The 108,305-nt window shown below is 41.2% G+C and overlaps 3 protein-coding genes across 5 annotated transcripts; 1 reads left to right on the top strand and 2 right to left on the bottom strand.

Moving 5' to 3' along the window:
• Positions 1 to 4,327: 4,327 nt before the first annotated feature.
• LOC124261407 lies at positions 4,328 to 26,152 on the bottom strand. 3 transcript variants are annotated; one of them, XM_046695722.1, is made up of 5 exons: positions 25,968 to 26,152; positions 15,976 to 16,077; positions 13,547 to 14,573; positions 9,153 to 9,260; positions 4,328 to 8,572 (listed from the first exon to the last, which is right to left on the bottom strand). In XM_046695722.1, the coding sequence occupies exons 3-5, from the start codon at positions 14,558 to 14,560 to the stop codon at positions 8,384 to 8,386; spliced, it is 1,311 nt and encodes a 436-aa protein (XP_046551678.1). In that variant the 5' UTR covers positions 14,561 to 14,573; positions 15,976 to 16,077; positions 25,968 to 26,152; the 3' UTR covers positions 4,328 to 8,383. The 3 variants fall into 3 exon arrangements, with proteins under 3 accessions (XP_046551678.1, XP_046551681.1, XP_046551679.1); XM_046695725.1 differs by lacking the exon at positions 25,968 to 26,152 and adding an exon at positions 21,453 to 21,533; XM_046695723.1 differs by lacking the exon at positions 25,968 to 26,152 and adding an exon at positions 20,276 to 20,361.
• A 16,586-nt stretch (positions 26,153 to 42,738) lies between these two features.
• LOC124261419 (TATA-binding protein-associated factor 172-like) lies at positions 42,739 to 92,266 on the top strand. The gene is given in 40 exon segments (XM_046695736.1): positions 42,739 to 43,101; positions 49,928 to 50,051; positions 50,609 to 50,723; positions 51,116 to 51,253; positions 52,114 to 52,283; positions 53,059 to 53,183; positions 54,725 to 54,851; positions 56,839 to 56,997; positions 57,440 to 57,535; positions 58,114 to 58,290; positions 58,892 to 59,032; positions 68,848 to 68,975; positions 69,493 to 69,625; positions 71,180 to 71,437; positions 71,968 to 72,113; positions 72,599 to 72,773; positions 73,301 to 73,470; positions 75,231 to 75,395; positions 76,013 to 76,130; positions 77,253 to 77,409; positions 77,623 to 77,690; positions 77,900 to 77,989; positions 78,450 to 78,582; positions 79,501 to 79,598; positions 80,460 to 80,661; positions 80,991 to 81,100; positions 81,102 to 81,140; positions 81,964 to 82,116; positions 82,642 to 82,779; positions 83,460 to 83,611; positions 84,949 to 85,026; positions 85,176 to 85,239; positions 86,494 to 86,701; positions 86,946 to 87,190; positions 88,352 to 88,500; positions 89,403 to 89,561; positions 89,995 to 90,072; positions 90,359 to 90,488; positions 91,290 to 91,381; positions 91,975 to 92,266. Coding segments are annotated over 40 exon segments (5,487 nt in total). The 5' UTR covers positions 42,739 to 43,090; the 3' UTR covers positions 92,243 to 92,266.
• An 8,173-nt stretch (positions 92,267 to 100,439) lies between these two features.
• LOC124261402 (IQ domain-containing protein K-like) lies at positions 100,440 to 107,906 on the bottom strand. The gene is given in 8 exon segments (XM_046695720.1): positions 100,440 to 101,771; positions 102,500 to 102,584; positions 103,285 to 103,362; positions 103,662 to 103,714; positions 104,051 to 104,080; positions 104,082 to 104,149; positions 106,235 to 106,489; positions 107,644 to 107,906. Coding segments are annotated over 8 exon segments (831 nt in total). The 5' UTR covers positions 107,699 to 107,906; the 3' UTR covers positions 100,440 to 101,564.
• Between the last annotated feature and the right edge of the window lie 399 nt (positions 107,907 to 108,305).

Below are 108,305 nucleotides of genomic sequence, written 5' to 3'. Positions count from 1 at the left end.
AAACTTGCTCGAATCTCCTGAGGTAACGATTTAGATTATTAGAACAAATAGTTTCCTACTTTTATAACGAACACTCTAATGGCTGGAACTGGTGGATATAACGATTTTGTTGTCATGGCCACTTGATGTAGATTTTATTTGAAATGTGAAGAACTACGGTTACAACGAAACAAACATAGACGTGCCTTTGAGTTCGGTATAACCGTATTTCACCTCATTTGATTGACTGTAAGAAGCCGTATTACAACTACACCACAACAGGGGATAACAACAGTTATTTCAAACGTATCGGTATACACAAAGAGAAGCAAACACAGGTTTCGGTGCAGCAAGCGAATGCTTTAACCTCTAGGCTAGACCTTATGCAAGGACGCTTTAAGGACAATTATTTACATCTCATTTACAACAGAATCATATGTAATGAAATTTGTAGTTTTAAAAATAAAACGTCAGTGAAAAGGAACACCCAGTCTTGTCTATCCTCAGAAACAAATTCCGTTTGCTGTAAAGAGAAAAATAGCTGTGAAAAATATATGAATTGATCACTGACACTCAGTGATGACACCAGGTGTTCGCGAAAAGAGTAAGCATGTTCCCCCCTGCCAATAGCACTGCTATTCACAAAATCTGCCTAAATATTAAGGCATTTATTGCTGACGCTGAACAGCACTGCTCCTGACATGCGACGGCTGCCTGTAAACAAACCAGACAATCAAGTGATCGATGAAAATCTGGAAAGTGCAGACTAAACTATTCTTTGAGATATGACGTTCCTAAATGTTACATCAAAGATGGCACGGGGTATGTCTTCACCTTCCTATTATAATAATAGCCGATGTGTCTTTAAATCTTAACTCATTCACTCACTCCTATTATAATGAATGGTCATGAACCATTGGTCAACAAATTCAGATACCTCCATTTTGAAATATACCTCACCACGTCTATATTCACCAATGGCACCCATGTGCCTCAACATTGAATCTCGCCCCACCGACACCAGCTGTGATGGTTCTAAAACTCGTCCTCCATTACCAAGGCTAATATATCTCCATTCCCTGGACCAATTCGTCACCGTAAATTCATTTTGGATGTAACGCCAGCATCTCCGTGTCTCTTATCACTAACTTTGAATAATACTTCCCAATACATGTGTGTATTTGAAAGGACGAAACTGGGATGCCGATCTGATCAGGGTATTAATATTTGAGAAATTACACACGATAAGGGAAGACATGGAAAAAGAAACTCAGTGGCAACAACTTCTTGTGTCCATAACTCCTCATTAAAAGTATAAACATGGCCTAGTGTCTTGTTGAAATTCGATAGGTTAACACACACACACCCACAAACACACACACACCTGTTGAAAGATCTGAGGAGGTTGTGTTAGACACAAACCAAAGATATGTGAGTCTTTATGCAAATCGAACATCAGGCTTCATCTATTTACCGTTCAAATCGAAAATTTCTACCTACTTATTTCTACCTGCTCCCTTTGAACATCCTTGTGAATTTAGTTTGCATGGCGCTCAGAAACGACAGTGTTCATTAAATACCCATCATTATTTAATAGCGCGGCTGAATGATTATGCCTTCGAAACGTCTTGTCTTTTGGGATACAGAAATCAGACAATGCTTGAAATTCACAATGAATAGACCAACTTTAGAATAGCAGAGACACTCAGAGAAATACAGATCTCTGGGTGTCTGTCTCACGCAAATGAAGGAATATACACTAAACGCCAAAAGAAACGTTACCCTCCTGCCTTTATGAATTACTTGAAACTATCAAAGATACGTTAGAAGGTATTAGTTTACAAAAAAGCTTAACACAGCTTTATGCAAATCACGAAAAAAAATTCTAAAATGCATTCATATTTAAGTGAAATGCATCTTTTTCAGAAGAGTTAAATTGTCCTATTTTCGTCCATGCCGAAATAAGCCATTAACAATGATTTTGATGCCCAAAAGAGAGGTTGAAATAAAATTCTTCTTTGGGACAATGGTAAACCATTTAAAGTCACCATGTTTCAACTATTAAAGCATGAAACAATTGTTGTAGAGTGTGTAAAATTGTAAAATAATCATTCCTATGATTTCAGTCTTTTAAAACATTTTCTGCCGATTTGCATTAGTGAAAACAAGTAAAACGTGTCTTTGATATTGTGAAAATATGTTTAGGAACATCTAAAATTATCTTTGTTAACATTTCTGCTTGCAAAGTAACATCTTTCCATTTTCTGTTTACACATAGCAATATCTATCGCCAAAATGCAGCAGTATTCAAGCAGTATTTGCATCCATTTCACATGTGGAATGATTCTATAAGGTATGAAGAGAGCCTAGAATACACAAACACGAGAAATATGCCACGATTAACAGCTGAAGAGGGAGAAAAAGCCATTGGAATGGTGCAGATGGGGTCGACATACAATGCTGTTGCCAACGCCCTCGGATGCCCCCGAATCACGGTTATAAAGCTTAAGACTTATTCAGGGCTTCAGAGAGACTGGGGTCATCGTAGACAGACCAAGAAGTGGACGTCCACGCATCACAACGCCAACTGAAGATAGGTACCTCCGTCATTAAGGAAGGAGGGTAACGTTTCTTTTGGCGTTTAGTGTACATGTCTGTTTTATTGCTTGTATATGCCACTGAGTCTATTGCTCTACCATTCACCATGTCTTTCACAAAAACGCATCCGTTGAAGGGTGAAATAACTCACACCGACACCTGTTGACGTAAATAAAGCAACACAGTAATATTCTGTGCGATATATGTGTATGGAGATACGTTCTCTAAAATATCAACGATTGTAAATGCAAGGTTTCCATGATTAGAACGTTGACTATATAGTGAAAAATGGTAAGTATGGACCCTGACAATTTGTTAACCGGGCTACATGTCTTCCGAACGTGTGTATATGATTTAAAGGACGTTACAACTGTTTGGAAAGAGTCAATTTCTAAATACTCCTGAGAATTAATGCAATAGTTATATTTTCTTCTCAATGTTTCGTCTCTTTCTTTGCTTCGTCTGTTTCTTTGTCTCTTCATAGTGCAGTAATCAAAGTAGTAACTAACTGATTTGATATTTCTGGTGAATATTTAGTGACTGACACAAATCTAAAATACTTAAACAAAAACAAATCAAACATGATCGAATCAAAGAGAATAAAAACATCATAAGTGATATAAACAACAGTCATTCATTTCATTCCGATACAAAAATAGAATATACGTCATCTGAAAAGGAAGAATTACATAATCAACACATAATTTGCCCTATTTTAAAACACCGCCTTCAAGAAAAATATGAAACAGTTAACATATTTTAACACAAATTCAAAATATGTTGCAAATGCAAGTTTTCTCAAAATGAAAATGTTCTCATTTGGTCGATTCACGACACAACTTTCATGTACAAACAAATCATGTAACGATTATTTTTATAATGAAAGAGAATAAATATTTCTAGTGAGTGCCCTTAAGGATCTTGTACATTAGCTGTCGACGTCGTCATCGCCTACATCCGTTCCCATACGACCTCGTAATACTGGGTGTGAATGGTAAATATCAACATTCACCAAATAAAACAAAACAAAAAACATTCACCATCTGTTATAGTGTTACGGAAGCGGAATTTAACAAAATTCCAGTATAAAAAGTCCGGATATATGGAGATATTGGAATAACGAGGTCCAGGTCTGTTTGGGGAAATCCCATTATAACGAAGTCGGGATATCTTATCACAATGTCACAATATAGAGGGAAGTCACTTCCGAGCAGGAGAATGTAATGTCCCTTTAGAGAAGTCGGAACACAGAAAATGGTGCTGAATGTCTTGAGTGAGGGAATATGTTTTTTAGCAAAATTCCAGCAATAGTGAGTGAGTGAGTTTAGTTTTACGCCGCTTTTAGCAATATTCCAGCAATATCACGGCGGGGGACACCAGAAATGGGCTTCACACATTGTACCCATGTGGGAAATCGAACCCGGGTCTTCGGTGTGACGAGCGGACGAGACTACCGCCACGGCCCCTATTCCAGCAATACCACGACGGGGAACACCAGAATGGGATTAAAAACTGAAGCCCAGAATCGAAACCGGGTGTAAGTGAAAACTATGTTTTTTTAAGATCCGAAGTGAGTGAGTTTAGTTTTACGTTGCTCTTAGCAATATTCTAGCAACATCACGACAGTTAGATTCGAGGGTGTGTGAATGAGTGAGTTTAGTTTTACGCCGCACTCAGCAATATTCCAGCTATATGGCGGCCGTCTGTAAATAATCGAGTCTGGACCAGATAATCCAGTGATCAACAGCATGAGCATCGATCTGCGCAATTGGGAACCGATGACATGTGTCAACCAAGTCAGCGAGCCTGACCACCTGATCCCGTTAGTTGCCTCTTACGACAGGCATAGGTTACTAAAGATCAATATTCTAACCCGGACCTTCACAGGTGGTTAGATTCGAAGATGACCGTTAACTTTGATAAGATCATGCGTAATGTCGTTAGATATTCGAAGGCACATGCGAGTTACTTTGTGATAGTGTCTCTTAAAAGGACTCCACTCCAAGTGTAAAAAACGGAAATCGTCAAGTTTGTTCAAATTAAGAAATTAGGAAACATGATGCTAACAGATATGGCACGTGCGGAGGATAAAACCTCAACGTCATAAAAGGGACTCTTTATGCCAATACTTTCAGTGAGGATCGACTTACGTAAATGGTATGCATAGGTACAACTTGGCACATATGCCTAGATGCTTGTCGAATAACACAGCCGTTTGATAGATATGTTGTGTACACTGATTATTTTGTATAAATTCGAATGTATTTGATCATGCAAATATTGAAAGACTATATTCCCACCGATTCAACATCAAATCCGTTCCTGTGACAAAACATACTATTAAGACAAAAAGAAATATAACGCATGGATCCTTGCGATAACCACCCACAAACCTGCTTCCCGAGTTCCTACACTATTATGAAAATGATAAAACATTTTGCTATTTTTAACCTGCATTTCGAACTAAAATCTTCCAAAACATACTATTAAGACTACAAGAACTATAACAAATGAACCTTGTAATAACCACCCACAAACCTGCTTCCTGACACCCTACTCTATTATGAAAACAGCTCAGTAGAACATTTTGTCATTTTTAACCTACATTTCGAACTAACTTTCGAACCAGATATTAAACGTTAGAATGTTGTCAATATCAAACCAGAAAACCAAACAGCCCTAAACCAGAAAACCAAATATGATGTTGCACTTACTGAGCACTGTCCATACGTCCATTATCTATCGTATGGCTGGTAGAAGAACATTGAAGAGTGGTATTATCACCCCTCCTACCACATACCTTGACCAACCTGACATCAATTATTATTTGAAAATCCATCCGTTTCTTCCATTACTAGCTCGATAAGAATTATTCTTTTATTGTGAATAGAATACAATTGGCAATAACGCCTTTTGACTAACTTAAGGAAAGTTATCAATTGAAATTAATTTGTAAAAGTATGTTACAGTCTAAATAGAAAAGTTGAAGTACCCGAGGTAAAACACAAACACAGGTTAGAATATTATAATGAGTTATAAATTAGTTATTAAATGAGTTAAATTGAGATTTTACCGCTTTGTACTATCGTTTCTACCATACATATTTCCTTTTACATGCATATTATCCCAGTTCGTGAGCATGTTTGTAGAATCAGTCAGTCTGTAAAATAACTCATGTCGTTATTAAGTTTGGAACTTGGTAAAACTAAGAAAAATGACAATCCAAAGGCTCTGCATAACATTCTTTAAGAGGATACCGTCAATTCGAACACTTTCTTAATTTTCCTTACCTGGACTCAAACTTTAATGTATGTGAAATCAAAGAACACACACAACACAATGAACAAACATCAAGAAAATGAATTTACCAATACAATAAAGTTCCTCTGTTTACTCCTGAGACATATTGTTTCGTGCTAACAGGCCACAACAACATATGTTCTTTTATTTGGAGACTCAAATGATACTACCTGATTTACAAAACAATAGCGCCAATGTTATTACGTGGGACAGAAAGGGAAGAGAACTGGGGTTTAGAACTTCAGCAACAATATGGGTGTTGCACGATGTTGATGCATTATCCTTTATCAAATAACACACTTCACACAGGGCGCCCCTTTCGAAGATATTACCTTCACATAAACAACTTGATACGAATATTGTCTTCGTAACATGGATCGAATCATGCACTAATATTGCTTACTCTAATAGTAACATTTTATACAAGATAATTTTAAAAATACCATTACAAAATTATATTGAATTATATACCTTTCATTGTGTAATATTTGATTATATATATTTAATTGTGTAATGATTAAAGATATATAATCAATATTATTAAAATAATATTGAAATATTTTATTAAATATTTGTGTAAAGAAAAATGGCATGAAAGGGTATTACTACGTTGTGGTTTATATGCGACCATGTTTCTATCATGTGTTTTAAATGAAGGTACTGTTTTCTACGATGAAGTTGACCAAATCACCAATAGACCAATATATATGATTATATAAAGATCCATTGCCAAATTCCCATATACATCCCAATACCAAACAATACTATTCAAGAAGATCCGCATCCACATCATCCAAGGTACCATCCAGGATGCTGCTGGAACTATGTCCAAATCAAACCAGAAGCTTTCAACTAAAACTAGCCATTGCCAAGCCTTCGTGATGTTTCTTGTTCATATTCATCAGTTGAACATGAACGAATTTTTAATCAGCTGTTCATTTGAACGAGTAGTGTATGACATAAAGAAACACTATAACTTACAGTGGCATTCTGTATTATGAGTAACAAAGGCTTATTTGATACAGTTCTTTATCGCACGATGGCTCCATCTCTGAGTATAATACGACGAATCCGGAGAACAATAAGTTTCTGTTACCAACCGAAACAGATCCCACTTGGTCTAAAAGGCAAAAGTGTATTGAGTGAGTGAGTTAAGTTTTACACAGCACTCAGGAATAATCGAGTCTGGACCAGACAATCCAGTGATCAACAGCATGCGCATCGATCTAGGCAATTGGGATACGAAGACATGTGTCAACCAAGTCAGCGAGCCTGACCACCCGATCCCGTCAGTCGCCTCTTACGGGTGACTGAAGATCAATTCTAACCCGGATCTTCACGGGTCAAAACGTGTGTTGAAAACAATATGAATTGATTTTTGAAAATTACTGACACCATGTGTTCGCGAAAGGGGAACCCAAAACTGCATAAAGGTAAGCCTCTTTTGCCATCGACACACAACGCCATACGACGGCAGCCTATAACCTGCAGCCTTGACAAGACAATCCTTCAAACACCTGCAGATCATGTATGTATATACTTATGGAAATAAACCCGTCTTATCAGATATCATTTGAAATAACTATTCGGACAAAATGCAGTACATGTACATCAGCCATATGGCAATCATGTTATACATGTAGTCATCGTTTGACAAATAATTGTAACATTATAACTATACCATGGATACCAAGATGAAGTCAAGGCAGCTGACCATTTGATAATCTGGAATGAAATGACTGGAAAATAATTTGTCCCCAGGCCTAAAAGTCTTTCCTGCTGCATGCCCTCCCAGTCCCTGACAAGTAAATGGTCAGTCCCTCTGACGGCTGAACTCAGGAAGCCTCTGTTGTTCCTTCTGGTGGCCCTCTTCTGTTGTTGTCGAGACCCTGGACAGCCCATTAAAACTGCCCTGCTATCTGGTATCTGATGTAGTTGAAGAATTGGTAGTTGCAGTTGCAGGATAAAGTAACTCGCGACTGGGCTCCCATGACCGGGATTTGCCCTCTTCTCATCGCCCCCTTTATCCTTGTCTTCGTTCTGCTTCTGGTCTCTTGAACCTTTTAGAATCCAAGTCGACTTCATTTGGAACATTCTTCTTTGTCTGTTTATAAAATTGGTGAAAATTGATTCATACCGTTATCCCTGAGAATGGCATTCTGTTCAGCACTCACGCTGAAAACATATATTTTAAGATTACAAATCTTTACAGTGCTATGCAGTTTTTTCATCATTACACTAGTAAGATACGTATGAATGGTTTCTTCAGAAAACAAATTTCGTGTAATACAGTTCCTACAGCATTACACGTGTAAAATATATATCTATCTCCTGTTTCATAAATACCGGTATTATTACTTAAACTGCGCACAAAATTCGAAGTTAAGACACCTACTTTAGAATAAAGACATTCATGTGAAAAACGTGAAACATAGCGGAAGGTATCTACGTTCATGGTTGGACTTGAATGTAAAGATTTGAACATAATTATTTGCTGGAGACGCCATCAACGTCGTTGTTGATGTAAACCCTTGAGGATATTTTGGAGTTGTTCCACATCTGTGGCACAACGAGGCAGCTCACATCCAGTACTGAAATGATGCTCAAGATACTTGATCAAAAGATTTCGTTCTTTTTTCAATTCTTCTTTTTGTTTTTCCAGTTCCTCATTCTGTATCAGCTGATCACTGTGTCTCTGTTGAAGCAATAGATTCAAAGTAAATTGATAAGTAAGTTTCTGATTACAGTTCGATTGTTCTTTTTATAATTACAATTACATATCTCTTTTGACTAAGTTCCTTAAACTTAGCATAGCTGAAGGTTCAAATCCATCAGCTCCAAGCTTCTATTAAACTACAATTTGGATGTCGATAAAAATTTGAAAATGCTACCTCAATAACCGAGAAAAACTATTAATAGTATTTATTCTTCGTCTATCTGCACATCTTTTTCCTTTGTTAGCTTAGATTCATGGAGAAAGGTAATTCTTTATTCACATCGCAGAAAATATTTGTTTGTTCTTCTTGTTTCACGTCGGAATGAGCAATATTACAGCTACAAGACGGCTGCATATAAACTCTGAACTAGACAATGCAGTGATTGACCTTATGCGCAACGAGCTACGGCGTTGGATACGTTGCATGCAGTCACGAAAAGTCACCGAGTCCTGTTCACCCAATGAATTAAAACGTCTAATCTGGCAATGAACTACACTAATTCAAAATCACCACTCGGTGCACTGACAAAGAACTAAGTTGTACAGTGCCGATATCTACCTGTATGATCTCGCTCTCTTGAGTTGTTTGTTTCAGTCTTGATCGCAGAGCGGCCCTTCTGTTCTGTTCCTTCTTTCTCTCTCGCTTTTTCAGTTCATCTAATGTCATCTAATAAAGTTGTAACAAAAGAATTCCTAGTGAGATCAAGTAAGGAGGTGGTAGGACTTTAGGCTTGTTACATACACTATAGAAGCCTACAACTACAATTATCATATGAAGCTTTCTGTTTTCTGTGAAAAATCTTCACAGATGAAATTTGTGCTGGCATTTCAATATTGTGGACGTATCGTATTCTTGACTGTGAAGCTGCAAATGTGATGCCATCATATTGATGGTTTGGCGAGCAGTGCTATCTCCTGGGAAAATCATTTTGTCCTATTCGTGGTTCATAAAAAGATGATAATGCTTGCTGGAAGTTTCAAAACATCAACAAGTAACTGCTTTGAGTGAGTGAGTGAGTGAGTGAGTGAGTTTAGTTTTACGCCGCACTCAGCAATATTCCAGCTATATGGCGCGGTCTGGAAATAATCGAGTCTGGACCAGACAATCCAGTCATCAACAGCATGAGCATCGATCTACGCAATTAGGAAACGATGACATGTGTTAACCAAGCCAGTGAGCCTGACCACCCGATCCCGTTAGTCGACTCTTACGACAAACATGGGTTCCTGAAGGTTCATTCAAACCCGGACGTTCACGGGTCAACTGTTTTGAGAATGCATGAAAATTCTATTCAAGAATACCATTGGAGAGACATTTTACAATCTATAAAATGGAGTCTTGATGTCCACCAATCCTATTCGGTTAGGTGATAGCGCATTACCTTGGCCATATTTTGTTGGTCCTAATGTAGATCTAGAGCCTGGACAGTATAGATGAGATTGAGTATTGAAATACGGATTTTCCTTTTTCTCCTCTGAAATAGTGTCTGAAAACGTATGTTGTCCAACAGCATAATTAATGTAACGAAACTATCCGAAAAGTAGCCCCAACTTTTTTGTCCTAATGCAACATGGTTGCAATGATGTGTTATGCGTTGATGCACACACAGCAGATAACTGAAAGACAATCGTCTTTGCATGAGGGTAGATGAAATGAATGTCCTATCCAAAATCGAAACTCAGAAAGATCATTATTAATACACAAGAGTTGACAGATCCCCACACAGAAAATATATTGTGTAATAGCGAAATGCTTAGTAGCGGACATTCTAAATATTCCATAAAATACTGGAATCGTTTCAGCATGGTTCATTGTCACTAGGGAGAGATTAAGGAGATAACCCTTTCTTTGAAAGCCTTTGTCAAATCAACACCAGAAATGATCCAGAGTTCATGAAATGTTGATGTCTGACAAGTAAATGACAGAACGTCACATTACTAGTTACAATACTGCAAAAGCGTTATCAATGAATACAGTATTAGCTCTTTTGAATCCAAACCTTCTAACATCTGATAAACCGATCACATGCCTCGTGATAATCTGGTTTTGTTTGAAGCTGATACAGAAAGGTTCTTGCAACAATTTGTAATTTTGGATGAAATATGTATTCCCCTTTTCCAGTCTGAGTCAATACAACAATCGGTATACGTATGTCATGGAGTAAACCATTTCCATGAGTTTCTGTAAAACTTCATATATTCAAAGAACATAATTGTTTCAATATATATCCAAAGTGCACCGAAATTCTATCCCCTTTGTCTCTTTTATGTATTCAGCAATCATTCGGTGTAGCCCTCTTATTATAAATCCCCCTCCGGGCAGGACTCTTAATTCTTCATGCTATCCGTAAATCCCAATTAACACCTTCCTACGTCGGCATATCTTACGTATGTACATGTGCATAGGTCAGTGACCTTGCATAACGTGGCGTAATGTCCCTATGTATAAAACCTGACTGACATGGTCACTCAGGGAGACCAAGCAGGAAGACCAGTCAGAAAGTCGAGACAAGACGAGAGGAGACGGGCCCAGATCATCGACCGAAGCGGACGGATTGTGCGGCTAGTCGAGGCGTCGGCCAAGGCCGTTGCCTCACCAACGACTACGTCGACGATGAAGAATCGCCGTCCGACTTCTGAATGTGTGTAAGTGACAGAGCGGGTCTCCACATCGGGAACATGGCCACTCGGTCCCGATGTGCGTTCTGTCACGTGATTTCCATCTTAATTACCATTTCTACCATTATTCCCCAACCATAATAAACATGACTGCTGCTGTCTTCAATTCTACCACTGACTTTTGTCGTCCGTCTCCTGTCCACCATCCTGAACTACCAACCGAGAGCATCCCCGACGAACGCTCTTGGACACGTACATTACCACGTTTCCAAAGGTAATACACTCCTCCTAATTTTACTGTACATTCTCTGTACCCATGTACCATACGTACGTGATAAACAGACTGGGGCCATGAGCATCCCTATGGTAACCACAGTGTACAGGGCCGGATACAGCTTTTTTGAGAAAGGGGGGGTGCACAGTATTGAGAAAGGAGGGGTGCAAACTTCATTTTCACGAGAGTTTCAATGGTTATTCAATAAACTTTCAGGACAAAAGGGGGGTGCGCACCCCTGCGCGCACACGCACGCACGCACGCACGCACGCACGCACACACACACACACACACACACTGGATCCGCCTATGGTGTACCTTGTGGGACCAGTACATTTACATGCCAGTGTCAAGCCATGTTAACATTTTTAGGCCGTTTGCTTTTATTAAAAGGTTGGCTCTACTTGAGATTACCTCCTTTCATTACCGTGTGATTCATGTCAGGACGAGTTTGTACACTGTAGTAGATGATAAATATATATGAAGCATATTTTCATTGTCTCGCTTTTTCCTTGCTAACTCTTCCTCTCCTCTTTCACATCTATGTGTGTACGTCTTTGAGTTTATCTCCTTTACGTGTTCGATATATACACTGAATCACAGTTTGACTTGCAACAATTAACACATCAACATTTGTCAAAGCTAGCAGCTTACTGAGTGGGAATCACATGAACGTTCTTGAGATCTATAGCAATAGTTGTTGAAAAACATTCCAGTTCTATACTTACCTGTTTTCACGAGCAAATGTAAGCTTACGTGGTTAGACACTGTTGTCCTGTTGGAGGTCTTGGAAGATATAAGATACAAGATTGTAAGAGCGCTACAACGAGCACGAAACTGACCCAGAATTTGCCTTAACAGTGAGTTGCACTTGCCTCAGCAAGCCATATTGAGGATATCAAAATGAGTGAAAAAGATATTAACACCACGAATGGACCATTCATGATGAATTCAGTTTCCTATTTTCCATGGAAACAAATGTTCGTTGTGTGTCGTGCACACCTGTGTCATACTTCAAAGAGACATTGTTTATCCTTAGTGATACCCAGTAATATACTATACTATACTTTTTATACTAGGATATTCATATAGCCCACATATCCAGGCAACTAGTGCATGCTCAAGGCGCTGATATTTTCCTCTCGATCATTGGATGCCAATCTCAATGGCACATCGTATTATCAATATCAACTCCCTGGGGATCATACAACTCTTGCAGCCACTAGGCGCACCGAGTTATTGTGGCTTTCTCATCCTAACGAGGTACCCATTCACAGCTGGGTGGCTGGGACACATAGTCACAGTACTTTGTCCAAGTTCACTCAACGTTGCTGTACCCGCAACTAGGTGTTTGCACGTATTCATGTGGCCACCATCTGGTCAAATACCAACGGATTCGTGGGTTCTTTTAAGTGCACAGGGTTGTGTACTGTACACTAGGGGTTGTGACAACACTGAAAGAGTCTGCACACAAAGTTGACTCCAAGGTTTTTACACCAGGTCACAGATGGGCTCGATCCCAACACATCAACCTCGCTGGATCACTAGCCTGGCGCCTTAGCCAGCTCGCCCACCGCACCCATATATCCTCTGTCCATACACGTCTCTTTCGTCTGTCCAGTAAAAATATTACAGCTGTTTGAGCTACATCTTTATCGCTTCAGTTTATCTAGTCATCTGTTCCACGAATAGCCCAAGCAATACATTGATTTAAGGCACTGTCAAAACTAGATATGATAAACACATTAGCTATCGATGACTTACCTGTGAAACAAAGGAGAAAGTCATTTCAGATGAGGGAATGAAAAGCATACGGGAATGCAGGTGTATGTTATGGTGCATTTCATTCATATCACGCAGTTAACCTGAAATTCTTTTAATGTTTATATTATGATTAGGGTTCAGGTATCCGATGGAGTGGTATGATTCTAAAGCTATGCTTTTAGTGTTATTGTGTAGAGAGTGATGCTGTGACGTTAAGTGTAGTGACACATTCAAAGGAGGAGACGAGCGACTACATCAGCAAATGTGGAGAGAAGAGTTATGGAACAGTAAATCACCTGATAAGGTTTTCTAATATCGGGTTCTGTGTCTCCATCCCCGGATATAAGTCGTTTCAGTTGAATCCTGGTCCTCAGTTCTTCTTTAATCAACGGCAAAACTGATTGAGACTTTTCAGATTCAGCAGCGGCTTGCTTTACCTCTTGGTCTTCCTCGTACACGAAAACCTTCACGACCTCATCCGACGTTCTCCCAAATCCAGGAGATGCCTCTGTCTCCGATGAAGAGACGTCAAAAGTAAGAGGTATGTAACTGGGTCTTTTCTTGCCAAAGCTTGAGCTACTTGGGCCTGGCTCTTGGCGTTCTTCCTGTTCTTCTCCGTGTACAAAATCCTTAACAACCTCGTCTGAAGATCGCTCAAAAACAGGGGATTCCTCTGAGGAGGATGATGCGAGGTCCAATATTCGAGGAATATCACTGGGAATGTCCCTACTAAAGCTTGAGCTACTTGGGCCTGGATCTTCCTCCTGCTCTGGCTTTGACTCTTTGACTTCTCTGAAAACAGTTACATCTTGTAGACTTGTGCCGGGCTGGGGATCCGGGAGCTCACCATACAGGTCAGAAAGCTCATGAGGTATTGATATTGATGTGAGTTCTGTATCGAATTCCAAATCAGATATGTCAAATATATCTGAAGATTCCAAAGAAAAAATGGATGGAGAGTGACTAGTTGATAATGAGGTTGTTGTCTCCGCTGGTTTGGGGAGAAGTGGTCGATGTTTTTTAACTTTATGCACAGATTTAGACCCAGAAGCTACTTTTTGCACCTTCTTTGGAGATCTTGATCGTCGACGACGCCTAGGAACGTCATCAGATAAAATCTTGTCAAACTCAGGTAGACTGGGCAAGGTTGGAATTGATTTTGTATTTTCACCGTCGATGTCATCATCTCCTTCCCACATACGTGTAGTCTGGACGGGCAGTATCAGGTGAATAATCCCTGCGTCAAAAGCAGGTTGCTCGATTTCTATCATCAGAAAATTCAAGGAGACACTGAGGAGGGGTGCTTCCATCTCTCACCCTCCGCTGAAAGGAATGATAAGTATAATCAACAAAGTGTGTGATTAAGTTGTGTTCAATACCGCTTTGAAATGTATTCCAAAACATATAATGGCGAGTTTCAAGTCTGAGAAAAGGAGATCTCCGACGTTTATAACTTTACTGAAACGCACGACTACATTTATGGTAGTGAGTGAATGAGTTTATTTTTGCGCCGCTATTAGCATTATTTCAGCAATATAACAGCAGGGGACACCAGAAAATGGGCTTTGCACATTGTACCAATGTAGCGAATCGAACCCCGCTCTTCGGCGTGACGAGCGAACGCTTTAACCACTCGGCGCAGGGACATTTAAATGGGGAAAAGTTTGTATTTATGAACAATATAATGACAACAAACAAAGTGTGAACAATAGTCAGTTAGAGCACAGGTCAAAGTATCGAACTAAAATCGAAACGACAAACTATCACAAAAATTCATTGTCCAAACAAATAACTCTCAGTAACGCGTATGGGATCCACGTGAAGCGATAGCCTGGAAGCGTCGTCTCATGCACCAAAAGTGCATTCTTACTAAAGGAGGATTGTTCCACTCTTCGATAAGACTGAGTTTGGTTTTACGCCGCTTTTAGCAATATTCCAGCAATATCACGGCGAGGGACACCAGAAATGGGCTTCACACAATGTACCCATGTGGGGATTCGAACCCGGGTCTTCGGCGTGACGTGCCAACGCTTTAGCTACTAGGCTACCTCACCGCCTCTTCGATAAGAGCATTACCAAGGTCCTGTAGAGTTTCCGGAAGAACAGATCATCTTAACCTCGTTTAAAATGTGTTCAATAAAGTTGGGGTCACTCAAGGTAGACATATGTCTTTTTTCCAAGTTGGTATCAACGACCTCCGCACGCTGAGGACGTACATTATCGGCCATGAGGATGACGTCCTATCCGATTGCAGCAACATGTGGGTTCTCGTGTACATCCAGAGCATCAAACTCTGCTCTTGCAGTCTTTTTGACACCACCTAACATTTTGTGTTGTGTTGGAATCCTGAATTTGGCCACCTCGTATCGATATCTCGCCATGTGGTGGAACACTTTAAGTCTTCTGGTATAAAGCGGCCGGTGATCGAACAGCTGACACGCGTCTCCCAATGCTGGTGCGCTATCCACAGGATCAGTGAGGTAGTTACGTGCTATGTGATGGCAAGAAGAACATGAATACATCTCGTTGTTCTCGACATCTTTTTCCGAAGAAATAACTTTGTGAACCTTGTCGTTTTGTTCCTAGTTTCTACAAATTCACTTGCTTAGAAACGCCTCATTGGTTTAATACTTCATTAAAATATACAAACATTGTAGCGAAGCAACATCTCACTAAATCACTAAAAACTGAAGGAAAGGTGCAGATAAATAATAACATAGTATACCTCGGGGTTCCTGAAAGTGTTTGGGCTGTGATACCTTGCGCGTGAGCTCGAGTCTAACATGCCGTCCTTCACAGGTTGCCCTGTCGGAACGGATCTTCAGACCTGAAAACATATTTCATACATGAACTACAAGAGAGTGTTTATACAGATACTTGTGAGTGAGAGAGAAAGTGATGATAATGATGATCATCATCATCATCATAGTGATGGTGTATATGATGATCATCGTACCATCATCATCATCATCATCATCATAATGATGGAGTATATAATGATCATCGTGCCATCATCATCGTAACATCATCATCATCATCATGGTGCATGGTGAATATGATGATCATATGATGATCATCATATGGTGATGATATAATCATGATCGATCATGTATGATCATCATCATCATCGTACCACCATCATCATCATCATCATCATCATCATCATCATCATCATCATGATGTAACCATCATAATCATCATCACCATGAGTATATGATCATCATCACCGCATCATCATCATCGTAACATCATCATCATCATGGTGATGGTGTATCATATCATCATGTACATCATCATCATCATCGTGCCATCATCATCATCATATCATCATCATCATAGTGATGGGTATATGATGGTGATAACATCAGTACCATGATCATCATCATCATCATCATCGTAACATCATCACCATAATGATGATGATCATCATCGTGTATATGATGATCATCATGCCATCATCATCGATCATCATAACATCATCACCATAATGATGATCATCAACCATAATGATATATGATGATGATCATCGTGCCATCATCATCGTAACATCATAATCATAGTGATGGTGTGTAACATATGATGATCATGATGATCATCATCGTGCCATCATCATCAACATCATCATCATCATCATCATGGTGATGATGATCATCGTGCCATCATCATCGTAACATCATCATCATCGATGATCATCGTGCCATCATCATCGTAACATCATCATCATCATCATCATCACCATCATCATGTAACATCATCATCATGGTGGTATATGATGGTGATGGATGATGGTATATGATGATCATCATCGTGCCATCATCATCGTACCATCATCACCTTGGTGATGGAGTATATGATGATCATCATCGTGCCATCATCATCGTAACATCATCACCATAATGATGGAGTATATGATGATCATCGTGCCATCATCATCGTAACATCATCACCATAATGATGGAGTATATGATGATCATCGTGCCATCATCATCGTAACATCATCATCATGGTGATGGAGTATATGATGATCATCGTGCCATCATCATCGTAACATCATCATCATGGTGATGCAGTATATGATGACCATCATCGTAACATCATTATCATCATTGACATGGACATTTCTGTCGCGTCATATCCACTCACGAAAGCATGTCCAGAGCGCTACATGAACACAATCACAGCAAGAGGATTAATCGCAATCAACCCTTCAGCCATTTTCTGAACCAACTGTCAACTGGACACAGCGGTAGAGTTGGTCCAAACCAGTTTCCCATAGTTAAACAATATCTGAACTAGCTGTCTGCTGAACACATTGGTGCAGCTGGTCTGAACTAGACTTACGCATAGTCTCTTAATATACATAATTTTGATAGAAACAAATACCTCCTCTTAAATTGAAAAGATGCCCCAGTAATATGAGAGATTCAGAACCTGAGGAAATCTAGTCTTAATTCATTAGTTTAGCATGCAGAAACGGCAGGGCGGAAGGGAAAATAATAAGGTTTAGGGAGTGTAAGACAGATTGGCCTGAACCAACTACCTAATGGACATAGCTACAGAGTTTATCCAAACCGGCTGTCCAGTGGACATACTGGGGAGAGTTGGTATGAACCAGCTGCCTACTAGTACTACTAATAATAATAATAATAATAATAATGCTAATTTTTGCGCCTAGAATCCAACGCAATGCTGTTCTCTGGCGTTACATTATTACCCTGACGGAATTGTATAGTATGACCAGAAATTATTGAGAATTTTGGGAATATGTTAAATTGGATTTCTAGTAAAAACAACCTTGACCAGCTATCAAGTGATTGGTTTCATTCAAGAGAGACAAATCCGTTAATCCTTTTTCATTAGTTTGTGAAGAGTTATCCCCCTTTGTGTACTTGCAAGCAGACGACATTTTCAGTGATCCTCAGTATGGATGATTTAGAGAAGAGGAAGTTGATGTTAGAGTATTATGATAAGTACATCAGATCAGCTAAACTGATTTCAAGTAGAACAGGCATCCCTTTGTCCACTGTTTATCGTGTTTTGAAAAATATTGCAAATGGATATGGCATTGAGCACCAGGGAGGCGCAGGTAGGCCCAGAAAATTGACTGGCGGCTTGGTATACTTGTTTCTAAAAACAAACGAAGGAGTTTAGAAAACTTAAGGCTGGATATGATTGATAGTCGAACTGTGGCTGTCTGTAAGGAGACAATTAGAACTGAGCTGCATGCAATGGGTTGGCAGAAAAGTCGAGGAATTCCATCACTTATCATGAAACCTGAACAAAAGGAGCGAAGGTTGAACTGGTGCTTACAGCATAGAAATTGTAACTGGGACAATGTGATTTTCTCAGTAGAAAGTTCTGTGTGGCTGTTTCCTAATACACTGAAATTCTGGACCAAACAAACTGAAAAACCTTTGTATCAGCGCCCAAAGTACAGTCCGAAATTTAACGCGTGGGGTGGCATATCTGTGTTAGGGGCAACGCCCCTCTGTGTATTTGAAGGGAATATGAACAGTGACCGGTACACAGATATTCTCGAGGGACATTTACTTCCATCTGCTCACGTGTTCTATGGAAGTTTTTGGATTTTACAGCAGGACAACGACCCAAAACTTCGTTCAAAGTATTCACAGGCCTGGTTTCGGACCCAAAATATGACATTATTAGATTGGCCAAGCTATAGCCCTGACCTAAATCCAATAGAAAATGTTTGGGGACTCATGAAGGAAAGTGTCAATAAGAAAAATCTGACAAATATTGCTGAAATGAAAGAAGAGGTGGTCCGATATTGGGAAAGCATGGACCACGACTATCTAACTTCTTTGATCAGTAGTTTGCCACGCCGCATTGAAGCCTGCATTGATGCCCATGGTGACTTGACAAAATACTGACTGTTCATCTGTCTTTGAATCTGGAGTTATGTTCTGCTAATATTCACATTTAATACGTGTTTTAAAATTACAATCTTTAAATTCTCAATAATTTCAGGTTGTACTGTAGATTCCCGAGAACATGAACAACTCAGTCAGCCACCAGGTTGTATTGAGAAGTCCACTTGTTTCATGACTCTTAAAATGTTAATGTGCGTCGCATTAAAAACATTTTCTTTCTTCGCACAGCTTGAGCTTATTTTAGATGCTTTAGTAAATCCGTTGTAAGCTGTGCATTTAAAACGTTAACGCCAGATAGCAATCAGTCTCAAAGGGCCTAAACAGATTCCAGAAGTTCAGAAGTTTATATCAAAAGGAATAACATCAGTTACGCCAGTAGGATTGTTTCTGACAAATCAATAAATGCATCATCAAGAATTAAAGGTCTTTAGCATAAATCTTTACATTTTCGGTATATTTACGGTGTGATAAAATACAATTTTATTGACATGATGTTCCAGAGCCGTGAGATCTGCATGGAAATGAGTGAAAAAAAATCAAAATTTACAATCTTTAAATTCTCAATAATTTCTGGTTGTACTGTACTTTCAAAGCTGCTACTAAGCGCTAAGCGCGAGCGTATAGGTCCGTACATCCGCTTTTCAGGTACCCATTTTAAACAGCTGGGTGGACTGAGTGCAATGTGGACGAAGTGCTTTGCCCAGGGACACAACACAGTATGAGACCCAGGTCAGAAATTTTGGTGTCTCCACCGGGATTCGAACCCGGGCCTTTGGCGTGAGGGGCCAGCATGCTAACCACTACACCACCGTGCTATACACTTTATACTTACCTCTAGCCACTGTGGGAGGATGGAGATATACGCAGAGATTTAAACGTTTTGTGACAGTGAACACAGTTGCTGTTTGTAATACCATAGTAACATACTCGAACACAAACTTTAACATTACATTGCTGTACCAATAATTCGAATATAACTGTTTTGTAAATGTTTTGCATCAAAGTATATTGCAAGAATCTCTTGAAAGTCAAATATCAGACCAAGACAAGAAAATCATAGAACATATGACCCATGCATAGATTTTGGACATATTTTGGTGTTAAACACGTTTGTTCAACAGTTGGAGATGTTACCTGCAGAAATTTGAAACCCATCCCGGAATAAGACAGGGGCCAGCAATAGTTATGGACTTGTAACCTTATTGCGTTGTGAATTGAATGTGCCACGTCATCCTATTTTTAGACATGGCGGTTCACTGTTGATTGGCAACTGGGATGGCGCATAGCCAAAATGAGAAGTCACACGCGACAACTCTTGAGGAATTTGAACATGTCGGCTGGATAACAGAGGGGGATTTATTATGCTGTTGAAATGAGTTTTTGCAATGGGTAGTTTCGTTGTGAGTACATTTGATGGGAATGAGTTAGACTAAGGCTTAGTCTCTGAATATATATAATTTTGATAGTAACAAACAAGCCCATTTATATTGAAAAGGAGCCCTAGGGAGACCAGAGATTCAGAACCTGAGGAAATCTAGACTTGCTTTATTTAGGGCTTTAGCACTGCAGAGAGGGCTAGGCAGTAGGGAAATTAATGTGGTTCAGGGACTGTGAGACAGACTAGGAATGAGTGAATGGGGTTCTTGGTCAACGACTGCATATTTACGGCGGACTTTAATTAACAGAATCTTGGCTAATGTTTAATTGTAAGCAACCGTCCACGTGACGTCCGGGATGAAGTAACACGGTCGTATTTGTTTCACTATGGATAGTAGCGCTACAACTATCGAAACTGAGAAGCTACTTAAACATAGATTTGCAACAGTCGGAGTATCGTAATTGTTGTAACTCCAAGGCTACTTTAGCAATGACTTGCAACAGTCGGAGTATCGTAACTGTCGCAACTCAAAGGCTAGTTTAACATCGACTTGCAACAGTCAGAGTGTTGTAACTGTCGTAACACCAAGGCTAGTTTAACATAGACTTGCAACAGTCGGAGTATCGTAACTGTCGTAACACCAAGGCTAGTTTAACATAGACTTGCAACAGTCGGAGTATCGTAACTGTCGTAACACCAAGGCTAGTTTAACATAGACTTGCAACAGTCGGAGTATCGTAACTGTCGTAACACCAAGGCTAGTTTAACATAGACTTGCAACAGTCGGAGTATCGTAACTGTCGTAACTCAAAGGCTAGTTTAACATAGACTTGCAACAGTCGGAGTGTGAACATTCGAACTACATTTAAGCATTTAAGGTGACCATGAGAACAAAATTGTTTATTTATTTACATATGAGAGAATGTCGCCTACCTGAAAACACCATAGTACAGTGGATACGCCATTATTAATCCCTCCACTTGTCTGTTTCAGAATGCAAGCAACAAGTGCCATGGGCGTTTCTCAAACTATCGTGTAACGCGGATATCGTTATGTGTACTAGGAATGCTTGACACACAAGCCGGATTTGTCCTTGCGTGGACTACGATGCACCAGCTTTTGTCCATTGAGTTCGATTACATTGCAGCTTCACACATTCATTTTTAGCAGTGGTAGAAATTCCCTAGTCGCATTCTAACAACTACCTTTAACATCCCAGTCGCTGCCTGGTCACATCCCAACACCTATGTTCAACATCACAATCAATCCCTCAGTCATCCAACACACACTTTTAACATCACAAGCGGTCCCTAATCACATCACAGCACCCGCCTTTAACATCACAAGCGGTCCCATAGTCACATCCCAACACCCACCTTTAACATCACAAGCGGTCCCATAGTCACATCCCAACACCCACCTTTAACATCAAACCTCTCCCTAATCACATCACAGCACCCGCCTTTAACATCACAAGCGGTCCCATAGTCACATCCCAACACCCACCTTTAACATCACAACCTCCCCTAATCTCCCACAGCACCCGCCTACATCACATCATAGTCACAGCACACCTTTAACGCCTTTAACATCACAAGCACCCGCCCCATAGTCACAAGCGGTCCCATAGTCACATCCCAACACCCCTTTAACATCACAAGCGGTCCCATAGTCACATCCCACCCGCCACATCCAACCTTTAACATCCCAACAACCTCTAACATAATCACATAGTCACATCCACACAGCACCCGCCTTTAACATCACAAGCGGTCCCATAGTCACATCCCAACACCCACCTTTAACCACCTTAACCTAACATCACTTTAACATCACAAGCGGTCCCTCACATCCCAACACCCACCTTTAACATCACAGCCTTTAACACCCCCGCCTTTAACATCACAAGCGGTCCCATAGTCACATCCCAACACCCACCTTTAACATCACAACCTCCCCCTAATCACATCACAGCACCCGCCTTTAACATCACAAGCGGTCCCATAGTCACATCCCAACACCCACCTTTAACATCACAACCTCCCCTAATCACATCCACAGCACCCGCCTTTAACATCACAAGCGGTCCCATAGTCACATCCCAACACCCACCTTTAACATCACAACCTCTCCCTAATCACATCCCAACACCCACCTTTAACATCACAAGCGGTCCCATAGTCACATCCCAACACCTACCTTTAACATCACAAGCGGTCCCATAGTCACATCCCAACACCCACCTTTAACATCACAAGCGGTCCCATAGTCACATCCCAACACCCACCTTTAACATCACAAGCGCTGCATGGTCACATCCTATCACCCACCTTTAACATCACAACCTCTCTCTGGTCACATCCATCACCCACCTTTAACATCACAAGCCTCTCATAATCACACCCACCACAGCACCCACCTTTGACATCACAAGCGGTCCCATCCCATAGTCACATCCCAACACCTACCTTTAACATCACAGTCACATCCCAACACCATCACCTTTAACATCACAAGCGGTCCCATAGTCACATCCCAACACCACCTTTAACATCACAAGCGGTCCCATAGTCACATCCCAACACCCACCTTTAACATCACAAGCGGTCCCATAGTCACATCCCAACACCCACCTTTAACATCACAAGCGGTCCCATAGTCACATCCCAACACCCACCTTTAACATCACAACCTCTCCCTAATCACATCACAGCACCCGCCTTTAACATCACAAGCGGTCCCATAGTCACATCCCAACACCCACCTTTAACATCACAAGCGTCCCATAATCACATCACAACACCCGCCTTTAACATCACAAGCGGTCCCATAGTCACATCCCAACACCTTTTAACACCTTTAACATCACAACCTCTCCCTAATCACATCACAGCACCCGCCTTTAACATCACAAGCGGTCCCATAGTCACATCCCAACACCCACCTTTAACATCACAAGCGGTCCCATAGTCACATCCCAACACCCACCTTTAACATCACAACCTCTCCCTAATCACATCACAGCACCCGCCTTTGACATCACAAGCGGTCCCATAGTCACATCCAACACCCACCTTTAACATCACAATTTCTCCCTCTTCACATGTGAAAACCAACCTTTAACATCACAATCGCTCCCTCAGTCATCGTAACACCCAATTTAACCACAACCGATGCCTAAATAATCCCAACATGCACCTTTGACATTAAAATCGTTCACTAAAACCAACATCCCTTAAACATCAGGGTCGCTCTACATTCCCATACTAGTATTAGCCGAGTTCCATCTCAAACCCACCCTTGGCATTGCCACGACTTACGATCCGATCGTGTACTTCAACTTCCGCTTTCTACACCATCACCATCTCCATCCCCACTAACATCATCTCCATCTCAACTCAAACATCAACATCAGTGCACCGACATCACCCAGTATGCAGACCACGGCAATCACAGTCAATACTTTATGAATTCAGTACATTTCATAATATCCGCCACTCGCACGTAATGGATTTTCTGGTTCAACGCCGTTACAAATGCCATTGCATCATGTAGCATAGTAACAACATGCCGTCAATAATCTGCCAACACGACAACACCAAGTCCTCAGACAGACTCAACTATCTGCATAATATTGCATGTATCATTTCACGGCTACGAATAAGTATGATCCGGGTCATTACGACTTCCTGAACAATGCGACCTCTTCACCCGGATCTGCTTGTCCTTCAAACTAATACGCCTTCTTTAGACGACGCCGCTACGTGAGCACTTCAGATTGGTAATTCACCTCGGTTTAATCATTGCAAAAATAGTATATTGTTTTTCCTAAATATCCATTTCATCTGATCAATGTTAATTATCAAATGTGCTGTCTGTAAACAGTAACAGGTCCGCCATTTTGTATTGGTTCAAAACGAAAGTAGAATATCAGCAGGCTTTTGAAAAGGCCTAGATGAATACTCTGATACTCTATATACCTATTAAATAACGCCTGACATTATCAACTTGATAACTGGTTGCCGATGCGAGTTGTGAGAGTGTTTGCGCTGGGTGACCGCCCGTATTACTTTACGAGATCAGACTCTGCTCTGATGTTGGGAGCACAGGAAACAATTGCAAGGTCTCATATATCTACATGCATATTGATAATGTGAATACGTCCTTTTGTGATATATATGACAAGTCCGATGTTGATTCAATGCACATACTGAAAAAACGTATACTATGCTTGTTATTCTTAAAGGATTCAGAATGTCCGTGCTTGTATTAACATACAGCTAAATACTTATGAGGGTCAGTCATATAAATATGTTTGTATATATAAATTATACGTGTTTATCAGTGCCTGAGTTTGTGAATTTCAGTATGTATATTTCACAGGTGTGATATATATATATATATGTATATGAGTAAGTGTGTATGAAAATTAATCTACATATGTTCATGTATGAAAGCATATGTGTCGGTGAGTGGATGTCTTATGTGTTTATGCATGTGCATGTGTTCATGTACGAACACATATGTATCAGTGTTTGTGTGTACTATGCCCATACGTTTAGAATGTGTGTGAGATTTCATTCATGAATGCAATACATCTGTGATTAGAAAGACAGAGAGTTTTCACGTGTCTTTTCCCGATGCTCGACCGTTTTAAAATGTTATATTGACCACAGAATCAAAAGATGTATAAATGACACCAAATGAATAAAAATATTAAAACCGTCCAGTTGAAATATGTTTTACATATGTTTTTTCAATATCCGATATTGATCTTCAATGATAAAATTGATGGGCAACGACCGGCTCCTTGAATGTATCCTAACTATAGACCAGCTGTCGTGATCACAGATTCCTTGTACGACAAGGTATGTTAGACGAGGTGAGGTATGTTAGACGACAGTGCTGTATATGTCGGTTGACACGTATACAATGATTTCTGTTGGTGACCTTTGTTATGAAATCCTTCCGCACCCCAGATATTAAGTTGATCGATACTTTTATATAAATCGAAAATCTAACACCAGTCGTGCTGAAGTTCAAATCACTGACCACATCGACAGTCTGTGTAAGTTCAGACTTAAGAGAGTAGTTTTTATGTTAGTTACTGCATAGGTATCACTCCCATATTCCTGTTCAATTAACCATAAATATCGGATCATTTCATTGCTCCAGATAGAAATATGCTGTTTATTTAATTGAGTACAAATAAACCTATTCCCAAATATATCAAGAAAAGTTTATAATAAACTACATCTCGAAGGTTAAACCTTTCTAAAATATATGTTTGAGTGTCAAAGTACGTGAAACATGGCCGTCTCTCTGGAGCGTCAGGTAATGACGTCATCTGTTCATCTATATATAGAACTCACTGTGGTGTGAAGTCAAATATAACGTGTATTACTATGGACAGATCCGAAGTTGGCTTGACCGTGAAATATATATTACCTCAGTGCTCAGGCTCCATACTGAAAGTCCGCTCCTCAAAGCCTATCCCAGAACACCCACACACACGCAGGACGGAGGGAAATTTTCTGGGGAATTCCCTAGTTAAGTAACCTCTAGCACAGTGTGAATATAAGTTTTGTCTCAAAAATTATCGAAAGTACATGTAAAACACGACAAATCAATTAAGAAGTCAAGGAAAATTCACTTGGGTTAAAAATAAAATGGTTTACAGACCATAATTCTCATTCCACAGAACGCGTGGGTATTGTCCATCGAGGTCGACAGTAATATCGACAGAATAACTGGGAAATCCCATATGATCTAGATCAGATCAAAGTATTAAAACACGTCGTAACCCTCATTTGTATATTTAAGCAGGCAAATATAATTGTATGTACTGTTTATAAGGATATTTGCAGCAATAAATTGACAATAACGAAGCACATCGAAGGAGTCTGGGTTTTTCCAGAGTTTCTAATCTGAGGGGATTCCCCTACCACGCGATCGCGCTGCTCCACTCGTGCGGCCCTATCAGTGAACGACCTTGAACTATAACCTTTGCATAGGTCAACTTTTGCGGGATGTACATGACGCGTGACCAGACACGCCTATTTATAAGGGTCATAAGTCATTATTCTGAACATGCGCGCACACACATGGTGAAGCCCCGCAACAGGTATTATCAATGTCGCAGTTGCTATGGCAGCCTCAGCTTGGCTTTCAAAATAATGAGACACATGGTAAAAACCTTGGTACACGTATATTTCAATCAGTATATTTTCTTTCTGTCGTTCGTCTGATCACGCTTTTGGAACATAATAATCATAATTCAGTTTTAAGTCAATAAATTTCAGTTTGACAATACGTTCATTCTGAAATCGATACGCCCGCGTCAAATAAAGCAACAAAATAGCACATTTCAAGTGTTTATGTTTAAATTGAAACAAAATGGTTCATTCGTGAAGGATGCAAGGTTGAAATCGGTTTGCGAAGTACAAATGCATTTAACTCTTGTTAATCAAATTTATGAAAATATGTGTCAGCATGGCGGTATTAGACAGCTGCAACGGAAGAATCCATTTACACTGAATAGGGGACTGCGCATGTGGTGGAATTAATTGTCACACGGTGCATTCATGATGTAGGCGCACATGTGTTTGCCAAACGCGCCACTTCGCCGGCTCGACGCATACACTGAGAAGGATTGTGAAATATTTGCCGCCTTCAGCTGCTTGTATATGTAGATGAGTAATAACGGATTATCTATTCCGAGTGAATGAAACTTGTCAATCCCGAACTCCGGGCAGCGAACACCACTTTTGAATATGGGATAGTCCGGAGAAAGACGAACTCTGTTGTTAATACCCCGAGTCGACAGCTTAGTAATGAGGTGGACCGTGAATGTGTAGTGTTTTATCATAAAGAATCCATAAAAATGGATTCAGTTAAATGCCTTTATGATATGAAGAAGTTTCTTTGTTTTGTTTGCTTGTTTGTTTGTTTGTTTGTTTCAGCAATTTCCCAGCTATATCTCGGCGATCTGTAAATATTCGAGTCTGGATCAGACAAATTAGATGGTACGGTACAAGAATATGCGACCCGTGAAGATCCGGGATAGAATAGGTCTTCAGCAACCCATGTGCTTGCCATAAAAGGCGACTATGCTTGTCGTAAGAGGCGACTAACGGGATCGGGTGGTCAGTTTCGCTGACTTGGTTGACACATGTCATCGGTTCCCAATTGCGCAGATCGATGCTCATGCTGTTGATCACTGGATTGTCTGGTCCAGACTCGATTATTTACAGACCGCCGCCATATAGCTGGGATATTGCGGAGTGCGGCGTAAAACTAAACTCACTCACTCACAAGAATATGCATCGAACCATCGCACTCTCGTAATAAAGAAGTTGTTATCCATAAAGTGTGTCTATTTTGTACTTCCCAGCTTTGAAAATGCCCCTCAAAGAAGTTATGGATCAGACAATCCTGTGATCGACATCATAGCATCGATCTACACAGTTGGGATACGAGACCCTGCATTAACCAACCCAGGGAGTCCCGATCCCGTTAGACCATTAACTAACACAGATCTTCACAGGTTGTTCACACAGTACAAATGCATAAAATGCAGAAACGAAAACCCAGTAAATTCTCAAAAATGTACAGCTTATGAGCAGTAATGATGTACAATATGGATTTTTGTTAACCGTTGGCTATCGCTGACAAGATTTTATTGTTACGCACAAAATTATGTACCGTAATATCATGCACCCTACGTTCACAGTAAATGACCATTTACAGGATCTTCTCAGTCCACTGTGTGTCCTTAAAAATGGTTCGAATAGCATCAGAAAACGTAAAACGTTTCATTCTGTAAACTTTGAGTGTGGAAATGTAGTTTTACGCCGCTTTCAGCAATATTCCAGCAATATCACGATTGGGGACACCAGAAATAGGCTTCACACATTGTACCCATGTGGGGAATCGAACCCGGGTCTTCAGCGTGACCACTAGGCTACCCCACCAACTTGGAAACGGAAAACTTCAGGGTTGCATGCGACCTACAAGTCTGCGTCCAGTACGCTTAAATGTATATGGAGTGGATGCCGAAAACATTCATTGCGTCACTGGGATCGGGTGGTCAGGCTCGCTGACTTGGTTGACACATGTCATCGGTTCCCAATTGCGCAGATCGATGCCCATGCTGTTGATCACTGGATTGTCTGGTCCAGACTTGATTATTTACAGACTGCCGCCATATAGCAGGAATATTGCTGAGTGCGGCGTAAACCTAACCTCACTCACTCACTCATTGCGTCACAAGCATAATAACAATGTTTTAATCTGATACTGCTTCGGTACAGTTATCAGTTTCACATCGATTTCAGTCAGATACAAAACATATAGTTTAAAAGTAAAAATACATATGTCCAAATTCCGTTTTTATAGTGAGAGAGTGAGTGAGTTTTTCGCCGCTTTTAGCAATATTCCAGCAATATCGCGGCGGGGGACACCAGAAATGGGCTTCACACATTGTACCCATGTGGGAAATCGAACCCGGGTCTTCGGTGTGACGAGCGAATGCTTCAACCACTGGGCTTCCCCACTGCCCCTTTTATAGATATATAACGAAAATATAGTGAGGGTTCTGAATTGAGCGACCGATTTCAATTTCAAACGAAATCTGTTGTACATTGCCGTCTCGCCATGGGAAACGTCCACGTAGTGGCGACGTTGACATACCCTACACAAAGATACAGTGACAAACAGTGTTTACAGTAGGTTTAAAATCATACGACAGTGCAACTGTAATAAAAACGATATAAAGCTGTAAAAACAATAAATTTCACGTAGATTTACAGTAAACCAGCATCATATCACGGTAAGGATGTGTTAACAGATAAAGCTCTTGTTACAGAAGATCAAACATACCGAGCCTTCCTTTGCTGAGTTATAGTTGGTTGGGTGGTTGGTTAACGCCGCACTCAGCAATATTCCAGCGGTCTGTAAATACTCGAGTCTGGACCAGACAATCCAGTCATCAACAGCATCAGCATGGATCTACGCAATTGGGATACGATGACGTGTTTTCCAAGTCAGGGAGCCTGACCACCCGATCCCGTTAGTCGCCTCTTACGACAAGGCCGATTCTAACCAGATCTTGAAGTGTCAACTACAGACAGTATAATGGCAGCTATGAAGAAATATTGGAAACGTTTTGGAGTATCCTAATGATTGGCAAACAAAATTCCTCAATTCCGTGGAAAATTTGTAGACATTAAGAGAACTTATAAATCAAATATTCTGAACCTAACCACAAATTTACAAAATGCCAACGATACAGCTGGCCATTTTTCCTGCTGAGCTATAAAGGTGGAAGTGGCTGCATTCAAGCTGATGCAGCTGTTGCAGCTGTTGCACCTGTTCCAGAGAAGTTCAACACTGATACGAAAGTAAACTATACTCCTCCACCTCCCCGATTAGTGCCTTTCTCCCCGCAAGCGACGTTACCGCCAAATCGATACCTGCCTTTCTCCCCGCAAGCGACCTTACCGCCAAATCGATACCTACCTTTATCACCGCAACCTACGTTACCGCCAAATCGATGTCTACCTGCCTACCTCCCCGGAAGCAGCGTTACCGCCAGATCGATTCTCTTTCTCTCCGCAAACGACGGTACCGTCAGATCGACACCCGCCTTTCTCCCGGGAAGCTATGTTACCGCCAATTCGATGCCTGTCGACCTCCTTGCATGCTACCTTACTACCAAATCGATACCTACCTACCTGCCTACCTCCCCGCAAGCTATGTTACCGCCAGATCGATGCCTGCTGACCTCCCGGGGCGCTACGTTACTGTCAAATCGATGCCTGCATTCCTCGGGAAGCGATGTTACCGTGAGATCGACTAGTCTTAGCCTTTACTGGTACAGACCCTAAAACAAATATACCAAACAGAGCCCATTTGACAAGTCTAGATCGCTACAGTTCCTAAAATAAATTAAGTCTCTTGCCTCCCTTCTATTATATCTGACTGCCTCCGTGGTGTAGTGGTTAGAGCGTCCGCCCGGAGAGCGGAAGGTCGCGGGTTCGATCCCCGATCGCGTCATACCAAAAGACGTTAAAATATGGTACTTGTTGGTCCCTGTCTGGCGCTCGGCACGAATGGGTACAACAAGGACTGGTCGGCTCGGAGTCAGTATAATGTGTCTGAGCGGGGTATTCATGCTTCACTGCGGCATTGTATCTCAGTGGGCTAGCACTATAAAACCAGCTTCAGTCTGGGCTAGTACAAGCAGCTGCACAAACACATACACACGCATGCACATCGTCATATGAGCGAAATATTTTCAAGTACGACGTTAAACCCAATTTCACCTCACCTCATCTATTATATCTTATATAGGAAATCAAAAACGTTTTCTTCTGTAATATATATTGGTTTCAGAGACTAGATGATAGTCTAGCTGTTCCGGAAGCGCGATGGTAAGATTTCAAACTTAATGTCAAGTGTGGCACCAGATTTCGGGCTTTCGGGGGAAACTACATCTTATTATATAACCATAACTTATGATTACCTGCCACCTCTGCGTTGTTTTCGACTGGACAGGTGACGGTCAAGTGTTGTGTCATGTGTTCTCTGATGGTTGTTCAGCAGCAATTCCAATGTCATTATACAACATGAACACTAAACATTAACGCATACCACTACTTATATACCCGGCTCGTGAAGATCAGGGTTAGAATTGGTCTTCAGCAACCCATGCTTGTCGTAAGAGGCGACTAACAGAATTGGATGGTCAGGCTGTCGTCGTATGGCGCCGTGTGTCGATGGCAAAAGAGGCTTACTTTTTATGCAGTTTGGGGTTCCCCTTTCGCGAGCACATGCTGTCAGTAATTTTCAAAAATCAATTCATATTGTTTTCAGCACACTTTTGGACCCGTGAAGATCCGGGTTAGAATTGATCTTCAGTAACTCGTAAGAGGCGACTAACGGGATCGGGTGGTCAGGCTCTCTGACTTGGTTGACATGTGTCATCGTATCCTAAATGTGTAGATCGGTACTCCTGCTGTTGATCACTGGCTTGTCTGGTCCAGACTCGATTATTTACAGCCTGCCGCCGTATAGCTGGAATATCGCTGAGTGCGGCGTTAAACAACAACCAACCAACTTATATATCGATTAAAAAAATACCGGGTGAGAAGATGCAGTTTTACCCATCAAGGGGTATTTTCAACTATAACTGTAAATATCAACTGTTCAACTCTGAAGGGAATATCTAATGATGATCAGGTGGATAGGTCTTATAACCAGCAATAGTTATAGCGTTACAACAGCTGTGGTGCAACTCTGTGGATCATACCTTCTGGTTTATTGCATTTTACACCGCATAAACCTTGATGCAGCTTTTAAGGCGAACATGTTATCAGTATGCACGGCCTAAATGCACTTCAGTACATTCAGTATGGGATTGAACTGATATTATTACATGCACGTTCACATGCTGTTTTAGCGTTCGAATGTGGTCTTGAGCATAACGCTGAGGTCAGAAAGGGGGCGGTGGGGTAGCCTGATGGTTAAAGCGTTCGCTCGTCACGCCGAAGAACCGGGTTCGATTCCCCACATGGGTACAATGTGTGAAGCCCATTTCTGGTGTCCCCCCTCCGTGATATTGCTGGAATATCGCTAAAAGCGGCGTAAAACTAATATCACTCTCTCACTATAAAAATGGAATTTGGACATATGTATTTTTACTTTTTTAAACTATATGTTTTGTATCTGACTGAAATCGATGTGAAACTGATAACTGTACCGAAGCAGTATCAGATTAAAACATTGTTATTATGTGACGCAATGAGTGAGTGAGTGAGTTTAGGTTTACGCCGCACTCAGCAATATTCCTGCTATATGGCGGCAGTCTGTAAATAATCGAGTCTGGACCAGACAATCCAGTGATCAACAGCATGGGCATCGATCTGCGCAATTGGGAACCGATGACATGTGTCAACCAAGTCAGCGAGCCTGACCACCCGATCCCAGTGACGCAATGAATGTTTTCGGCATCCACTCCATATACATTTAAGCGTACTGGACGCAGACTTGTAGGTCGCATGCAACCCTGAAGTTTTCCGTTTCCAAGTTGGTGGGGTAGCCTAGTGGTCACTAGGTTGACAATAAGCAGCTTCAGTCAGGGAGAGTCTTTGGCTGCCCGTTTTTGACATTTTGACTGTCAACATGAGACATCACGCTACCTCTACGGCACAACGTGCGACACATGTGGTCTCACCTTAGGCAAATGAGTGTGTTCACCCAGGAGAAAATGGGTACCAGGTGGGATATGTCATATGACTGTTAACCTTTTAGCGCCTATCAGGCGGCTTGGGTTACAGTCTTGAACAAACCGTATGAATAGCAACTTATTTTATTTCGTGAGTGCGACGTTTCCATACAGATTCTTGTACCGTGGTCAAGCAGGAATGTAACATGAAGATGGGGAGATGTTTATATACTGAATGAAATATACTTTTAAGAAAATAACATAATTAAAACAACTGGATAAGAGGGACGTCCCAACTCCTAAATGCCACTCAAAGAAGATATTTGGGTTGTCCTGGGTCATAAATGTCCAGTAAGTAGTATGCGCTTAGAGGAGTGAGTGAGTGAGTTTAGTTTTACACCGCATCAGCAATATTCCAGCGGCGTTCTGATTGATAACCCAACTGTTTATTTATGTGGACGGAAGGCATTAAAATTTTTCGGCGTTCGATGTTAATGCATCCTCCGTTACCGGATCAAGATCAGTGGCGATATCGTTGACGAAAGCTGATAATAAATTTAACACGGAAATTTTGTAGCAGTCTATTGCTGGATCTATCTCTGACATAACATAGAATCACCGTAAAACAAATTTGTTTTGCTGAATTTTTTATTCGGAAAGCAGACGATGTTTTGATTTTGTTCGACTGAATATTTGTTTCCATGCTTTCGAAGTACTTTTGTATGTATAAACACCTATTGCTGTGATTTACGCAAGTAGTGAGTCGAGCCCGTCATCGCTAAATCCATCTTTAAAGACATATGTGTAATTTCCGACAGTAAAATCGCCGTAATTTATCGATGCATCGGTAGGTTGTTTGGTGTCCGCCATGTTAGTGGGCAGACAAAAATAGTGCATTACCGTAAACCATGTATGATTGCGCACGGAAAACAGAGACCTGTATAACGTGATTATATACCTCTGAATGACTTTAATTAACCAATCACAATCCAGTGTTTACTGAAGTCATGGTAGAATATATAATCATAACTTATGAGTACCTGCCACCTCCTTGTTGTCATCGACTGGACGGGTGACGGTCAAGTGTTGTGTCATGTGTTCTCTGATGGTTGTTCAGCAGCAATTCCAATGTCATCATACAACATGAACACTAAACATTAAGGCATACCACTACTTATATACCCGGCTCGTGAAGATCAGGGTTAAAATTGGTCTTCAGCAACCCATGCTTGTCGTAAGAGGCAACTAACAGGATCGGGTAGTCAGGCTGCCGTCGTATGTCGTCGTGTGTCGATGGCAAAAGAGGCTTACTTTTTATGCAGTTTGGGATTCCCCTTTCGCGAGCACATGCTGTCAGTAATTTTCAAAAATCAATTCATATTGTTTTCAGCACACTTTTGGACCCGTGAAGATCCGGGTTAGAATTGATCTTCAGTAACTCGTAAGAGGCGACTAACGGGATCGGGTGGTCAGGCTCTCTGACTTGGTTGACATGTGTCATCGTATCCTAAATGTGTAGATCGGTACTCCTGCTGTTGATCACTGGCTTGTCTGGTCCAGACTCGATTATTTACAGCCTGCCGCCGTATAGCTGGAATATCGCTGAGTGCGGCGTTAAACAACAACCAACCAACTTATATATCCATTAAAAATACCGGGTGAGAAGATGCAGTTTTACCCATCAAAGGGTATTTTCAACTATAACTGTAAATGTCAACTGTTCAACTCTGAAGGGAATATCTAATGATGATCAGGTGGATAGGTCTTATAACCAGCAATAGTTATAGCGTTACAACAGCTGTGGTGCAACTCTGTGGATCATACCTTCTGGTTTATTGCATTTTACACCGCATAAACCTTGATGCAGCTTTTAAGGCGAACATGTTATCAGTATGCACGGCCTAAATGCACTTCAGTACATTCAGTATGGGATTGAACTGATATTATTACATGCACGTTCACATGCTGTTTTAGCGTTCGAATGTGGTCTTGAGCATAACGCTGAGGTCAGAAAGGGGGCGGTGGGGTAGCCTGATGGTTAAAGCGTTCGCTCGTCACGCCGAAGAACCGGGTTCGATTCCCCACATGGGTACAATGTGTGAAGCCCATTTCTGGTGTCCCCCCTCCGTGATATTGCTGGAATATCGCTAAAAGCGGCGTAAAACTAATATCACTCTCTCACTATAAAAATGGAATTTGGACATATGTATTTTTACTTTTTTAAACTATATGTTTTGTATCTGACTGAAATCGGTGTGAAACTGATAACTGTACCGAAGCAGTATCAGATTAAAACATTGTTATTATGTGACGCAATGAGTGAGTGAGTGAGTTTAGGTTTACGCCGCACTCAGCAATATTGGCGGCTGCTCTGTAAATAATCGAGCGGCACAATCCAGTGATCAATAATGGATCGATCTGCGCTGGGAACCCAGTCAACAACAGCCAGCCTGATCACCTGATCCCAGTGACGCATGTTTTCGGCATCGATCTGCGCAAGCGTTGGGAACCGTATGACATGTGTCAACCAAGTCAGCGAGCCTGACCACCCGATCCCAGTGACGCAATGAATATTTTCGGCATCCAGAATGAAACGTTTTCCATGCTTTTCGAACATTTAAGCGTAGATCCTGTAAATGGTCATTTACTGTGAACGCAGACTTGTGCGTGTCAGGTCGCATGCAACCCTGAAGTACATTTTTCCGTTTCCAAGTTGGTAGCCTAAGGTAGTTTATGGTGGGGTAGCCTAGTGGTCACTAGGTTGACAATAAGCAACTTCAGTCAGGGAGAGTCTTTGGCTGCCCGTTTTTGACATTTTGACTCATGAGACATCCTAGGGCACAACGTGACACATGTGGTCTCACCTTAGGCGAATGAGTGTGTTCACCCAGGAGAAAATGGGTACCAGGTGGGATATGTCATATGACTGTTAACCTTTTAGCGCCTATCAGGCGGCTTAGGTTACAATCTTGAACAAACCGTATGAATAGCAACTTATTTTATTTCGTGAGTGCGACGTTTCCATACAGATTCTTGTACCGTGGTCAAGCAGGAATGTAACATGAAGATGGGGGAGATGTTTATATACTGAATGAAATAAAGAAAATAACATAATTAAAACAACTGTACGTCCCAACTCCTAAAATGCCACTCAAAGAAGCTTGGGTTGTCCTGGGTCATAATGTCCAGTAAGTAGTATGCGCTTAGAGTGAGTGAGTGAGTGAGTTTAGTTTTACACCGCATCAGCAATATTCCAGCGGCGTTCTGTACATAATCGAGTCTGATAACCTAGTGATCAACAGCATGAGCATCGATCTGCGCAATTGGGAACCGATGACATGTGTCAACCAAGTCAGCGAGCCTGACCACCCGATCCCGTTAATCGCCTCTTACTACAAGCATGGGTTACTGAAGATCAATATTCTAACCCGGACTTTCACGGGTGATATGCGCTTAGAGCATGTCCGGAATATTGCTGGAATAAAGTAACCGTGTACTATTTGATGTTATTTCTTTTTGTAATGCAAAACGATAATAACATAATTTGCGGTGATTTCCTTAATCGCTGTTTAACTGTACATGTTGACAGGATAATATCGGCATCTGTATGGTTTGACACTAGACATCGTGACACGTCATTGATGAGATGTGGTGTCAAAAGTACACAATTCAGTACCGTATGTGTCCACCGTTGGCGTTAATGCAGGCTTGACAACGACGACGCATAGAAGGCACTAAGAGATTGAAGAAAGCTTTGAGAATGTTGTTCCATGTCTGACGTCAACGTCAACGGTTGATTCTGGGGTTGACGTAAACGTCGCTCCATTTCATCCCAAGCGTGCTCGATAGGGGGGCAGGTCCGGAGAAACAGCTGGCCAGGGTAGTACCGGAATTATCTCCTGTCTCAGGAAATATGTCACAACACGAGCGACATGTGGACGGGCATTATTGCTAAAGCGTGAAGTTATGTCTCTGTCCTTGAATGAATGGCTGCATATGAGGCCCAGTGATCAGTGTTTTATCGGTCTGGCGATATGTATAGCGACTAGTTCACAAACATGTCAGCCATCTTAGAAACATAAACTCAATGAAGTTGTGGGTTGGTTTGGGGTAGGGATGGAGATGGGATAAGAGTCGATGGAGGGAGAGAAGGGGCATTTCAGGAAGATATTTTATGTACGCTTCTATCTTCAATAGCCACGGAAACGGACGTATAATGCCTTTAGGCGCTTTTACGCCAATGACCGAATCTTCCAGGAATGTGAGGTGAGGTGAAATTGGGTTTTAACGTCGTGCTTGGGAATATTTCGCTCATACGACGACGTGCATGTGTGTGTATGTGTATGTGCGGCTGCTTGTACTAGCCCAGACTTAAGCTGGTTTTATAGTGCTAGCTCACTGAGATACCATGCCGCAGTGAAGCATGAGTACCCCACTCAGACACATTATACTGACTCCGAGCCGACCAGTCCTTGTTGTACCCATTAATGCCGAGCGCCAGGCAGGGACCAACAAGTACCATATTTTAACGTCTTTTGGTATGACGCGATCGGGGATCGAACCCGCGATCTTCCGCTCTCCGGGCGGACGCTCTAACCACTACACCACGGAGGCGGTTTCCAGGAATGTCCTCAAGGTTAACACTGAACTGCATGCAAAACAATTTTAATCTCACTGAGCATACCCTACTGAAGATTTAACTGGGATACTCTTTCGAATAGTTCATGGCTAATTTCAGAATGAAAGACACAAAGAAATGCTCCTCATTTGATATGGTTTAGTCATGATGGGAATTTCCAAACACAGGAACCACGTGACTGAATATATTTGACATACGAATTTACTAAACATGCGTTGTGTAGCCTAGAATGTAGCAAGTGTAAACAGGTGGTGCTTTTGAAAATGGATTCCTTTCCAGCGAAATATTTGATAGAAATTCTGGAATTCGTGATGCCTTCGAAAATACGCTCATTAAATTTAGGGACACGATTAATTGATTGATTGATTGATTAACGCCGCGATCGGCAATATTCCAGCTATGTGACGGCGGTCTGTAAATAAATTGAGTCTGGACCAGATAATCCAGTGATCGACATCAGGTCACATTAAACAAAACTTAACTTTGAACAAAATTTGAAAGCATTGCTCAAGTTATCAGTCACTGGATTGTCTGGCCCGGACTAGATTATTTACAGGCAGCCGCCATATAGCTGGAATACTAAATCAGATCGGCGGGAGATGGAATTCTCGGAAAGTGTCCGGAATAACGAGGTCCCATTGTACACAGCCGTATGAAAATGCTTAACCTACATATACCAATCGATATTGCCTGGAGTCTATTATTTTACAACTCATAATGAATATCTTCGTTTTCATTAACTTCAAAATCACTATTAAGTAATACCGTTAATCCGAGCGGTAGCATTTTGCACTGAAAACGTCAGGAGTAGGTACTTTCCGGATCAGCTTATCTTGGTCACGGAGTATTGCTGCTGACTCCTCATCTATAATTGTATGTTATAGAGGAATGTAATGTTTTGAACATAAGGTGGGAAGGTGACTAGGCTGCCGCATGGTTGTATACCCGTGATGATCTGGGTTAGAACACAGGCCCTCGTGCCTTTGCGAGGCTTAAAGGTTTTAAAAATTTTTTTAGACGACCCCCCGACTCGAAATGCTTCACAGTACAATTACATCACGACAGTCATGATTTATTGTACTGTGAAGCATTTCGAGTCGGGGATCATCTCAAACCTTTTATATTTTCTCTATATCTTTAACCCTCGCAAAGACACCAGGGCCTGTGAGTTAGAATTGGTCTTCAGCAACCCATGCTTGTCCAAAGAGGCGACTAACGGGACCGGGTGGTCAGGCTAGCTGTCTCGGTAGACACATGTCATCGTATCCCAGTTGCGTAGATTGATGCTCATGCTGTTGATCACTGGATTGTCTGGCCCAGACATGATTATTTACTGACCTCCGCCATATATCTGGAATAATGCTGAGTGCGGCGTTAAACAACAAACCAACCAACTGAAAGGTTGTAACTGACGGTTTAAGGAGCTAAACATTAGTACTTTGACCAGACATTATTTTGTTTTTCACGTGTAATTTCTCGGTTACAAAAAAAATTGTTTTACATTTGGACCAGTTCGCTTTACATACTGGTTTTGTCAAATAATCTTAGGCGCCAGAAATGTATTAAACACAGACCCATATATTGAACCATCTGTGTGTAATGCAATATGAAATATGTATCAGAGTTTAATGTCAAACGCCCATTTCTTCACCACACTATAGATATGCTTGGTTATAACATGTTAACAAAGTGAGTTAAATATCACCGCTATAAGTGGGTCAGAGAGCTACTGTGTCGTATATAATTCATGGCAGTGGTTTTGAAACAAAATCACTGTAAGCGTTGCTTCTTTAGTTCAGCTTCAGTTATCTGGGCGAAAGGTTTTCCCTTGAAATCATCGGGATTAAAAACAACTCCGGATTAACAAATCCTGGTTACGGAGGAATGCCACTTGTATCCATGTAGTTGTCCTCAGGAAACGCTGAACAGGAGGTGGGGGTCTGGGAGTCTCAGGTAACCAAGTAACGAGGTTTTCTTGCAGTTTAGTCGGGTTGAGTATCAGCAAAGTCGATTTGTTTTATGAATGTTCGCGTACATCATTAAAGAGAAGATGAGAGAGAGAATGTAGAGAGAGAGAGAGAGAGAGAGAGAGAGAGAGAGAGAGAGAGAGAGAGAGAGAGAGACAGAGAGAGAGAGAGAGAGAGAGAGAGAGAGAGAGAGAGAGAGAGTAGATAGACAGATAGAGTGAGTTTGGTTATACGCCGCTGATATCACTATTCCAGCAATATCACGGCGGGGGACACCAGAAATGGGCTTCACACATTGTGGCCATGTGTAGAATCGAACCCGGATCTTCTGCCTGACGAGCGAACGCTTTAACCACTAGGCTACCCTCACCGCCCCAGATAGATAGATAGATAGGCTACCCTCACCGCCCCAGATAGATAGATAGATAGATAGATAGATAGATAGATAGATAGATAGATAGATGCTGCCTTTTTCTATGCATTTTTTGTTCAGGATGATGATTATATATATGTATGACATATTTCTTGAGTGGTTCCCATAAATAGGATCCTCTTTCTCCTTCTAAATTGACATGTCAATAAAAATATGTTCCAATCATGAAGTAGTATTCTGGTGCGGCTGCACATGTTGGAACTGATCCTGTGTGTGTTCACACTATATATTGTCACCTGTATACATGCAATCAGACTCATCTTCAGCCATCTGTTGTCCCGTCGATATTAGGTATTACACCTTTACCGTTATCCATATGGATCTATATAGTAACGGTACACCGTGTATAACAGCGGGCATTTCACACTATGGACAACAACGGAAAAATTACAGACTTGCGAGTCTCTTAGGTAATAAATACTAGTTTAAATGATAATTTCTATCTAAAAATATGAATAAAAAGAACACATTGTCCCTCTAACAGACTAGCGTCTTTATCTAGACCTGCCTCTTTAAAGGATAGAATTGCTATATAGCCATTCGGTTAGCATTCAGTACGGCTTGGAGCAAGGCTGGAAAGATTACGTTTCGTCTTTTTATTCATTTCAGGCCGACCACATTGATTTACGTTGGCCTTGCTAGATGATATGACAATAAACTTCATGTAGGTTCTCCAAATCTTGAAGTGGTAACTGAAACACCTTCATATAAAAAATCGGTTCCTAACCTGCCATATTATGAAAAAGGACAAAACAGTCTAATGTCTCATAGTGTCTTTATGTCCACGTTCGTCAAGGCCCCGGCATTCCCAGCGATCACACCGTGAAGATCCGGGCTAGAATATTTCTATTGGTCTTTAGTAGCCCATGCTTCTCAAAAGAAGCGACTAACGGGATCGGGTGGTCAGGCTCGCTGACTTGGTTGACACATGTCATCATATCCCAGTCGTGTATATCAATGTTCATGCTGTTGATCACTGGATTGCCTGGTCCGGACTCGATTATTTACAGACGAACAATCTATCCGTGCCATCGCTGCTGTGAACATCCACATAGCAAGGTCAGGTAATCGGGACGATTTACATTCGAACACAACGTCCAGATATACAGGGTTTCGCTATACATATACATGTATGTATGTATCTTCTTCTTAACGATTATTGTAGTCTATCCTGTATATGTGGGTGACTGAGTTCGATTTACGCAATTTGGAACAGTTTCTATCTTTTGACAGAGGAAGGCAGCACGACTGAACGCAGGTTGTAGAATGATGCTTACTTCGCTGATAAATAGCACTGACAGTCCAAGGAACAACGCCAGCTGGTCCAGATACGGATCCTGTGGCAGATCCTGCAGTATACACCTCTGTATTGTGACATTTAACAATGAGATAATACGTTTTTCATGAATTAAGAGAATACGTAGACCATGAACTAAGAGATTACGTTGTTCATTAAGAAAATACGTAGATCATGAAGTGAGAATACGTAGATCATGAACTGAGAGAATACGCGGATCATGAACAGAGATAATACGTTGTTCGTGAACTGAGAGTACACGTAGATCAGGAACTAAGAGAATATGTTGTTAATTAATTAAGAGAATACGTAGATCATGAACTGAGAGAATACGTAGTTCAGGAACTGACAGAATCCGGAGTTCATAAACTCGGCCTACTGAAATAGAGGGGCGGTTGGGTGGCCTAGTGGTTAAAGCGTTGGCTCGTCACACCGAAGACGCGGGTTCGATTCCCCACATGGGTACAATGTGTGAAGCCCATTTCTGGTGTCCCTCGCCGTCACTGAAATAGAACAAGTACAAAGCTAAAAATGAGCAAGATCCGGCGCTCCTAAATCGCCAAACTAACTTATTATACCACTTTACTGTTGGTGCAAATTAAGATTACCCTTCTATAGCGTCTATTAAATAATCGGCTATTCTTTTTAACCCACGTGAATATCAGCTCATCTACCACAAGCAGAATGAGAATATTTATTGAAATATAAAAATGTGAATATACAAAGCCTTTTAGAAAGTGTCGAATGCAACAGTGAATTTGGGGTTACATTGTCTCATTAAAGTACAAATGCTAGTGCTTTGCAGCTTTGGAGAGTCAGCTGCAGGCAACAAATTGTCAGCACAGCAGGTCAGCTATCTGATCCACACAGCCAACGAGGCTTCCACACAATGGGAATTTGTACAATATGTATGACGAGAAACGAACTAAGTCATCTCAAATATAACAATGGTTACCTATTATATAAAGTGTAATGAGATTTCAAAATTCCAACTCCTCTGAAAGGAACAGGCTGCTCTAGCTCGTGTCAATTTCCAGCCTAAGTTTAAATCACTACTGTCATATATGGAACTGAGATATTCTCTCTGCATATTATATAGTTTATGTAATTGTGACTTGGCATAGTAAAATTGTAATACATTGACGAATTTGAATTAACCTTTCGAAAAGTGTCATTTTGATCGAAAATAGTACCCCTTCAATTCCTACAGACTGACATTTTATAGATGTTTTTCGTTTCATTCAAATGTACATGTACATGTAAGGAGAGCTCTCATTGAAACAAGATCAATCATGCGTAGGGTCGTTAAACTTCTTACACTGTGTTGTCATATGACCTACCGCTTCTTTCTTTGTATAAGAACCCTGTAGAGAGCCGTTGTGACACCAAGGCGATTTTCGTTGCTCTAAGATATTTGTGTTTTAGATTTGACGAGTTTTAGCGTTCCGGCATCAGACATGGAGGGGCGGGGAAGAAGCCATAAATATATTGAGACGTAAAGCTCGCCTTTATTATAAAGGGTGACAAATGATATTTGTAGCGACTACCACAAACCGTCAATAAATCCAGATAGCTTTCATTGGTCAAAAGTAATGACACTCTTGGTTTTCTGGCCAATCAACATCTTCGTACACTGCTATTTTAGGCTAGAGGTTCAACATGGCCGTCAGTATAAATGTTCGCCGCGGAACGGGCAGGGTCTCGGGAAGTTTAACTCCGAATGCACTGATTGTCAACCCTGTTGTCTTTCAGAGTCAAACTGTGCTCAACTTCTTGCAAAATGTTTGCATTTACAATCTTTTAGACGAAAAATATAGTGGATTTCAGCAAGTTTCTATCCATACGGATACTGCTGCTGTCTCAAAAGAGGTTGCTTCAGTTCTCGACTTGACATGGCAGCATCCGGTTGAAGGGTGTCATCCTAAGGGAAATATTTACCGCCGACCTCCAGCTGACGTAGACAAACCCGTCTGATTTCTTCACATCTACATTGCCATTAAAGCAAACGTATGACCACGAGGTAATTAGAGTGCATAGTAAGAATGTTCCTACCACAGCATTTTACAGCGGTACACTCTTTCGTTTGACGTGTGTTAAAAAATGGTGACTGGTCTAGATAATAATGTCATATTTTATGTAGGACTGATATTTCTTGGTAGGTTCGAATGGCAGTTTGATTGTCAGTTTATGTTGCTACTTTATTTCATGTGATGACATTTGCTTCCTGTCACTCATACAAATAATAATAAACGATTAGCCATGAAAAGTGAAATATAGCATTTCAGTGTTTACTAAATATCAATATGAACACAAAAAGTCTCTAGCCATTTTGTTAATTCATGAAGATATTTATATATCTGCAACCAAGGACGATCAAGTTGAGTGTTCTCATACAAATGCCATTAATTTCAATTTCAGTACTGAACAGTGTGATCAAGATTCAGAGAAAATCTATATGTGCAATGTTCATGTTTGTTCTTTTCTTGTAACCTTTTCCTTAATTCATTGTCACCGCCTCCATGGTGTAGTGGTTAGAGCGTCCGCCCGGAGAGTCGGAAGGTCGCGGGTTCGATCCCCGACCGCGTCATACCAAAAGACGTTAAAATATGGTACTTGTTGGTCCCTGCCTGGTGCTCGGCATTAATGGGTACAACAAGGACTGGTCGGCTCGGAGTCAGTATAATGTGTCTGAGTGGGGTATTCATGCTTCACTGCGGGATGGTATCTCAGTGGGCTAGCACTATAAAACCAACTTAAGTCTGGGCTAGTACAAGCAGCCGCGCACATACACATACACATACACACGTATGCATGTCGTCATATGAGCAAAATATTCTCAAGCACGACGTAAAACCCAATTTCACCTCACCTCACCTCACCTTCATTCATGTCTAAATTTGTCATGAATCCAAACACAATTAGTGAAAATTGAAAAGATGTTAATCATGTTAACTGATATTCCCTTAAGTATCAGTGTCATGTTTGTAAGCACACAACAATCACTAGATGTAATCTTGAAACCTGTTCCCATTTTGAACTGGTGGAAAGATGTATTGTTGGTTATGTTCATGGTTTGATCCAAACATTGTTAGAGACATCTTATCCCCTCAAACAAAATGATAAAATTTATTTTGTCTCCTTTGGCTTCCAGGATGCTTAAAAATTCAGTCTTCACTGAGGATTTTAGGCACATTGAATGTAGTATTTTGCATTATGTAAAACCCTGCAAGTACAGACCGATATGACAGATCATTATAATGGTATTAGGAAACAAGATTGTTGTAACTGGTTTAAAACTTTATAGTTTTCAATATTTGTTGTCGGTTTATGATGACATCTGACCATTATTTAACGTCTGTGTAAAACAAGCAGATTTGCTTTTGATATTGTCCCAAAGTTACCAATATGCTTCTCCTTCTCATTTTAGCATGTCACTCGTGAAGGTACATACTTGTCGTGAGGGGCAATTAACAGGATCGGGTGGTCAGGCTTGCTGACTTGTTTGACACGTCATTGTATCGTTTCTCATGCTGTTGATCACTGTATAGCCTGGTCCAGACTCTATTATTTACAGACCACCGCCTTATGGCTGGAATATTGCTGAGTGCGGACTTAAACAAAAGTACTAGAATTTGTACTTTACGGAGAAAGTGTAATCCCAAATTTAACTTGTTACATTTGACCACTTTCTAAATGACATAGTGTGTTCATAGCTTTTGGCTGTGGGAGTTGTGCCAATTTGCACTTGTCAGAGTGGTACACAAGGTCTGTGATCAAGACTACTTTGTGGAAGTCGCGGTGGCTAAATGGGTTAGATGCCTGGGTGCCGTTCCACTAACCGATCTTAACTAAGATCAATCTTAGCAAGTTACGCCAATTTTACAATCGTCTTAGCTAAAAGTTACACCCGTTCCACTAACCGATCTTAGGCCGATCGTAGCCGGTCCCGATCTTATGATCCGATCCAAGCTTAGATCGAGACTCTTTCGTCGCGAGAGATAGAGGAATGCGAGGCATGAGTTATCTCCCTTTGCATAGTCTAGCAAATGATGGAAGTAGTTTACGAACCAACTGAGTGAGTGAGTGAGTTTAGATTTACGCTGCCCTCAGCAATAGTCCAGCTATATGGCGGCGGTCTGTAAATAATCTAGCTAAGATGCATAGCGCTCACTAGCATGAGTGTTCATGTTAGTGAACGCTATGTATCTTAGCTATAAATAATCGAAGTCTAAACCAGACAATCCAGTGATCAACAGCATGCGATCGATCTGCGCAGTTGGGAACCGATGACATGTCAACCAAGTCAGCGAGCCTGACCACCGATCCCGTTAGTGGCCTCTTACGACAAGCATGGGTTATTGAAGTTCAATATTCTAACCCGGGCCTTCATGGGTATTTTTCCAACCAAGTGTAAACGTGGAGAAAAACCTAGAGCAAAATATTAGGGTAGTGAGCACCTTGGTTTCAGGTGCAAGCGTGAGAAACGCTGGGTATCAAGCATAATATAATAAAAATAAATGCATATTTATAGTGCCTATTCCACATCCTTGGGCATGCTCAAAGCTGTGTACAGATAATTTACACGAGAATATTTACAGCCGAGATTATAAGTAATATACTGAGAACAGGTTTTAAGTCTGGACTTTAAAAATGTCATTGTGTCAGAGCTTTTAATATGTGCCTGAACCTTGTCAATCAGAATAAACAAAAGGCGTGACGAGGCTATATATAACGTATGTAGAATCTGTCAGTGGTCTTGAATAACACGCGGCCTGTCTTTAGAATACCACACCAAATATGCCCAGTGAAATCAAACATATTTGTATCTTTTTGCTTCAGAACATTGTTCACTTCAGGGCTGTCCCTATTCTTAACCATGACGTTGCAATATTGTTGTACAAATGTGTTACGCCGACTGGGTTGTGTTCCCATGACGACAGTGGTCAGACTGGCCTGACATTTGTAAGGCTTCAGTGCAGTGTTTGTTTACATCACAGAAATATACAAATTCATTTCATTGGGGACTTTAGGGGACATTTACGGTGAAATGCTCGCTCTTATTTTTCACAAAGAATAGGAATGTCACCATTTTGGTTTCTCTACGATTGATTTTAGCTATCCTAAGTTGGTCATGAGCAACTTAGACTTTGAATCTTAACTTTACGATTGACTTAGGTAAGATTGGTTAGTGGAACGGTATGCCGATCGTAACGTCACGCTAAGATTGGGATTTTAGGGGTTTATGATTGGCATAGGGCTAAGATCGGTTAGTGGAACGGCACCCTGACTTTGTGTGCTGGCGATTAGGTGACTCTGAGAGTGTGGGTTGACTTCCTGGATGTGACTCAACCCAACAAAATCAGTCTGTACTTTATTGAGGTGAGGTGTAATACCAAATATAATGTATGTTGCATTTGACCACTTTCTAAATGGCATTGTGTATTCATGACAGAAAAAAAGGTTTCGTCTTAACATGCAGATTTTAACTAACCAGACAAAAACCAGAAATCCAGATAGTTTCTGTAGATGTTGAGTATATACTCGCACATTAACAGATTGGGTATTGATGCTCTCCTTTCTTAGGTCTATAGGGCGGTGGGGTAGCCTAGTGGTTAAAGTGTTTGCTCATCACGCCGAAGGCCTGGGTTCGATTCCCCACATGGGTACAATGTGTGAAGCTGATTTCTGGTCTCCCCACCATGATATTGCTTAAAGCGGCGTTAAACCAAAACTCACTCATTTGCTGTAAAATCTGTAACATGTCACAAAATCTGACAACAGTGACGGTTTGTGTCAAATTAACATTAACAATTATAAGCAAGACCTATATTTTGTACACTGAGCACACTTTACTGATGAGTGATGTCTGCAATCTTTCAGTGAATAAAGATCAATAAAGAATAATATTGAACATGCTGAAGTTGACACTTTGGTAATTCAATTTCACAGCGTGTGGTACTGTTATGTTTGAACAAGTGTTCATGCATATTTTTATGCAAAGAACTCAAAATTGATTGTGCAGTGGTGATTTATTTTGCTATGCAAGTATGCGCCTTATCTGGAAGTCTGACTAACCACACTTATAAACCTATGGCCAATGTTGTCTATTGTTCTTGCAGTTGCTTTGCAACCTCGGTAGAGGTTTTACGATTGCAGGAGGTTTTACAATGATCATTGTAATACCTCGCAGGAGGTTTTACAATGACCATTGTAAAACCTCATACGAGGTACGAAGTTTTACAATGGTCGTTGTAAAACCTCATACCCCGATGAGGTTTTGAAATGGCTATTTTTTATGACTGATGCAACTTTGTCTTGCTATGACTGATCGTAAAATATCTAATTATTGAAAACTTCCAATATTCAGTGGGGATAACTGGTTTCGAACCCGCAACCCTTCGCTCTCTAGCTTTGCTGTTTTATCCACTACGCTACGGAAGGGATCGCTGTGAGGAATGAGATTGTTTGTCAGTATGAACCATGTGTTTCTCACACGACCGCATTACACGCGCATTCGCGGCAGCACATTATGCAGGACACGGGTAGCGCGGCAGAGCACGAGCATTTGGCGCGGCGGGGCAAGGTGTTGGCTGCCAGTCGCATCCCAGTTGACACCGGCTGTTCCATCATTTGCGGGCTGTTCCATCAATGTTGTTCTACTCAGTACATGCACAAATTGAAATTAAGTGTTGTCTTAGACGGTTTATAAGTTAGATAACTCCGTTAGATTAAAACAGGAAACACGGGATTTCCTGACACTGAGGTTTTACAATCCTACACTTATTTAATGCAGAGTCAAAGACAAAGGAGGCATGGATCATGATGGATTAATGTTTGATGCTTTCAGTTCTTCCTTGAAATTATGTCTGTTCTCCGTAAGCCACCCATGCATGACCTTTCTTCATGTCAAGGGTTTATGTTGGCTGTGCACTTCATTGTTTAACTCTCTTCTGGAAGGTACAAAACCGATTGCAAGACGTGTGTTATAGAAATCTTATATTGTCAGTTTGTAACTTTAGGAATACAGCCCTTCATGGTGATTTATCATATATATGTGGATAAATATTTGGAATGTTTAGTTCACAAAGTTTTTTTATTAAATAATTTTATTTTATTTTATTATCACACTTAGCATGCTTTATTCATCTTTTGCATTACAATTTGTTGCCACTGAAAATTATCTTGTCCATTTCCAAAATATTCTTTTAAGTGCTATATTTGAACATACGTGTGAGAGTTGTTTTTTGTTTGTGCTATATTCAGGTTTCAAGTATAGTATAGTACAACATACCAAATTATGAAATAGGTTTTATCCTGTTTATAAGGATTGATCAGATGGTCAGTGATTAAAAATTAACTTTTAGGTGCCATTACCAGACAGGGAGACCTCTTAGTAGGATTAATATTTGCATAGACTTAGATTATTTGTTTTGCACCAAATTCCTGAAATTTAAAAGTGGGCAGGTTGGAAAACTGGACAAACAGTAAGATTATGGCTGTCAAAGATTGTGTACTGCAAGATTATTATACAAGCAGGACTGAAAAATAATATGTAAAGACATATAACCTTGTAACAACAATTTCAGGGCTAGTTCTTGACCCTTCATCAGGTGATGATATACACATTAAAACACAGTCAGATGAATGTTATTTGAAGAATGGTCATGGGCGTACATGATTAAAGCACCTATTGTCTGAACATTGAACAAAAGCCCTCCAATAGCTCTCCCTACATTTCATCCTCCAATAGTTTGATTGTCCTGCAGTACATAGACATGTTTAAGATCATTAGTAGACACTTTGATGTACACATTTTATGTGAGGATGTAATTTTGAATACAATGATACATGCATGTCATAAATGTTTTGGAAACAATCTCAAATGACTCCTTTCAACTCATATCATCATAACAAAATATATCAAAACAGCCTCAAACCAATCCCACATACAAAATTAAACTCAACTTTTCAGACCATATCCTACACATAAGCATAATAATCATACCCATGAAGATCTTTTTTTTTTTTTTTTCACTTTATTTCTTTTTACGCATTGGTACAGTTTTATCATTCATACACAACATTATTTCAAATACACAGCACAATGAAGTAACAAGCATAAGTGAGATCGAGTAGGTTATGTAAATAAGTTGTGGCATGATGACCAGAAAGTCGTGAACTTGCTACATTTGCATACCGAGTATGCATTATATTTATGGAGATTGTAACTGTGGTTTAATTTGGCTTTGAGACTTTCAAGGGTTGGACGTATATTTGCTAGTTTTCTGGAATATATATATTCCTTTGTTATGATAAATATTAAGTTCAGAACATCGTTACGTTTTTCATGAAAGCCCAGAGGATTGTTTTCGGATCCAGGTTTATATATAGTAGTGTCTGTTTTATCTTCAATCCAATTTAAAAGGTCTTGCCACAGCCCATTTACGTATCTGCATTCAAACATCAAATGAACAATGGTTTCTTTTTGATCTTGGTTGTCAGGCTTGCTGACTTGGTTGTCACATGTTAAACAACAAAGGAGGAAAAAAACCAACTCTTTCTTAGGTTGTTCTAACCCGGATGTTATGGATGACTGAAACGAGAGATTGTAGATGTTTGTTTAAACATCCTTTGTGATCATGTAATCATGTATTTCAATGATTGGGGGCGGTGGGTTTGTGGGGCACCCTACAGGTTACAGCGTTCACTGTTCACGTAGATTCCACACATAGGTGCAATGTGTGAAGCCATTTCAGGTGTCAGGATCTTGCTGTAATATTGCTCAAAGTGGCGTAAAGCCCAAATCACTCAATGACGGTGTTGTAAGAAGGTTGTTCTGCTTCCAGATTAGATCGCCTGTTCCTGTTGCTGGACACAGGGTCTACGCCTCTCATCCGGAAGTCTGCCGCTGACCAGCTTGGAGAGGTGCAGAAGCTGCATCCTTATGAGCTCCACAACCTTCTGTCCAAGGTACATCCCCCAACATGGGTTGCCATGGTTACATTTTCAGTGCCAGCATCTGCTGATACTTGGTTTGAGATACATTGGCTATGGGGCTGGTATGATTTTGTAGTCATTTGTGTGAGCCGAGTGTGGAAACGTTCCAGCTATATGATCATCAATGTGGAATAGTCAAGCTATGAACCATAGATATGTTTGTTGTTTAATGCTAGTACTAAACACTGGGTCAGCTGAGTAACCTAGTGATTACATCGCTGACTCTTCAGGCCAAAGGTCAAGGTTGGACCAAAGGTCAAGGTCACAAAAACCAATGCCATAACATCGCCATGAGGAATTACGTTTTCTTTAAAGCTGTATATGAAGTTTAATGCAGTTTATAATAGATGTAAGCGCCACTTCAATGACACATTTATGGTTGATTGTAGTCTTCACATACATAGCTGTTGTTAGCTTAAACAAATAACCTGATACCCCTACTGGTTCCGAAGTTGAATCGTTCAAAGCGTCATGGAACTCTCTCAACCAACAGCTGCAGCAGGTAATGTCTGATGGCTTTTACTCTTCAGATTCATGGCTACCTGTGCAGCAGTAACTGGGAGACTCGTATTGCTGCAGGGTTAGCAGTAGAAGCTATTGCCAAACATGTCCCGCAGTGGGAACCCAGAGGAGCTCCCAAATCAGGTAAGTTACCATGGTTACTTTACAGGATTAATAGATATCATTACCTTTGCATGTTTTTGGTAAGTATCATCTATTAGGAATGACAAGGGTATTCATTGCGTGATATTCATGATTACAAGCATTATTGTCTCTTTGTTCTATAATTCTTAAAACAATGTCTGATTAAGAAAGTGTCTGACACTAACTATGTTCCAAGCGCTGATCCAAGCCAGTGTTCAGTGGCTTAGTGAATGTCATGAGCCTTGTGCGGTTCCCACTTGCTCAGGTCCATGCTCATGCTGTTGATCACTGGAGTGTCTGGTCCAGACTCGATTATTTACAGACCGCCGCCATATAGCTCATGAGCATGTGAAGACATTCATGCCCATTGATGAATTTGTCCGAATGTTTAGAGTTCCCGTCACCCTCATCAGCACATGTGGCCGGGCGCATCTTGTTCTCCCACTTTGACATCAACAAGGTGTTGGCATATGGAACATCACTGCTCGGCTCTGAGGGCGCCCAGTATGATGTGGACATGTCAGCTATGGGTAAGTCAGTGTTAATGCAGAACCTCTTTTTCTCAAACCTGAGAGAACAGATGATAAAGGTTCAGATGTCTGGTCATTGACGAGGCTTGGTGAGATAATCATGTTGCTTCATGATTTCTACTGGATCACATATATCATCGATTCAAAGGTTTAAGGATGTCATATGTTTTCGGATGGCAGTGCTCACTCGGGCACTAACAAGGCGTGTTTTGTCACACTGATATTGTAATCTCTTCAGTGATGGGGTGCGGTGGGGTAGCCTAGTGGTTAAAGCATTGGCTCATCACACCAAAGACCCGGGTTCGATTCCCCACATGGGTACAATGTGTGAAACCCATTTCTGGTGTCCCCTGTCGTGTTATTGCTGGACTATTGCTAAAAGCGGCGTTAAGCCATAATCACTCACTCTCTCTTCAGTGATGGCTTGTGTTTGGGTTAAAGTTATCTTTTATAAGTTACTTACATATTTTACAATTGTATATGCGATAATACTATTAATAGAGTCATCAGATAACACATAACACAATGATATATATAAAACACTTTTAAGTACATGGTTAACAATGTTACCAACTCAAATTTCTACGTGTTCATGGGAAGGTTGCAGGGATGGTAACGATGGTTACCATTGCCAACAAGGCAGTGTCATCCTTCTCGCCAACAGAAGTATTATCATGCATTGTAACCTGCTACAAGGATTAAAAGAATAACATTTTCCTTCCTAATGGCGTTTGATTTCTAAAACCTGGAGCAAACCTCAAATCCCCCTTTTATTTCAAACACTGTTTCAAACACTCTTTTGTTATGCCGATCTAGCACTGTGTAACCAAGAATATATAACTGTTGTTTGCCTTTTCCAGCTCTGGGTGACCAAGAGTCCCTGATACGACAGAGGCAGCTGCTGAACAAACGCCTTGGGCTGGATATAGCTGGTAACCTTGGGATTGACACCGACAATATCTTCAATGATGAAGATCTCATGGCTGCCCAGAGCAATGGGCAGTCCAGTAGCAAGAACATCTGTAGCCAGGTAGGAGACTGTGTCGTCATGGGGGTAGTCTGTTCTGTGTATGTACAGGCAGATGGAACACAGTTTGATCATTGTGATGGTTGTTTGTGAACACAAGGGACAGTTTAATCTGTTGTGTATGTCTGCAATGAAGTTGGAAATAGTTTTATGGACATGATGCAAAATGCATATGCTCATGATTTAAGGGACCAAAAGTTGTTCTTGAATGGTGTGTCCTCTAAGTGAAACCATGGCAACAGGATAAGCAGGTTGTGGGTTCAAACCCCAAATTCATCCAGTCTGTGATCGCTGGTACGTTAGCACTATCCCGCTAATGGCCTGTCCTAATCTGACCCCTTCATGAAACCGACACCTTGTCATGCAACTTAAACACTGTTTAAATCAGATATAACCCTAACAGGGATATACCTTGAGTCCTGTATTTGAGGGTCCCTGGGACTCACACTCTTAATTTTCAGGGGTCCTGGACAACAAAATGGGGGTCCCAGACACTTAAATATTATTATGAATACTGTTATTGTGTTGTGTATCATGATCATCACATTTTTACAGTAATTAAATTGCAAATAATACCATAACCCAGTTAGTAGCAAACTCAGTGATAACTTATTGTCTTTTGATTGGAATTTTTACAAAAACTATTTGGACTTCTTCTGAGTCCCTGTGGACGCATTAATTAATTTTGTTGCGTCCATTGTCATTTTTTATGCGTATAAGACGCAAGAATTCGCGTCATGTTAAACCCCTGCCCTAACCTACTACGTACCTTCTGCAGCCCGTTGCTGAAATTGTGAAGCAGCAGCTCCTGGATGTGATGGGCGGGATGAGTGCCCGGGAACGCAACAGGGCCAAGCGGAGGGCAAAACACATCATGAAACAGAAATCTCGGGAGTCCCAGAGGTGAGGAGCTTGGGTTTGTCTGAATAAAGAAAATGATGCTCAGTTAATGGTATAGCAGCCAGACGGTTGGAATAGAAGCTCAAAATACATCCAGGATTCCAAAAGTTGTGCTCATGGCTTTCAAAAGATTATAAATGAGCATGATGTGAGTTATTATGTCAGTGGATTTTCTGGTCCAGACTTGATATTTTCAGGCCTTACTTGTAATATGTCTGTGTGTGGTGATTTTTATACCCCCGCTACGAAGTAACGGGGGTATATAGCGTTCATTCTGTCCGTCTGTCCCGAAACTTTGTCCGGAGCATATCTCTTAAAGTTTACATGCTAGATTCACCAAACTTCACACACATGTTAATCATTACCCATTGATGTGCCTTTTGCTATTTTAAAGTTTTTTCAGAATTTTGGTTTTTTGATGTTTCCATGGAAACACGACTTAGGCTGTGACTATGAGGATGTCATCTTGATCTTGTCCGGAGCAGATCTTCCAAACTATACATGCTAGCTTCATCAAACTTGGTACACATATCAAGCATGATCCCTAGATGTGCCTTTTGGGGTTTAGATCCAGATATGAATTGTATTTTTTGCTGTTTCCATGGAAACACGACTTAGGCTGTGACTATGAGGATGTCATCTTGTCCGGAGCAGATCTTCCAAACTATACATGCTAGCTTCATCAGACTTGGTACACATATCAAGCATGATCCCTAGATGTGCCTTTTGGGGTTTAGATCCAGATATGAATTGTATTTTGTGCTGTTTCCATGGAAACATGACTTAGTGCCAAATGTGTTTACATGCTAGGTTCACCAAACTTCACACACGTTAATCATTACCCATTGATGTGCCTTTTGCTATTTCAAAGGATTTTCAGAATTTTGTTTTTTTGCCGTTTCCATGGAAACATAACTTAGTGCCAAATGTGTTTGATGGTTTTGTCCGGAGCATATCTCTTAAAGCTAGGTTCATGCTAGGTACATGCAAAATGTGTTTGATGGTTACCTGACCACGGCATATCATCGAAACTATACATGCTAGGTTCAACAAACTTAATACACAAGTTAATCATGACCCACAGATATGCCATGTGCTAAAAAATAGTAATCTTCATCTACGTTCACTTCATTGTGTGCAACATGAGACAGTCAAGTTCAATTGTATGTCAGGTTTCCACGGAAAACACAAAAAAATCTAGTTTCCATAAATTATTACCATAATCAGTACATGCCAAAACTATTATCTAACATGTATATAAAGTTTAGTAGAGTCAAAGAGGAAGTCTTGTGAGCTGCTGATCCTTGTCACATTATATATATCAATATCAGTCATTTGCATGTCCCAAAGTGGGAAGCGGGTGTATGTGAGCTGTGCTCACTTCTACACTTGTTTTGAAAACTTAAACTCAAATATTGGTTAACAAAATGTGACACTGTGCATGGTTGTCTGAATTGTGCTATTGACTCAGAATTATCTCATGACTGTATATTACCGAACACAGTTTATGCTTTAGTCCAGTAAAGTTAATCCTATCTCCTCAGTTGTGATGGCAGTACAGAAAACGAACCTCCAACCAAGCGACAGCGTCCGACCACGCCATCAAGTGAGGATGGAGTTGATGACAAGCTGGTCATAGATTCCTCAGACACCACACTGAACTTTGAAGAGGTGGGTCACTCTGGGGCAGTGTGTCGGGCACTTCACCTTTGTTAGTACTTCACAGGTCTCCAGGGGCATTGAGGTTGCCTAGTGGTTTGCTCGTCACCCAAAATCCCATGTTTAATTCCTGACAGAGGATACAAAGTGTTCATCCCATTTTCTGCCGTGCTATTGCTGGGTTACAATTGGTCTTCAGCAACCCAGCAGCCAGAGGCGGCTAACGGTAAAGGTGGTCACACATGTCATCGTATCCCAATTCTGTAGATCGATGCTCATGATGTTGATCGCTGGATTGTCTGGTCCAGGCTTGATTATTTACAGACCGCCCCCATATAGCTGGAATATGATAAAATCATACTCACTCACTCACTCACAGGTCTTCATGCACTGGATTGTCTGGTCCAGGCTCGATTATTTACAAACCGCCCCCATATACAGTACCTGGCCATAAGTATTCGTGATTTTGACGTTCACGATGTCATGCGCACGGGAAAAGGAGGGAAACTCAAAACAGTGTAACTTGATAACGCTTGAAAGTCTTACCTAAATATTTTGTCAGTTGACCCTTCATATGCAGCACTTCCAGTACAAGGTCAGGTAAAGTCCGATGTCAGTGTCTATCATAATCCAGTGAGAGATTTTCCCACACAAGCAGAATTTCCACGTAAAGTTTGTTGTTGCGATGGGCTGCAACCGCCTCTTAATTTTTAACCAGATTTTGTATGGGAGCATTATTGTCCATGAATACATAAGGCTCGTTTGTATAATGACGGGCTATAACTGGCCAAAGATTGTTTTCAAGAATGTCTATATACTTTGTAGCATTGATGTTACCATTTACTGGGGTAAGAGTTCCAATCCCCTTGAAGGTGACACACCCCCATATCATCAAATCAAAACCACTTTACGTTGCGAGGGCCGACACACTAAATGCGGCCAGTTTACTTCATCGCCCTTTCTCCACACATACACACGCTTGTCACCTCCAATAACAACCTGACTTTCGTCAGAAAAAATGTATTTACTCCAGTTATTATCAACTGTGAAATTCCTGCATTCCCGACACCACAATCTGCGTTTTTCAAGTTAACTTCCCGAGTTGACACTGTTTTTTGGCAATCCGTCATTTATGTCCTTCAAAATTACACTTTCTTCTGACAGTTCTCTCACTGAATGTTTGAGTCTTATTTTCATTAAATTTGTTTGTAATATTTCCCAATGTTGCCCGACGATTGTTTTTGACACACCTGATCAACGACGTTAGATCACAATGAGTGAATAGTCTTCTTCGTCCGTTTCGCTGCTTGTTTTCCACTGAGCCAGTCGCTTGATATTTTGTTACCACACTTTTCATAGTTGACCAAGATCTATCCAACAGCTGAGCAATTTCTGTAATTTTTCTGTCTTCTTTGTATAATTTTAAAATCAATTCTTTTAGGTGTCAGTTGTCAAATCATGTGATTTCTTCAACGACCATTGCATGAGCGATTGCCAGGAGAGGAAGTAAACAAGAGACGATAACTTGTAGGCATGTCACCTGACAGGCACATGACTAGGAATCTATTTTTAGAAAATCAGCATTTCTGAACGCTGAATGTGTCTCGCGGTGCAAATCTAAACAGCGCATTCGTTTTAGCAAAAACAACGTCATTTCCAAAATCACGAATACTTGTGGCCAGGTACTGTAGCTGGAATATGATAAAATCATACTCACTCACTCACAGGTCTTCATGCACTGTGTTTCTCTGTAAGTGAATATGCATGTTTACTATGAAATGTTGACGTGTGGCCTGTGTTTATTAGGGGCAAAATGATACATTGGTACACTTGCGTATAGTGAGTAAAAATGCGACAATACAAAGCATGATATGTTTTTTACTCGGTATCAATACAAGACCATTCTCCTGTTAAAATAAACCACTTACTGCTCTTTCAATGACCACCTCCCTCCCTCCACTGTTTTTGTTATGAAGAATTGGTAACATATATTCCACAGATGGAAGAGTGGCCATTTGAGTCTTTCTGTGAGTTGCTGATGAATGACTTGTTCCACACGTCGTGGGAGACGAGGCACGGGGCAGCGACGGGACTTCGGGAGGTCATCAAGCTGCATGGAAGAGGGGCAGGGAAGACAAACGACACACCGGCCGACCAGGTAGAGTTGTTTAATAATTGAAGCATGGGTCAGTATCCCCTGTACTCGAATTGATTATTGTGTGTGATCTCAAATACTACTGTCTAGTGGCAAACTAACTTCACACCAACTCTTATCATGCTTATTACTCAGGAAAATATCTGTTTGAAGTTCTGCTTCTGATTTTGTTTTATATGGTAAGGGATCTCTTAGGGGAGGTTGTGATTTTGAATGTACATCTATTCTGGACCCAAGTTTTGAAGAGACATTTTGATTGGAAGTTGACTAAAGTTCTCGACAAGATACATTCAGTGCCAAGTTGACTACAACTATGAAATGAAGTGACAGAGGTAAATTTGTCATGGGAATGTATCATAATTATGATTAGATAATGATAGAATTGAAATATTGTGCCTTAAGCTTACACTTTGGACTTATATATTTATCTTGTGTTTCCTTTCAGTTGCCTGCTGTCAACCATATATGGCTGTCTGACCTTGCCCTTCGTGTTCTATGTGTTCTTGCTCTAGATAGATTTGGCGACTTTGTGTCCGATGAGGTGAGGTATTGCAATATCAACACAGCAATTTTGATTAAATGGTTTGTATCTCAAGCTGTTGAAGCTGTAAATGTAGTAAAAGGTTTTCATGGAAGCTTTCATGCAAGTAATTTCTTAATTCTTACCCCAAGTCATAATATACAGAGAAAAAGAAAAGAGAACATCTCAACTAACATGGCTGTGTCAACTTTCATAATTTATGGCTGTGTGTGATGATGATTTTAAGGGGGTGTCACCCATTTTGTCCTTGGGGGTCAGCAATTTCGAACAGATGTACTATGGAAGTCAGCATAAAAGGTTCATAAAAGGATTCAAAATATATGCTAAAAATTATTGGGGGTCATTGATTTTTACATGACATGCAGGGTGGTCACTTGCTTTGTAGATAAATGGGGGAGAGGGGTGTTGTTTCCCGTTCAAATTGTACATGCAACTCCATAAAAATTCATCATCAAACCACCACCCCCACCCCCAGCCATAAATTATGAATGGTCTCTAATTCAACCTATCATCTAGGTACATTTCTCCCCTCAGACTTGATCTTGTTGATGAGACTTGGCATGTCTTGTATGTTCCAGGTGGTAGCTCCAGTCAGGGAGACATGTGCTCAGACACTCGGTGTCATTGTCAAGTATCTGGATATGCAGGAAGTGGAGGGCATTGTGGGAGTTTTACTACAGTTGTTGGGTCAAGGCCAGTGGGAGGTCCGACATGGAGGACTGCTTTGTCTCAAATATCTCCTTGCAGTCAGACAGGTTAGTGGGTCGAACTGTGAATCTTTCCTACAAAAGTTTAGTTTGAGATAAGGATGGCATAAATTTTTACAAAGCGATTTGTATGTTTGGCATGAGAAATATGACAAGAGGGGATATACAGAATTTTATTACCAAGATGGGAAGGAGGACACAGGGTAGTATTTTTCCTCTAAGCCCCTAGAGAGGTTACACCTTTAGGTGCACATTGATTGGCTGTTTCAGAAAATAGGCGATTTCATTAGTAACAATATGCCGGAACTACTTCATTCATCTTTTCAGTTCATTCACTGTTTTACACTCAAACTCTCTTGAACACCAGAATAAGAAAATAATTACTCAATAACATGCAATTTTGTTTATTTATAATACATCACTATTTCATCTAATTATTTGGATATAACAGTTGTAGAAAAACAAAAAATACAATGTTGCAAAAGGTAATCATGGCAATACAATTACACTGTTGCATTGTCAATGTAAACAAACATGGTGTCATCCCTATCTCCGATAAAAGTGACAAAGTGGCGGTTACTGGAATATTGCTGAGTGCAGCGTAAAACTAAACTCACTCACTCTCTGTAATCTGGTGTGTTTATTGCAGGACATGTCAAATGCATTGTTGCCCAAGGTTCTTCCGGCTGTGTTTCTGGGACTGCAAGATCCTGACGATGATGTGAGAGCAGTTGCGGCTGCTGCTCTTGTTCCTGTTACAGACACACTCGTCATGCTGATGCCAGAACAGGTGATTGTTGTAGCAGCATGTGCCATATCGTTGCTGACATATACAGAAAATCCATGCATGGTGACACTGTGAGCCACAATGCTGGAAGACACAGATCATCCAGTATCCCATTGGATGGAATACCACCGTGCAACAAGTGTCATTCTTTGAGTCTATGCATTGATCAATAGCAATATGTTTCTGTTAGGTGATGCTTGTAAAGTGTCATGGAAATGAATTGTTCGAGTTTTCAAGTAACGTTTTAGCAAATGTATTGACTATGTTTCAATGGTTTGGAAAGTCTTCCATCTTGATACTCATGGGTTTCATCTCTCTTGATTTCCAGCCAAGATTGCAGATTGGACTCTATTATACATTTGTTTTTCTGTATGTTTCTCTTTGTGACTGATGTTAAACACTACAAATTTTTAAACTTATCTTATCTCACGGTATGCACTTCTCTCTCTTGATTCGACACTGAGTGGAACGATGTAAACTTTTTCCCTTGGCCCCTCTTGTCCATCCGCCCAAGCACTTCATGCTACCCTCATTATAAGACAGCTTCCTAGTTGTCATGCAAAGCATGCGGCATGCACCACTAGCTACCCACGTGACTATCTCTGAATCATCATTCTCTTTCTTGTCGCACAAGAGTGTGAACGTATTTTGCTTTGCTCAATGTTTTCAACTTAGTCTACAACATGGGGAAAGCTGACCAGCCCCCCAAAAAAGAGGAAAATTGCTCCCCGTGTAATAAAGTTTTCTCCGCGAGTGATCCACATGTTGACGTATTGTGTTGACTGTATGGGACAGTGTAAATGGGACTCGTGTTGCGTGTTGCTGACGCCCGGACCCAGTCCCTCCAGGAAAGGAAAGTTTAAGCGTCCTACTTTGTCTGCTCGGCAGTTCCGGGTAGTGGTTGTCGAGACTGCTCCCAGCCCTCAGGATACCTCTACACAGCGGGACCTTCGAACTACGCTCTCCGTCTCTCGTTTTCCGGACCAGTTATCTCGGCAACCTGGCTTATCTGTTTCGGACAAGAATCAGCTGATCTCTACGCCTGACTGCGCAGAGCGCATGCGCAGAAGCTGTTCTCGCTCTCATCGTTCATCCAGTAGTGAGAGGAACCATTCTACCTCGCCTCAATGCCTGTCAGTGGTTACTTCGCCATTTCCTTCCCATTCGGCGAAAGGAAGTGTTGTTTCTTGCGTCCAGCTACCTCAGTCTACTGCTTCGCTGAAGCCTGCCAGATTGAATCGAATCACAGTTCGCCTGATCACGCTTCGCCTGTCCACTCCCTTCTACCTCGATTTTTCGCGGACTGTCCACCTTCCCAGAATTAGTCTCTACTTAGTCTCTACTAAACAGCTTTCACTGAATCGGTCTTCATCGAAACACCAGTCTAAGCTTCAGCATTCTCCGGATCGATCATCTGCTAAACAGACTTTACCTAATCGTATTTCGTCGAAACAAGTTCCAGTAGTGAGAGGAACCAGTCTACTTGCCACCGAGACAACATTCGCGAAGCGGAAGGCCACTGAGACAACATGTGGTGAATCGCTTCTTCTTCAATCGACAGCCTTCTTCCAAAGCGGTATTCAGCGGAATGCCTCATCTCGCGAGTACTTTCCCGAACTCTGTTGGATCCTACAGTAGTGTCTCCTCAGCACGAACGCGGCTTTCACTGAGTCGTCTGGATCAGTCTCTTATTATTATTCGGATTTGTTCACCGGATTGACCTGGTAGGTCTACTTCACCGCCGAGATGCCATTCTTCGACTCGTTCGCATTCAACTAAGCACACGCCTCCCTCTGCTTCGTTGAGATCGGTTCTTCGTTCCAAGTCACCTCCTCGGACTTCGTCTTCTCGTCATCATGGGACTTCCGGTTCTGCGCACTCGACCCGTCAACCTAGATCTCCTTCACGGTTGACTGCTGCCTATCGTTCAAGATCCAGGGATCATCGTTATCGTTGCGATATCTCCCCTCCTCGCTCCCGTTCTCCTAAGTTCCGTCCTCACCCAGTTCGTGCCCTCCTCCAGACATAGATATGGTTCTACGGATCGTTGATCTAATCAACGGGGTTTCGAGCTTTGATCTCAGCATGCTACGACTTCTGACGGGACTCCTGCCTCCTCGCATCTCTCTACTCGGATTGTGCCTGTGGCACTTCTTCCCGATGTCCTCCCAAGTCCGACGCCGGGGTTGGGAGTTGGGCCCCAAGCAGTGACTTCGTCAAAACAAAGGGACACACGACTGGGAAGGAACACGCGACTAGGGAGGTTTCGCTCCCAACTGGACCATACTAGACGATCCTTTCGTGACCGACCTCCTCGCCAAAGGCTATCAACTTCCAGTCATCGGACGCCCGCCGCTGACAGTGCATTCGGTACATCGCAGCTACCCGGCGGACCAGGTCCAGTTTCTTCACTCCACCGTAGGTGCGCTCATAGAGAAATGTGCAGTCCAGTCTCTCGGTCCGGCACCCAACACTCCAGGATTCTATTCCCCATCTTTCTGGTTCCCAAGAAAAAACTACACAAAACTAAGGCTCATTTTGAACATGAAACTTTTCAATGCCCACTATCTCCAGCGCCCACCTCGTCCTTCTTCGCACCATCCTGAAGAAAGGGGATTTCTTGTCAGCCTAGACCTTCAAGATGTTTATCTTCATGTGCCCGTTCATCCAGTTCACGGAAATTCCTCCGATTCGTATTCCAAGGGATCCATTATCAATGGACCGTCCTGCCTTTTGAAATTTCCACAGCCCCATGGCTATTTACCAGGATCACCAAGCCGATCACCAGGTTTCTTCATCTCCACGGGGTCGTGTTCAGAAGTTACATAGACGTCTGCATTCAGGCACAGAGAGACCCAGTCGTTCTTCTACATCAGCTGGAGTTCAGTACGAAGCTTCTCCGGCAACTAGGTTGGATGTTAAACGCTGCGAAGTCAGAACTAACACCGACCCAGACCCTTCAATTCATCAGGGCAACTTTCATACGCACCAAGGCCTTATTTTCGTCCCCCAAGACGCAGATTCTCCACGATTGATATTCCAGTGGCTCCAAGAATGAGAATGATGATTTGGAGATAGTCACGTGGGTAGCTAGTGGTGCATGCCGCATGCTTTGCATGACAACTAGGAAGCTGTCTTATAATGAGGGTAGCATGGAGTGCTTGGGCGGATGGACAAGAGAGGCCAAGGCAAAAAAGTTTACATCATTCCACTCAGTGTAGAATCAAGAGAGAGAAGTACATACCGTGAGATAGGATAAGTATATAATATACAATTTATATTTAAAATTTCCAAGTTTACATATTTTTCCTTATCCTGACTCATGCTCTTTTGCTTGTCTTCTTCTTCTTGCGAACATAGTGGAACACTTGTATCTCCTTATTTGAAGCTCCCTTCAAAATAAAATCACTAATTGGTACTCACCACGAGTTGCTCCCCTTTGTCTCCCTGGCGGAAAAGGTGTAGCCACCCTCTGGCCATGTGCTTCACTCTCTCCTTCTTAAGCCCAGTGAGCAGGATGTGAGAGGCCTTGTGTCTCCTTACACACATATCCTTTGATAATCTCTTAGTTTTACCTCTCATAGGTTACTATAGAGGTATAGCTAGTATCCTTTACTATTTGTATTGATTAATTATCATTATTTCTACTGTTTATTCCGTGTATTAAGTGATTGTTCAGCTAGCTACGTTCATGAAAATCGATGCGATTTGTAGATTCACGTTTTCTGCCTCCGATCCACATGTAATATGCCCTAGTTGTTCTCGCCGTGTCGCGTTTAATTCCGTTGCAGTTACTGCATTAATTTATCTCATTCTGCATTTAATAAATATCATCTTTGCGTCTTAAGGCGTGCTGCAGATAGATCATGAAACAAGGGCAAAACATGGCAGAGAGTCAGATATTCCTTCCAGTCAGCTGCTAGCGATCGACCCTCTCCCGTCTGGTGTTCTGCTAGAGACCCCTGCGGCAGGAGGGCGTGGGGCGCAGTCCGTTACCTCGAAGAAGCGACCGGCCTCCCCAGACATCCCGTCATTGCAGACTAAGTCTAAGAGGGGCCTCATCGTCGTCTCAGCGCAGATTGAGGACACCCAGGGCAGCGCAGACTTCCAAAGGGAAATCACGAAGACAGCAAGAACTTTCTCAGCGAGATCGTTCCAGCAGCAGAGTTGGGCCTCTCGATGATCAGCCGATAATCATCCCGACTTACGGCAGAAGAAGCTGACCCGGTGTCAGCGACTGTGACTTCTGCAGAGATCTCCATGCAGCCTGATGCCTCTACACCGGCGTCAGGCGTCATTGATGTGAACCCCATGGCAGAAAAAGCGCCCGGCGACTTCCACAGATCATCCCAGAAGACATGATCGCGGCAGATTATGAACATCATGGAGGACCACTACAAACTCGCGCAAGCGAAGTCCGAGAACCGCCGCGAAGGCTCCAGCGTGAACAGCACCCCAGAGAGGCACCCCGTCAGCGTAGCAGCCAAGGCGATGTCACCTTGGCGAAGGAAGTCCGCACCACCTTGGCGAAGGACCTAGATGTACAGCCGGCGAAGGCCTTAGCGAAGCGCGGGAGATCATCACCATCTTCGATTTCATCTCTAGATATGGACTCAGACCATCAGACATCGCGGAAGCCTTCGCGAAGGTCATATCATCGATTCCCGGACGGGCGCAAATGAAGCCAGCGAAGGCATTCGAAAGACATATGATTCCAGATCTTCATCGTCTAGAAGAACATCGAGGGACTGCCGAAGAGCCCAGCGAAGCTATCAACATTCACCTCACAAGTCTCGAGGAAGATCATCCCATAGGCGATCTCCACTCCGTTCATCACCAGAATTCGATCACCCATCAGATCTCCACATAGGAAGCGCACAAGTCAACTAGATGCGCCACAAACCTCATCAGATATTCAGACAGCTACCGCGGTCGAAGAGCATCTACAATTTATTAATGATGATGGTTTGAGGATGATGGAGGAATCATATTTTCTGATGCAGAGATCACGGTATTGGATGGTCAATAACCTAGATCTCACATCACCATCTAAAAGTGGCAATACAGCTCAGGCGTATTTGATGAAGGAAGATGATCCAGATGCAATCACTCTACCCCGATCGACCCGATTGCGACAGTGCCACAGAATCTAGATGCAGCTTTCCAGAAAGCTCACGAAAGTTCAGATACCACATCTACCCAACTTTCAAGCCAAGAAGTTCTCCGCATAACATGGACTCCTTCTACAAGGCCCAGGACATCGATGAGAACTATAAGATCATCAGCGATGTAAAGAACAAGATTTACAAGATGGATGATGTAAAGTTGGCTCATATAGAAACCATGGCGAGGCGTATGTTCTTTGGGTTAAATAGATCTAGGGCGATCAATGAGACTCTGATTACTAGATTCCGGGATTCCACGGCGGAAGATGATAGAATGATTTATTCTGCCTTACTTATGCAAAGAAAGATCAGCAGTTTTAGCGGATCATCTTACATCTGTTTCAGCAGCACTGACCTTAGCTCGTCGTCAAGGCCTCCTGCGCCTCCTGTAATTGGGGGAGAACTTTACAGCCCCACTTTATACAGCCCGTGGTCGACAACATCCATCTTTGGCGGGAGAAATGCGACAAGATTAAGCCAAGGAAGTCTCTAAGGATTCCAGGGAAGTCCTTATGATTAGATCGATGGACACACTAGCCAGCGTCATTAGTCAGACTTCACAAAGATACTCAGGCAGATCTAAGTTCGGGTCTACAAAGAGCAAGAGACAGGAAGATAGCCAGCTCTAGAGGTAAAGATTCTTTTTAAGTAAGCCCATATGGCAACTATAGAGGAGGATCAGGAAGAGGCAGGACACCCAGAGGTTCCGCAATTATAGGCAGCTGAAACACAGGTTGAACGACTGGAGTCTTCCACCCCAGCCGTTCCAGTACAACCAACTCAAGTGGGTGGGCGCCTCCAACTACACTGGGAAAACTGGGGAATACTGCAAGATCCTTACGTCTCCAACATTATTCAACCGCAGTTTGCAGTATCCCTCTACAGGACAAGCCTCCGCTGACAATCAAACCCCCAAGTTAGATTTACAAAGCAACAACTACCAAAGATAAAGAGGCTGTCTCATCACTCCTATCCAAACAGGCCATAGAAGTAATAGATCAAGCAAGCGTCGAGACCAGGTTTCTACTCCCCAGTTTTCCTAGTTCCCAAGAAAAACTCCCGCAGGAGAAATACAGACTCATCTACAACATGAGCTTTTTCAACAAGAACTATCTCGCCAAACCACGAAGTTTAGCATGATACATTTACCTCAGATTCGCCAGATGATTAGATCCTATGGACTACATGGGCAGCATAGATCTACAGGATGCCTACTTGCATCCCATTCATCCCGATTCAGGAAATACCTACGATTTACTCTAGAAGGGCTACATTACCAGTGGAAAGTACTCCCATTCGGAATATCATCAGCCCCTGGCTATTCACGAGGATAGCGAAACCGATTATCAAATTTCTACATCGTCAAGGGAGACTCGCGAGTCGCGTTTTACCTCGGTGACGGGATACAAGTAGATCAAGATCCACTGCGTCTCAAACTACAGTTAAACTACATCATAAAGCTACTAACACAACTAGGTTGGTTAGTAAACTTCACATAAGTCGGACCTAGTACCATCGCCAAGACCTACAGTTCCTAGGTATTGATTCATCACAAATCGCCAACCGTATTATGGTACCAGAAGACCGTTGGCTCAAGATACAACAGACCATTCCACCAGCTCTACTCTCTCCGTTACCACTGCGACAATGGCAGAGCCTACTAGGTCTTCTCACATCAGCCCAAGACATGACTGTCACAGGCAGATTACAGATTCGTCCCCTACAGGTCCTCATCAGCGCACATCTCAGCGATGTACAACCATTCAGTCTACGAAACATCTCAGACCACATCTACTATGGTGGACCAAAAATCGAATGTCTGCGAAGAGGGATTTGTTTAGCAGAGCAGGAATACAAAACCCATCTGTATGTAGGCAGCGTCACTCCAAGGTTGGGGAGCTCATCTCACCAACCACCACGATATCAGGGTTATGGAATCAGCAAGAATGCAAACTCCATATAAACAGTCTAGAAATGAAAGCTGTAATCAGCGCCATTCTACATTGGAGCACATTTCTACAAAATCGCGGCAGCCTAATGATCCATACAGACAATTCGACAGTGGCGTTCTACATAAACAAGCAAGGCTCAGCGAGATCGATGAACCTTTTGAACCTAAGCTTTCAACTGTTCGATTTAATACAAGATCTAAATCTACATGTCAAAGCAGTGCACATTCGGGCCAGAAATATACTAGCAGGCGGCTCTCTCTCGGCCTCATCTACCATCACCGACAGGTGGATGATCAACGAGGAAATTTTGCACAGATAATCAAGCAATTAGGAGGCAGCTAATAGACCTATTAAGCCCGCAGCGATTCAACAATCAACTACCGACATTAGGTGTCACCAGTCCCAGACCCCAAGCGGGCAGCGGGCGACTCTAAGTCTATCATGGGAAGGCCTCAATGCGTCTGCAGCGTTTCCGCCGCCAGCAATAATACCTCAAGTATTACAGAAAATCAGACAAACACAGAGCCTACAACTCACTTTGGTGGCCCTACTGGCGGCCAGAGCGTGGTTTCCCATACTAATTCAAGAAATCGGTCAGCCAACACTGGTGCTGCAAAGCGCGCCAAACCTGTTAATTCATCCTCACACCAAACAAGTGCGGAAACCCAGCAATGTTCCAACTACGTATTATGGACTGTATACAAATGTGTTTAAACAAGAGAGGATATTCTGCCAGGCGGCAAAAGCAGTCCGCGCTTGCCTTACGTTACTCAACTTCGTGGCAATGCGGCGACAAATTGGCACAGTTCGAAAATTATGCAACAAAGAAAGGGTTTACAGCAAGAGGCTTCACTGACCTCAAGTGGCAGACTATTTGTGTTACCTCGCCAAAACAAACATTTAAAAGGTTCAGCGATATCAACATATCTTGCAGCAGCTCTGTAATCACCATGAGAGCGGGTGTCAAATTGACAAGATCTCCAGAGTTACTGGCCTTACTCACGAGAGCTTTCGATTGGAGGACCAAAGCGGAAGTTTCCGCCCCAGCTTGGGATCTGAATGTAGTGTTACAACACCTCCGCGAGTGAGGTCTATGAACCCATGGAATCGACAAACTTTGAATTTCTCTCACAGAAAACATTGTTTCTGCTATCGCTAGCCACAGCAGCAAGAATGTCACTGAAATTCAGCTCTGGATTCGAGAGGATACAGTTTGATGACAATCATAACACAGAAGCACCTCGGATTAAGATGGGATTTCATTGCAAAGAATCAACTGCCAGGTCAACCAGACAGATTATTCCACATCCGTAGCTATCCTCTATTCTCGGATCACAAGATACACAAGACCTATCACTGTGTCGGTAAAAGGCTCAAAGTTTATTCTGACGATCAAAACAAAGGGAGAAGATTTCTCAAGCGTTTATTCATCCCATTATAGCCCTCTGAATCAAACAGAAGTAATCGCGGACCACAATATCTATTTGGATAAGGACTGTCATTCTCCGTGCCTACAAGGCAGCAGGCTTGGACCCACCAACAGCATCTAATCCACATGAGATCAGGGCACTGGCCTCTACCCTGCGCCCTACGGTAACTGTTCCTTGAACCGCGATTATGGAAGGATGCTATTGGAAATCTAACATGGTATTTGCTAATCACTACCTAAGAGACATCACTACAGAAGATGTCTCTGGCATTCACCATTCGGACCACTGGTCCTCGCTCAGCAACTGACAGTCCCTGCGTAGGCGTTAAAATATTAGCCTCACAAGATTAATATGTATTTTATACATACTCATCTAGCTTATAACTCTAAGGAGTTTAGGGCTATGTATATATGTTCAGCTTAAGTATTCTACCTTAAGCATATACTTGGATATAGTCAATTTCAGTGCCTCTATCAGAGTCACCTATATATATATATATATAATTTATATGTATTGTTCAATATATTCATAATGTAATTCCCCTTAATGGCTTTATATAACCTATGGTTTTCTTTATACAGGAAACATCCTAAATCTAAGACTTCATGAAGTTCCGTAGGGGAGATATTACAGTATATCTATACAAAATCACTAATTATAAATCCAAAGTATTCTGTTACCCACCTCCGTTCCGTAGGATGCTACAAACAAAAGAGCATGAGTCAGGATAAGGAAAATATGTAATTTTAGAGTAAAATTGATATTTTATACTTATCCTGACTCATGGGGAATGCTCCCTCCATCCTCCCCACATAACACTTTGGATTTCCCTGTAAATTCAAGTGTTGGGCTCAAGCTAAATCAGGGAGAGTGGAGCACATGGCCAGAGGGTGGCGACACCTTTTCCCGCCAGGGGAGACAAAGGGAGCAACTTCGTGGTGAGTACCAATTAGTGATTTTATTTTGAAGGGAGCTTCAAATAAGGAGATACAAGTGTTCCACTATGTTAGCAAGAAGAAGAAGACAAGCAAAAGAGCATGAGTCAGGATAAGTATAAAATATCAATTTATATTTAAAATTTCCAAGATTACATTGTTTTAACCAAGTTGACATCATAAGAAATTTTCTTTGGTGCCATAAGTTCCTGAAATCATGAGCAGTGATTATACTTCCTGAGGTCATTGGCATGATATGTGTTAGATGGAAGGAATTTAAAATATAAGACCACAAGGAAATGTATCGTTGAAGATAATTAATTTGTTTTTGATCAGACGCCCCATGTGATCCGATGTTTATGGGAAACCTTGCTCGACCTCGATGATCTAACTGCTTCAACCAACTCCATCATGACGTTGCTGTCAACACTGTTAGCTCATCCCAAGACAGCCGCAACAGCAACGTAAGTTAACCCCCTGGATGCTGAGTATTTTTCTGACACATTTCCACAAGTTCTGAAAAGTGAAGATTGCAGGAGAATTGAGTTCACATAGCACTGAACCTACCTACGACTAAATATTACTTAGATATGTAGAATATTAAAATTAATATCTGATGGTGTAAGTTCAAGTGCAAATACTTATGATTTTAGAATGTTTTCAAATTTTTGGTTATGCGTTAATAAAACTGTAAATTTTACCACTTTATATCATACATATCATACACAGAAAAAAGCACTGTGTGACAATTCTTTTTAATTTGGCATCTTGGGAAACTGTGAGCAAACAAACGACTGCATGATATCTGAAAGCCATTTCATTATTATAGGATCTTTGTTGTTTACTGTGGTAGAGTACTATTAAAGGACTAGTCGGTTAAATATTAAGTAATTCATACCCTGTTAGATGGTCATTTATGTACTACCGATTATCATGTGGTGCTTCCTCTGTGCTTCATCCTCGTCTTTCTGTCCATTGCAGTGTAGCTGAATCCCTGTCTCAGCTGACACCTCGCCTCTTCCCATTCCTGCGTCACAATATTGTGTCTGTGCGGCGTGCCGATCTGCAGACACTGTCAACACTCCTCACCATCGCCACCCCCGACACAAAACAGGTCAGTGTCGGTCATCATCAGTTGTATGGATTTGCTGTATTTTGATTGGCTGAAAATGTTAAAGTGAAATTTGAGAATTAACTCATAAATGAGATGCTTGATATGTGTCTGGTGGCTTTCTTTACCCACGATGGGGAAAACATGTTTGCTACATTTTATCAGTATGTATCAGAAAATCTTTTGTGTAGTTGTTTGTCTCCTTACCCAGAAAACCAAGCAGGTTTAGCTGTCATGAATGGTGGCATGGTGTCAGAGCATCCAGAAGGATTATGTCTGTTGCGAACTTTCGTATTCATTGCTGAAACCTCAGGCCAGATTTTCATGCATCAAATGGGTAGCGCAGGTAGTGATGGGTTACACAGGTAGTGACATGTAACACAAGTAGTGATGGCTAACACAGGTAGTGACACGAGTGATGTAACACAGTGGATAACACAGGTAGTGATGGGTAACACAGGTAGTGATGGGTAACACAGGTAGTGACATGTAACACACGTAGTGATGGGTAACACAGGTAGTGATGTAACACACGCGTAGTGGGTAACACAGGTAGTGACATGTACGGGTAACCTGCGTAGTGATGGGTAACACAGCGTGGGTGATGGGTAACACACGCGGATAGTAACACATGTAACTGCGTAGTGATGGGTAACACAGGTAGTGACATGTAACACAGGTAGTGATGGGTAACACAGGTAGTGACATGTAACACGTAATGATGGGTAACACAGGTAGTGACGTAACACAGGTAGTGATGGGTAACACAGGTAGTGACATGTAACACACGTAATGATGGGTAACACAGGTAGTGACATGTAACAACGTAATGATGGAGTGATGATGGGTAACACAGGTAGTGACGGAGGTAACACAGGTAGTGAGTGATGGGTAACACAGGTAGTGACATGGATAACACAGGTAGTGACATGTAACACTGGTAGTGATGGGTAACACAGGTAGTGACATAATAACAGCGTAATTATGGATAACACAGGTAGTGACATAACACTGCGTAGTGATGGGTAACACAGGTAGTGACATAACACACATAGTGATGGGTAACAGGTAGTGACATGTAACACACGGCGAAGGTGATGGATAACACAGGTAGTGACATGTAACACTGCGTAATGATGGGTAACACAGGTAGTGACATAACACCTGCGTAGCGATGGGTAACACAGGTAGTGACATGTAACACACATAGTGGCTGCTCACACTGGTAGTGACGGGTAGCTGGTAGTGAAGGGTAAGCGTCACGAGTGTAAACCAGGTATTGACTGATAATGCAGGTCGTGTACGGTGATGCAGGTAGTGACGGGCAACGCAGGTATTGACTGATAATGCAGGTATTGACTGATAATGCAGGTCGTGTCCGGTGACGCAGATAGTGACAGGTGATCAGTCATAAGGATACTGCTGCATTTTTTAGACATGCAGTTTATTCATATGTCTCCATGCTCTGTAGGTGTTCTCACAAACACACTGTTCCCATTCTGCAGTCCAACTTACTCCCTGTCCAACACAATATAGTTCCTCATTTCCCTCTCCCAGCCGGTGGTGCGGAGCTGGCTGTGTCCCATCCTCCAGGAAGTGTTGCGTCACGTCTTCCAGCGGAGTCTGCTGGAGGAGCGTCAGGAGCTGCTGGACCTGGTACAGAAGGTGTGGAGTCAGCTGCTCAGGTGCGCTCCCCTCGACTACCTGGTGGCCGCTGTCATGCCCTGGCTCGGGGTCTGGCTGTGCCTCCTCATGCAGCCTGCTAGCATCCCCTTTGACCCCCAATACCTCATAGAAGCCAAGCATCGTGTTCGGGTAGGTTATTGTACAGGGTTTCTTTTCAGTCCACAAATGGGTGGATGTGTTCCTCAATTGTGAATTTATCCATCAGTCTTTTGTCATTTCAATATCAGAGTACATCAAAATGTTTTCCATATTTATGCCTACATTTTTGTACCACTTACCAACCTTGAAATGTTTGTTTTTTATTTTATAGGTAAAATCGAAAAAATTCAGTAAAATTAGTATGCTACATACTTATGATGAAACTTTTGGATAGCGTCATGTACTGAAGTTCTCCTAATCTTAAATGTCAGTAAAGACATAATGTAACCAATTGGAAAATAGAATAATCATCATGGTCATAATCTGTCTAACCACAGAGGAAAACAATCACAATAAAATTTAAATAATTTAATGGTTCGCTGTACTTGTCTCTGTGTTGTACATTGTTACAGAATCAGTTCTTATGCATGTGCTGTATTTTGTCCAATGAACTTATCCATGTGATGTTCATAGTCATAGGATGAGCGCTTAACTTATCTGAGCGTGGTTTATTGTTCTAGGATCAGCAGCACAGTCGGGTACGCTCTGTCCAAGAGGCCGCAACAGTGAAAGAACAGAAAGATTTTATAGGTGGCGCCGAGACGGTCAACAGTGCCACTGTAGAAAGGGATGCTGTCGTAATCAACGCCAGACAAACTGCAGCTAAGTATGTCATCTAAACCTACTACTACTACTGCCACTACCATCACCACTACCACCAGCACTACCACTGTGAAGACAAACCAACCTGATAGAATAGGCCACCAGTAACCAATGATTGCTATCAATTCAGCTGATGTGTATTGGGTGGTCAGCCAGCATGACTTGGTGGATTGCATGTCCTCATACCTTGACACATTGGGACATTGATCATTGCATCAACCAGTGGAATATCTGGCCAGTTCTGGGGCTTCTTTCATGAAGCAACCTTTACTAAGGTTAACCTTAACTCCCATTCTTTAACATTGCACTAAGTATAGGTTAATCACCCTCACAAGGTAGTTATTTAAATAAACTCTGCGAGGGCTTTAGCCATAGTGAGGGTGATTAAATGGCTTACACCACGAGGGCACACTTATTTAATACACATGGACAAGGGAACTCTTCTTCAGAAACTTTGTATTGAAACCTGATCCTGATTCTTGCTTCCAGATTACTGGGTGAGTTGGTATACTTTATTACGATGCCAATCCCCAACTTCCCTGCTGATGTTGAGAAACCTGTTGAATCACTTGCCAAACTGTTTGTCTTCCATCTCAACACCAAGTCCGCCCAACAACGTTTCGTCGTAGCACAAGTAGTCTACCATTGGTGTCGGCACAGTTCTGTAAGCAGCCACTGTAGTCACTTCAGTCATCTGTCAATCATCTGCTGTCAGTCAAATTAATAATCTCTCAATCAAATTAATCACCTGTCAGTTAAGTCAATCATCAGTTCCATCATGTCAGTTGTCTATTAATTAAATCAGTCATCTGGGATATATATCATCCACAATAACCGAATCGGTCACCTCGGATATATGTCATCCACAATAACAGAATCAGTCATCTGGGATATATGTCATCCACAATAACCGAATCAGTCATCTCTAATATGTCATCCACAATAACAGAATCAGTCATCTGGGATTATATACATCATGTCAAATAAGGATGCTTCTCTAAACATATCAGTGATGTGATAGGGTCCATAATTAAGTAAGATTTTTAATGTTGAAAGTGTATTTTTTAAACCAATGTACTGCATTAATTTGAAAGAAATGAGTAATCATCAATCTGATGATAAATACCTTGACTGTTAACAGTTGTTAGTCTTTCAAAGATCATGAAATATGTGTTGATCTTCTCTCCTCAGGCCTGTGAATGCCCCGCAGATGTAAAAACCAAAATCCTAGAATGTTTAGGTGAAGCAATATACTTTGATGAAATAGCAATATCGTTCACTCGGATGCAATCAGACTGTCAGGACTTCATCGCCAGTCTCCGACAGCAGGGGATCGCAATAGACTCTATCTTCCAACCAGGGTGAGTAGCACTTTACTGCAGCCACTTACCGTATATGACCGTCTATAAGACGACCCCATGGATAAGACGACCCCAAACTTGACCCTTAAAATCAGTGTCAAAATGGTATGTTTCATGCATAAGTTGATCCCCCGCAATGTGGTCCTAATCGCGGCAAACACAAACCACAGACAACAGCAGTTACCAATGATTATAACTTTGGTCCACATTATTCAAAGAATTCACAGTCATATATATTATGTCTACTCACGGATCGAAACGAAATGTAGTTGACAGAAAATGCATAATATATTTTGCTTCTCTAAATATCATATTTATTGTAGCAACAAACTGGCTTGCTTATTTTACCCCATTCAACAATCACGAACTGATTACCGCCTCGTTTTCCATTGACTGCTAGTTTACAGTAACATCGGTAAAAATGTGTGAATTTAAATGGCTTCCGTATTTTACCCCATTCCATGTGCTTACCACGTTAATGAGGGTCTGTATAACCTTAGTGTTGATTATATATATTTTACATAAAAACTGTAAATAAAATTACACAATGCTAGGATATATTTCTTTGGGTTAAATAATAGTATTCTTTATTTTATTTTACTGACGACTGCGTCAGAATTCATCCCATTATATTATTGTGCATATTTGAACTTGTTCGCCGGGAAACGTGTGCCAGCTGATTGCTATTTCTGGCTCAAATACACACGGTAATCTTAATTAATTTATAGAGCAAAAACTGTAACTAAAATTACACAATGCTAGGATATATTTCTTTGGGTTAAATAATGGTATTCTGTATTATATTTTACTGATGACTGCGTCAGAATTCGTCCCGTTATATTATTGTGCGTGTTTGAACTTGTTCGCCGGGAAACGTGTGCACAGCTGATTGCTATTTCCGGAACTGATACACACAGTAATCTTAATCCCTGCAAATAATACAATGCCCAGCAAAAACAACTTAGAACTTAAAAGGTAAATAATCTTGTCTAGTGATGTTTAATTGCAAATTTGACGTCTCTACTGACAAAGTCGCCTTCTGTTGTTTGTTCACGCGAAGTGATACGATGTTGTTTTCTTACCCCTGGAAAAAAGTTTGACAAAAGCGTTAATCCATGGATAAGACGACCCCCTTCTACAGACAGCTTTTTTTGGTCCTCAAAATTCGGCTTATAGACAGTCATATACGGTACTTCTAAATCCAAGGTAAATTTCACCCCTGTCCCTAATCCAGGGTAGGTGGCACCCTGGTCCTACACCCTGTGACCTGTGAAGATCCGGGTTAGAATAGGTCTTCAGCAACCCATGCTTCTCGTAATAGGTGACTAATGGGATCGGGTTGTCAGGCTCAGCTGATTTGGTTGACACACCATATCGATGCTCATGATGTTCATCACTGGATTGTCTTGTCCAGACTCGATTATTTACAGACCGCCGGCATATAGCTGAGATATTGTTGAGTGTTGCTTTAAACATCAAACGAACCAACCTATACCCTGTGTGGTCAGCATCTTCATCCTACATCCTCGATAATCAACATCCTCGATAATCAACATCTTTGTCCACCCTGGTCAGTCAACATCTCGGTCCTACACCGTAGATAGTCAGCATCTTGGTTTTACACCCAGGGCATTTGTGGTATTATCATACAGTGTAATGTAATTAATCGTATGTATTAAGATGCAGGATTCTTTAATCAATGTGAAGTATAGAAGTAGATTGATGTATTTATAACAATCTTGTGTTTGTTACATTTTCAGAGCGATATTGACCCTTGAGCAGGCAAACCACCTCACCATGGGTTTGTTTGAGCAGGTGAAAGGGTCCATCAAGCCTCGGTCGCTGCAGACGCTGGAGGATCGACGCAAGCAGCTGCAGGTGACAGTGGACCAGACCAGCCATGAGCAAAACACACTGACTATACGGTGAGATGCAGTCATAAAGACACTGCTGCATTAGGATATGTTTAACGATTGTGAGGGTATGGATGATCATTATGTGAGAATCACTGGAATATTGCTGAGTTCAGTGTTGAACCATAAACAAAATGGGGTGAGATGGGCGGGGGTGGTGAGAAGAGAAAACATCCAACATTATGTATGACCGGGCAGAAGGAATGTTGAAATTTGTGAAATTGTATAAGAAGAAGTTGATTGATTTTATATTACAATCATTTGTGAAAGTAAGAAAAAGTTACAACATCATCATATCTCATAACTCAAATCATATCTGTGTATTAAAAATCAAGATCTTTTCATATGCATTTCAAGATGGCCTGCTTGAAGTTCTGCTGAATTCACAAATGAGTCAAGAAATTAACAAACAGATTTTATACAGGGGTGAAAAGACATTGAATTTGAAAAAATGCTGAGAAAATGACTTTAAATTGCCAGCCATCATAACCAAGAAAAATCCAGTATTCTGTTTACAAAAAATATTGGAACACTCAGCCTTGAAAAGTGTTTTCATTGCCATGAAGAGGCCTTGAGCTGAAATGTGGTGGCTGGAGTTTTGTATAAACCAGAAGGTGTCTGTATTGCAGGGTACTGAGTAGCCTTGCTCTGGCGGCGGTTGTGCTGGACGCACTCCCAGAGAAACTGAACCCGGTCATCAGACCACTCATGGACAGCATCAAGAAGGAGCAGAACCGGAGTCTCCAGGTAGCCATTGTTCTTGTACCTCAGGGGGGACTAGTCGTCAGGGTGTCCCTGTTCCTGTGCAGAAACCTAGGACTATTTGTTGTACAAGCAAATGACACAACACGAATAGCCACTACACACCAGACATCAACACCTCAATACAATCATACCACACAATACCTCACCACTTGGACCAAACACCACACCTCACCTCAACATGCCAAGACACAATTCACTCACCTCACATCAATTCACCTCTAAACACCTCAGACCACCTCTCTGACCCATGAAGGTCCGGGTTAGAATGAATCTTCAGTAACCTGACCAGTAACTTCAGTAATCTTCGTAAGAGCCAACTAACGGGATCGAGTGGTCAGGCTCACTGGCTTAGTTGACACATGTCATCGGTTCCCAGTTGTGCAGACCGATGCTCATGCTGTTGATCACTGGATTGTCTGATCCAGACTCGATTATTTACAGACCGCTGCCATATTGCTGAGTGTGGCATAAAACTAAACTCACTCACTCACTCAGACCACGTCTGTGGTGTAGTTGTTAGAGCGTCCTCCCGGAGAGCGGAAGGTCGCGAGTTCGATACTCAGGCTGCGTCATACCAAAAGACGTTAAAATGTGGTACTTCTTGTTACCTGCCTGGCATTCGTCAATAATGGGTACGACAAGGACTGTTCAGCTTGGAGTACAATGTGTCTGAGTGGGATATTCATGCTTAACTGCGGCATGGTATCTCAGTGAGCTAGCACTATAAAACCAGCTTAAGCCTTGGCTAGTACAAGCAGCCACACATCTACATGCATGCACATCGTCATATGAGCAAAATATTCTTAAGTACCGACGTTAAACTCCATTTCACCTCACCTCTAAACACCTCACCTCTCTACTAAAGCTCAACCACCTCATCTCTCCTTGTCACAATAGACCAAACACCACACAACTAATCACCATGCCCACTATAACAACACCTCACCTCACCTCACCTCACCTCACCTCACCTCACCTCACCTCACCTCACCTCACCTCACCTCACCTCACCTCACCTCAACACTTAACACAACACATCACATACACCATACTATGCCACGCCAAACTAAACCATTCCTCTGAATATTTTTGTTTCCGTTACAGAGTGAAGCTTCCAAAGGTCTAGCGTGGCTACTGAGTAAATGTGTGCAGCGAAACCCAAGTCCAAATTCCAAGGTGCTCAAGAACTTATGTGCATTCCTCTGCTGTGACCCCTCATCAACCCCCATTGTCTCACAACCAGGTGTACAGAAACATTCAGGTGAGAAGAAACTGAGGTTCACTCTTGTCACATAATGTCATGAATAAAGGAAGGCATGTTGTGTCTTGCTCATCATTGAAGCAGTGTTACCGTTGTGTCATACTGATCAAACTGACCAATTTGCACTGAGAATAACTAAAATATACATGTGCAAACATTTGAAATTAGATAATCGTGTCATGTATTCTCAAGCTCTCCGTCTTCCTTCAACAGAACCACAGGCTCACGAGATGACGTGTGACGTTCACACTGGCATCCTGACCCTGACTAACATGCAGAAGGTGAGAACGCTGCAATTTATATAGATCAAATTAAATAAGAAACATAAGTTGGCTTTTACTTTCTATTCTGGCCGAGAATACCCAACAGGAGAGAAACATGAAGTACTGAACACCTGTTCTGACAGGTGAAAAGCCACAGGATGAAAAAAAATTATCAAGAAAAAAACTTATTTACCTTCTCTTATGATAGCACAATGTCCTTGTCACAGGCCCCAGAGCGTAGTCGGAGATGGTACAAGCGGAGTGTCAGTGTAAAGGTGGACTCAGAAGGAACTTGTGAAAACAACTCAGAAGTCGAGGTCAGCAATTTGTTCAGAATAAATAGTGTGCTAACATTTTAATTCCAGTGCGAAGCCTTTTCTTTACTGTCCAGTGTGGTAGTTATACGCAAAATATATCACATACTGACATTTACTTTTGACCATGCTTAACATTTGATGTTGAACCTTAAATGACATTTACTTTTCTAGTATTTATGATGGTGATTGGCTCCACCCTGTTGATGTTTTTAGACCATCTGTGCATATTTATCTGTACATGAGGGTCATGTCATCCCAGGCACACTGTTGTATTTTCACTGTGGGTTTATGATTATGTTTGTTGACACTATATACCCATACATGGTGCAGTGAATACCTAAAACCTGCAACACTTGAGGTTTCCTTCCACACAACTTAACCCATGAGGATATAATTGAAACACTCTCCAAAGCATCTTTAAGTCAAACTGTTACTTCATAGCAAGATACTCTGTTGACAGAAGCAGCTCCGGATACAGCGCCAGGGGTCAGAGAGTGCCTTGTTCACAATATGTCAACATTTCGGTCACACCCTGCCAGACAATGCTCCTTCACTCTGGGAAACCTGTACTGCAGCATTCCAACATAGAATAGGTAGGTGGACGCTGCATTCCTATATAGAATAGGTAGGTGGACCCTGCATTCCTATATAGAATAGGTAGGTGAATGCTGCATTCCTATATAGAATAGGTAGGTGAACGCTGCATTCCTATATAGAATAGGTAGGTGAACGCTGCATTCCTTCATGCAATAGGTAGGTGGACTCTGCAATCCTCCATAGAATAGGTAGGTGGATGCTGCATTCCTATATAGAATAGGTAGGTGAACACTGCATTCCTATATAGAATAGGTAGGTGAACGCTGCATTCCTATATAGAATAGGTAGGTGGATGCTGCATTCCTATATAGAATAGGTAGGTGAACGCTTCATTCCTATATAGAATAGGTAGGTGAATGCTGCATTCCTTCATGCAATAGGTAGGTGGACACTGCAATCCTCCATAGAATAGGTAGGTGGATGCTGCATTCCTATATAGAATAGGTAGGTGAACGCTGCATTCCTTTATAGAATAGGTAGATGGATGCTGCATTCCTACGTCCAATAGGTAGGTGGACGCTGCAGTCCTATGTGGAATATGAATGGAGACTCTGCATTCCTTTATGGAATAGGTGGACATGTGAAGCCATACAGCATTTAGGTAGGCGGACATAGCATTCCTACATGAAGACGTATTTCCTGATTTTTCAGGTTGAAAACTCATGGCTATTCAGTTAATGGCATATGTAGCCATGGAAACATATTATAACCTACAAAATGCTGACCTACAAGAATATCGTCGGATAAAGTGGCATTTAATAAATGTACGTTTGGAGACAGAATGTTAGTTAAAATGCTCGACCAAACATCCTAACATCTTTTAGTGCAAGTTGTAGAAGATCATATCTTCTGTTCACTATCTAAAGATTTCTACAGTACTGATGTACTCTTTGTCATTTTTATTTGATTGACAGATAATAGCCACACTGTAGAATCAGCTCAGGAGTTGGTGAACTCTCTACAAGTATTGGAGACGATAGGTCCAGCTCTTCACAATGATCTCATAGAAACTGTGAGTAACTCCATGCTTCAGCCCAGTTGTATCTCTGTGCAGCTAATGTTAAAGATGCTCTTTGCTATGGCATTGAACAACATTCTCTGACTTGTTCATTACAATTTGGAATTTCCAAATTCATGTGGAGTCATTACTTACCTTGTACAGATAATCTTGGACAGGTATTTCTCAAACATTGCTGTAATTTGGTTACTGCCAGAAGGGGAAGGTTAGGGTTCATTGCCAAGTTATGATTCCAAATATGTTCAAGATGGTCCTTGTTACCCTGCCTGATGATTGTAAAAGCTTATATAACAAGGACTTGTAAGCCTCAAATCAGTTAAGTGTGTCAGATGAGGTGAGGTGAAATTGGGTTTAACGTCGTGCTTGAGAATATTTCGCTCATATGACGACGTGCATGCGTGTGTATGTGTATGTGCGGCTGCTTGTACTAGCCCAGACTTAAGCTGGTTTTATAGTGCTAGCCCACTGAGATACCATGCCGCAGTGAAGCATGAATACCCCCACTCAGACACATTATACTGACTCCGAGCCGACCAGTCCTTCTTGTACCCATTAATGCCGAGCGCCAGGCAGGGACCAACAAGTACCATATTTTAACGTCTTTTGGTATGACGCGGTCGGGGATCGAACCCGCGACCTTCCGCTCTCCGGGCAGACGCTCTAACCGCTACACCACGGAGGCGGTCTAAGTGTGTCAGAGTAGGGTATCAGTGTTAAACTGCAACATACATTCAGACTGTGTTGGTGAAATCATTTTAAATGCAGCTTTAAGCAGTGTTTCACATCACCCGAACCTGACCTGACTCGCTGCTTAATCTGTAAAATTCTGTCCAATTAATTCATTGACTGTTGCAGATATTTAGTCAACTGGAATCCATTAGGTCCTGTGTAGAGAGTAAGTACACAGGCGTGCGGCACATGGCAGCCAGATGTTTCGCCATGTTGACGCAGCTACGCACCACGGTGTTGATGATGTTCATCATAGATGAGATACTGCTGATGCTGGGAGCTACAGACAGCGAGATGAAGAGACAGGGGGCGGTAGAGACCTTTGCCAGTATCCTTCATGTGTTGGTTCCATAAACATAGTGCAGACTGTGCTGTGCTTAACATGCTTAACATTGTGGAAATGTGAATAAATGTAAGTGTCTGGAATTAAGAAAGAAAGCAAACATCAGGATCAGGGTGTGTCAGCAGGATTCATGCAGATCATTGAAATGTGGGAAAAGTTTTGTACTTTAATATTAATAACATATTTCAAAGCCTCAAATACTTGATGCAAAATGGTAATTGGCCAAAAATCAGTTTAACCTATTGTGCATATCATTTCTTGTGGATGATTGGTTATTGGTTTCTTGTAAGGTTTAAAATCCTTAACCCTGCCAGACGTCATCGATGTGCTGGGGATGGAGCTGGTGCCATATGTAGTGCTGCTGGTTGTGCCGATCTTGGGACGTATGTCCGACCAGAATGAGGCTGTACGCCTGATGGCTACGATACTGCTTTGCTTCTCTCATCAGACTCATGCCCCTTGAGGTGAGAGTTAAAACACTGGAGTCTTCAGTAACCCATGCTTGTCGTAAGAGACTACTAATGGGATCAGGTGGTCTGGCTTGCTGACTTGGATGACACATGTCAAGTATCACAGTTGCATAGATCAATGCTCATGCTGTTGATCACTGGATTGTGTTGTCCAGACTTCGTTATTTACAGACTGCTGCCTATATATATAGCTAGAATATTGCTGTAGGAGGCATTAAACAAACAACACTAGAACCCTAGAGTATGCAGGGCATCAGAGTTTCGAAGGGTCTCTTTCACTCACTCACTGATTACTTTGATGAAACAAGTAACTGGCATAGTACTATTCACATCGGTAAAATGTGTCCAATGAAACTTGACCATAAGTTCAGTTCAAATTGATGGTTTATGTAACAACTAGTTTGTTGATAGTAAATACGCCTTTCTTTCAAGGCACTGAAAACTGACTAACCATGATTGCCACTTCTTGGTGATGTTCCTTTTTTGGGATCAAGTCTTGTGATGAAACTATTACTGATAGTTTCACTATAAACAAATCAGGCAGAAAATGTAGCAAGGCCTGTTTGGGCTGAAGAGGTCAGCTAACAGGATCAGGTGGTCATTCTCATGGACTTGGTTGAGAGATTTCATCCCAGTTGTCTAGATCAATGCTCATGATGTTAATCATTGGATTGTCTGGTCCAGACTCCATTATTTAGAGACTGCTACCATATAGCTGGAATATTGCCGAGTGTGGCATTAAGCAACAACAAAAAATAATAAATAAACACACATGCTGTACCATATAGCTCCAATACTTCAGGCTGGCATCCATGAGGCTGGCATCCCGAGATCCCCCGAGATGACGGCAGCGATGGTGGCAAGGAAGGAGAAGGAGAGGCAGTTCCTGGAGCAGCTCATGGACAGCTCCAAACTCAAGAGCTACGAAATCTCCGTCCCAATCTTGGCCGAACTACGCAAATATCAGCAGGTAGGTCTACCAGGATCACAGGACCAGTGATCATGTGTTCATTGTCCTTGCAGATTCTTGTCAGATTTGGTCCATGAACCAAGCTTGTCAAAGGAGCCAACTTAAGAGGACTCTGGCGATGTTTGATTGAAGACAGCTTGTCCCAGCTGCTGTGTTGAGGCATTAACAAAGTACCTGACTCTGGGTGCCATTGTATCTGAAAATGCCTGCTTTGTTTAACCAGCAATTAATGATCAATGTTATCACAATCAGGTACTGGGGGGAAAAAATAACTACTTTGTTAGAGACCTGGGCCTAGATTTTCGAAGCTCTCTTAGCGCTAAGATAGTCGTAAGTTAATGTTAACGTTGGCATATGGCACTTACGACTATCTTAGCGCTAAGAGAGCTTCGAAAATCTAGGCCCTGTTTTTTATGCATTTGCTTACAAGAATTTTACAAGTGGATCAAGTTATTCCCAGTCCTGATCCTGGTTCGTAGACCATCCCAATGTGTTTTATAAAAACCAATGTACATTGACTTTCAGGATGGTGTGAACTGGCTGGCCTTCCTCAACAAGTACCAGCTGCATGGCATCCTGTGTGATGACATGGGGCTGGGGAAGACCCTTCAGTCCATCTGCATCCTGTCCAGCGACCATCTCCGCCGGGAACAGGAGTATACGGTGAGTCCCACGTCATAGTAGTGCTGGTAGACACTGTAGTTCATTCAAGACATCAAGGCAGACTGTTGACTAAAGACAGTTCAGTTCATACTTCTGAATATCTTACCATCCATGCCCTAGAATAGGTGCCGAGCAACCATCACATGAAGATTCCTGGTTAGAATAGGTGCCTAGCAACCATCACATGAAGATTCCATGTTGTATGTCGGTAGCTGGAAAGTGAAGTAACAAGGAAATAAATCTGAATATTTAAAGGTCTACTTACACCTGAAACTTGTTTCAACAATTGACTTAGAAATAGTTCCATATATATTCTGAGGATATTTTAGAGTGGTTATTCTTTACACTGACTTTTAATATCAATATGGTCATGTTGATATCCAAACTAGCTGATTGTGTATCATTTTATCTGATGACAAGGATTGCTATTTATGTTACCAGGTACATTGTTTGGACTAGACTTCCTTCAGCTGTCTGTAGTTTTGCATGGTCACTCGAATCATTGACAGTTTTCTGCACACTACATAGTTGTTGGGGTTCTCTAAACAAATTCTATCACAATCAAATTGAGGTTTGGGAATCCAGACGAGAATGTGTTGAAATGATACAGGCCTAGTCTTCTTGTTGTTGGGGTGGATACTATGCCTCCAAATGAAGTGTTGTTTTATTGTTGCTGACAGAAATCATCAAGTCCGGACAGCTCACCTATACCATCTATTGTTGTGTGTCCACCCACTTTGGTGGGCCACTGGGTGTACGAGGTGAAGAAGTTTGTGGACAAGCAGTATCTCAATCCCCTCATGTATGCTGGGCCCCCCGGTGAAAGACAGAGGTAAATACCCGCAGTGAGAGTGAGATAAATATCCTCACGGATGGGGTGAGATGGAGACAAATACGAACATGGATGGGGTGAGATGGAGGTAGATACCAACAGGGATGGGGTGAGATGGAGGTAGATGTCAACAGGGATGGGGTGAGATGGAGGTGGATATCAACAGGGATGGAGGTAGGCACCAACAGGGATGGGGTGAGATGGAGGTAGACACCAACAGGGATGGGGTGAGATGGAGGTACATATCAACAGGGATGGGGTGAGATGGTGGTAAATACCAACAGGGATGGGGTGAGATGGAGGTAGATATCAACAGGGATGGGGTGAGATGGAGGTAGATACCAACAGGGATGGGGTGAGATGGAGGTAGATATCAACAGGGATGGGGTGAGATGGAGGTAGATATCAACAGGGATGGGGTGAGATGAAGGTACATATCAACAGGGATGGGGTGAGATGGAGGTACATATCAACAGGGATGGGGTGAGGTGGAGGTAGATATCAACAGGGATGAGCTGAGATGTAGGTAGATATCAACAGGGATGGGGTGAGATATCAACAGGGATGGGGTGAGATGGAGGTAGATACCAACAGGGATGGGGTGAGATGAAGGTAGATATCAACAGTGATGGGGTGAGATGATGGTAGATATCAACAGGGATGGGGTGAGATGGAGGTAGATATCAACAGGGATGGGGTGAGATGGAGGTAGATATCAACAGGGATGGGGTGAGATGGAGGTAAATACCAACAGGGATGGGGTGAGATGGAGGTAGGCACCAACAGGGATGGGGTGAGATGGAGGTAGGCACCAACAGGGATGGGGTGAGATGGAGGTAGGCAGGAACAGGGATGGGGTGAGATGGAGGTAGATACCAACAGGGATGGGGTGAGATGGAGGTAGGCACCAACAGGGATGGGGTGAGATGGAGGTAGGCAACAACAGGGATGGGGTGAGATGGAGGTAAATACCAGCAAGGATGGCGTGAGATGGAGGTAGATAAGTAACAGTTGGTCAGCTGTGGTTTTCATAATGTTGAGAAGGTATTTTGTATCCTCTCCCTCATGGACATTGGTTACATACAATAGTCGTGTCAGATGTCTAGTGTTTTTCGAAACATCAATAATATTGCATTAGCTTATTGAAGTAGATCAGGGCTTGTAAGTATGGTCAGGGCGGTGGGGTAGCCTAGGTTCGAATCCCCATATGGGTACAATGTGTGAAGCCCATTTCTGGTGTCCCCCACCATGATGTTGCTGGAATATTGCTAATAGCGGCATAAAACCAAACTCAGTCAGTCAGTGTAAGTATGGTCAGTCTTCTTTTCCATCTTCAGATTGCAGAAGAAAGTGAAGAAGCACAATTTAATCGTTGCCTCCTACGATGTGGTCAGGAACGACATAGACTTCTTCAGGTGAGCTACAACAGTGGTTTCAAAATATCATAAATGCAATTCCTTTATAAGGAAGGGGTTGTTTTTCATGATGAAAATTTTACCTTTTCCTGTATTTGTTACCATGGTTACACACCACTGGAGACACATCTATACATTTTTCTCTGCAGCACCATCAACTGGAACTATTGTATACTGGATGAAGGTCATATAATCAGGAATGGAAAGACAAAGGTATGTGTTAGGATCATGTTACATTACCAGTCAGAGATACCAGTGTTAGGATCATGTTACATTACCAGTCAGAGACCAGTGTTAGGATCATGTTACATTACCAGTCAGAGACCAGTGTTAGGATCATGTTACATTACCAGTCAGAGACCAGTGTTAGGATCATGTTACATTACCAGTCAGAGACCAGTGTTAGGATCATGTTACATTACCAGTCAGAGACCAGTGTTAGGATCATGTTACATTACCAGTCAGAGACCAGTGTTAGGATCATGTTACATTACCAGTCAGAGACCAGTGTTAGGATCATGTTACATTACCAGTCAGAGAGACCAGTGTTAGGATCATGTTACATTACCAGTCAGAGACCAGTGTTAGGATCATGTTACATTACCAGTCAGAGACCAGTGTTAGGATCATGTTACATTACCAGTCAGAGACCAGTGTTAGGATCATGTTACATTACCAGTCAGAGACCAGTGTTAGGATCATGTTACATTACCAGTCAGAGACCAGTGTTAGGATCATGTTACATTTACATGTCATGTTACCTCAGTGTTAGGATCATGTACAGCCATATACCAGGGAACCAGGGTTGTTATCTACATTTTACACTTTGTTTGGAAGTGTTAGATTCATGTACATTACCAGTGATGGATGATGCCAGTGGTTTCCAACACCAGTGTTAGCGATCATAATACATTACCAGTCAGACTCACTGAACATGGTTCATTACCAGTCAGAGTACCAATGTTAGGATCATGTTACATTACCACAACCATATGGCTGGACCAGTGCTGATCATGTTGCATTACCAAATGTCACTGTTGTTCAAATAAAAGCATGAAATGTATTGCTGTGAAGATCTATAACCTGCATCACTTTTCCTGTAATATGAGGGGCGGTGGGGTAGCCTCGAGGTTAAAGCGTTTGCTCGTCACGCCGAAGACCTGGGTTCGATTCCCCACATGGGTACAATGTGTAATGCCCATTTCTGGTGTCCCTGTCGTGATATTACAGGAATATTGCTAAAAGCGACTTAGAACCACACTCACTCACTCACTCACTCACTCGCTCACTCACTCACTCACTCACTCACTCACTCACTCACTCACTCACTCACTCACTCACTCACTCACTCACTCACTCACTCACTCACTCACTCATTCACTCATTCATTCCGATATTCCGATATGAATGTGACACAGCCCAAATATTGGACAGTAAACCCAACTCACTTTTTATCCCCATGTCCAGCTGTCCAAGGCGGTGAAGATGTTGGTGTGCAACCACCGGCTGATCCTGTCCGGAACGCCTATACAGAACAATGTCCTGGACCTGTGGTCTCTGTTTGACTTCCTGATGCCGGGCTTCCTGGGCACCGAGCGGCAGTTCCAGGCCCGGTACGGGAAGCCCATCCTGCAGAGTCGCGACGCCAAGAGCACGACCAAAGAACAGGAAGCAGGTGGGGTGAATCTCTTAATACAAAATAGCATTTACCTGCTTTTGGCGCCAGTAATATTAGAAGATGGTTGTTGGGTGATGAGGTTCTCTTAGAAAGTAATTTGGTGTTGATTCAGGAACAGAGCGCATATTCTATACAACTTCTGATTTAGGTAAAGTGGCGTATGTCAAGACATATAAATATATTTGAGACTTATTGTATAGTTACCTAGAACTTCATTCAGCATATATGATGTATGTTACAGGTGCCCTGGCTATGGAGTCTCTACACCGACAAGTGCTGCCCTTCGTGCTGCGTCGCCTCAAGGAGGACGTGCTGCAGGATCTGCCTCCCAAGATCATCCAGGACTACTACTGTGACCTCAGTCCCCTCCAGGTGGAGCTGTATGAGGACTTCGCCCGCTCACGTGTCAAGAAGGGCATCGACGAGACCCTACAGGATGACACAGACAAGAAAGTTAACTCTCAGGGAACTACTCATATATTCCAAGTATGTAAACTGCTTTGTACTTTGTGTTTGTGTGTCAAGTTTGGGATGAATCTGAATGTCTGATATTCATTGTGAGAATGTGCTCCATCATAGGGTATCTATTTGCAGTCTTCTACAAGACAATGTAATCATTGACTTGTGTCACTCCGAGACCAACCCGTGAAGATCCGGGGTAGAATAGCTCTTCAGCAACCCATGCTTGCCACAAAAGGCAACTATTCTTTTCGTAAGAGGCGACTAACGGGATTGGGTGGTCAGGCCTGCTGACTTGATTGACACATGTCATCGGTTCCCAATTGCGCAGGTCGATGCTCATGCCGTTGATCACTGGATTGTCTGGTCCAGACTCAATTATTTACAGACCACCACCATATAGGGGGAACATTGCTGAGTGCCGCGTAAAACTAAACTCACTCACTCACTCCAAGACATTGTCTGTGTGTAAACTGGGTTTATGTCTGATTTGCATTGACTGAAAAATTGACCTAGTCCTAGTCTCCCATTAAAAGCACTACTAAAAAGGCAGAAGAATGTGAAGAAACATATCAATGTTGTGTGTTGGGAAAGGTCAGACAGAGCCATAATTACCTGTTGAGGGATGTTTTAGTTAATCCAGGATCTGCTGGTTGTGTGTTTTAAGATTCACCCCAATTTGGATCCTTAGGTGTGTCTCCTTGTCTTGCACCAAAGTGGAAATCATCTAACACAATCATAACTTGTGATTTCCCTCATGCATGTAGGTGATATGTCATGATAAAACTGAAAGTCTGTTCAGAGTGTAGTTAAACCCAAGCTGGGACCTAACTCCCTGAATATTGTGAAAATAGGAGTACTGGAGTTTGGGATATCTCGGTGCCACAATTCAATGTGAAGAGTTCCAGTGTAACTGGAAAACAAACTAAGTACCGCCAAAACACTCTGCGTTCACACCGGCACTCATGTTTTTTTAAAGGTCTCATCATACAGCTCTGGGCCCTTATTCTCGAAACGTTCGTAGCCCTAAGAATTCTGAACTTTGATCGTAGCCAATGTGTTAAGAATGGGCTTAAGAAGTTCTTAAGGCTACGAACATTTCGAGAATAGCTAGCCTGGTTTGTTTCATCATCTGGTGACTGTGTAGACTGATGTTGAAGACGCTGACTGTTGATGTTTCTTTACCAGGCTCTGCAGTATCTACGGAAGGTGTGCAACCACCCGGCCCTCGTGCTCAACACCAACCACCCCAAGTATGAGTCCGTCTGTCAGCACCTCAAGCAGCAGAACTCGTCCCTGAAGGATCTCACACATGCCCCCAAACTCACAGCACTCAAGTAAGTCTCTTTCTCTTTCCATACTTGCAACTCACAAGTAGTTTTCTATCTATTCTCCCAATGTCAGAGGTCTGAGGCTAGTCTTATGTCCCATACTTCAAGCGGTCTAGTAGGTCTTAGTCCCTTGTCTCAACCTGACTCAAATGTAGATGAAACAACTACAGTCAAATCCCGATGAGTCGAATATCTGGGGACCAAGTAATAAATTCGACTTATCGATGTATTCGTGACATAGGTATGTCTATGAGGGTAGAAAAAAATTGATCCCGTCCTAATTCCTCCGCCTAAGCATTTGTTTATCTAATGATTTCCCTATCACTAATAGGGGCACCTTATCAGTTCCCGTCTGATTAGCACAGACAGTGATTTCCGTAAAATCACTAATCTGCCTTTTGAACTCACCCGTCAAAGGCGGAAAGGTGTGAGCCGAGCTGGTTTGTTAATTAGATCAGTTTGCTACACCAATCAACTTCTCATTGACTGACTTCGGCTTATGTATTCAAGATTGCTGTTGTTTGAATCTCATGGGTCCAAATTTTCTTCTCGAGTCATCGTGTGTATTTATGAGTCGAATTCGTGTAACCGGTATTCAAATAATGACAACTATAACAGGGAATGGTCGGGACCGACAGGTACTTCGAGTTATGCATAATATTCGAGACACAGGCATTCGACTCATCGGGATTTGACTGTAGTTATTTATTTTTCCAAAAAAAGTGTCCAATTTATTTGTTCATGTGAATGCTAAAATACATATCATTTATTGTAATAAACATTTGATCGTTCCTGGTGTCAGTCCAGTAGTAATTAATACAATCCATTTGGTATTTTCAATGAATGTTGATGTGCCTGGAGTGTATTTCATGTTGCAACATTTTAACAGATATAATGTCATCTTGCAGACAATTACTGAATGACTGTGGTATCGGTGTGCCCATGTCCACGCCAGGAGGCAGCACTGGTCACCTCGGTACAGATGTACCTGTTGTCAACCAGCATCGAGTGCTGCTGTTCTGTCAGCTCAAGGGCATGCTGGATATAGTGGAGAAAGATTTGCTCAAGTAGGTTTGAAAGTACTCTCAATACTGTTATGCATCACTCTGTTTATACAGTGTGTAAACTAAAGAAACGTGTGTGAGCCATGTAGTATGAGAAGCATTAAAATAGGGATTTGGGTGTTTTGTGGATGTTTCTGCATTCGTAAAACATCCCGGCATCAGTAAAACAACCAATACCCACATCTATAACATCTCAGCTTCAGTAAAACATCTGTAAAACACCTTCGGCAAAACATCCTAGCATGAGTAATATATTGGTGGCAGCAGTGAAGTATCCCGGCTGAATAATACGTCGTGGCTTCAGCGAAACCACTCAGCACCACATTTTGACATTGTCTGCACCAAATTTTCAACCTCGTGTCTTTCATTCTATGAACAAGACTGTTTTTGCAGCAGTGACTTGGAAGGGAGCTAATTGTCATACATCATATTCCAGATGTCAGTTGCCATCGGTTACCTACCTGCGTCTAGATGGGAGTGTCCCTGCTGGCTCCAGACATGACATTGTACACAGGTCAGTCACTTATTGCTCTACTGGTGTCCTCTAACCCAGCAGCTGCTGATGAAAGTAGTGCACTCACCAGTGATTATAGAAAGTCTGATTTACAGTTCACTGCTCGAATCTGGAAGAGAGCCAACATTTAGAAGCCTTGCGTAGATCGATGTTGATCACAGGATTGTCTGGTCCACACTCAATTATTTACAGACCACCAAATATAGCTGGAATATTGCTGAGCTTGGCATTAACCAACAAACAAACAAATGTAAACTAGGATTCAATCTTAAGTCTGTTGTTTCAGATTCAACAATGATCCGTCTATAGACATGCTGCTGCTCACCACCCATGTGGGAGGGCTGGGCCTCAACCTGACCGGGGCTGACACCGTTATATTTGTGGAGCATGACTGGAACCCCATGAAGGATTTACAGGTCCGTACAGCTCCAGGCTGTGGTAAAATAAGCCAAAATAGATTATGCCTTCTGTTCCAAATCTTTATGAAGTACAGTCTGCAAGGTAGTGGATGAAACGATTGGCACAGTAAAGACGTAAACAAATCAAGTCCAGGCATTACTCCCCCAGCAGTCAATTCTAATTGGACCAAAATTACCCTACGTTTTCTGGGATTGTTCACAATAAGCAGGAGTAAGAACTGTGAAACTGTAATAGACTGTCATCAACAAATTTGATTAAGTTCAATCTCCTATGAAACAGATCTTTGCTCAATGCGGCAAAACAAAGATCTAAGGACATCCAATTTCAGGTCATGTTTGAACAACATTTTACATACATTTGTAAAATGTAATGACTAACAAGCTATACAGCTGGCAACTACACTTTTGGGAAATGTTCGGACAATGTTCTCAATTCAAACTAAAGAACATTCTTGAATGTCAAATAGATTACATAGATTGTGTCGCAGTCTCCGAGATTTCAATGCAAAGTCTCTTCCATCCAAATGTACATCCCACTGAAGCGAAAGACTAACAGTCATTTAAACTTGTATCGGTCTTTTGAAATGCACTATGTCAACCTTTTCAAGATTGCATAATTAGAAAACAGGTTCTGACTTGTACGTGACACTCTCACTAGTCAGCTGAAGGTCATTCTGAAGTGTTCTGTAATGGCATGTTCTCACATCTTTGTTTTGCTGTAGTGAGATCTGGTTTTATTGAGATGGTGGTGGCCATTTAGGTTTCAAGAGTTGTTGAATATGTTGGCTCATGTTGCAGGCTATGGATAGAGCTCATCGTATTGGTCAGAAGAAAGTGGTAAACGTTTACCGTCTTATCACCCGGGGCACACTGGAGGAGAAGATCATGGGGTAAGTGGGGTCAAGTTTAAGGGAGGAGGAGTGAGTGAGCTTGGTTTTACGCCGCTTTTTAGCAATATTTCAGCAATATGGCGGGGGACACTAGAAATGGGCTTCACACATTGTGCCCATTTTGGGAATCAAACACGGTTCTTTGGAGTGATAAGCTAATGCTTTTACCATCTCCCCAGGAGATTGGAATGGATAAGGTGGGTCATGTTTTCTGGATGATGAGATCATGGAACAAGGTGGGTCATGTTTATTGCAGTAAGTAAGAGACCATCTCCAAAAGTCTCAAATGTGAATCGGCCCATGAAGATCGGGGATAGAACTGATCTTCAGTAACCCATTCTTGTCATAAGAGGCGACTAACAGGATCAGGTGGTCGGACTTGCTGACTTGGTTGTCACGTCATTGTATCCCAATAGTGCTGATCAATGCTTATGATGTTGATCACTGGATTGTCTGGTGCAGACTTGATTATTTACAGATCACCACCATATAGCTGGAATATTGCTGAGTGCAGCTAAACTAAACTCACTCACTCACTCATAAGTGAATCTCACTCTGCAGCTTCTCTTAACTGACTTCCTTCTTGGCTTCAGGCTACAGAAGTTCAAGTTGACAATAGCCAACACAGTGATCACGCAGGACAACTCTAGCCTCCAGACCATGGGCACTGACCAGCTGCTTGACCTCTTCACCCTGGGGGACAAGAAGAAGGGGGAGAGTGCAGCCAGTGCAGCCATGGACAGCAACCTCAAGCGGGAGACCATGAGAACCATCCTGGAGAACCTGGGAGACCTCTGGGATGAGAAGCAGTACGAGAATGAATTCAACTTGGACAACTTCATGAAGTCTCTAGCCAAGTAGGCTCTATTTGTGATCTGCTGGCTTCGTGAGTCTCTGGCCAGAGAGCTCTCCATCTGCGGTCTGCTGGCTTCAAGACGTCTCTGGCCAGAGAGCTCTCCATGTGTGATCTGCTGGCTTCAAGACGTCTCTGGCCAGAGAGCTCTCCATGTGTGATCTGCTGGCTTCAAGACGTCTCTGGCCAGAGAGCTCTCCATGTGTGATCTGCTGGCTTCAAGGACGGTAGCTCTGATCAGCTTAGTTTACAATATATCAACAGTTCTTAGAACAAACCCATGGAATCACAGTGATATTGAAATGAAAATGTATCCCTGATAATGCAAAGAATTAATCATGTTTTTCACCAATCCACATTTGTAGATAATCTCATCACAGAACACTTGTCCTTTAGAAATGACTGGGTCAGTATTTATTTGGATGGAAATAGGCATTCAATGCCAATATGTTCTTGAGCTCAGTAGTTAGAGTGGAATGATTTTCTTTCAGCTGCTTCACAATACCACTGTTTCAGCTCATGCATGTTCCGCAGATACCATGGTACATGTACTTCAGCACTTCCAGAGATGTGTAATCTTCGACCAGTTCCTTCAACATTGATTAATACATTCTGATTAGGGGTGTACTGATTCACTAAATGTTCCAAGAATAAAGGTGGCATTAAAAGATGCATTATTTTTTTTTAAAATATACTACTCAAAAAGGTGAATCACCCATTATATTCATGGAACTAAATAGTCTGTCCTGCCAGGACAGATTAACTGTAGACATGAAAAAATAATATGTTTTTAACTTTTTTGAGCGGTATATTTGTGCCTGTCTGGCCAGGAGAGCTCATTTCACGGTTTTATTAATTAATTCAAATCTGCCAATTTCTATTCATTCTCTTTGATGATGGAAAATGTCTCCAAAAGTGTGAAATGATGAGTTCACAGGTATCATATTGTGGATCGTATTTTGAACTTGCTTTCAAGATATGTATAATTATATTAATAGCACAAGAAAGAGTGATGAGCCCCTTATGTTAAACTTACAATAGCAGTAGAATATATACAATATTTCATGGACAAGATGTCGATGCAGCTTGCGTGCATGTTACGTACAGTGTTAAGAGTGCACGTTTCTCTAAGGCATGCCCACTGATATGTGGAGAGATGATACCTCTCACTGTATATATTTGTAAATATATATATATATATATATATATATTCGTCAGGTCAGGTCACAGGTCAAGGTCATGTCTGACTCCTTGATTTCAATATATGATAAATATTCCATGATGTGTATGACGTTTCTTGACAACATTATGCAACATTTGATTGTCCTGACTTTCAGGAATGTGTCATTTTAAGACAGGTGTTATTTTAATGAGCGTTTTAGGGGAATTTTATTTTGAAAGTGAGAGTGAATTGATTGGGTCTTGAGGACAATTTTGTGGAAAGTTTTCTCTGAAGAGAATGATGGTCACAGTTGATTTATCATCCTAAGCTTCCTGAATGGTCAAAGCCTGCACCTCGTCTTCCACACCAAAGTAGGAGCAGATCGGCACACATTGTGCCATTATTCCCTGTACAAGCCTCTGATAGTGGGTTTGAATCCCAGCTAGGTGTGTCATACCCATTCTCGTGGGTTTCATAGTGGCACACATCGACAACCTGCATCACTTTGTGTTGTCCCTCTGTAGTAAGCTGTAACTTTCGGTGACTTAAAGTTAATTACCTTTTAAATCAGTTTTAAGCCCTATTCAAGCCAGATGTTGTTTTTTCTTTCCTTTTTGTGATTTAAGGATTTCTCGTCCAAATACTCAGGTTAGGTCAAGGAGGTAAAATATAATATACATTCACTTTCAAATATTCTTTTCACTTCCTCAAGTTATAGAGAAAGTAAAGAAAATTATTTTAACAGAACAGTAAACAAGTTGGTGTTTTTAAAAATATTTACTTCTTTATGGTGAACAGAATAATAAGAATACTGCATCTCATGTATATTTTTTTCATATCAAGATATTTTTGGAACAAGTTCATTCTGAAATCTGGGGGGCGGTGGGGTAGCCTAGTGGTTAAGGCGTTCGCTCGTCACGCTGAAGACCGGGTTCGATTCCCCACATGGGCACTATGTGTGAAGCTCATTTCTGGTGTTCCTCGACGTGATATTGCTGGAATATTGCCAAAAGTGGCGTAAAACCAAACTCAGTCACTCACTGAAATCTGGTTTAAAAAGAGTGAGACCTCATTTAACTTTGGGCGTACATACATTTATCAATATCAAAACATGACTGCAGGCTTAGGGTTAAATCAAAGAGTTTGCCTGCGTTTATGAAATTTGCATGTATCGTAGAGGGAATGTATCTATCTTAGTTATCTTAAAAACTTAAGGGTGAGCGATGGCAGTAGTACAGCCGAGTGGATGAAGCACTTGCTCATCACACCAAAGAGCAGGGTTCAATTCATCACATGGGTATGATGGGTGAAGTTTATTTCTCGTGTTCCCTGCCATGATATTGCTGAAATATGTTGTTCCCCAATTGAAATATACTAATCTGAAAAGGTTAAAGACCTGATGTTTTTATGACTAAAGTTAATTAGTCATGACAGGTTTGCTGTAATCATGTAATCATATGAACAAACTGAATGTTCTTTGACTTTCTCCAAATGCTGTATTTTCATTACCTAATTATTGTAGACCTCACACAATGGTGGTCTGTAGGTTCATGTCACTAGATATTGCCTTCATAAGGCTAACATGTTTGATATGAAAGCATATATACCATCCAGTATGTTTAATGGCAGATCATGCCAGTGTAGTATAGGTTAATTAATGGTATTTAGTTGTAGTGCCAGTTGTACCTTTACAGATTGGCATAACATGGAACCCATGACTCGCAAGCTCCAACTCAGATCTTTTACTCCAATACAAATCATCTCTGTGTCATTTTTATCAAATCCCACCTTGGAAATTACTTTCTTAGCCCTGAATGAAATTTGGGCCTTCTAATCTTGAAGGATGTGTGAATTTTTTAACCGTTCAGATGCCTTCTTTGTAGGATGATTCACTTCACATCCTTTGATTTGTAAGTGTTGATCTTAAAACAAATAAACATATAACACACAAACTTTCAGGCAGTAATACACCTTTTTGGGTGCAGATGCAATGGTGCTTTTCCATTGAGAGGGTGTATAAACATATCATCATTATTAGATGTAACCTTTATTTTCCATTGGGAACTGTCTGTTTGTGTTTGTTGTTTTGGGGTACACAAGTCAGATTGGTAGCTCCAAATGATTTTCTCACACTTTCAGAATTGATGGCTTTATCACCTGACATCCCCTCAGATAAGAGTGTTTGTCAGGCGTTCCTGCTGTGAGTTATCAGAGTATAATATCTGATTTTAATTACAATGCAAGAGCCATAATGCTGTTAAAGGCATAGTAATGAAAATGGTAATGAAATTGAAAATGAAGGAAAATTTGCATTATCAAGATATACAGGCAGTATTTGTGAACAACTGTTTTCTTATCAGGATGTCATCGGTTCCCAATTGTGCAAGTCGATGCTCATGCTGTTGATCACTGGATTGTCTGGTCCAGACTCGATTATTTACAGACCGCCACCATATAGCTGGAATATTGCTGAGTGCGGCGTAAAACTAAACTCACTCACTCTAATCAGGAAGCGGATATCTTTCATTGCATGCATACATACATTTAGTTAGGTCAGCTCCATTTTGATATGGTCACAGAGTGATCTGGAGCCCTCCACTTGTAGTACAAGTTGATATTCAAAGTGCTTGATGGATTTGGTGTTGCAATTGCGATAGTTGTCCAATTTTGATGCTTGCTCCGTCCCTGAAGTTCAAACACCTGCTCATGATAATTTTAACAACTAAAACATCAACAGTAAAATGTTACAGTTGTCATTTAAAGTCCAATGCAAACGGATGTTATGTTGGTGAGAATTATTTGTTCATTTGAAAACTAGATTATTCATAATCCAAAAGACATGATCTGTCTCATGTATCTGTAAGTAGAGGGGTATAGCTATCAGGTGATGTATTTCCTGAACTGATACTGGCATCAGGGTGTTATGCCAGTGGGAGTTGTCATTAGTCAATAGCTCGTTATCATCTATCAATAGGACATTTTCATTTGTCTGTAGGTTGTCATTCATCCACGGGAGGTTTTCATTCATTTATGGGAGGATTTCATTTGTCAACAAGAGGTTGTCATCCTCAATAGGTTTTCATTCATCTATGGGAGGTTTTCATTTGTCAACAAGAGGTTGTCATCCTCAATAGGTTTTCATTCATCTATGGGAGGTTTTCATTTGCCAATAGGACATTTTCATTTGTCAATATGAGGTTGTCATCCGTCAATAGGAGGTTGTCATCTGTCAGTAGGAGGTTGTCACCCGTCAATAGGAGGTTGTCATTATACCAGTGGAAGGTCAGATCTCTGTTTTCTTGCATGTTCTACTTCATTCCACAACATATATTCTGTTTACATGTATTTGTTTCATCACAACATTGTTGCCATGCAAGTGCTTTAAGATTGAATGAAATGATTGCATGTGACTGACAGATGTTGAGATCAGGTGTTTTCTGTACATCATGGATGGTTGGACATACTTGTTGCTCATGCTACTACCCACTTGTTTGGTCAAGATCGTGATATGTAATAAAGTGTAATTGTGCTGACTGTCAAACATCTTCACTGTATGTTGTTTACAATTGTGCTGTGAGAAATAAGTCATTGCATAGTTTGCTGATCCAATGACTGAAATCAAACAAGGTCAAAATCAGAAGGAAAGTAAATCTTGATTTTTAACTTAATTCTCAAACATATCTTAACCAGATAACTTTTTGCTTTTTTACTCCTCTGACTTAGCTTTTAAAAAATGCATGGCTCCGAATAATGTTTTCCCTTGATCACCCTGTGTTATGTTTCTTGTTAGCGTTGGGTGGGGTGTCTGCCGAAAATGCCACACTAAGCATGCTGGTGCTTAGAAAATTGAATCTGGATGCCAATCAAAACCATACACAGCAATATAAATTTGTTGCTCGAGATTGAGCGCAAGAGAATTTATTTCATTTGATGATGAAACTGAAAAATTAAAATGATTAATAGGCAGTTCTAACCAATTCAACACTGCTTTCAAGACAAATGTCTACACTATTGTTGTGTATATTTCCTGGTTTAATATGTGGCGATTTTACATGTTACCTACAGCTTATGTAGATATCTTACACCTTAATATGGCAAATATAGATTGAATATTAGACTCTGTTATATTTGGTTCAGCTCTGTACTTGGATGTGAGAACGTCACCAGGGTGTTTTATCATCCCAAACTGGCTTCCCTTGTAGATAACGCTCAGGTGAGATCAAACAATGTATTCCAAGGATGTCATGAGTTATAATAATGTCATAATCAAATGACATCACAAATCTCTGCCGCAGTTGTACACAACATGTAATTACTTGATCTCAGTATGGCAGGCAACAGCATGGAGCACAGTTGATAATGTGTCACTTGTTTACTTGCAGACTGTATACATCCTTTATTTGCAGCTCCTTTCAAACCATGCAAATGACTGCGAGCAGATTTTCCAAAGGAATTGCTCATGTACTTGTATCAGCAAATGATAAGTGGATTATGATTGCAATTGTTTATTGTTTTGTGATATGCACAAATGAAATGTTATTTGGTGTTTGAACACTGTTTTGCTTTTGCTTGTTATCAGCTGAATGTTGATCTGTTTCTGTCAAGCTATTGTGCTATGCTTAATTTCATATAGTACTTAAAGATTCATGTGAATAGTTTCATCATGTAACTCAACATTCTTGTAATGGGTCTTCCTAGCAGTCTGGGGCATATGCGGAGCTGGAATTAGAATTATACATGCTTACAGAATAAACAATACCACTGTTCGGCATTGAAACTGAGCATAACTTCATGAGCTAGGGGGACCATGAACCTAACTTTCTATTCTTTCCTCTTTTTCAAATTCAACTAATTTGAAGCTGATAAAATGAATGTTCTGGGTATTATACATCAAAGAAGGGCTTGGGTTTAGCCTCGTGGTTAAACCATTCACTTGTTGTGCCAAAGACCCGGGTTTAATTCCACTTATGGATACAATGTGTGAAGTCCATTTCTGGTGTCCACCGGGGCGGTGGGGTAGCCTAGTGGTTAAAGCGTTGGCTCGTCACGCTGAGGACCCGGGTTCGAATCCCCACATGGGTACATTGTGTGAAGCCCATTTCTGGTGTCCCCCCGCCGTGATGATGCTGGAATATTGCTAAAAGCAGCATAAAACCAAACTCACTCACTCTGGTGTCCACCATTGTTATATTGCTGGAATATTGCTAAAAGCAGTGTAAAACAATACTCACTCAAACTTCAAAGTGATCTTTGTGTAAAGTTCTTGTAAATCTATGTTAAGTGTAGGAGTCATGATAGCTAAGCTCTAAGATCTCTTTAAGGAATGGGTACCTGAATTTGTTTGTTAACAACTATGGTTGGTTTTCTTTTAAATACCCATGTTGTTTGATTTTACTGGTGTATACATCCAACACCTACATCACTGCTCTTTCCTGCAGGGGGTGGTGGGGTAGCCTAGTGGGTAAAGCGTTGGCTCGTCACGCCGAACACCCGGGTTCGATTCCCTACATGGGTACAATGTGTGAAGCCCATTTCTGGTGTCCCCCGCTGTGATGTTGCTGGAATATTGCTAAAAGCGGCGTAAAATCAAACTCACTCACTCACTCCTGCATAGCATTTTCCTTCCACATTGTGTGTGTTCTTTAAAATGTAGTTCATGGTCCCTAGCAATGGATGCACACCTGGGCCCCATTTCACAAAGCTCTCGTAAGCCTAAGACCTCGTAACTGTTTTTCATTGGCAGCCTGGTGGTTAAACCTCCTATGTTACAGTACAGGTGTTACGCCCATTTGAATGTCCCTCTGATATTGCTGGAAAAGTTAAAAGATAAAACTAAAGGCTCAGTCAGTCAGAGTCAGTCCTATACTGAACATAGGAGGAAATGCCTGGCTATAACAATCATTGCATGAAGTATAACCAAGATTAAAGGGTATTCAACTAGGTAGACAGTTGTAGATGAATTATGTGGTATTACAGTATTTATGTCAGCTTGCCACTGGCATCGTCAATAATGGAATCGCCACCAAGAGAGACAAATAGGCTTCATGGTTGAGTCCCAAGATAGAAAGATACACTGTGTTCTAACAGGCTGCTGAACAGATGGTTATCCTGATTCATTGAATTGTTGTGATGTTACATATGTTAAAATACATTTCTTGTTTCTCATAACCAGATAAAGGTCTATTTTGGGGGATGTTTTTCAAAAATAAAATAAAATATTGGAACCAACTTTGTTTTACTCAAATTTAGTTTGTGTCCTGTTAATCTGTGTGAGTCAGATTTACAGGTTCACTATGCACAGCTACCATGGCCTGAACTGTTCATACTTCAACCAATGGGCGCCATAGCCAAGAAATGTTAACATTGTATACTACTCAAAATAATTTAAAGAACACAATTTCTTTCATATTCCTATAGTTAATCTGTCATATCTGGTTTGTATAATAGTAAAACACAGCCTTCCAATGTGTGTTGTGAGTGTTTTAACTTGTTTTGAGTTGTATACACGGATTTTCCATTTCATGTTTTATTTTACAGATTTCATCTCTAATGTAAGAAAACAGTAAGAGAAACCTATCTCCAAAGTAAAAAATTGGTTATGAAAAACAGGTGTATATTTTAACCGGCATTAAAAAGGGTAAATTTGTAATCTGGACAGTGTTGAATTTCCTGAAAGGGTGGAAAAGGGTTTGTGAACTGTTTGATTTTTTCATGATTTGTTCGCTAACTTACTGCTGTTTGCGTTAGGAATTAGTTTTGGAAGTTAATATAGTTTTGTTGCTAACATTGCAAGGTTCAGAATGATTAGTGAAATTGTTCTTAGAGCCACATTTTGTCAATCACAACCAGTTAATGAAAATTGTCATGAAGGCATAAATTTTATCTTTCATTCCTTGAAACCTATTGATAATACAGTGGGGAAAAAACAGTTTTGTATGTACACAGATGGGGAAAAAAACACTGAAAGTTGTCTTTTGCAGTTTGTAATTTCTCATTTTGTTGAAAAAATTCAGTTGATATAGGAAAGCAATAAACATATGAAGAAAGTTTTGATTTTGTTTTATTATTTCTCACTGTGAAACACTGGAGTGACATTTTCAACTCACAGGAAACATAACAATTTGAACAAGTTAATATATGTACAGAGGCAGAAAATACAAATTCACATAATGTACATATGTACACAAACTTGCAAACCATCATAACATAATTGATAAGGTAGCTTCCAAACAGAAGTATATGTTTACAAAACAATCTGTGCTATGTAACTGTCATACCATATTTCAAAGATCGTCAACAACATTCTGTCCTCTAATATGAAAAAAAACAGCCAAGATGAATGTATTCTGTCCTGAACTTCATTTACAAGTTTTGGCCAAACACTGTAGTGTGGATGGGCCCTGCATAAATACTTACAGCTATCCAAGATTTGACACAAAATGCAATGCAAAATGATGACTTGAGTACGCAAGGACCAAGTTTTTACGTCAATATAGTCATAAGTTCGACTTAATCAGTCTATTATATAGCTCAGCTGATTATAATCAGACATTAAATGTTGTATAAAATACATACTTGCAACAAACTGCGATGCCCACTTTCACAAAGTCATCTTAGTGCCACGACTATCTCAGGCTATGTTAGAGTATGGGAATTATGATCATCCTAGCTCTAAGATTGCTTTGTGCAAATGGGTCCAGAGCAGTAAAATTATTTGTTGGATTCAAAGCATTTGTGAATCCCAAGGGATAAAATTTGCACATTTACCATTTTTATCACTCCAGAATTTGAAGTAAAATGGAAATAAATCTTCAATACAATGTAAGAGACTGTAATGTGGTTTTGAATTGAGGCTGGAAATTTAATAATCATTAAAAATATCTACTTTCATTCCCTTCGGAGAGGACATTTTGGGGGATTATGAAGTGGCAGAAAACAATGTCTTGATCAAAGAGGCCTTCAACCTACAGCTTTAAAAATATCACTGCATGACTGGAAAAGTATATTCATCATCCTTAGTTGCTCATTCTCTGTACCCATAAAGTTACTTCCATACAAAATAAAGGTCTGAACAAGATGTCCTGTGAACAGATCACACACCATCCTGTGGAAGCAATGGAACACATCAACACATGGTGATACAACATCAAGACAATGGTGACAGTTCTCTACTGGGAGGGAGTCGGGGACTCGACTGCTGGGGGAATATCTCCCTCCGTGTCCAGTTTGGTCTTGGAGGCATTGGGGGTTGGTTTGTCCCAGTCTGGCATCTGCTTGTCCCAGAAGTCGCTGACACGGGTCTGGATCCCCTGATTCTCCTCTCGCCATTCCTTCTGCCACTGCCGGAGTTCCTGGATTTCTGGAACCCGACGGACCTGCACACAAGCAAACACAGTGCTTATAAACAAAAACTGTAATTTGCTTGTTTAAGTCACCGTCAGCAATATTCCAGTGGTATCATAGATGTTACTAGAATGAATCTGTGCCAGGCAAAAAAGAAGCTTACATCAGAATCAACATCCCTTGCTGTTAGTAAGTATACACAAATGTACAGCAGGGTTTTACACAGACTTTGAAAAATGGGAGTCATGCTGACTCACAGTATTTATTTTTGGGAGTCATTTTCAATATCTGGGAGTCTATTGGCTGTCTAAATATAGTGAATGACATACTCAAATGCTATTGGCTGGTATCTTTACCGCATTCTAGCATGGCTCTATATTTAGCCACTCCCGTACTTTCTGTTAATATCACCAGCATTTTCAACACAGTTTGCAATAAAACGAAAGCTATCATTGTTTTCTTATCAAATCAATTTTATTGAACTGAATTCTGAAGGTCACTGATAAAACTTGCATCAAGCTTGACTCGTATGATAATATTTTGAGAGTCTTTTAGAAAATTGTTGCATCAAATACGCAGGAATCATGCGTCATGTAAAACCCTGTACAGGTACTTCCCTCTTCTGGAAGCAAGAGCGTGCTTGGGACCTCTGGGTTGGTCATTTAACCTATGCATGTTTTAAACATCAATTGCTCAGCAGGGATGTCCTTGGAAATCAATATGTATATGTCAGTGTGGCCTTATTTTCCAAGTCACTTACCAGATAGCCCCTCCAGTGGGACTGTATGATGAGTGTAGCCTCCTCCTCTGTCCAGATGAGAGACAGCGGCAGAGGTGGACGGGGGCTGGAAACGGATATGATAGAAATGATGGACTGGCAACAGAGACATGATCAATGCAACAGCATCAACAGTGGGAAGATGATTTTGAGGATGAAAGGACCAAGAACTAAATGCACTAACCTGCAGTAGACATGTCATCATCATAATCAGCACTTAAATATGTTACAACTCTGTTGGTTTGGTATGTGTAAAACCAACATTTTCCAGTTTGGGAATGTGTTAAAGTTTTGAATCATAAACAAAATACCTCACTACCATGGAATTGGCTCCTTTTTTTCCTGATAATCACAACCAAATTTGTACATTAACAGAGTAATCAGTCCACAATCAAGAAGGATCGATTTTACAGCTTAATATGTGTTATACTTTCCAGACAGAATCCAAGGCAACTGAACTCTTAGAGATTTTGAATTCATTACTTGTGACAAAAAGCTTTTTAAATCAAAATATTTCATTTGCTTACTAAATGGTTCTCACAGTTCAGGAACAAGGCAGTATAAAATTGTCCACAATAATCCTAAAAGTTTTCTCTGACAGAGCTTGTGAAGGCCATTGCAAAAGTAACCATGGACTTTAGTGGAATGTTCTGAAGATGTGAATTTCAGATTGGAATTAGCTACCTGTAGATATTGGACAGTGAGAGAGGGGTACAAAGCTTCTATGTCATATCCAGATAGTCCTCATCACAGGCTACACTACTTACTGTTCTTTCAGCCACTCCTGCACAAACGGGATGCTCCAGAGGTCAGTATCTCCTCGGTCAGTGTACTGGGATTTTCGCCTACACCAAACAAATTACATTTCAAGCAAAGAAACCGTAGTTTTGATATATCAACATGATTAGGCAATTTCTTCTTTTATTAGCTGTGTATTCTATCAAAATATCCAACTTCCATTGTATGTATACAGCACAATACATTTCAGCTATAATTAATCTTTTTGTGATTTCTTGATATAGCAGATACAGTAGACAAACAAACTGAATTTTATATTCTCACTATCTTAATGATGGTCACTTTAGCTTTTGACTTAATCAAACACCTGGATTGCTGATCACATTAGATAAGACATGAACCTTACCTGTATAAGTACTCTGTAATAAAATCCAGTGCGTTGAATTTGGTTCTCTTTCTCTGTGGACAAATTAAAATATTTTGAAACAGATAATAATTATCTATTGTAGTACCTTTCATGGAATCTTACAACAAAGTTTTGAAAATACAATAGTAAGCGAGTATGGTTTTACGCCACTTTTAGTAATATTCTAGCAATATCAAAGTGGGGGACACCAGAAATGGGCTTCATACATTGTACCCATGTGGGGAATCAAACATGGGTCTTCGGCATGATGAGCTAACGCTTTAACCACTAGGCTACCCCACTGCCCCGAAAATACAATAACTATTATCTCACAGAATCCATATTTAATCATGTTAGGTACATTTTTATCCACTGAATGAATATTATACCTCAAAGCATTTTTCTGTTTTGGCCTGTCGTGAGCATCGCTTCAAGGGCTGGCAGCAATACAGGTAGGACATAGTGTTCCAGATACTCTCGAGCTGTGCCTGTGACAATACAGGAACAGATGGGTACACTCAATCATCGGAAATATCTTCAGGGCTCACATTTTGATAAATCTAATCCCTTGATCCATACTAATGGTTCTCATGATCTCAAATTACCCGTTCTTGATTTTTGTTTACATTTCATCAACCAATCAAGTGTTGACATAAGGAAATAGGAAATGGTTCACTTGGTTAAGGGGGTACTGACAGTTACAGCCTTTAATCCAACTTTGTGTGATCAAGACAGACCATCAGTAATGAATATTAAGCTTGTCATCTGTTCAAAATATCTATACATATTGTTCACAAAGTAGACATCTACCTCAATTAAGAGGGGTATGTTGCCACTTTGACAGCATTTCTGTGTGTCAGCTTAATGTGGCAGGAAGCCCAAAGTAATACAAGTCTTACATGTTTGCCACTTTGCACAAGTTCAGGCATGCAGCTGAGAAAGGTCATGAATATGCTTATGGTTGGTTGGTTTGTTGTTTAACACCATACTCAGCAATATTCCAGCTATATGGCGGCAGTTTGTAAATAATTGAGTCTAGACCAGATAATCCAGTGATCAACAGCATGAGCATCAATCTACACAATTGGGATACAATGGCTTATCTGTGTGTGGTTCAACCCCATGATTATACTGCAGGATCCGGACATGCCTTGACGACCTCCAGATCTATTTTTGTTCATTGTTTAACACTTCTATCAGCAATATTCCAGCTATACAGAGGCCCAGATAAGCTGCGTATCCGGGTAAAATACGCATAGAAAATTTCCAATTATGCATTGAAAAAATAATTGTTGCGTACCAATTACGCATTTAAAATGTTAGATACGCAAAAAGTTTAAAACAAATGCGTACGGAATATATTTATAAAAATAGCTTGCGTAACGAAAAAGACATCGATTGCTATCAAGTTGTACTGTTAGTATAGGACAAGTGTTGTACTGTCAGTATAGGATGAGTGATTTTTTATGAAATCATTTCCATTATATTAAAGTTGGTTTTGATTAGGTATGACATAAGGCAGAACATACCTGCTTAGTAAACTTACTCAATGACATATACTAGGTGAGTAAAATGACTGAAATACACACATATTTGAAAGCAGTGGGTAACAGAAAATGAAATACCCACTCAACATTCATAATACCCACTCCAAAAAAATACAGTGGGTACAGTACCCACATGAGCTAAATCTTATCTGGAGCTCTGGCTACATGACGGCAGTCTTTAAATAATCAAGTCTGGATCAGACAATCCAGTGGTTGATATTATAAGTATTAATCTACACAACTGGGATATGATGATATGCATCTACCCAGTCAGCTGGCATGACCACCCAATCCAATTAGTTAGCCTAATTTATAACGAGCATTTGCAGTCTAAGTAAACTTAGGCTCAGTATTATTCGTTCCACTGCTATACTGAGTCTAACAAAACCTACGTAGCAGGTCGCGTCAGCTAACCTTTGAGTGACCTATGACCGTCCAATCAAACATGAGACGGCCGAACAGGTTTAACCAATCAGACAATGACTACTTGTTAGGGTTCAGAGGGACTTACAAAACGGTTTTGGGATTTCTCTTCCCTGACACTGATCTATCAACAAACGAAAATCCACATAAAACACAGATATTTAACCTGCAGTATAGATACGCTTATAGGTTTCTAATGACATGGTTACTATTTGCTTATATTTTCGCAAGATGACATCCTTGAATATTGACAAAACGCTATTTTCAGCGACTGTTTACTCGTTGCGTGTATCACTTGGAAGCGATCATGCAGAAAATAGCATTCGGAATCATTCAAGTTTTTGAGGTAAAGGCTCAAACCGTATGTGCGAAAGTTAACTTTCAGCGATTTGGTAAGCAGTGTTCTGATTGGTCAGTCCGAAAGGTTAACTGATGCAACCTTCTACTAGGTTTTGTTAGACTCAGTATGGCAGATTAACGAATAATACTGAGCCTAAGTTTACTTAGATTGCGAGCATTTGTTGATGAATACCAATTCTATCCCAGACCTTCAGATGTCCAGATCTATAACTATGACCATATGATAAATGAAATATAACATACAAGTGTCTTTGTTTGGAGGTGGAGGAGGTGGTGGTGAGGGTGATTTCGGAGGTTTCTGTGTGAAGGAGTAGCCGATACAGGAAGGATGACTCGTGGATACATCGACCTCTGTGTAAGGGTCAGCGTCACACTCTATTCTTTCATGCATCTTCCCATAGAAGGCTGGATGATGAAGTGAAGGATCATAGTCTTTGTAATCTGTAAGCACTGATGATGTGTCTTCTTCTCGGAAAGGAGGCCTTTGTCCAGCTATTTCTGAAAAGAAAAAGGGTTGAAATATATGACAGATTCCAGGTGACATTGTAATGATTATCACCACAAAATATACTAAAAAAATGAGTATATGAGTATGAGACTAAAGTCTCATTTGGGCAATGTCATATGACATGACTATATTTCTAAAAGTCATGTTTATTGTCATGGTGTTGGGAAATATCTGAACTAACACATCTCATTAACTTGGGAATGTAAACCTTTTGGCTTCTGCTTATGGTTCACTGCAGTTCACAGACAAAAGAGATTGGATGCTGGATCCTCTGGGATAAATAACATTTGGGATTGTACTTAATAAAGTATTGTTATGTATTGCGTAAAGTTATGGCTATAATGTCATCACAATAATATGGTTTGTGCACCATGTCTTCATGGCTTTATATTAATAGACGTAAACATAGTAATACACATCAACAAGAAGTATGTCGATTTGTTGAGTCCTTTTATCTAAACAATAACAACTGCAACAGATATCCCCAGGTGTACAGAGGCTATGATAAAATAGAAAGAGTAAAAGTAATCAACAATGGCCTGTATCTTTTGAACCAATCCTCCGACCTAAACTTTACAAGCAAAGAGATTCCATCATCATGCATCATGCATCAGTGATGCAAGAAACAGTCTATCACAATGTTTCAGTAAGTAAACATGTAATAGGCATTCTAGAAATTGGTGAGTAAATATAGAAACATACAATTTTATGGATAACAACTTCTTGTTTATTGCATCTAGTATTGTTGTACTTTAGCTTGATAATGGTGTGAGCATCTCCTGGACCCACATCTACATGGAAACGTTGATAAACGCAATAAATAGGAATTTGTTATCAACTGTACCTTTCCTTAGCAAACATACGATTAGATTAAATTTCGACATACATATTGTTTTTCTTCAATCGGCTTCTGAGTCCTATCTGTTTAAAAACATGCCATGAGCAATAAAATCACATAAAATCCTTCTACAGCAATATCTGACATGTCAAAAACTGCTTAATTTCATCATTATTATCCATATTTTTATTGCCATAACTTTTACCCTAATTTCCTTTGTTGGTAATATTAGCGTCCATATTAGCCCACGATACATAAATCATGACCGGTTAAATAAGTTTGACGGTGATACAAATATAACAGTACCTTTGCAGATTTCATTCCAAATATTCGGTTCTGGAACCCTTGTTATGACAGACATTTTGTTTGGCAAGTGGCTTGAAGAGTGTTTGGTTACTTGCTCCGATTAGGGTATCACATATATTATTATTACAACAGCAACTAAATCAATATTTGTCTCTTCTCAAGACATGTAACATCGTCTAAGAAGTTGTTGCACATATGTTTAAAAAATACACGTAAAGATGGGAGACTGGATCGAGCCAAATCTTCACTTTGACGGAAGTGTCGTCGTCCCATAGCAACCGACAAGGGACGTCACTCTAAACGTGCATGTCCTTGTATTTGTGCTAGATGTATTTTGTTTTTATGGGTTCGATTCACACAAAAACATTTGTATAACAATGACAGTTTGTTATGCCATGTATTAAGAAAACAGTTTAGATCCGTTTATCACCTACAAAACTGACATTACATATATTTTTGGATATAATCTATTATAGATATATGTATAGATCTTGTACAAATCAGTCATTTAAGTGGGAAGAAAGTCCCTTCTATGTAGAGTGCTGGATGTTAACTTTTCCAACTGAAGCGTTTAAAGTGTATGTTTGTATTCTGTGAGAGTGTTTGAATTAGCCAGAGACAACACACTAGGTCTGGGACGGGTAACTCGAGTACCCAGATCA

The sequence above is a fragment of the Haliotis rubra genome, unplaced genomic scaffold (assembly GCF_003918875.1).
Source record: "Haliotis rubra isolate DU_JTF1 unplaced genomic scaffold, ASM391887v1 Scf8, whole genome shotgun sequence".
Classification (NCBI taxonomy): Eukaryota; Metazoa; Mollusca; class Gastropoda; order Lepetellida; family Haliotidae; genus Haliotis; species Haliotis rubra.
Note: the sequence above shows the minus strand (reverse complement) of the source record. Positions and strands in the feature narration are given on the sequence as shown.

Excerpts from the sequence above, each read along its gene's own strand:
- LOC124261407 (XM_046695722.1), bottom strand. The coding sequence starts at position 14,560 with ATGGAAGCACCCCTCCTCAGTGTCTCCTTGAATTTTCTGATGATAGAA. Across the intron at positions 9,261-13,546 it reads ATATTAGAAAACCTTATCAG|ATGACATTAGATGAACTGAA; the intron begins GTGATTTACTGT and ends CAACTTTATTAG. Across the intron at positions 8,573-9,152 it reads AAGAGAGCGAGATCATACAG|AGACACAGTGATCAGCTGAT; the intron begins GTAGATATCGGC and ends TTGCTTCAACAG.